The following is a 107,145-nucleotide window of genomic DNA, read 5'->3' as shown; positions in this document are numbered from 1 at the left end:
CTGGCGAGTTCGAGGTATCTCGTCATGTCACTGTCTGGAGGCGTATTGAGCCACACATTGGCGTCCTTTCTGGCTTAGTGAGCGTGTCAAGGGTTGTTAGAGGTATCAGAAGCTGCACGCTCACCGCCCATTGCAACTGTACCTCCCTCGCTACCGACCCTTAACGCGCAGCTTCGCAGGACTCAAATTGGACAATCTTGGTCCATTCAGAGCCTCTCTATTGTTCAGCTCCATTTTTGCTTCTTCTTCTGGCTGTCGAACCCACTTGCCAGAGATCTCCGATTGCCTGCCCTGCCCGGCCCATGCTCTCTCCCCCTGGGCCCATGGATGTGAGGGGCGTCAGATCTGAGCCTGAACTGGGCGTGATATAGTCGCCTGGTGTGACTGGCCGCATAAACGGCCGGCCCGCTATCACATTCGCGGCCGGCCACTCGTCCGTTTGATCCATCTGCTTGTCCGGCCGTTCATGCCCAACGCCCAGGAATGGACAAACCACGTCGGACCTCCTGCCATTGTCTCACCACCGTCGTTACAATAGGGAGGAATCGAATATAACCAGTCTCTATCTGGGCATGTACCTCGGGAAAAGTCATCCCAAAGTCGGTGTGTACGCCTGCTTCGCACCCCGAGTGTCCACCCGCGGGTCGCTCGCAGAGTTCCCCGTGCGCAAGAGTGAAGCTCGCCCACTTGACTGCCACTCTGAACGGGCCTTCTTTCACTTTCCCACCTGGCATTGACCTTCTTGCGGTCTGCGTCATGAGTAATATCCCATATGGGTAGATCTTAATGCTATTGTGGCTCACGAAAAACCTAACAAGGCGCTAGCATCTATATTGAAAGTTCTGGCGCTTCTTGGTATCTGCCTGCCGGCAGAACGAGCCTGACATAGTTTCCTAATCTTACCTGGTTTTCGCATCACCATCGTCGAAATCAAATGGGGGAAGGGGAAAATGCTGGCCCGTCGCATTGCGCAAACGCCCAAGGCTGGGCCGAGCTTTGGGCCAGACCCGCCAGAGGTCGCGATGTCTGCGGCCAATCAATCGGAATCGAGGCGGGCTCGTCTTCACACCCAGCGACGGAGCATGTCGGCTGTGGGAATCTACGAGCCATCTACGAGTCACGAGAGGAGCAGTACGCAGCCTTTCCCACGCGTTCCCCACGTCCCTGGAATGGATGCGCAGGTCCCCTTCAGGCTGGCAACTGGATTAGCTGATCCAAGCCCTCACATGTGCACAATCTGGATATCCCACTCGCTAGGGGGTAAATCCTGCCCAACTTTGCACCTTGCTCTGCATACGCGACGAAAACCAGACTAGAGATATGTTCCCCGAGTGGTCGACCATTAGACTGAAGATTTGGCGGCCCTCTCAAGCCACAGCGCGCGTTGGTGTTTTGCCTGAGCGCGGCAAGGTAAAGCGAGTCTGTCCGCGATCGTCGTGACATCGGACGAGACGCGCAGGCCTAGAATACGGCCTTGTTTTGATTATAACTCTTGAGTCGCCCATGCAGGCACCCTAAACCGCCTTTGCGAAGGGCTCCTTGTAAGGTCTTCTGGGCCGTCTTTCGAAGTTTGGTCCTCTCCCTGTACTTTAGGAGGCGCGAGATGTGTATGGTTCGATCTCGACTCTACCGTATTGCTCTTCTGCTTCGCTTGCAGTTGGCGGCTCACGCTTCCCAGCCCCGGGAAATGATTGATACAGCTTCAGAGTTTGTGCGTCATAGCTCAGCGTCCAGAGAGCAATGAAGGTCTTAGCATCGGCCGTATCATGCGATGTGGCTGAGCTGTGCCTTGAAATCTTCGATCAAGCCTTGCGGTCAGAGGGCGCGCCATGTTGGGATGGACCTTGATACCCAAGGACCGAAGAGAGCAGGAAACATTGCCGTTCCGCGGTGAAGAAGTAGCAACCCTGCTCCTGTCCCCTGGGCCCTGGCTGCTTGGTCAGGGTAGGCTTGCGAGAGCTGTCAGAAGCAGCGATCCCGGGCTCCGCTGTCCGTGCGCTCTTCTTTCATTGTTCTGAAGCCGATGTGATGCCCACTTGGTAGACTCTGTAAACCAGACCGACTAGGTAGTTCAGACGCTTTCGCAATTAGCCCGTAAGTAACGGATGCGACGTGATGAGAGAGAACCGTCGGTGCAAAGCCCTTGCGGGAATCAATCAACGCGGCGGGAGAACGCGAAACCGCGTCTTGCTCCATTCTTAGACATCTGGCGGTGGACAATACTTGAAGCTGAGAGGGCCGGCGCTGGATCCTCAGGCAGGGTCTTGACAGGATCGTCTCCAGGCTCCCGGTTTCGCATCCATTCTGACGATGTACCCGTCCGTCCCGAGATTTACCAGATCACGATAATTGCGGATCCAGAAAACGCAGCAGATCTACAGTATCATCGTGGCCGGGTAGGTATCAGATAGATGCGATCAACCTGTCACAGCGGAACTCGTGACAACTCGCAATTCAGCAGATTATCGCGTAGTTTCGAAGTATGTCTTCGAAGGGGAAGCTTCAGTGAAAAGGTTGTTTGCGAGTAAATAGACTTTGAGTGAGATGAATAACGTTGAAGCAATCCTAGGGCTGCCAACGCGCCAATCGATCCCTCACCGACTCATAGTATCCCACCTAATACATCACAAAACAGAGCAGGCCTCACCAAGACTCGGGTGTTTGAGCCTTAACCATGTGAGAACTGACGTTGCGGTCGAATTGTACTGGTTCCAGACCCAGGCTGGTGTTGATGAGTCGTCGTTGCCAAAACCGTTCCGGAATGCATTCCGGCAGGCTGTCTCCCACTTTTCTGGGGAGCTTGCAACGCCTACCAAACATCTCGTCACCAGCGTCCAACGCCCGTTGCCCGTCGCCCATCGCCCGTCTTCGCGCTACTCGTCGGTCGTCGTCACGCTCTAAACTCATCACATCTCACTCCAGACGTCGCCAATGATGTGCCCGAAAGCCTGATGAATGACCACTGGAAAGGGACGAAAGACCGCTATCGACCGCCTGCCATCTGGCTGGTCCTGCTATGCGAGCGCTCGCTGCCTGTGCCCAGCAGTGGTCTATGTCACCCCACCACCAGCTGAGCAATAGGATGCTTGACATGCCTTCCAGTGGCTGTTAGTGGGTGCCGGATGAGGGCTCGTGGGCGCTTTGGCTGCATGGTCACCAAGGACTTCAGGTATCAATTGCACCCCAAGCCATGGGTTGATGCCCAACGTCCGGCAGGGCTGGCTGTCAGTCTCTCTGTCACTGCCCTTCTCCTTCCAACGGTCGCCTAGCCCCTGCTCCTTTGGGAAAACATGGGCTCCATGACGGGCGGTCCGTCACAGTAGCGCGGGATCCGTTTCTTCCCTTCTGGCAGACTATGGGCTCCGTCCACCAGTCACAGCCATGCGCGGGATGGGCGTGCAAGCCGAAGGGGTTGTTTTACGTCCTTGCCCTACATACTGTTGCAGGCCCTGTTCGGCTACAGGTTGGACGAAACCCAATGCCTGGGCGCAAGCCTCCTTGGGTTCGCTCTCTGTTCACCGTTCAAATCTCGGGTGGGCCAGGAAAACGGGCGGGCTTGGCAGAGATCCTGATACGGTCGTACGTTACGGGGGTTGGAACGACCAGTCGTTCCACAGGCAGGGCAGACAGTGAGCGGCGGCGGGCGCCTGAGTAACTGGGTATCTTGGCCTTTGATCAGTACGGAAACCGGGAACCTTGGACTCACACCAATACGGCGAAGAGCCCACGCCCACCCACACCACCTATCCACTCGCTAAACCTGAAGAAAACTTCCTGTTCGTCAGCTTCTGGTCTCGCGGGCTTTTGCTCCCCACTAGTTAGTGACATTATTTTTGTACCTCTCCGTTTCCTTAACTCAAGGATCCTGGGAGTCAGAACCTGACCAGGCCGGCCCTTGACCATCCTGTTTAAGTACAAGACTGTTCCTCCCGACCCTTCTACATCGCCCCCATTTCATGGTAGAGAACCACTTCATATTCCATTGTTATTATCCATTTCAACGCGACCTCAGTCTCACGGTCGGACATTCCTTGCGCGATCTGTATAACAGAGTCCTGTCAGGAGTTTGAGAGCGAAGTATCAAGGCCACAAGCAAAGACCTCGGGAAGAGTGTGAGTCGATCTAGTTCTCCCACCCGCTGTTTAAAACCCGAGCCCGCTTCCCGCCCTCTCCCCACCAAAGTCACCCAACCTCTTATCACTGCAACCTTATCCTGCTCCCCGAGACCTTCCCCCTCCCATTGTCTCTCACATAGTATTCTGTGCTCCATATTCATCTGAAGCATACTCCTTCATCACGAGTTACGACTACTACCCAGACGAGTGTTTATTTTGGTTCAAGAAGTATCCAACTTCTTCAGAAGTTGCGCACGAGTTATTGCCACCCTCGCGCGATCGAGCCCAAGCCTAGAAATTGGTCCACACCGCTGCAGCACACTAATACTCGACTATTAGATCGCTTTGAATTCTTCAGATATCGTGCAGACTTGTCACAGTACAGTCGCACTACTCAACAAAATATATCACAGCCTGCAATGGTCTCGACATTTCAGATGCAGGCTTTCTACAGGCCCAACCCATTGACAGTCGACACCACACAAGCCCAAAAGTACTTCGAGGAGGACAGCAACAGCATCCTCGACGACAGCATCATGGATCATAGCGCTTTGGACTCGGGTCTGGAGATGTCGCCACCCATGGCCAACAGCCGCCGGGATTCCTTCGCTGTTTCCTCGTCGTTATTTTCGCCCAAAACTGAGGACTGGCAATCAGTCGACATGCAGTCTGTGCCCTCGAACAATCCGTTCCTGGAGCCGCAGAACAACAACCCCTTCATGCGAATGGACCAACAGCAAGGCTACACCCCTCAGGCGCAGTGGAATCTCGGTCATGGCTCAGGTACCTGCACACCATTACAGCAGTACGATGGTTTGGCTGCCGAGTACGATGGCAACGCCTCCGTCTTCCAACAGCCCATGCCCACGCAGACACCATTCAGCAACCCTACCGGACAGGTCCCCTTGTTTTCCGCAGTGGGCTCCAACAACCATTCGATACCAACGTCCCCGATGAAGGGTTGGATGGGTCCTGACCTCAAAAACCATCAGTCCATGGCAAAGCGAATGCGCCCTGACAGCCCTAGCATTCGATCGCATAATGACTTGCGACGTGGTGACGGGATCAGGAAAAAGAACGCCAGATTCGACATTCCCGCTGAGCGCAACCTTACCAACATTGATCACTTGATAGCCCAATCTACCGATGAGCAGGAGATCAAGGAGCTGAAGCAGCAGAAGCGTCTTCTGAGGAATCGCCAAGCTGCGCTTGACTCCAGGCAACGAAAAAAGCAGCATACCGAGCGTCTCGAGGACGAGAAGAAGCAGTACACTGTTGTGATCAGCGAGATGGAAGAGACTATCGCCGACCTCAACATGAGGATGGACCAGCTCCTCCGCGAGAAGGAGTACTATCACAACACCATCGAGAACCAGAGAATCGAGAAGGAAGAACTCATCCAGACGCACACGATTGAAACTGGCGAGTTGCGCAAGAAGGTCAGTGTCCTCACTGACCACGTCAAGAGACTCGAGACCGCAAACATGCCCAGCAACGCCGGCTACACCAACGCCTTCAACGACATGGATATGGCCATGGATCCCTCGTGGGAGAACATGGGCTTCATGGGAGAATTCCCGATGGAGCAAGAGGTCAAGCACGAATTGCAGATGGTCCCGGCCAAGAAACCCGAGATTAACCTGGCTGCTGAAGTTGAGAAGCCCTCTACTCAGGGTGGACTTCTGTTCATGCTCTTCCTTGTTGGTGCATTTGTGCTCTCTAATCGTTCCACTCCAAGCATCCCTCGCGTCTCCGAGGATGTGCGCGAGGCTTCTGCAACCCTTCTCGAGAACATCTTCAAGGATGCCGGCGTAGCGCAGGTTCCGGACAACGTCGTCGCCGCCGCTCCTCGCCCGTCTGGCACCGGTTGGGCCACGTCAACTCCTACACCGATGCACGGTGGTGGTATGCACGGCATCGCGCCGTCGGCACTGGGTGACCTGAGCGATCGTCTCACTCAACCTACCCAAGAGCAGGCCAACGAACAGCTGTTCTCCATGACCCCAGCACAGTACAACGGAGTAACGTCGCAAGATTTTCTACAGAACGCACCACCTCGGCCCACAGGCCAGGGCCGACGAAACCTCGCAGATTCACTGGCAGCAATGCGCAGCAACGACAAGCAGTCCGCTGCCGAAGTCTACACTAGATCTCTCCTTTGGGACCAGATCCCTAGCGATGTTGTCAGAAACTTCGCCAAAATGGTGGCCGAGGCCAATACTCGTAATGAGCATCAGTCCGGCAGTAACGCGATATCATGAGATAACGAACTATGACGACTACGAATCAGCACGTCAGAATCTACGCAGCGATTTCTAAATTTATTGTTTCTTTTCCATCAGCTGATCAATACACTCTCCGCCGCTCACCGCGCAATACATCAAATGTTGCTCACGCACGTCGAACGTATCATGTCTGCTTTGTCCAGCGGTTTTCCAATCCTTTACATTTGTGTCGAAATTAGCAAGCGAGCCAGCATTGATTTTTAGTGATTTCTTTATCTGCTTTTCCCCCTCGATATATCACCTTGATATGGATCGAATTGTGCATGGCGAAAATGGCGGTTTGGGATGGTGCCTGGGTGGCGGTTGAGCCGGCATTTTTCTTTCTTGTACAACTCTTTGGGCACGGGGAGGTTGGGGGCACACCACAAGGGAGTCAGTCTCGCTACGGCTTTCGCGACGCTGGTCTCCTTTCTTTCGGGTTACACGCTACACGCTTGCATCAGAGATCGCACAGGATCTATGTATAGCATGAGATGGTGGTCGGCTTTTCATGGAGGAAACATGATGAATAATGTCTCACGACAAGATGGACTGCACGAATGCAGCGAGGTGACGAAACGGGATACGATGACTGAAAGCAGATGAGCTCAACACAGTGGCTCGCTCTTTATTTATTTTGTTCGACACATGAGAACCACGAGAATCCCTTTTTAGGAACCAACAGGACAGCAATCAGCGCAACAGTAACAGTCTAATGGGAGGCATGGCTCCAGTCACTCTACAGACCATTTCCATTGCATCTTGTAGCTAGCAATTCTCAACCTGTCAATGAGCACGATCAATTCTCCGATCTCTCCGTAATTGTAGCCTTTGTCTCATTCACTACGTTATATTATGCAATGTGCGTTATTTGCCCAGACATTGCGGCAGTAGAAGAATACCCGTTGTCCTTCTCGAAGCCTGTTAACGCCCGTCCTTTAGAGGATCCTGTTGAGTCGTTCAGCGCGCCTACCAATCTTCTGCCTTCCCAGCCCCTCCATAGCCCTCTATCGCTGTAACACACAAAGCCCTGACATGGTATGTCTGGTCAAGCATGTCTCACGGGAACACGAGCGACTCGGCCCCGTGTTGTTGGAAAAACGTCCAAGAAGCGGTATGCTTTTTTCTTCTCATTTTGCCCGCCTACAACAGGCTCTCTTATACACCCTAGAATAGATCAAAATTGCACACTAATACAGACACGAGGTGAACGGCTAGAAAAAGCATGGCCAGAGACGATGATGTCCGCAGGTAATTCTAGTGGGTGCCACCCACGTCCCACGTTCCTACTGTGGGTAGGGAGTGTTCTGTAAGCTTTTCTTGTCTCAGATAGAGCGCAGGGCACACCATGCAGCTGCAGTCAGCAGCTACAGCGACTAGTCCTGCCTGCAGCGATTACTTGCTATGTATTACTCACTGCACGTTTTCCCACCCCCCGCGCCCCGGGATAAGCCTGGTCAAGCGCATGCACGGCGAGATCAGCCCCAGACCACCAGCGAGACCGGTGCAGTCCGACCCGGGTGGTACTTCGTGCGAATCTCGTTATCGATCGTGTTCCCCCCCCCCCACGAGTGCAAGTGATGCGATCTCGTGGTGCCGCTGGCGGGCGTGCGGGGTTCAAATTCCTGTTCCTTACCGTCGAGTTCGCTTATGTTCCAACGTGGAGGGTGGAGCTGCACAGCTATACACCCTCGGAGAAAGAAAGATCTCGGGGTTGGAGGAGGGGAGGGAGACTTTGGGGGTGGGCTGTACCAGATGACAAGAGCGTTAAGGGTGTGGTGACAGCGTTGCGGATCTTTGGGTTCTCTAGTCTCCTCCCTGTGTGTATATGGGTGTGTGTGTGGGACGATGGTCTGAATGCAGGCAGAAGTCGTTCAAAGAAGATGCGACCTACGTGAATTGCCTATTTGGGTAGTCTCGTGATCGCGAAACGAAGATGGGGAGGGATTAGATCGGCATAGACTATCGCCGATTATCCAGATGCTTGGGACCAAGTATGCAGTGGGTGGGCACACGCCGTGTAAGTCATCTGGTGATACGGTTCAAAATACGCACGATGTTGTTCTCTTCCTCTGAACTGCCTACGAATCTCATACTAGGTTTGCGTTTTCTGTATTCAATGTCCATCTGCCGCGGCCTCAGTCCCAGCGCTGACAGTTACATGCTGCACTTCGGTCGTGTCCAGGGTTCTGATTCCTTGGATCAGCGCGGGGCTCGTCTGTCGCCGCATAGGCCCTCAGGGTTCGGAGGATTGCGTAAAGTCTAAAAGCCACGCCTCACGACTACAGCCACCCGAGGTCACTGGACTTGTTTGCAATGTTCTCCAGCCAAGGACCTAACTATTGTACAGACGAATAGCGAGAGAAAGACGGCTCCGTTAGCTCGTCGTGTGTCGGTGTTGCCAGAAATAGCTTATCAGTCAGAGTCGAAAGTCCCGCTTATACTACGCCCGCGGCGTATAGGGCCAAACAAGTCGAACACTTCGGTCCCACTGCACTGCCACAAGCATCTTATCTGCCATTACGTTATAATACCCTTACGTCGTCCCCTGCTGCTTGTGATTATTCAATGCCCGGTTTTCAAGAGCATTACCCTAGGGAGACTTACGCGTCCCCAGGTTCCCTCCGTACGCCATCGGCCGCAGTGCAACACTTGGACGGATTAGAGGCAGTGCCCCCGGCAAAAATGAGCACGGCATCCCGATGCACCGGCAGAGGCCCATACAGCCCTTCAGGGCTTGCTCTTGTCCTCCTAATCTAGAGGCCTTGGTTTCCTTCTGTCGCGTCTGGCCTCGTACAGGCGAGATCGGTTCCTTCCTATCTTCCTATCTGGATATCCATTTGTCGCACAGCCTCGTCCCATCTCAAACCTTCGTGGACCCAAAATTGGCGCGGTCATCAGACCACTTGAGGAACTGTCCTCGCCTTTTCATCGCTGTTCTAGATATTGGTCTGATGTCTGTGTTGTGTCCTGACATCCCATTCCTCTTGGCCCGTTAACCTACCATATTCATTCCTAAACACCAGTTGCTGTTGCAATAACGGGGATAGAGTATTTACTGGTACGGCCTAAGCCATCGTTCATGTCCTCTCCTGCGGACCTTAAGATGTCACACTGTGATATCGTGCGAGTTTGTACATACACGACGGGAGCAACCGAGGGACTGACATCATTGATACCTAGACCTGACAAGCTTATCGCTGTGAAAAACTGCAAGTGTTCAACTCATGTACTCTTACAAGCTGGCGCATCATTCATCGATGCTCGTACACCTGGTCCTCAGGGCTTGGTCACGACAAGCAGGTATGGCCCCGGTGATGATACCGCTCAGAACCTCGCCATATGTAGGCTTGCCTCAGAAATAAATTTCCCTGCCGCATGCATGCACCTCGCTGGTGAAGAAAGCCCAGGACCCTCAGCCCTTCGGCTTGCTGCTTGTCTTGAAACGTGCTACCAGCAAAGATAGATGAAGTATACCTTCGCTCGACTTCACTCTGCAGGAGGAACGTAACATGAACATTAAAAGCCGTCAACATTGCGTGTTACTCCTCCATTAGTCGCTGAATCATTAGCAGCACCGAACGCCTATCTGCACATGTAAAGACAAGAGCCTCCCGCTGTTGTGTTTCCCTGACCCGACCCAACCAAACAGCCGCCTGAAGCGTGTGTATATATCGTAAGTAGGCCGACTTGGGAAAGGGGCCTGCTGCGTACAACCCTCCCACATTGATCAGGCCAAATGCCGTAATACGTGCATGCATGCATCCAATCCGCCATCCCTCCAACCACATAATGGCTGAGGTACTGTGCATATGCAGAGAAGCCTGCACTGCGTCGTCCCTGTGGCACATAATTGCCAATCATTCAAACCCCGCGAAAAAAAACGCCGCCTTGTGCTCCACATTCCCCCAGTACCATTTTTGCCCGGTCCTACATGTTGGTATCTGTCCGAGTACGGGCGAGGCTCGCCCAATGTTTCCCCTCCGCCGGTCTGATGGCACCCGTCCCTCCGCACTGATTGCTGATGCAAGCACCCAGTAGCCTGTAGCGGATACCCCCTTTTTCTCTTCCCGACGAACACTCCGCGACTCAGTATGTAGTGCCTGGTTACGATCCGGGGTAAACCGCGATGGTGGCGACTGATATCGCACTATCGAGCAGGAGTGGAAAGAACAGCTCTACTTCTTGCCCGCCTTTTTCTCTGGATCGTACTTATCCTTCCAAATCCTGTACGCACCCGTCAGTGAGTGACGCCCATGTGAAGAACAGAAAATCCAGATATCCTTGCCGGCCGATAAGAAGCGCCGACGATGATGCACAAAAGGGTGGATGGCGTCAGAGGGGTAGTTGGGGGGGAAAGACTTCTCCCACGTTGCACGAAACGGTAGTGCTCCAAGACGGAATAGCAAGTTCGGCCCCCAAGAGGGGAACCGTTACGGTTGACATTGAAGCCGTTTCGTTACCAGGGGCACGCGAGGCCACAAATCTAGACCCTAAGAGTAAGGCGGAAGTGCAGAAGTAGCCCGGCTTGGTCCACAGCCTATGAAAACGAGTGCATAGAGGTCATATGTGACGACCAACTGCAGCTCCGCCAAAATCATGCGGGCCGGAGAAATAGCGCCACACGAGCATTGGATAGGAGGGCAATCTGAGGAAAATGACTGATATGATAATTTAACTTACCAGGTATTCCCAAGGGTCTTGTTTCCGGCTTGTTCAGCCAGCCGATAGTACTTCGCCGCAAGGAACTAGAGAAGCAGTCAGCCTCGTGTGATTCTCTGCTGAGCCCACCATGAAGGGATCAATTAGGTGATCTGATGGCATTTGCACCGTGAGCCTCGTTGCTGCCCAACGCCTGATCGTGATCGTGTCTGACGTCCCTCAGGAGAAAGTCAAGTTTGGATGATACGATGTCCCCTGGAGGCTATGACGCTAGGGCAATGAGGCTCGTGACTCTGAAGGGATGACGAACCAGTCTCCAGACTTGACTCGGGGCTTAGGTCGCATGCGATGATTTGTGATAAGGGGGGAGGATTCCTGCCTAACATACCTTGTCTTTCTTGCATCCAAAGCCTTCGAGATAGCACCAGGCAACTTCGTTCATGGCATCTAAGCGAGAGTTCAGCCATGACCATGCCATCATTCTGCCGCGGTTGGGCAATGCTTCGCGTCTCAGGGGCTGAGCCACTTACCAGAATCACCAAGATTGGCTGCCGTCTCATAGTACTGAATTTAAAGTTAGCTCACAAGGTCCAGTAACGCGTTCGAGATAAACACCCGATCCTATGGCTCTCATCCGACCCCGATCTTGCAAAGCAATAGGCTGGTCCTCCGCGAATAGGGGCACACTCACTTGCTTTGCAGCGACTGAATCCTTCGGAACGCCCCAGCCATGGCGGAAGCAATTGGCGAGCTCAAAGATCGCTAGCACCAGCTCGCCCTTGGCCGCGCCTCCCTTCTTCAACCCGGCCTTGAGGGCCATGTTCTCGACCTCAGCCGCATTGGACGCCGCTGCGGAGAGGAACGTGACAGCTTGCTCGAGATTTGGTTCACAGCCCCATCCGTGCCTACGTGCTTGAATGTCAGCCCCTGTTCTATGCGACCAAATGATCTCCCTGCTGCCGCCTGATGAACTTCCAAGCCCGGTGTAGGTGTAGGACTGCGATAGAGAACACGTAGAGCTGCTTGCGACATGATATATGTCAGACTAACCTCAACGCAAGGCCGTATAAGACCTGACTCAGGGGATTGTTCGCCCCATTGGGGTCTGCCAGCCGGCCGAACATGCGTGTCGACTGTTCCAGCTGCCCCTCCTCGTGCAGCCTGATGGCCTCCTGTATGTTGTCGTCTATGCCCTTGCTCGAGACGACGCCGTCCGATTTCCTCTGGCGCAGGCTGTTGGCCACGGCCGTCATGTCGAACGGGTTCGGCACCTCGGCGGCCGGCGAGGGCGTCACGGAGGCGGAGCGGGCGCGCACCACGCGCTCGTTCTGCTCGGCCAGGATCGTCGCCCGGTTCTCCCACTCGCGCTCCGAGACGTCCTTGTCGGCGGCGCCGTCGGGCAGCCGGATCTGCGGCAGGTTCTCGGGCACGAACTCGGACGTGCTCGGCTGGCGGTGCAGGTGCAGCCGGTGCGAGAGGCGCCGGTGGCCGACCCCCGGGTGGGCGTCCTTCTTGTTGCTGGTGCTGCTGTTGGAGGGGGAGGACTCGCTCTTGACCGAGGACGTGCTGTTGCCACGCGACCGGCTCTTGAAGACGTCGAGGCTGCGGCGCGGCTTGCCGCTGTCCTTGGCGGCCAGATAGTCATCGTTCGCGCCGTCCGGGCCCGTCGGCGGGTAGATGATCTCTTGGGTGTTGGTGTCGGAGCGGATGAAGGTGAACTCGGGGGCGGCCAGCCGGCCGACCTCGGCAGCGTGCGCGGCCGAGTAGTCGCCGGTCAGCCGGTCCTTCTTCTTGATCATATCACGGAGTCCCATTTTGCCCGCTGTTTGCCTGGGTGTTTCCGGACCCGAACTAGATTCCAGTGTCTTGCAGAGACGATTGGCCTGAGCCTGAGATGCCGTATACTTAAATAAGGCGGAACGCTAAAGACCCAACCTTGCACAGAGCTACTTCGACACAAAAATGCAGCGGCACGTCAAGCTGCCTAGGGAATGGACAAAGAGAAAAGGGCAGGAATGCCAGAAGCACAAAGATTCGGTCGCCAGCACTCTGGCATCTTAAGAAGAAAATCGGTCGTCATCATTGGATGCTATCCAGTTCAGCTCGCTCTTCCCGCGTGCCGTCGCCCAACAGACGTCAGAGGGGTCCTGTGGCTGAGCCGACAGCCCCTCAGCCCAAGGGGGTCCATGTAAGCGCTCGGGAATGCCGCCAAATAAAACCGGCGTCCAGAGTTGCCCTTCTCATGAAAGGATCTGCTCAGTTTCGCAGAGCACTGAATGGTCAACAGAGTATATGGAAATATAGTTCTTTTCACCAAGTCTAGAGGGGTGTCATGGCAGACCATTGCTGCATGTGATTGATCGACTATAGATCTTTTGTTGGTGGATTGTATGCTCTTTGCAAGCAGTAAAGCCTCTAGGTACTTGCACCACATTTATACATCTCGGACCATAAATGCACGTAAGCACTGCAATTCCCTACGTTTATGGTTGAGATGATCTGTAGAGCCTATACCGCATCGTGGGCTTCTGACTGTCCGACGAAATTGGTGATGAAATAGGTGAATGAAACTGCACAAGGCGGCACAGGCTGATGTCCAAAGTTTTCTGTATTGCTACTTCTTTTCTGCTGTCGCAATGCTCTTTAATCTACATGGGTATCATCTTATGCTGAACCGAGAATCGCCTGAGCGACCATGGGGTATCACGGTTTATTTCCCACCAGTTCCAACCGAAAGGCAAGATTGCGCACACCTGGTACAGGACCAAGGGTCCGCCGTGAGACGAAAAGAGAATCTGGGGGGTTAGTCACTTAGAAACCGATGTAGTCCTTGGAGAAATCCAAGCTTTCGGCGTCTTCGTTCCCAATGAACTCTTCCACTTCATCGGAGTCTATGTCATCAGGAGCACCGTCCTCCTCATCGCTTGAGAGGTCGGCCATCTCCTGATCGGTGCCAGCTTTGCTGCGCAAAAGACTTGCCCGCTCTCGATGGAGGAGTTTGCAACCCTCAGTTTTACATACGCCAGTGTTGCTGAAATCAGGACACTCGAATACATGGCGATCGGGGCATTTCGCTCCTCGCTCGCAGTAGCCGTAGAGACCAAAATCTCGGCAAACTAGGTCAGCTTGGGAATGCTCAGCGTGAACGTACGGACAGGATTCGTTGTTGCATTTGCCATTGGCAAAGTGCAGGCAAAGGGGCGCCCGCTCTTCAGTTGGCTCGTGTGAGAGGTCACAGGCGTCGCCATTGGAGCAATCGTTCTTGAACAGCCAGTCACGACATATGGCCACCTTGGCAGGGTCATGTATGAAGCGGCATTGCGGCCCTTTGTGGCAAGAACCTGGACGAAAGGTTAGTATACACATCGGGGCAATTTCTTACCACGCCATCAAGTCGTTGATAGAACAAGCGGTTTCGTAGTGATGTTATGGAGAAGACAATACCAGTCCATGAGAAGGCCTTGCACGGCACGTCAACCTTCTTGATTCCACCAGCCATCCTGCTCACTAGAGTTAGTATTCCACCGTTCCGGAAGCGAAGCACGTACCTCTGAGCCTTCGCGATGCCGTGTCTGACTAGATTCCCGTTCTTGGTGCGGTAGAACTTGACACCACCGACGGACGCGACCCTCGGGGTTGTGGAGGACACGTTGGTGTCACCTGCGCACGTTGAGTACGGCAACACATTTGTAGGGGAGCACATGGACGCACCGGGTACTCGGACAAGCTTGCTGCCTTGTCTCGTTACCTGAAAACGTATGCCGTCGACTGTGATCTCGTACTTGGAGGCTGCTGCAACAGAGTTAGAGGGGGCGGAGGGCACATTGTCCCCGTTCTTCTGCACGAAGCTCAGGAAACGGGCCTTCTCCATCTGCTCTTTCTTCAGGCGCTTCTGCCGTTGCGTCTGCTCGATGGCGCTGGCGCGGGCCTGTGTATCCTTCTCGAAGACCATGGTGTTGATGAGCTGCAAGTGACGGTCTGTTCGCGTGACCCAAGACGAGTTCGAATCGCTGCTGGCAGCCGAGTCACCACCAGTGGTTGGTCGCGACTGGCCGTTCAGGACCAGAGTCTTGTTGCGGTAGGTCGGGGCATGGGCGCGATGGCCGCGGTAGCCACCACGAGGGTAGGGTGCCGTACGGTAGGATCCGCGCGAGGGATAGTGGGGAGCTTGAGCTCGACAAGTCAGTGACAGCTTCACATGACGCAGGGCGCGTGGCTTACCTGGAGGATCTGAATGGCGCGGCCCCTGCTGGGCGGCTTTGTGACGATTGATGCGGCCCTCAAGTCGGCTGATCTGCGCAAGCAGCTCCTGCTCTTCTGCGGTAGACATAGTCTGATCAGGGCGCGATGTTAGATTTGATGCGTTGAACAACAGTCGTCGTCGTCGTTGGGCGCATGAGCAAGCAGTGACGCAGGGCTCGTTTGTGCAGGTAAGGAGGAGAAGGTGACTTTTTTGCGATGATGCAGAACGGAGGTGGGTGGTGGTGGCCATTCACCGCCGAAGACTAGGTCGTCCCGACTGGATCCCAGGCCGGACGGAGGCGAAATCCCAGCAAGGTTATTTTCTCTTTGTCATGCTTATGCAGTTGTCCTGCCACGGCAACGTGAACGAGCGCCAGGAGGTGAAGGCGATGATGTACCACGTAGGTCGCTCTGGATATTCCAAACAAAAGAGTGTTGCGTCTGTTTGCAGGTCGTGGGATTGCAGAGGTCGAGGCTGTTTTTCAACTGGTCTTGTATAGGCAGTCCGCCAGTCAACCACCCTTGGAACCTGCTCACGAACTGGTTGCCCAGCACGGCAAGCACTGCAGTCCAGTGATGAAAAGTGTCGAACCCGACCGAGACTCATACTGTTACCAATACGTTGCCATATTCACACTGTCATCAACAATGCCACTGCCTAGCTATTTAGCGTTGTCTGCTGGAATGCAGTCGCAAATTCAATAGAACGATTCTTCTCTGTTGTTTGCTGTGCCACTACGGAAAGGCGCCAGAAGCAAACAGCTCTGGTCGGCCCTAGTAAAAACCAGGACACTTTCCAATAACAAGGCCTTTTTCGGCCAGTACGTATCGTCCAGGGTAGCTGTTGCGTAGAAATGCCGATTTGCAGAGCATCTTGCAAATCAAACTACAATTCTGCCTCCTAAGCAGCGCGTGTTTTGGAGCTGAGCAATAAGTTACTGAAACTATCATATAGAGAGACCTGGGGCGTCAGCCGGCTCGCCAGTGGCTGGGGTGGCGGGCAGCTGACGGGCAGAAGACTACCTGAGCCTCTGGTCTGTGACGTCGGCTTCCAGCCCAGCCCCCAGCACCCAGCACCCAGCACCCAGCACCTTTAGCAGCGCTTGCAGTAACTAAGCGGAATAGTACGAGTTAGCTGCCTTCACCGTGGTCCATTTAGAGGTCCTTTGTCTCAGCCGAACGGGGGGACGCCGCTTGCGCGCCGCATAATCACTTTCGCATTCCAGCTCAGCATCGCTCTGCAGCCTATCGAACAGCTTCTCCAGATCCAGTGCCTCGGCCGACCGCAGTTGCCGCCATGGCGTCCGTCAAGTCCGAGCATGGCGTCAAGGGTGAGCAAGGCATCAAGCCTGACCCCGAGGATATCAAGTCTGTGCCGCCCGCTTTCGACGAAGATGATGTCTACGAGGACGCCGGCGACCTCGACTTCTACAACACCGAGAACCCCCAGGACCCCGATGGCAACGCCTACCTGGCCCACATCCCCAAGTACCTCCACGACGAATGGGCCCAGCTGAGTCGCGACGAAGAGTTGGTCATCGGCAAGGTGCGCACGTGGACAGAGGTCGACCGCTCCGGCCAGCAGGTCCAGAAGCTGGCCATCCTGCTCGACGCCAAGAACCCCAGCCATCAGAACGTACCAAAGGAATACACTCTCGAGTTGAAAGATGGCAACCTGCTCAACACCTTCATGTTCACCGAACAGAACCTGCCTGGCTTCAAGGGCAAGTCACAAGGCGGTCCCAATAACAACATCCCCGCATACCTCAGGCCCAAGCCTGTCCAGCCTAAGGAGAATGGCAAGCCCGAGCCTGGTCGCCGGGGCAGACGAGAGCCGTATTACCGCAAGGCTATCCCCAAGAAGACCAAGTTGGCCGCTCGGTTCAGTCGGGAGGTCAACTGCCAACCCGTCATGACGCCAGAGACGAAGCACATCTTGGCCATGAGAGCCAGCGACGCGCTCAAGCCCAAAGCGACCACCAGCGTGCTGGCCGGCACGAGAAACCCGGTGGGTGTCATTCATGCCGGCACAGCCGTGGGCAACCAGAAGATGTCCGGCTTTGTGGTGAGTTTGCCATGTTTCATCCTCCGAGCCCGCCTATTGACCAACCACTGCAGCGCACCGTCGATCCGAAAGCGAAAACCAAGAAGCAGAAGGACGAAAGGGCTGCCCGTATGGAACGGCACGTCCTGCGCGATGCTATCTTTGCGCTTTTCGACGAGTTCAGGTACTGGCCTATGGGAGGCATGAAGGAAAGGCTGAAGCAGCCCGAGGCTTGGCTGCGGGAGAACCTGGAGGACATTGCCAACATGCACAAGAGCGGTGCCTTCTCCAATCACTGGGAGCTCAAGCCCGAATACCGGCGCAGCGCAGGTGCCGAAGCTGCGCCAGACGCAGCTGAAGGCGCTGACGACGATGACATGGATATCGACGATGACGAAAACATTCAGATGGAGGACGTGGTCTGAGGAGGCCACTGGAAGCATCCTTCTCCAGCGATGTTCCCTGTTATCGTTGTGAATTGAGGAGTTCTGGCGTTCGGAAATATAACATTCAGGGTCACGCTCAGACTGGAGCTCTGGTCTCCGTAAAAAATAGATGATACCCTTAAGAATCATAGCCGTCCCGAGGGCGGACGACCATTTGGAGGCAATACACAAGCCACAGCACGCAGGTCATTGGTATAGCCATTGCACCTTGAGGTATAGTCACCTTGAGGTATAGTTACCTTGAGGTATAGTTGACTGCGGCATAAGTTGTCATTACAGCTCAACTTCCTAAGATGTGATCGAGTTTCCGGTTTCATCTGTAAACTTTGTACTTTGATTGAACAGTTTTCTCAGAATGCACCAATCAGTGCACCGCGAAGTCTTCACACACTCTTCATGTACTTAGAATACTTCAGCCAAGCAAGTCCTATGCACGTTGTACGTGCAACTAGTCCAGCTATTCGTACTTAACGGCCAAAATGATGGAGACCAAGCCACTTCCATATATGTTTGGGCGAGTGAACTTGCGGGGACACAGAGTCGAAAGCTGGTCTATCAAGTGTCTTTATGAAGAATTTAAAACTTTTTGCTACCAAATTCCCATTCGTCGATGGGCCTTTTCCCCTTCCGCTTCCGGCAATCCATGAAACTCTCCGCTCCGAACACCGTCCCCGCAAGTCCACACGCCGCCTGTAATACCACCTGCGTTTTCGGCTTGCATAAAGCCCTGTTGACATCCTACATACCCCCTCTCACTCACACATCATGTCAATCTTTCTTGATTTCGACGGCACCATCACCGTCAATGACACCATAGGCGAGCTTGCCGCGGCCGCGCTGCGGATCCAGTCTGAGCGCGGCATCGACCTGGACCGGCAGTGGGATGCCGTGGTGAAGGCGTACCTGGACGACTACAACCGGCACGCCAAGGGCTACCACGCGCAGGAGAGCGCGCGGTGCCGCCCCGAGCACGAGGTAGCGTTCCTGCGGGCCGGTAAGGCCGTGGAGCTGCGCTCACTCGACCGCATTAACGCTTGCGCCGTGTTCAAGGGCATATCAGCGGACGAGCTCCGGCGCGCGGGCCGGGAGGCCGTGGCATCCGGGAGAGTCAGGCTGCGGCCGGGCTTTCGGGCGTTCCTGGACCGCCGGCTCCGCGAGTCCTTCCGCGTCTTCGTCATCTCGGTCAACTGGTCGACGGCCTTCATCGAGGGCGCGCTCGACCACCCGGGCGTCCGGGTCATCGCGAACCACGTCCGCGAGGACGGGACGGTCGTCGGGCCCGAGCTCCTCAACGGCGGCGCCGACGCTCCGCTGAGGAACCTCACCAACTCGTGCGACAAGCTGGACGTCATGCGGGCTGTCATGGAAGAGGACCCGCGGGGGCCCGGCCTCTGTTCCTACTACTTTGGCGACTCCATCACCGACCTCGAGTGCCTGCTTCATGCCACCAGCGGTATCGTCGTCTCGGATACGGGGGACTCAAAGCTGCTAGAGACCTTGAGGCGGATCGGCGAAGACGTGCCGCGCTCCAGTGAGGTATCCGCTGAGACTTCGGCATCTGCTGCAACGCCGAACAAGTGTGCTTGGGCTGCTGATTACGATGAAGTCACGGAGCATATCTTGTTTAGGTTCAAGCACGACAAGGCATGATTTCATGACACGGCATGGGTTCGCTGGAACGACCCCGAGGACTCTCATGCTCATACTACCACTTTGCTGGTCCACTTGGACTTCGACATGCCAAAGCCTGGCAGCCCGGTTATGAAAGAGCTCAGAGCTCGTACAAAGAAGGCATTCTCGAAGGCAGCGGACGACAAAGCAGCAAGGCGAATGTGTCAAACGCGAGACACCCGTCAAAGGCTCTCAACCCACCGCGGTCTTTGTGTCTTGCCACGAAAAATGCCATAGTAGCTGTGGTCTGTCCATCTAGTATGACTGGAAGCCTGGTCGCTTCAGTGGCTGACAGCTCGGCTTTTAAGTCTCATCATGAACGTTCACCAACCAGCTATCTCATGAATCACAAATGCGAAGTCGCATTGCAGCGCCGTACCAACAGCATCCTCCTGAATAGAAGAAAGTTATCTCCCGATCGGACTACCAGAGCACTACTCGTCGCCAGCGGAAATCCTCAAACCCCAAGCTATCAAGAGGCACCACACAATGTGCATCTACAAACGCCTCCTCTTCTCGGCGTGCAACCACTCGCAGTGGTCGCCGACACCACTGCGCATCTGCGCCGTCCAGCAAGCCTTCCTAGCGTCCTCCCCCTCCCCCTCGGCCTTGGCCTCAGCGGCCGGGGACGGCGCGGCCGAGGACGGGCAGCAAACAGGGCGGCCGGGGCCCTGCAAGCACCCGCGCGGCCACCCGCTGGCGACGGTCAAGGTGCAGGGGCGGTGCGAGCGCTGCAGGGGCTCGCGCGAGGACGTGGCGGCCAAGCTGGCGCGCGCGCGCGACCTCATCTCGGAGAGCAAGCAGACGCTGATCGGCGCCGACGAGCGGTGCCGCGCCATCCTCGAGGACGCGGGCCTCGAGGTCGGCGACGGCGGCAGCGGCAGCGGGAGTGGGAGCAGCGACGAGGACGACCCGGCCGAGGTCGAGCGGCTGCGCGAGGAGATGGAGGAGCTTGCGGTGGGGACTGCTGGTGGCGGCAAGGGTGGTGGTGATGTCCGTCGTCGTAATAACAGTGTGCTGAAGGATCGGGGAGGAGTGAAGGGGGGTGGAGGGGGACAAGCGCGGCAAGGGCCGGATCAGGGGGATCCTGTCGTCGAGTTCCTGAAGAGGAGGAAGCAGGAGAAGAACGCTGGGTTGTTCATGTAGACACAGGCATGTTGTTAGAGGATATCAATCATAAGTAATGCGAGAAGTGGGCAATGTTGTAGTAGAGATGGTAAGATTGGGCCATGCTATTTGATCAAGCTGTAGTCACTATCCCTGATATGTGTATGTTCCTGTAGTCCTAAACACGGCGTTCTTACCATAATCTAGTTCTATGAAGCATTGGCATTTGCATCGCTTCAGTCGTCACGTAGCTCACTATCAATCTTGGCCCGGATAGGTAAGCCCCATTCAGAAGGAACCAACCCCAGTAATGATGATCACTGTTCACTTCCACTCAGTAAATCGGACGGTAGCAGGTCCAGTGTTGCGGGCAGCACTCTGAAATGTTTCATCCCTCAGCCTTTCTTGTTATTGTCTACACCTCTATCCGCGGTCTATGGCGATAGATCAGATAATATTATTCTGTACATACGGCCGCGCACTGCGACCGGGCCGGGCCCCCTATTCCGTCACCGAGCCAAAGGGGTATCATGCTCTGGGGCTCTTTCTTTGACCCGCGACTACTATAAGCTCCACTGAGGAGGCGATGCGTGCCGCATGTATGGCTTCTCGCCGGCCTGCCTGAAAGCTATATTGGCCCAGTGCGTCAGTTTCTCGGGCTCCTATCTTTTGGAGACGACGGAGGCTTCTCCTGAACGCAACATCTCGATCTCAAAAAATGAAATCGTCTAAACTCTTCAATCTGCGTGCTCGGACCGTCCGGCCCGGCTGTCCTCAGCGTGCGGCTTTGGGTTCGGTATGATATCGCCATCCATAGTGACCATATCATTAGCGTGATCGTCATCCTCGTCTGCGTGAGCTAGGAGCCCACTCTCCTCCTCTTCGTCCTCGCTGCCATCGCTGGAAGGCCCAGACTCGGCCTGTTGATACGCGCCGTGTTTCGTATGTACATCCAACTGAGCTTCGTTCCGCATCTGGGTCAGCTTGATGTAATTGTAGAATGCAATGGCACAAATAGTGATGAGTAGACCAGAGATGTTGATCGTCGTCAGCTTGTCGTCGAAGACAATGGCGGCGGCGCTGATAGTCACGACTTCCTTGAAGATGCCGGCGATTGAGAGTGTTACAACGCTGCTGCGCTGTAAGAGGGCGAATTCGGAGGCTGTCATAAGGAAGGCAATGGTGCCTGGGAACAGGAGTATCAGGGGGGCGATGACAGCTCCCCGGTCTGCACTCAGCGCACGGTAGCCCTCCACTAATTCAAAAACACCCTCAACGGGGATCGCAATCAGGATCAAAGTCAGAAACATGATCGGGGCCAAGAAGAAAATGCTAGAAAATGGGTTGGAAGTTGCAGGGTTCCTGAGCAGCAGGATTTGCGTGAGTCCCCAGCGAAAGCCGGAGAAGAAGGCGGCTGAGATAACCAGCACGAAGCCGCTGAGCTGGAATTCGACCTCGCCGGCCACCATCATCACCACACCCATTGTCATGGTCGCGATAATGGCTACGAGCTTCCACGTTGGGGATTCCAAGCGGAAGAGGAAGGCGAATATGAGGACAAAGGCCAAGGAAGATGATTTACACATAGCTATATCTCGGTCAGCTTACCATCCCGGAATCCAGTCAACGGAGTCCACTTACTGTAGAAGGTGAGGGTGATGAACTTCAACGAGGTATTACCCAGTCCAATATCCAAGCCCGTTGCCGCACCGCAGGGGCCTATTCTCGTCAAGTAGAAGAGTTTCGTCATGGCCGGCCGTTCCGGTTCCGACTCATGCCTCGACCGGCCCCCATCGGAGTTGTGGTGCCCGGCGCTCGGGCGTAGAGAGGGTATGAAATATAAAACTAATGCTGCTAAGGAAAATTGCACGAGCATGTGCATCGATGTAGTGAATAAGGGGAACCCAAAGTTGAGCCTCTGGGAGTCGAACATCCACTTGTTATACTGGAAACGGATCAACGTGTTAGTAAAGGGAACCTCTGCATCTCGCCTGACGCTGTGAAGATGGAGTAGGTGCCAATTGATGTTCTGGAAAACTTACCAGAGAAATAGACAGGGAGAAAAAGTACCACAGGCCAATGAGTACGACGTTGATGACCAGCTTCCGCGCCACGTTCTGGTCGGCCTCCCTGCGCTCCTCCTCCGTGATCTTGTCCCTGGCAATCCGATTGTCTAGGCGGGTGTTCCGCCTACGCTTGGCGGCCTTGCGCTTCTTGTCCTTCTTGGTCAGGCCCGTCTCCTCGTCGTCGTGGAGGTCCTCGTCTGACATGCTGCTGTCGTCATCGGGGGCCTCGGACTTGGACGACGAGGGCGCGTCGGCGCCGCTGAAATGTGCCTCTTCGGAGATCTTGAGGTCGGCGGGCTCGCTCACGTTCCGGATGCTCTGGGCTCGGCCACGCCCAGCCGGGTGGGCCGAGGGCAGGCCGCCGGCGCCGCCCACGCTGGACGTCAGGGTGCTCCGCCGTCGCCGGTGGCCGGCGGGGGCGATGGGGTCCATCTCAATGGCTTCGGGGGGACGGTTGCCGGCTGCACCATCCAGGGGCTTCCACTCCTGCTGCTGGAAGCTTGTGGTCGCCGAGGAAGCCGACGAGGGCGTCGAGAAGTCGAGGGTCGGGGTGCCTGTGTGGATGGGGAGCACGCTAGTCACGGCTCGGGTGGCAGCGGAGCTCGAGGACGAAGGGGGTGGTGGAGGTGGTGGGTTCAAGCTGTGCTGCTGCTTGCCGGTGAGGCTTCTCGTGGGTACGGATGGCGAAGCTGCTGGTGAAGCTGCAGTCTGAGCGTGTTGGTGGTGTTGATGGGGTATATTCTGGGTGGGCAAAGGGGGGGAAGGCATGTTATTTTTTTGCTTCCAGGTCAGCACGGCACTGCAATGCGAGCTGCACCGAACCTAGGATAAGCCTGGCAAGGTAGGTATCCGTAGTCGATGGGCACACGAGCGGAAGAGTGGACTCCTCCCGCTCGAATCTGGCGCTGCTGCTGGCTGGGCTGGGCTGCAACTGGGGTGAGTGGCCTCCTGCTCGGGTGTGCAATTTCCAGAATCACAGGATTAACCTCCGGCGCATGACATGACGCTGAGCATCTCCTGCGGGTTTGCTGGCCTAGCCTCTGGATTAGGCTCCGGGCCTTGGGTAGTGACTGGCTAGAGAACGCCCCTGAGGTCACATCTGCCAGGGTCTCGTCTTTTTTCTGCGCTGGCCGGCGGTGTGTGTGTGCGTGCGAACAACTCAGAGTCCCGGCAGTGTCAGCAGCAGGTTTCTTACCAAGCCGCTGCTCACCTGAGGGATTGATCTGCTGGTTGCAGCTATTGTTGTGGGTAATTATGGGTGCGTGTTGCGGGCGTGGAGGCATGCAGTTTCGTTCTCATCTCACACTCGCTCATTGACCCAGTAAATAAATCCAAGCTGCTCCGGTCACTCATGCATTCTAGTGTACTGTATTGTATGTAGGTACGTTGTTCTCAACCCGAACCATGCGCGCCCTTCGTCAGCCCAAAAAGCAACAAAGCCAGCTGGTCTTTCTTCCCAGTCCAGTCAGTGTCTTGTCCAATCCCGGTCGTAAACAACAATTCCAAGATGCCGGGCTTGGCTGTCAGGGCTGTCAGCGGCGACCCAGCTCCAACAGGATCCAGGGGTGACTTGGCTGCTTGGGGGAGAGACGCTGGACATGGGGGCAGGGGAAGGGAAACTCTCTCTCTGCAGAATCGCGCTCCCGGGAAGGGGTCTCGTCTCGTCAGGGGTTTTCGCCGTGGTCCCAGATCCTTGGCGCTGCTCACGCGCTCGCCCGGCCAGCACCCGAGTCCCCGATTCGAGCGAAACCTGGGGCAGAGGACCCGCCGTGGCCCACTGATGCCACGCTATCAGCTGGCCCTTGGGCCCCCTCACCAAGGCCCTGCTTGGCTGCCAATGGTCGAGAACAGTCATCGGGGCCTGTGGACATGTTGACGTGCAGGTCTCGAGCCGGGAAACATGTGGTCCCTCCACTCCCTTCCCTTCCCCTCCCGCAGAAGCTGTGAAAACCTGACCGTTCCTGACTGGTATGCCTGACATGGACAGCTATTGGGCCGAGTTGTATACCAAGTTACCAGCACAACTCCCATTGTGACTATAGCCCGGCCACACAATAGGCCACGCGAACGCGGGCTCGTGCTCCCAGAGACTGCCGCGGCGACTCAGAGGGCGAGCTTCCAATTAGGTATAAGCTGGCTTCCCATAATGCCAGCCACTACCGCGCTCCCGTGACTCGTCGGGCTCGGCTTACCCCATGATTTGTGTTCGGAATGCTCGCAACCCGTGTGAAGCGCGAGTGCTTGTGGGACTCAAGCTCAGCGAGCTATTGCCCTAACTAATCACTCTAAAGTTAGACCCGGGATCACATACTCGAGCTGCATCGTCGATCCGGGGGTCCGTCCTCAATCACAGGCACACAAAGTCTCCAGTTATTCTCGGGTCCTCGATATCATGAGCGCGCACACAATCACACAATCCTGCAAGCTTCCTAGCCCCCCGATCGAGTCACAAAAGCCACTTTTTTCCCGCACATCTAATATAACTTAGGTGGATGAGATGGCATAGCTGCCTTATTAGAAGCTTAGCCCACCCTACCTGTTGAAGGAAGCAAGCAAGAGAGATTAATCACCATGACATCAAACTAGTCCCCAAAATGCTGGGTCCACAGGTATGACAGCATCAAGATCGATAAACTGTAATAGCTCCCGTAAGGCCCCAACGATATGTCGAGGTGAAATTGAGAGAAAATTGTGGTGCACAGCATGTCTTTGGCATTGGCATGAGTACATTCTCCCATCGTTTGTACGTCGCAGAAGCTCACTTTTCGCTCTTTGGCAACGCCAACGCATCAAACACAGCTCGCGGTGAAGTGATAGGTCTCTATACATTCAAAAGGACAGCCATGGACTCTAATTTACTGGAAAGGCGGTTATGATGCACGCAACCTAGGGCAACGTCGGAAATTCGGGCTTAGGCTCCAGTCCGGCAACGTCTTGAGTCATGAGCTTGGAACGTTGCTTGACCGCTCTATTTAGCTTCACATAGTCAGAGACCTTAAAGACAGGAGCAGCCCGACATAGAACGTCCTGTTGACCACTGTCGACAGTGGAATGTGGTAGCATTGCGTGAATATTACCGGTCATTCTGGGGCGGGGGGGTATTGTTCGCAAGTAATATATTGCCTAAACTATATACCAGGCTCTCCAGTTTCTATGCTTTAACCTAGACAAAACAAACGCAGACCAACTCCTCACGCAACTATGTAGACGTCAAAAGACACGGTACCCATACACACTACCCTATCCAGAAGAGGCTCCGCCCGTTTGGCACTAATGCAAGATCTGGAGCTCCTCCTTGCGGCCGCCAGCAAACTCATCCTTGTAGCGGTCCCAGAGCTTCTCGACCTCCTCGACGTACAGACCGTGCAGGCGGTCGATCTCCTTCTCGTCCACGTGGTTGGACTGGTGCACCTTGATCGGCGCGCCCACCACCACGTTCAGCGGGGCCCGGTACGGCATCAAGCCGACGTCGTAGTTGAAGATGCCGCGCCCGTGCAGGAACGGCAGCGTGAACTTCCACACCTTGAGCACGAACATCTGGATCTTGTGGACCATGGGGTGCTCCTTGGGACGGAGCTGATCGTACAGGTCGTTCTCGCCAAAGGCGACAACCGGGACCAGGTCAGCGCCGGTGCGGACGGCAATCTTGATAAAGCCCTTGCGGTCCTTGAGGATGAGACGCATGTGGCCCGGTTGGGCCTCGAGGGACTCACGGGCACCACCGACCACAATGGTGACGGCTCTGCCCATGCCCTCGCCATTTTGGCCACCTTTTGTAAGGATGTTGACGATGGACTCCTTAGATACCGACCTTACACCCATAGCCAGGATGTAGTCGCGGTAGAACGGGAGACGGAAGTTGGACTCCAGCGTGAGTAGACTATTGGTGATGCCGGGGAACTTCCCGGAGAAGCCAAGGGCATCAGTGGCGAATGCCGCCCAGGCGCCATGAGAGATAATACCATGAGGATGGTAGCCAAAGATATACTTCCGTGTGGGTGGAAGATCGTGTGTTTTGTGCAATCGTGCCGGGAAGTATCCCGCGAACAGGTCCCAGATATAACTGCTGCGAAACCACTCGGATCGATACTTGAGCGACCCATCGACATGTGCCTTTGATATCAGCACATGGACGAGATAGATCAGCAGGAGTGGCCAAGCGAACGGGTTGGCACAGAAGGCAAAGAAGAGCGACACCATTGCCCCAATAGAGAGGCAGTGCATGAGGACTGCAGATGTTTGCAAGCGACGCTTCGCCGGGACATTGAAGGGTGCCCATCGAATCTTGCCGTAGGGCTGGTGTTGAGGTGCAGGCTGATGGGTGTGGATGTCGTTGATGGTCATTTCGTCGAGTTCAGGATAAGAATCGTCGCTACGAGCTTCGCTATCGTCGCGCTGCCCATTCTGCTCCGTGTGGCCATTGCGAGAATGTGCACTGTCATCCATAAGAGCCTCGGCAAAGCTCACACCATTATGGACTTCGGAAGAAGTCGAGTCCACCATCGTCTTTTCCGAGCTCTGGCTGCCAGTAGAGGCATTCTGGTCATGGGCCTTCTCATCCGCATTGCTGGGTGCATCTGCACCTGAACTTCTCATCTGTATAGTCGGCGCCTCGCTAACATGAACAAACGACTCATCCTTCGCACCCTGCTCGGGCTGAGTCTTCTCTTCAATTGGCTTATCCATCGTAGCAATGAGGTCTTGGGACCTTTTCTTGTAGATTGACCGACGGGTGCCCTTAGAAGGTGGAGTAGGAGAAGGAGGATCGCTGATCTGTGGTGATGTTAGCAAACTTAGTCCACAGAACCCACGCAGACTATTTCGATGCGCACATACAGTACTTGATGCACTTGCGACACTAGACGACAGTCGGTGAGAGGTGTTTGTAGAACTCGGACTCGGAGGAACACGAGGGGAGTGAGAGTCGTCAACTTCGGCCGCAGCAACCGAGGAGTATGTCGGGTGCGCGCCCGGGAACTGAGGAATCCTTGAAGACTTAGGGGATCTCTGATTGCGGTCCGACTTGGAGATCCGCTCAGTTTTCTCGGCTCGTGATGATAGGTCTGGCGAGGAACTGGTCCTCGGCGAGTTCACCAGTGTCGCGGCGTCGTCACTCTGCTCTCGGCTCTTTGTTGGACGACGACTGGAAGTCTGAGTCGGTGAGTAGCTCTGCGGTGTAGGACTCGAGGTACTACTCTGCCGCGAGGGGCCTGCGTACGTAGGGTCAGCACCAGGTCTTGCATCGCCGCGACGTCCGTTGCCGGTTCCACTCCGCCGGCCTTTCCGGGGCAGCTTGGAGCTTCGGGGCGACCTCGCGTTTTCTGATACCCAATGCCCCGAATCGGGATACTCCGGTCGATGATCTGCCATTGTGATACCGCACGGAAGATGTCGTTTTAGTGTCTCCGATGATTACAACCCGGACTGCAATATCGGTCTGCGAAGGCGACGGAGAGAGATGGGATGGGACTGTAGGGACCAGGTCAGGGGCGTACCTACTTAGATAGAACTTCCTCTGCGGCTTGTGATCGGGTGTACCTGGGGATTTAGGTTGAGGTGGTCTGGTGTCGTTACTGTTGCCCAGTTCTTCCATGCTACGAATGCTCGTACTGCGGATAGAGTTTCAAGCGAGAGCTCAGGGTTTGCGAGCTGAACGGGTCGAGGCCAATTACTGCTGACCCGGCTGCATGTTGGACCGGGATAGCGCGCAAACAGACTCCTAGTGAAAGGTCAAGCAAGAGAAAAAGAGAAGCGAAAGAAAGCCGGAGGATAGTCGATCGTGTTTAGCAGCAAAGAGTTGCCCGTGCGATGCTCGGGAGTGGAACGCTCGGCAAGTCGAATCTCCTGAAGTGGTAGGAAGAAGCATGTGCCTGTGGGTGGGACGGACAAGCTTCACGATGACGTTAGGTTTGGTGGCTGGGGTCCCCTAGGCCTGCTGCCCGCCGCCCGCTGGTGCTGCCGAAGATCCATCGCTAATGCGGCTGATTACACCCCTGAACACTGAAATGCCCGTACCGAGCAGCCGACTGGATACAGGCCAGTGTATCTATGTAGTATAGCTCAAGTTTACATCACTTGTGTATAGTGTCTCAATGGAGACCAGTAAACGTCCCGCATGTGAAAGATCTTCGTCAACCAAGCTTTGCTGCAGTATAAGGGATGGATTTCTGTACCTATGAGTGTTTGACTTTGATACATGTATAGTACATCTACATCTTGAGCTCCCAGTCCGAACAACGTGATTTGCACGAGCACAACATTCTGTTCATGAATTGGAGATTATATACCTGTGTATGTATGAATAAACTCAGCACACATGGTAAGCAGGTAATGGCCAGGTATGCCTTTCAGAGATGGAAGTTCGAGCTGTACGGGCCTATGTACCTAAGTACGGTACATACGGCACTCTACTATAGGTTACAGATCCCCAGTTCCAATCCCGATAAGATAAGAAAATAAATCCCCAGGCCAGGAGCTCCTTTAAGACCGCTCTACTCTGTATTATAGCATGTCTCAACCTCAGATGACCAGTTCTTCGTCAAACAGAACACTTGATGAGGCTGGCATGGTTCCCGACGATCCGGCCATGCGTACCGGCGGCGCATAGTCCTCGGGCCACCGCGGCACGCCCTCGCCTCCTCCTCCTCCTCCCCCGGCCCTCTCCGCGCAGAACGCTGCTCACGCTCGCCATCGAGTCCTCCTGCGACGATACGTGCGTGGCCGTCCTGCAGAAGCCGTCGCCCACCTCGCGCTCCTCGGACGCGGCGCGCCTGCTCTTCCACGAGAAGGTGACGTCGGACAACCGGCACTTCCGCGGCGTGCACCCGCTGACGGCCGTGGTGTCGCACACGGCGCACCTGGGCCCGCTGGTGCAGGCGGCGCTGCGGGCGCTGCCCGAGGCCCCCGCCGTGCCCATCGGCGGCTACGAGACCTGGAAGCGGCTGCTGTGGGTCGACGGTGCCGTGCGTCTCAAGCCCGACTTCGTCACCGTCACCCGCGGGCCCGGCATGACGTCCAACCTGGCCACGGGGCTCAACACGGCCAAGGGCCTCGCCGCCGCCTGGGACGTGCCGCTGCTTGGCGTCAACCACATGCAGGCGCACGCGCTGACGCCGCGCCTCGTGGCCGCGCTCGCACGGGGCGGCGCCCTGGAGGATGCCCGCTGGCGGCCGGAGCACGGCCTGGCCACGGTGGCCAAGCGGAGGATGGCGGCGGCGGTGGGCGGCAGCGGCGACGTAGACCACCAGGACCCGCAGTTCCCCTTCCTCTCGCTGCTGGTCTCGGGCGGCCACACGCTGCTGGTGCACTCGCGCTCGCTGACGGACCACCGCATCCTGGCCGAGGCCAAGAACATCGCCATCGGGGACATGCTGGACAAGTGTGCGCGGGTCATCATCCCGGCGTCGCAGATCGCAGGCGTCGACAACGTCATGTACGGGCCGCTGCTGGAGAAATTCGCGTTCCCGGACGACGCCGGGCAGGACTACCCCGCGGCGTACGGCTACACGGCGCCGCCGAGGCGCGTTGACGAGATCCAGGTATTCGACTCGGGCCGCGGCTGGACGCTGACGCCGCCGCTGTCGGGGACGTCGGCCCTGGCGTATGACTTTGCCGGGTTCAACAGCCAGGTGCAGCGCGTGGTGGAGGACCGGCCGGACATGGGGCTCGAGGAGCGGCGGTTCCTGGCACAGCACGCCATGCGGCTCGCGTTCGAGCACCTGGCCAGCCGGCTGCTGTTCGTGCTCAGGGCCGAGGGCGGCGCGGCCTACGAGGCCGTCAGGACGGTCGTCGTCGCGGGCGGCGTCGCGAGCAACCGGTACCTGATGCACATTCTCCGGTCCATGCTGGCGGCTCGGGGGTTCGGCCACCTGCAGATCAACGCGCCGCCGCCGGCGCTGTGTACGGACAACGCCGCCATGATTGCGTGGACGGGCATGGAGATGTACGAGGCCGGTTGGCGGAGCAAGATGGACGTCTTGGCCATGCGGAAGTGGCCTGTCGACCCGAGGGCCGAGGGCGGCGGCATATTTGGAGCAGAAGGCTGGGTCAATGTGAAGAAGATGTAAAGATATACTGTGTACCACATCAATGGTGCGAAGTAGACTGGCTAGTCACACCAAGATGTTGACTGACCTTGTAAAAAGTAGAACAGCATACACATCCTAAAAGGAACATACCCTCAATGTATCACATCAAACATAGAAAATCAGAGTGTCCGTCTTTGAAAGCAGCTTAACGCCTGATCTGTTGTTACATTTACATAGTGGTTTCCCAGGCCAATGCAATGCATTTACCCCTTGACTATTGTCACAGTCTAATAGCTCGCTCTCTCTCTCTCTCCCTCCCACTGTCTTCTGTGGCTCTTAGTGTCTACCGGGTTTCGTACCTTGTGGACACGCTGCTATCGCCGTCCCCCAAAAATGCATGATCATAGCTTACACCCTCTCGCCGACGAAATCACTGGTAACGTTTGTGAACTCGCCCGATTCCAGCTTCGTCTTCCAGAAGATGGGGTTCGTGTCGCTGAAGCCATGCTTAACCCAGCCGTCCTCTTTGACGTGGTACAGGTTGATGAAACCACCCGAGTAGGCGTCTCTGTGGGTGGCGGCCAGGATACTTCTGCTGCCCAGGGCCAGGGCTTCCTCCTCGCTCAGGTCGTAGCGGTACTCGGCATCCAGCACACCGTAGGCAAAGGTCTGGCCGGAGCCGACGCAGAACAGGTTGCCGGCCAGGCGCGTGCCGTCGCTGTCGATGTAGTACAGGGCGGGGCCCTCCTCCTTGGTGACGCCGGCGCACATGGTGCCCATGGACAGGCCCATGCCCTTGTACTGGTAGACGAGGTTGGCGAGGATCTTGGAGGCGGCGGCGACCGAGATGCGGCGCTTGTGACGCAGCTCGTGGAGGCGGCACTGCATGCCCAGCCAGGCCAGCCAGTACTGGCAGTCGGCGGCGCCTCCGGCCATGGTGCCCAGCAGGCAGTTGTTGATCTCGATGACCTTCTTGACAGTCTGGGATGCGATCCAGTTGCCGGCCGTGGCTCGCGAGTCTGTGGCGACGATGATGCCGCCCTGGAAGCGGAAGGCGAGGGTGGTGGTGCCGTGGGCAATCTTGATGGGACACTGCGGGTTCGCGCGGTCGTCTGTCGCTGCGCGGAGCCAGGCCGAGGGCTGCGCGAGATGGAGGGTCAGCAACAGCCAAGGGACGAGGACGGCGGGACGGCGGATGCTCTTTGTGACTGCGGCACGACGCCGAGGGATGGAGAGAGGTCCGGAGATGAGCTTACCTGCGCTATGGGGGGCATGGCGAACTTGAGAGACATGCTGTTGGTGGTATCGTCGTGGAGATCATCGTGCTGGTCGTCGGCGAAGGTCTCCCTCTGGGCTGCCGGGCGGCTGTAGCGGGCTACGAGAGTATCCATCTCGAAGGCGTGGGGACGGGATGCGGAAGGAACAAGACAGCCAACGGATCGATGATCGGAATGAGCGTGACTTCTATCAGGCGGGCCGGCGGTGGTGATACAGGTCGATGGACGACAGAGATGGGGATGGAGATGGGGGCTCGGTATGGCGGTCGTGGATGGGGGATGGGGATGGGGATGGGGATTGACTGACGTTGGTGAGGCTTGCCTAATGCTTGCTTGCGTTACGTGCTGCTGGTTGCTGGCCTGGCCCGTAAGTTAGCTGGAGCTCTCAAGGGCCAAGGTCCCCAAGGCAGGCAGCTGGCCTCACGCGTCAAGCTTCCCTTAGCCTCTGAGAGCTGCCGTGTGGCCCGTGCATCGTACCTGAGGCTAAGCCCCACCCCTGCCAGGTCTACATACGTAGTAATTAGGAATAGCCTGTACTGTACGTTTCTCTAGCTCGCCTGTTAGCATTACCCTGTGTTGGTTTTATAATCAAAATAAACAATTTGGAACGGCATCATTACTATCGTAGCATCCAGTCGATTTAATTATGAATACTGAAACAATTTGTTGTGAACCGTACTCGGAGCGAGGGTGAGCGTCTGCCAGATTCCAGCGCCAGCCGCCTGAGTAGAGAACCCAGTAACTACGAGTTGAGTATAGACCCACAACATTGGCCGAGTTGCTCCCAGGCCGAGTCAGGCCGAGGGTTAACACATAAGAACGCCTGCAGGAGTATAGCCTACGGGGAAAGCACCGGCCCACTAGAGTGCAAGAGCCGCCGCCGTATTCAAAGACCTGGGACCAAGACGTCGTTCTTTAAGGCTGCTTTGGAGGAGTCCGATGTTAGCTGCAGGAAGAGTTGGCAACAGATACTTGGCGCATGGTTCGTCAGTGGATGCCATCCAGGAAGCTCAGCAAGCTCCCACGGGTGAGCTTGAGCACCAACTTGAACTAGTGCAGGCAGTCAACGCTAGATCCAGCCGTGGCTGCTAATTTGGACTCGCGGTAACGCCTGCGTGGTTGTTCAGAATAATTCCGAGTGACTCTCAAAACAGAATATGATAGGCCTATCACAAGTTACACAAAACAAGGTTCAATAACGGGTCTCGACTACCATGACTCAATTGTGATAACACACGAGGTGCTCTTCACGATAAAAAGATTACCATTCCAGGTTTTCTATTACTGTGTTTGCCTTCTTCTGCCCGTTGTTCCCGTCAAGCCGAGATGATACTGGCAATATGCAAGTATCATTCCTCTTTACTGCTCTCTGGCTTGCACTCGCCAACGCGAAGCCATGCTCGTTAACCGATGATCATGGATCTGCAACAACAATAAACCCAGACAACACTGCCACAGTCCCTCAATATAGTAGTAAAATCGAGATCAGGTAAATATGCGACCCCCATTCTAAACACCTTAGTTACGATACTGACGTAGTCTTGTATTCCTTAGCAGCTTCCCGGTCTCCTCCCAAAGCGTCCGCCCAACTAGCTCATCACCCCCTTACAAGGCCTCCTCAAGCCTCAGCAGTGTCCAGTCCGTATCCCCAACATCGACAAGCTCTCTAGCTCCCGCAAGCTCCTACGCCAGTTCGACTGCAGTCACAACCTCAGTGCCGGTTGGTTCCAGCAGCGTGCCTAGCTCCTATGTCGTCCCAACTACCTCGCCCCTGAGTACAAGCAGCAGCCCGGCTTCAAGTTCAAGCACGTCTGCACCTTCATCGACCAGTTCTGTCGGCCCGAATACTTCCTCTCTGACAGCAACCTCGACATCACCGTTTAGCAGCAGCTTCACCTCTTCTGTACTTTCAACCACGACCGGGACTCCCTCTACTATTACACCCACATATCCGACCACGGTGATTACATCGGTGACCACGTCAATCTCGACGACTGACACCAGCACTTCTACATCCCTGTCCACAATCATCTCAACATCAACGATAAGCACCTCGACCACCGAGGTTTCTACGTCGACGACTGAGTCCTCAACCTCGACCACTGACACTTCAACTTCAAGCACCTCAACTTCATCTGTAGGGTGAGTCTCAAGAACACATCCTTTAGCCTGTTCCATCGCTGACTACGGTACAGTCCCATCGTTACCAACCTTGTTCAAAACCCTGGCTTCGAGGACGGGGGTGGCTCCCTCCCGCCTTGGAATGTCGCTTCGGGTGATGGAGACGGGACCACATTTGCCGGTCTCACGCAGCCCGGCAGCAATTCGGCCAACGCCGTGCGCCTGTTGGCTCAAGCTGGACCGAACTTCCCCTCCGGCGCCAGCCTCTTCCAGACGATAGCGCTTGACGCAGGTGCGACGTATAATATTGCGTACGACTTTGCCGTCTCGATTGTGCAAGAATCGGCGTCGAATTGTTTTCTCAGTAGCTCTGTCGGCAACACGCAACTCCAATTTGTTCGGCCAGTGACACCACAAGGCTATACCACCTTCTCTACTACCTTTACGTATGACGGCAGTGGCCCTTCTTTGCGGGTGGATGTGGTGTGCTCTGCACAAAGCGTACTCGAAGTCGAAGTGGATAACTTCAGTTTGACACTTGCACAGTAGTTGCAAGGGAGATATCACGTTGCGGGAGCAATTAGAGCAAGAGTGGCCACGCCACGTATAGGATGAAGGCATGGCTTGCTATATACCTTATGTTGAGTGAGAAATCTAATACTGGAGAGCGAAGCTTTCCGCTGTTGCTGTTACCTTGTCTAGTGGGATTATCCCGGCTGGTGGTTCTGTGATATGTCCTGATACTCCAACAATCAATCACATACGACCATACCTTCTAGAGAACTCGGGATCCCGTCCGCTCTCCCATAGATAAACTGGAAAGGGCTGGATTAGTAGTTGGGTGGGTGACCACCAGCGAATACCCGGTGTTGTATGTTTTTTGGTCTCTTTCCCCATTTTTACCCATTTTTTTTAACTGGAGACGGTGAGACGTCATCCTAAGACAGATGATTTACAACTCTGGCCTATAACTATAGACGCAAGAATATTTACAGTCATTACAGTTGACTGGCACTGTCTGAAACTCATTCGCATAATACTAGTGCAGATGTCTTGACAGACACATCCCCCCATCCGTTGCGTATCCATCTTCATTTTATCCACCAGCAGTTCACATCATGAGGATGCCTACGATAGGTTGCGAGGCAGTATTTCTGCAACCACTTCAGAGCGTCTCATTTTCGAACAGTATGGTCCATTGCTTTCATCTAGTGGCTAAATCAGGCTGCTACTATAGATGCCCATATGGAAGACTATATACTTTACCCAAGCCATCGCGCTTGACTCTGAGTATCAGCCAGGTAAAATTACACGAACAGAACAATTCAAGTATTTTGGGTTGGGGGTGTGATTCTCATAGGTCTTTTATCCCCCAATACGCTTGTACCAAAGGAATCGGTGGTATGCCATTAACAATTTCCCATGGTCTTGTAATCAATCAGCAGCGTCTGGAAGAGAAACAACAATTTGGTAGCAGAGACGCCCTCTTTAAGAGATCGATGGCGTTCTGGAGATGTTCGAGTCCACTTCCTGCGAGTATCGCGTCGGGCTTCGCCTGATATCGTCCCTTTGCTAATGCGTCCGGTAAGAAATCGTTATAAATTGCTGGGCCCACTTCGTTGCTCATAGTGTCGCTACTCCAAATGACCTTTATCGACACACGCCTGAACTTGGCCCTGAAACAAACCGAGATGTTCCACCACACAAGCTTCAACATGGTCCATATAAGCCCAACCGAGCTTGTGGGCAAGGCGCTCATGTCCATGGAATTGCTTGCCTGAGAGACAAATCTGCGGCCGGGCACGGCCGCGACTATATCAATGCATGCCTCAAGAGACCCGACACCAGTGGCCACGGCCCCAGCACAGGTCTTGGCTTTCAAGGCACCAATGATATCCGGAACTGCATCAACATGTTTGTAATCAAAGACCATGGATGCACCGATGCTCCTCAGGTACTGGAAGTTCTTTGGCGACGAAGTGGCCAAGACCTCGTAGCCTGCAGCCCGGGCGAGTTGAATGGCATTGCTTCCCACGCTGGTCGACCCTCCCCACACAATGACTACAGTACCGCGAGGTTCGACGGACGCTGTGCCACTGCCCTCAGGTCGAGGTTTCGGTATCGGCATTGCGAGATAATCCTTCATGAAAAGGCCACAGGCCGCTGTCGACAGTGCAAGCGGAAGAATCCTAGCCTGTTCGTGAGACAGAGTTCCGGGGATCTTGGACGTCAGATCGCATCGTAACACTGTATACTTCTGGAAGGCGCCCTCGCTGGATTTGTTGGCACGCTTGTCCGTGCCAACGGCATGACCGACGACGCGGTCGCCAGGCTTGAATAGCTTGTTCACCCTGCCGCCAGACCCGACCTCCTCCACTACCCCAGAGACGTCATTGCCTATAATGAGAGGATACTTAACCCACGGAAATATAAGGCTGCCCGATATCTGTAAGCCTATATCCACAGGGTTGATCGCGACCGCCTTGTTCCTGATGACAAGCTCGTCAGGGCCAGGTGCAGTATACGGGGCGAGGCGAACCTCGAGCCGCTTGCTATTCTTGTCGACGGTGTATGCTGCATAGTTTTGGGGCGGCATAGTTACCGGGACAAGGAACGAACCGAAGCTGGCGAGATTTCACTAATGAAATAGATAGTATCAGCGGGACTCTCGAGGCCGTCAGCGTTGTTCTTGCGGCCTGCCATCAAAGACCCTGGCCTTTTCATACAATCCACCGGCAGCTTAGCGTATATTCAAGGTGATGATGGAGTTCGACGCCGACGTGGGGCAACTCCACAGCCAGACTGATTAAAGATATTCGATGCTAAGTTCGATAACGTGCGGGAACTGCGAACAAAGCAAAGGATGGGCCCCTTTGGCCACCTGAGGGTCGCTGCGGGGGTATTGATATGACCGCACCTCATCTGCGGGTTTCACGGAGACCAAATCCTGGGTGAGATAAATCTCTAATAAATCCATTTAAATTCAATAGATTACAAATCATGGTAAGTATGCTGTGAAGAAGAGATCATTCCAAGGTGGCTTCGTAAGTGCCTATACATGCAGTTAGTAAAAAGAAGCAGAAGAAGCACACAGGACTATAGGTGCTAGAGAACTCAAAGACTGCCGCAGGAACCAGGGATGACTTGCATGAAGATCCGGTCCGAATCGGCGAAGCTCGTACCTGGATAGGTACGTAGGCATCCTGAAAGGCGCAGACGGGCGCGCCAGGTAATGCCTACGCCAAAGAGAACATGGACCCTCGTGAAGCGGATCTTAAACAATGCATTAGATATGTATAAGTAATCATGACTCCATTTCTCATTTAGGGTGTGCATCGAAAGTTTCCAGGACCATGTTACTCGCAATATAAAAATGTCGACAGCTTGGTAAGCTCACGTACATGAATTCTTTTCCCCTTTGAGGTGTATACCACTAATTCGAGTGAATATCTAATTAGCATCTGGATTGAATGTGTCTCATGTGTGAGTTGGGCTAGTGAAGTTTGGAGCTTTGCCATCATCATTCAAGCGATCAGAACTTGCCCCTACCGTGGCTGCATGCAAGTCAGCCTGGAGTCCAGTCGGATGGGATGTAACCCCTCAATGCTATCTCTCTCATGGGGGTTACGAACCTGGCCTCCTCAGCCGAACTAATGCCAGCAGCTGCTGTCACACACAGCTGTTCCAGAGCTCTGAGGGGTTCAGGCTCCTCCCAGAAATCCGTTTATCACACAGACTGCAAAAAACTGCAACAAAGTACCACGGGCTTCCACCCCACCTCATGTGAAGTTATCTTCAAGACTCCAAACATGACTCTTCTTCCGCATCTTCTCCCGCATTCTACCACTATGATTGTGGCAGTGGAGCAGCATCAATACGCTCTAGTTGCTACGGGGTTGGTTAGTGCTGCCCCGCTATGTGTATGTTACTATCGTTAACTATGAGCCCTAGCGAGTTCCCGTCGCCTACAGCAGACCTTTCGACCATCCCCAACCTGTCGTTTTGATCTCTGCATCCGATACGCGCCTCGAATATGAGGTAGTTACGGAGCGCATACAACGATTTAAAGAGGAGGATGACGTATTCAACGAAGGCTTCTTGACCGACATTCTTCTCGTCGCAAGGAATTGCGCGTCAAACTTCGAGGGATTGCACATAGGTTTGCCAGGCGATGCCAATATCAACGGGCGCCGGTGGCACGTAGGTACCGTTTGTAACGTGATTGCTTCTGCCTCACAGGCATATGTCCCCAGTGGTCCGTACTTTCTCTGCGGCAATGAGGTTTTCCAAGCTTGGAAGCTCTATGTAGACCGCTCCTCATGCTTCCAGACTACTGTGCTACCTACGCAATACCCCTATCGGTGCGGTTTGATCAATGATAATTAGAGGTTCGGAGAGGTGACTGCTAACCGGCTCTAGCTTCAAGAATCTGGACTCCATAGGCCCAAATGGTACCGGAAAGTCTGTCGCCGTTCCAAGCCGCCTATACGCCCAGCCATCTGCGGCCAAACCCCTTGATGGTGTTCGAGTTGGCATCAAAGACAACTTTCAGCTAGCTGGGACCAAGAGCTCTTTAGGAAACCGCTCTTTCCTCGCCACGTACGATGAGGACAAGGACACGGCTTCGTTCATCAAGACACTCATCGATCTCGGTGTTGTGATCGTGGGCAAAACCAAGATGGCTGCTTTCGCAAGTGGTGAGAAGCCGTGCGATTGGTTTGATTTCCAATGTCCGTTCAATCCTCGTGGGGATGCCCATCTGGAACCCGGCGCGAGCTCTACTGGGTCGGCCGCAGCCACGGCTGCCTACAACTGGATGGATATGTGCATTGGGACCGATAGTATGCACTTCACTCCGCCTTTTGAGTATGCTGAACTAATTGTGCCAGCTACTGGAAGTGTGCGAGAGCCAGCTGCAAGATGCGGAGTTTACGGCATCAGGTGTTCGACGGATGCTTGGGGTCCAAAAACTGGCTTATACCCCTGTTCACCGTGAATCCCATAAATATAATGACACCGTCAAGCGCTAACTAGCGGTAGACCTCTTGATACGGTGGGATACTTGAGCAGAAATTTGGAAGTTTTGCAACAGTTCTCTCGGCGCACTCTGAAGTCTACAATCAAGGAATCCAAGAAGGTGTGTATGTCTCATAGGAGCTTGCGTCTACTAATATTCGCTAGTTCCCACGCAGCATTCTCTATCCTACGGACTTCTTTCCCCAAACCGATCCGGTACAGCAGGGGTTGAGGGACAAATTCGTGAGCATTCTAGAAGACTTCCTCGGCGTTAAGAAGACTAGCTTCAGTATTGCGGAGCGGTGGGCTGGAAATCCACCGAAGGAAGCTGAGGGCAAATCCCTTGCTGAATTTGCGTCCAAGGTACCTTCCCGACCTACGAAATCCCTTTGCAAAGCATGCTTAACATTCGAGTCTAGTCTGGGTACACCCTTTTCTACCATGACATCTATCATGAATACGACTCCTTTCGGGATGACCACCTCACAAAATTCGGCAGCCAAGCCTACGTTTCACCCAGCATGCAATGGAGGTGGTATGTAACGCGAAGAAATATACAGACTCTGCACGGCCCATACTAAAGCTATTCGAGGGACCGCGGCGCTGAAGTGACTACGCCTGACTTGGAAAAATCGCATGAGGAGCTCAAGGTACTCCAGGAGTGGTTTATTGAAGAAGTCCTCCGGCCCGACGAAATCTCAGGCACCACTTCCATCCTCGTTTTGCCAGTCGGCCCAGAGAAGCCCGACTATCGCGACCTCTTCATTTTGCCGGCGCCAAGAGTTGGTATCGATGCCCTAGGCCTTGCAGCATTTCTCAGATTACCTCAGCTTGTTATACCAGGTATGTTCGGCATACAATTGACCCGAGTTAATAGCTAAGTTCATCCATGTACCAGTCGGCCAAATCGAGTATAATTCTCGTGTTTCAGCAAGGAAGGAGAGCTTTCCTTATTGCTGCTCAATTGCCGGCGCACACGGTTAGTGAATAGCTTTGAGCATGCTCAAAAGGCACCAAGGGCTGATATATTCCACTCACACATGGCAGGGAGTGATCTTGTGCTTATTGACCTCGCAATTCAAGCTCTTAGGTGTGCTAAGTTTCCCGTTGAGGTAGAGACAGGCCGATACGCCTTTGTCTCATAATCGAAATATGGCTAGTTCTCAGAGCTCGTTGACTTTTCCTTCTTCGTGGTAGAGTGTATTTCCGCAGCAGACGATCCTAGCCTGGCAACCTTGGCTTGAACGAGCCCCTAAAAGCTCAGCGCTTTATGTAATCTTCCCGGTAGTTACAAGCCTTTTGTTAAGTCAGGCATCCTAATCTATATGTACTGGCCTAGTCGGACCCATATTCTGAGCATTACGATCAGTGAACATATGGTCATCTGAAATGTGTCTTTGCAGAGCGGGGTTAAAAGCGAAAGCAATCAGATCAATGCGATCCGATGGTAGTTCTGCACGGCTGACTGGTCTCAGCATCCCACGTCTTTGGCCTCAAAGATAAGATCAGGTCTCCAATCATGGACAACGAAACACGTGTAGTGACACAGCCTTCACCATCCAAAGCCTTACCCCTCCTGTAGAGTCTTGCAGGGTCTTGCTTCGGTGATTATCTCTAGCGTAGGCGTCATCCTGCGCCGCTTTCGAACTCCGGCCCATTCGCCTTTCTCTTGAACCTATTTTGTTTTCCCAATCGCGTCGCTTGCCGAGGATTTGGACAAAAGGCACATGCATGAAAAATGACGACCATCGAGTCAGAACTCCCTGAGGGTGGTCTTCGTATCGTCTGCAGCGGAGTGCAAGGCCCAACAGTCGAGTTCGTGCATATTGTACGCACGACTAGCCAGCATTGCTGACTGCTGTACAGCATCGTGTCGATTCCTAGTTTGCCACAACTTCTACCCTCGTACCAGCCTCGAGACCAGGAATCATGGATCAGAGATGTTTTCACCCATCAATTTCCAACTGCTCGAGTCATCCTATTCCACTACAACTTTGCAAAGCCGCCAGCAGCGGAAGCTTGTTGGCTGCAAATCCTTCGAGAAGGGACTACACTATTGTACGGGCTCATCCATCAACGATCACGGTCATCAGAAACGAACAGACCACTGGTATTCCTATGTCATAGTTTTGGTGGAATGGTACTCAAACAAGTTGGTCGTATAATGCTTAGTAAACCTTTATGGGGCAACAATTCTGACTTTTACGAGGCACTTCTGTCCGCAAGACAAAATCCAGAATTCAGTTCTATTTTTGAAAGCACCATCGGTGTTCTCTTCTTTGGCTGTATCCATAATCACAGCCCTGCGACCTTTGAGACTACGTGTCTCAAGTGCGCAGCGCTTGAGATGCATATCCCGCTGGTCAAGCATGAAGTCAGTACGGCCTTGAAAGATTGCGACAAGTGGGGCATCCTGAAAGACACCCTGGACAAGTTCAGGCAGCTTGATATACATTTCCCGATCTGGAGTTATTGTGAGAGTCGCAAGACGTCTTACAAGACTCACAGACTTCGGCCAGCCGAATCATCAATCGTTAGTCTTCTGTCTCCAGAGAGTTGCCAGCTCGTGTCTGCTAACCAGTTGTCATGTAGCTTTGCACTGAACCACTTGCACGTCTCAACATAGATCAGGAGCTGTTCTTTCAAGTTGACATGGATCATGTAGAAATCTCCTTGTTCCCCACTCGGGGTCATCCGCTTTTCCAACAGATTCTCGCCGTGCTGAACGAAATGTTGGCTGCATGCAAACACACTCAGTCAACAGAAGATAGTGTACTGGTTGACGATGAAGATCAACACGTGCTGTCCGACAGCATTACATATAGTAAGCATACCTAGTATCAATGGGCTTTCATACTATTAACTAGCAGAGGTTCCGGAGCCGCAACCCCGAGTAGCTCGAAGATTCTCGAGGAGTTCCATATGCAAAGAGTGGACCGTCAAATCAATCTTCCCTGCAGGAGCATCTTCCCTCATAAAGAGAACCCAAACTTTATTGGTAGGGCGAGTATCCTCGAGACCATGTATAGGGTACTGTACCCTGGTAAGCAAGGCCAACAATCGACGAAACAAGCGGTGTTTGTCTTATGTGGGCTCGGTGGTGATGGGAAGACCCAGGTCGCCCTACAGTTTGCTTTAAATTACATATCTTCCTTCCAGGCAGTGCTCTTTGCCCACGCTGACGAACCAACAAATCTACTGAGCGATTTCGTTCGATTTGCTGTAGAACTTGGCCTTGTGGACTCGGGTGAGCCAGATCACCTTTATTGTTGTGAGCAGTTGAAGAGATGGTTTGAAGAGACAGGCAAGTACTATATGACTGACCAATCCATCACGAACTGATGTTCCATCACAGACGTTCCATGGTTGTTGATATTTGACAATGCGGATAATCCAGATAGCTCATTCCTGGATAAATTCTGGCCGCAGTGCAGTAATGGTGCGATTCTGATCACGAGCAGAGTGAGAACATTGGCGACCAGCTTCGGGGGTCAAGTTCTCCAGCCCTTGCAAGAAGGAGAGGCAGTCGACCTCTTAGTCAAATTGACCCGGAGCCAGGGCCCCGATGCATCCGAGCAGGCGTCTGGTCATGAAGAGCTTCAAGTAGAGCAGCGAGAGGCAGCGCGGCAAATTGTGCGCCGCTTGGGATGCCTGCCTCTTGGGATCTACCAAGCGTCCAAACTGATAGTAAACGATTTTTGCCTACTCACCGACTTCCTCTCAGCATACGACTATCGCGACTTGGTCAACCCCCCGGAGAGCGCAAGAATATTCCGTAATCCTAACGAAGAGCCTTATCGACACACACTTTTGAATGTCTGGTCAATGAACTTTGAGAGCCTTTCCCAGGACTCTCAGACGCTTGTTAATGTCCTTTCCTTTCTAAATCCCGACAGTATTGAACTTGAACTGCTAGCCAAAGGCGCCCAGAAGATGTCACGGGCCGGAAAAAATGACTGGTCTATCATTGACAGCACTAAAAAGTTGACGCAGCAAAAAGCTGGCATTTTACAAAGCTCGCTGGTGGACCAAAACTCTGCGACAAAAACCCTCTCCATGCACAGGCTTGTACAGGCGGCCTGTCAGTACCGCATGGCTCCAGAAAATCGACAAGACACCTTCGAAATGGCATTGAGCCTTCTTCACCATATGTGGCCTGTTGCACCTCGAAATAACAGGCACAGACCTGATCTTTGGCCCTCTCACGCACGCTTACTACCTCATGTTTTATCTCTTTGCCGATTCTACGAGGATTCGCAAGAAGACGCAACTCCCATTAGTGGGACACTAGAATTCGCTGAGCTTCTGTACAACGCTTCTTGGTACTGTATTATTTAATTACTCATCCAAATTTTGTAGCTCACGTTTGACAGGTATAATTACGAGCGTGGGACCTTTGAACACCTGGAGCCTCTCCTGCGTGCAGCCGAGCACTATTGCCTCAGACATGAAAATTGCGAAGTGGTTTTGGCAGATATTTATGGAGCTAAAGCTTCCGTTGCGACAGAAACAAATCGACAAGACACGGCATTGGAAAACTTCCAACTCCAATATACATTCTTAGACCGAGCAATTGCCAAAGGAACGATAGAATTGCCACACATCCGTTACTGCTTTGCCCTTGGAGGAATGGGAAATGGAACCCAGGGTATGAGTCAATACGTAAATGCAGAGCAATGGTACCGCGAGTGCTACAAGGCGTATGACGGACTGGATGGTGACCGGAAAATATACGTGAGTATTTCGTGTCACGTGAGTATCTATATTTACTCATACCGATGTCTAGGGCGGCAACCTGGCTTTTTGTTTGATCTGGCAGGGTAAGCTAGCTGAAGCGGAGGACATCCTGAGTCCGCTGATCAAAGACGCACCTGACATGGAGTTCAAGTAAGTTTACTGAGAGCATTTCATTGGCTGCACGATTCTCACGCCCGCAGAACTGGGTACATCATGTATCCGCTAGGGAATTTGCAGATTGCGCAAGGCGAATGGGAAAAGGCGTTCAGAACGCATTCCCATGCCCTCAAGATTTACCAGCACACCCTTGGCGACAAACACCACAGAACCGCAGACCTGTGCTACAAGGTTGGGTGGCATTATCATGCCCGCAAGCAATACGTGGAGGCGATGTAAGGCCCCTGTGTCTTGGATCAAACCAGACTCTTTGTTTTCAACCTTCTCGGTATCATAATGGATGCGGCACTGACTAGAGAATTCCGTCTAGGGATTTACTCCACCAAGCGCTTTGTGTCTTTGATGCTCGGCCTACATGGTACCGCAACGAGATATCCAGGACAAAATACAAACTCGGATGTGTTCTCCAGGACATGGGGAAGCTGAATGAGGGCAGCCAGCTGATCAATGACGCCGAACAAATCCGAAGAGACATTCTTGGACCGGGCGTGGCACCAGGTGATGAACGCAATTTTGACGAGCTGGTGATGTTTTGGTCGCGCTAACCTAGACTACCACAAGCTTCGTATTGCTTTCGGAGGAAACGATGTCGTTTACGTAAACTTGGGTAACGACATCGCTGTCTTACAAAGGAACTCTTCAAAAACATCTAGAAGGTTGGAATACCACTGTCATACAAGTGGGTCGTGAGTACATGGTGTTGGAGTTAGATAGACCTTTAATGGTCTACAAGAACAATGCGCCGAAGACCTCGGAAGCTACTGTGTAGTTGGGCGCGGCCGGAATAACGTTGCCCCACTTTATTATTGCAACTATACCAGCCATGGAATCCTGGGCGTTTAGCTTGATATATTGAACTCTTTATCAAGTAGAAAGTAGCTAGATTGATCTTCAGGCTGTGAGGTAGTGACATTTACCCAAGGCCTCAAACGTCGCGGCCTAACAGTGGCTCACCGAAGAAGACTGCACTTGTGGCGTTATCAGCCTGCAGATAATGCATCTGTTTCAGCCGCTCGCCTCACTCCGGAGGGCCCAGCAGACACAGCCTCAGTACATTGTATAAGAAACCCACGCCAACATTGCTGAGATCAACTGGGGCGCGCTTCACTCACACGCATAACAGGCGCTCGCTGAACTCGTGCGAAGATGCAGCACGGCCCGAAGTCGAACACTTCGGAATATGAGGCACGCATCAGGAACTGCTTCCGCTGCTGGCCAAGTGCCGGTCCTTTCTATCAGACCTTGATCGACTACTTGCAGACGGCGGGATCACGCATCGGGTTCTCTCCATTACAAAGCCCAACAGTATATTTGCTGGGACATGACCTTGGCAAGAGAGCCGAGATCGAGGTTGGAAATTCTGCTGCTTCATCCCACGGAGCGCGAAGGCCTCCCTTCAATCTAGCGCTTTCGAGCTCTGTCCAGGGTCTTGGTCCGCGGCGGGTACATGCGGCACACCAGCCCCATATCACGGTAGTTGAAGGGTTCCTGGCACCCGAATCCATCAGAATCTTGGGAGAGATGTACCAAGTCAGACCTGAACTTTTCATCGACTACCTGGAGCCGCATTATGCTTACGGATCTAGCACATTGATGGGAAGATACGAACTACCAAATCTGCCTTCCAAGCGAGATAACATTGTCCATATCCGATTCATGTCGATGCTACAGATTCCGGGCGAGACCACGCCGTTCTCAGCCTCGCGTGTTAGTCCGTTTGAGCAGCGCACTCTGCTGGAGAATAAGCGCTACGCCCACGAGAAGCGACTTTTTCATCATCGACAATATGGTGCCACGAGGTATCGAGCACTGCATGTTCACAATGGGCAATGGCTTACAGTCGAGCAAATGGCATCCTTTTGTGTAACACACGAGAGCAAGAGTTGGCGCGGTAAGTTCGAGCATGACCTTGGCCTGTTAGATTAGTGAGACTGACCGGGATGTACTGGGTTAGGCTTGCTTCTACTTGATAGCGGAAGACCTTGCGAGGATGTCGACCTTCCATGGGCAGGATGCTTTCAGGATCTCGAGAGAGCCGAATTTGTCCCTACCATACCTTATAATCTTCCCATTGGCCATGAAAGCGGTGCAGAACTGCAAGACGACCTCTTTCCCAAGCAGCATCGCCCTTATCACCCGGCTATTGACATCATGTTAGCGGCCGGCTCTCCGGTCTCCACGCAGCTACTCGCAGAGGACCCTTTCTACATCCTCGGTTGTGTGTACGACGCCGCTGCACGTACGCGAATCCAGTTATTGAGCTTCATCGAGTCAGACATTACTGAGTGTTCGTCTGCAAGTGGTTTCACCATGGGCTCACAGCAAAGCCTGGTGCTTGATCAGTTGCGTTTCGACCTTCAACTTGTGCGACGTGTGGAGCGCTTCTGTAAGGAGGATCTGGCAAATGTTATAAAGCTGGGTTCCGCCGCGTGGCCTCGAGCTGAGCAATTAGGAGAGATACAAAAGCTCAAAGAGCGTCTCCAGAGCGACTATGTCTATCTTATTGAGCAGTGCAGCAGCCTCGCGCTTCAGTGCGAGACGGCTAGCAACGCGCTAGTTAGCATAGCGCAGTGGATGGATGCACGACAGGGCATTCAAGAATCCCGCCACATCACTAATCTCACCATCTTGGCGTTTCTCTTTATTCCGCTAACATATATAACCTCTGTTCTGAGTATGAATGTTGAAGGTATCATGGAAGGAGTTCCGCTGTGGGCGTGGGTGGGAGCATCGACTGTTTCAGTAATACTTACCACTGTAGTCGTGGTGATAATGAGGTGGAAGCGATGGGAGATACCAAAGACATAAACACGTATCACAGCACGTCACACCACGGACTTTGCAAAGGGACAATCGATTGTGCAACATGTAAGAAATGATGTAGGTGAGCTGAGATAGGAGAGGAAGCTGTGATGTTTTCAACCGCTGGCAGCCTAACAGCACGTGACGGTAGTCATGTCTGCTAGGTATTTAGAAGATTAACACCTGCTTCTCCGGACAAGCGAATATAGTAGAGTCCACATGCATGTCTGATGCTCCACGAAAAGTAATGCCCGCAAGCTTAGCGGAAGCAGGCAAACCGAATTTCTATGCTCTGTCGAGCTGGTTCATGGACTGCTCCTGTATCAAATGCCGCATGATAGGAATCTATGCCGTACTTGTCAGCCAACGGCTATGAAAAATCAAAATAATACGGTACTATATTTTCACAGACTTACTTGCACGCTTGCCTAGCGAATTTGAGTTGCGGAAGACGATGAGATCGTCGGGACGTTGATCTGCCAAATAATACCACCTATGACGGTCGCTATTAAACAACAGGCTGTTTTCACCAACACTATTCTCATGTATGATGTCATTGGCGATACAATCGGCTGCGCTGTCGATGCTGTTGAAATCGCAGACTGCCAGCGGCCAGTCATTGTTTGGACCTCTGAGAACAGTCCAGGCACTGTGTTATCAAATTTCGTCAGCGTCAACTGCCAGAGAATTCAAAGAGAGTCTCGATATAGGTGCCCGCAGACATACTTGATCAGGTCATATTCCATGTCGCAGTATACTGTCTCTGGAAACTTCTCGGCCATACGAAGGACAGCACCACGGGTCGTGAAGTCTGCATGCGGCAGCGAGGCTGGCTGAGCGAAATTCACCGGCTCTCCTGGGCTACCCGGGAAGAGTGGACTGCGCTTCCTGACCTGGTGGTCGAGATAGCGAAAACTTTTGTAGAATGGAAAATGCTTGCGTAAAATGGCCGCTATCTCAGGTCGGAACTTAGTATAGATGAGGTTATCGTCGTCACAATTGGTCACGTCAATGCACGTCTGCCCCTTCAAGAATTGAAAGCCATTTTTCTCCAAGCTGAAACTCTTCGAAGTAGCACGTGCATCATGGACAGTATGCTCTACTAACTCTATCTTGTGGTTAGTGTCCTTCGCGCCTGGTATGGTGGAGACGTCGAAGTCGGTTGCGTAGGGCTTCTCAGTCTTGTAAAGTGGATCTCGAGCCAAGTATGGCAGAACAACGTTCATACCACTATTAGCGATGGGTTGAGCCATGTGAGGCTACACGGAAATTTTCGAGAAGCCCTAAATCCCATATCTTGAGATTCGATGGTTATTTGATCGCGATACAATACACCATTATAAAAACATTAGCCCTGAATGAGTTGACCGTTTTCGTCCAAACTCGGACTAATCCCGAATCCGAAATCATGTCTGTACATACTAGATGCATGTGACACCCACGTTTGGCGCGTCCCCCACGTTCCCGGTGTCTGGTTGCATGAGATCGCCTTTTATCATTACAAATTGAGGTGTCACATCAGAGGTGTTATGCGTAAATGGAGACCGGCGGTGGCAGAAGATGAATGGTTCAAAATCAGTTACGAAGTGGGGTTATTCAGAGGCTTCGTACTTGCTTAAAATCCTTGGATCACCTTTCAGAAGCATTCGAGCCCTCTAACGGTATCTTCAGCCGAAGAATATTACTCAGTTTCAGAGACAAAGGACTCAGCGACTAATTGTAAATTACTAGGCCGCTTTAGTCGTAACTTTTCACCGACAAAGCAACTCCATAGCCTGTAGTAGCTTGGCCACGGTGTCCTAGGCTGGCCTAGTTGGAGGCCCCTCTTGTTAATGCAGGCTGTTATGTAGACAAGGAGCTCGGCTGCATGTTGTATTACTGGTCAATACAAGGCTGCGCAAGCTTTGTGGTGCCACGATTATTCCCACTCTTGCCAGTATGATACGAACGTCCGCTGTGGCGAATCACCGTTGCAGTATATGACAAGCACGCGGGATATCAAGATTTACAATCACCCTATCAGCACATTTTCTAGCTGCCGAATACAACGTCAATTTGCCAAGCAATGCAACCAATGCCATGCTGAACAGGACAATATCAGATAAGAAAGTGGATGACAGCTCTGCGACTTGTGGCCTTTGAGACCTAATGGTTTTTGAGTATATAAGGAAATCGTCCGTAGTTAGGGGATACACAAGGCAGACACTCCAGACTCATACGATATTACGGAAGTATATCAGAACTTCCTCGCTTTTGAACAATAATGGAGTTAGCCAGTAGTCAACTCAAGCAGCCTTGGAAGCAGTGGTATCAGCCAAAGGCGGGATCGACTCAAAGCATATTTGTGGTGCCATACATGGCAGCCGGCAATGGTAGATAAATCTCATTTCATTTTCGGATTTAACCCTTGATCTTAGTCTGACAAAATTTAGCTGGAAGCCCATCGTACCATGAAAGCTCAGAAAAGTCTATCTCTGAAGAGAAGGAAATGGAAGATGCGATAGCGAAGGGTGCGGAGAGCGACTTAGGAAAAGACACTGACCGAAATGCAAGAGGCGATGCAGATAGGGTGACAGCATAAGTAAATTTCTATTACTATGTTATGATGCGATCCTTCTGGGGTGCAGTGGGTGATGTGTTACAGATGGAGAATACAACTATCTATGGCACACATTACCGTGTATGTATCAAAAAGGGGCCACTAAATACATGGCTTATCTCTCTATTAATCTACCAGCTGCAGGTAGCTGCTCTGAACAGCTGGAAAAGCCACCATGTCCACACCATACCTCTAACAAGACGTATCAGGATCGTAAGATACCGTATGATCTCGTCAAAGATGGGATTATTGGCAAAGAATATCCTTCGATGTGATTTGTCCCACCATACTTTTTAATGCTAGCTTCGCAAAAACATGGGCATCTCGAGTAATTAGAGCCTCTCATAATAAGAAGTGGATAGGTGTCGGACTTAGATCAGGTCAGCTGCAATCAGAAATACACGACATGGTTCGCTATTGTAAAGACTGCATCATGCTCCCCTAGCTGTAAGAGAGCTAGCAGGCGATTGTATCTGGAACCCTCCCCGGCAGAGTCTCGGGACCTCTCTCACAACTAGAGGTCCATCCTGATAACACGCCAAGAAGTCCAACTTAGACGAGAACATAAGGTACTTATGATCGTTACCTGTTAGCTAGCCTTCCCTTCCCGCTAAATTCTCCGATTGCCACTAAAACCCAGTACGTAATCCGTATGCGTAACAATGGAACGGCCTCGGCAAATTTTCACGTGTCTGGCACAGGTCGCCGTATATATATCGAGACTTTGGCAAACTACAAGGTTCTACTTTGCAAAATCAAGGCCTTCGTACTTAATGTATAACCCTTTAGGTCTTTGATTGTAAACGCGGACAGCTGAGTGAACGTCTGGGAGGCAGGCATCAACCCCGCTCTTGTAGACATCAGAACTGAGGAGTTTGCGTTTTACAGCTGGATTGCAGCAACAATCTCTGCGCAAAGGGTAATGGTTGTGAAAAGGTTCTTCATTTTAATAGTTAGGAACTTTGGATACGAGATTATAAATAGAATCAATGATAGAGTAGTCAGTAAGAATTTTGTGCTGGTAGTTATGATTCCCTTTTCTATCCATCGGCATAGCAAAAGCATGTTGCTTATATACGAGTTTTGGTGATACCCGACACAGACGCCTGGGTTCTGAATTTGCCTCATGCACATGCTATCATTGTCGCAGCTCTCGGAAATATAACCATAAGGCTGATAATCATACTGCATGTTACCGCATAACAAGATTTTGTGAGCCAATAGTCAGAAACCCGCAGATGGACTTTGATATGGAGTACATACATAGGTAATTTATGACAAGTAATTCGCTTTTCTGGCATGTTTATAAGGAAAATCATCACATTAAAATGCGTCTAAGCGAGAAATCTGGCGGATTGGCAAATGGAAGGTCCACATGGAAGGCCACTGGGCTCATGATTGACTTGCAATGTGTTTCATCCCTATCATTCGCCACAACTCAGACTTGCACTAAACTAGTAGTTAAGGTGATAAAAGCGAGCCTGGTATTGCATTTTGTACTTTATTCTTGCATTTCCCTCTGTAGGCTTGTTGAATATTAGCCTACCGACCTCATTCAAGCCAACTATATGGTGAGCACTGTAGCCCTGGTTGATAGTAAAGCCCCTTCAGATCAACTTAGCCAACCTCATCACATATCAAGACCACTTGGCAGCATGGTATCTGACCATCCTTGCGAAGTGCATCTGAAGAGCTCACCTGTTGCTGCAATCAATGAATTTTAACACAGCTACTGATGATCGCCAGACCAGCGTCAGCCATATCATCTGAACCGTAATTCATTCTCCTCTGTTCTCGTTCCAGCAACCGCCTATGGACTACGCAATACACTACCAGGTATTCCCAGTTGGATCCATCTGACCTCTACGGCTCCAGTAACCCGCCCTGAGCCCATCAATCTTGCCCATAACCTCCGCGGTATGTGAGCGAACGGAGCCATGTTCCAGAAGCTTGCCATTGGCCACATCGAGCACCTCATGCTCGATTCCCGCGACGCAAGTTGCTGTCTCCTCGCTGAGCCTAGGATGGACATGCATGTCGCTGGTGTAGCTGACTGCGTACACGGGGACCTGGTTTGCCCGCAGCTGCCGTGCCGAGTACGTCTGCTCGTCCCAGCGGTGCTTGGCAAGGCGGTCAGCTACCTCCACCAGCGGCCGGAGAGCCCGGTAGGTCCGAAAGTGGAAGGGGTACACCATCTCGCCCGAGAAGTAGACCTTTGGTGCGTCTCTTGCGCAGTTCTTGATGAGCGCCTCCCGCCAATTCCGGCCTGAGATCTCATCCCTGGCCACCCACGTGTACTGGGGAAATTCCATCGATACCCGTTCGGCGGACCAGTTTGATACCTCCCCTTGCCGGCAATACATCGCCTCGTGCAGCAGCGCATACACTGGCCGTTCGTCGAATTTCCAAGTGTCCACCCTCTCAAAGTTTGCCAGTGAGTCCAACGTCAAAGGGCTTGATGTTTCAAGGTCTCGTGACATGGCCTTGATCAAGTTGTGAACCTGTGCAAAGCGAGCCCGATTCCCAAGGACACGTCCGAGGCTAAGAAAGCGTTGTGCCGTCAGCAAACCACCACGGGGAAGTTCAATACCAGTATCTGAAGGTGTTTCCTGGGATAGCAAGTGTAAGGTAATGGTCTTGACACGCTTGACGTCTTCCGGGTATGTTGTGTAGTAGAGATCATTGCGCCCGATAACGACTTTGAACAATGCCCTGTACGTGGTGTCGACAGAAACTGTGATAGGCGCAAGACCTGCAGTGATGGTGCTATCGGCCAAACCTTTTGGGCACAAGGAGAGATATGTCAGCGAAAGCCAGCCGCCGTATGACTGACCGAAGATGTGCCACCTTTGGCCCAGAGGCAGTAAAGCCAGGCGTATGGCTTCCAGATCGCGGATGATACTATCTTGGCGGCAGAGCTTCAGGAAGCCCGTGAGGCGGTCGACATTATCATCTGCGAGTGCTGTTTTCCCGTCAGCCGCGTGATCTTGTGGCCTGAGAAGCCTCATGAATCTCATGCAGTCCTGGTCGAGATCACCGGCGGCATTCGTGACCTGAACGCTGCCACCCGTCCCCCGGTAGTCAAGGAAAACGATACTCTCCCCTGCCTCGACGTACCGTCGGTTGAATTCTGGGTTTCGATCCGGCGGGTTCTGGTCGCCTGGCCCGCCACAGAGATAAACTCGCGTTCGTATGCGGCGGGCGAGGAGTATTCGAAGTTCGTTGGGGTCGTACAGTAAACTCTCCTTGTCCTTGAAGCCTAGGACAATCTTAGCTTTCAAGGTTAGGAACAAGTCTGAGAATTGTGGTGACCATGGCCTGTGGTCAAGACGGGTCCTGAGCTTGGCGGTGACGATCCAGAAGTAGGGGTTCGTCTTGCTTTGAGCGTCCGTGTACGTCTCCACTGAGAGTAGCTGAGCGGGTGTGATACCGGTTGTGTTGGCAAGTGAACCCATGTTGAAGTACTGTATTTCAAGCTGACTCAGTTTGACACTTCATAAAAGACGATGCGTTCTGCCGAGTTGCTGTTGATGTAAGTGGCCGTCTGGGAACAGTACTTACGCGAAGCAAAGAGCGAAGGCATGTGACGCGTAGAATTAACACAATCTTTGTGAACAGTCGAGTATTCCACAGCCCTACTTGTATTCACTTGGCGCGATGCTTTCCCTATACAAGCCTATTCTACGCAAGCCCATTGTCCCTCGAGCTGAGGGCTTGTGCAGGAGTCATTGTTCCGCGCTCAACACGCTTACCGCTATTGTCCTTGGGGTAGGACACGATAGTTGATAGGCTTCCATAGTTTGGGTCGCGATTCAAACACCAGGCCACTCATAGTGATCCCGGGCGCCTCCACGCGCCCCTGAACAAAAGGAATGTCCACGGTGGTTGCTCGCCATAGGAAACAAGCCGCTCTCTCCCGCACACCGCTTTAGACACGCTGCTCACACCGTATACCGGCATGTTCACTAACCGTGGCGATCATGACTCGGCCCCCATAAGCCTGAAGCTTGGTACAGCCAGCCAGATCAAAACATGACTCGTCGAGCCCACAAATGCGATATGCGCCCAGCAAAAATAGTCTCAGCCATTTACTGCACAGCTCATCTCGGTTGGCCTCGAAGGCTTTGGTTGATCTCTTCCCAGGCAAGACGAACTGTAGTTGTGCTGAACCTATACTCGCAAACCACACCCTTTTAAGCTAATGGGATGAGGCTGAGGGCCGCAGGCGTCCGCCGGGGAGGCCTCGATGCGATTTTTGGAGGTCGAGTTGAGAAAAGGCTACTGGCGGAATAACGAAAGGAGGTTTCATTCCAATATAGCGTACCAAAGTTCGTGGACTTGTCAAGCTGATAGACCACGTTACATCGTTTGCAGGGTGTTATTCCCGTGGCTGATGTGGCCCCCACGTGGAAGGATCTGGCCATTGGGACAATTGAGCAGTGTATGTGTTGGAGAGATATAGAGGTATGACGTATCTCATTCTTACATTTGCTATTTTGGGGTAGTGCCTGATTTGTATGCAGTAGTCTATGCCGAAATCAACTCTGATGGACCCCTATAACAATCGTCTAGCACGTATTATGTGCGATGCTTCTATCATTAGGGTGTCGATCTTAGTGTCGATCTTTCGCTTGGTGCAGTGCCAATTCCTCGCGCTCTAGGACTCACTTGCAAGCCGCTTCCTTATGCACACTGGTCATCGCATACCGTAAAACTCAGCGTTCTGGCAGCAAGGGTCCTCGGCACTGTTGTCAGCCCTGTATTCCCTGCGCGACGGCTCAAGACCCTGGCCCAATATCCACCAGGTCTAGAATAATCACTAATTACTAGATCACGTGGGGGCTCTCAACCAAGTAGCTTGAGTCCATTCTTGGTCTTTTGCCCTGGCTTGACCACTCCTCCGCTCGCAGGGCCCAAGCTTGGCTCGAAGCTGTCTTCTCGACCAGCACCACCGCCGCCATGCCCGCTGCGGTTCTTATTCCTATTCTTGTTCCACTTCCCGTTGTGACGTTTGTCCTTCACAGTTTGGGGCCTGTAATCGCGGGAGTTAGCATCACGAAACATTTTGTCATCGGGTGGGAGCGGAACATACTTTATCTCGGTTGTGCTCTTGCGCACAACTACCGGATGGCTTTGGATGTACTTGCCGTTCATCTCCTTGGCGGCCTGGAAGAAATCATCCGGGTCGCTAAAACTGACGAAACCGAAACCCTTGCTCTTGCTCGTCACTTTGTCACGGATGACACGGGCCTTCTGTAGGGATTTCCACCGCGAAAAAGCCTTGTATAGTGACTCATCTGTCGTCTCGCCGGCCAGGTTGCCCACAAACAGACGCAGATGGGCCGGGTCCCACTCGACGAGTGTGTCGTCGGTCCACTTCTGACCACCTCCTGACCGCACTACGGTCTTCTTCTTGTCGGTGTCCGCAGGCGCGGTGGCAGGCGCGGCCGTAGTTGGGTTCGCCGAATATGTGGTTGTTGCACCGCCAGCGCCGGGGCGAGGCGCTGCGGTCCCGTCTTTGGGGTCCTTCACGTACGCGCTCTGCCACTGCGCAATCTGCGCGGCCATGTCGGGATCATAGTCGCTGCTCTGCGCTCCGCTCTGCGCTGGGGCAGGCACGGGAAACGGATTCCTTATCTGTGGTGCAGCAGCGTAGGAGCTGCCTTCGGGCTGCGCTGCAGCGCCATAGTAGTTTTGCTGGTAACCCGGTTGCTGATAGCCTTGACTGTAGTTCATGGAGGAGCCCTGCTGTGGGTAGGACTGATAGGATGCGCCGCGGCCGCCGCCATATTGAGGTGCCGAAGCAGCAGGGTAGCTCGGGGCACTCGAGTAGCTGGGAGCGCTCGAATAAGTCGGGGGCGTGTAGGGGCTGCCGGACACGGGGCTGGGCGTGTGCGTCGGCGCTGCCGAGAAGGCTGGCTTGAAGCCCGAGACTTTCGACGGCGGTGGACGCGGAGGAAGCGATGAGTTGGAGCTGGAGGCACCTGGAGGCGGAGGGTAGGCCATGATGAATTTGCTGGACGCTTGAAAGGCTTTTTTTTGTCTCGGTTCAAAACGTACCTATGAGCCTAGTCCCAGCAGCAAGATTCTGCTCTGCTCTCGAGTTCTTGATGCGAAGAGACGTATGTGCTAGGCCCGCCCTTCTCTAGCTTGCTGGTGTTTAAGGAGAGGCGCTCAGTGTGTTTGGTGAAATGACGTGGGCGTCCTGACAAAATCGAATATGGTTGTCGTCGTTCGGGAATTAGTCTCAGCCTTATGCCTGTGGCGGCGTGTGGCGGCTTGTGGCGGTGTCAGGTACAGGCCTCCAAAAGACCAGCACCAGAGCCTAACCTGAACCAGAACCAGAACCAGAACCATCACGAAAACCCCCCACTTGCCCCCAACTCCCTGACCCCCACCCAGCTATCATTTCAATCCAATGCCATTCATTGCTTGGGGATCAACGTGAATTACGAGTTTGTGGAACTTCTGTCGGTCTTTGAGATGCTCTCGTCGCTCACAGTCCAGACGTGCTGATCCCGGAGGCCGTCCATCTCATGCTCACCTTGTAGCTACCTACATACACATGCATTATTCCCAACCGAAGCAGGCCCGAAACGATACATTTGGGCAACTGTCGCCGACACAGCCGGCGCAAAGTCCGACTGCCAAGATGGGCTTCGGGGTTTCTGACCAATGTCGATGCTGACTACCGCATGGTCCGCCAGCCAGCGGTGGTCATGCGCGCTCCAGACACTTCCAAAGGCTCCTTATTATTCCTACTTCGCGGTGGACTTGCGGCAATTTTGCAGCCTTGCAGCAGTGATGCGTCAACCCGCACCGATACCCACGTTAGTCCGCTTACGGAGAGCTTCGCCTCTCACAAGTGTCGCAGGGGAAACGCCGGCGGGGCAATATGCGACATTTTCGGGCGCGCAGACGTCGAAGCGCCTCCAATCACATCAGCCCAGAGGGGCGGCCACAGCCTTGAAAATGGCCCATGTACGAGGAGGTACTTGGAGAGATCTCTCAATGTTGGGTCTTTTGCGCTGGGAGGCATAGCCTTCAGCAACGACTGCTACCTTTTCTACTCTTTTTTATTGCAAGTGCAAGTCTTCCAGGATTGTTTCCCAAGGTCCCGGGAAGCCAGGTTGCATAGGGCTGTTGTTCGTGTAAGTCAACATGTCACGTCATTGGCTCCAGCGACATAGGCGTCTTACTTTGGAGCTGACGGTCCAGGCATTATTAAGCTCCCAACAAACCTGGCAGGGCTCCCGGGACCTGTTGCAGTCCCAGGACATCTCCTGGAGAGTCTTTGCAAATCAAGCAGCAATCATCAGAGAGTATCGGCAATTCCTTTGGGTACTTGCTTGTACCGGAAGCCTCGCCATATGCAAAGAAAGAATCAGGCTGATGAGTGGCTCATATATACTCGGGCGGGTAATAGTGAATATCAGCTTCCGCCCTTCGGGAGTCTACTGTAGACTGGTACCAGGTACCGGAGCCCCGTGCCGAACCATCCCGCAGGATCGAAACATCCCTCATTGCGAAACGCCCAAGGGGGTGACACCGAAAGGGCCCTTGTTGTCTGAATGCCCTCAAACGCCTCGATTTTGATGGAGCTTTTGTTTATGAACGGTACCATGAGCTTGGTACAATATCAGCATACATCCTCTTATGCGCTGTCTGATGAAGATTGCGTCTGTCCTCAGACTTGGGCTCCACAAGGCTTGTCCCGAGCCGCCGAATGGGCCTACCCGGATGGTCCGCATGTTGACGTAGTTACACCACTGACGGTGTGTAATCAAGACACAAGGCGCCCTCCAGGACCTCTGGCACGTCCAGCACCCCTCGGGGCCCTCTCTGTGCCTCGTGCGGATAATTATCCGTAGACCAGAGAGGCTGGACTGGACTGGACTGCTGCTGTGAGGCCCTGAGTAAGCCTCGCGGGCCATACCACTAACGTATCCCAAAACAGCTCAGACGGGAATGCAGGGTGATATATGCAGGATACCTTGGGGGACAGGAGGGTTTTCACCACCTGTCAGTCCAAATGGGATGCTCGCCAAGGTAAAAGCTGTCGGCCAGCGGCTCCAGCCCTGGCTTGGGTTTTAGTCAGTACATAGTCGTAGCGGGCAGCGGGCAGCGGTGCAGGAGGAGTTGCTAGGTAAAGGTACTTGTTTCGTGGTATTGGACGGATGCATGCAGCGCAGTATTAAGTCGGGCCCCCGATCGACGCTACCCTATTCTTTTCACGTTTTACCCCTCCAGCCCACTTTGACCCCCGTCCATCTAACATCATTGAAAAGTACGAGACTTCCGCCGTCGCGTCCGGTCTCTACCCAATCTTTCTTCCTCCAACAAACGCCTTTTGCACCAGAGCTGCCCGCATCCCCCCGTCAGAGCTGTGATACTTCCTCACCAGCTTCATTGATACCATATACCCCATAGGAACGCCATCAGCCATCGCAAACATGTCTGGAGCTGTGTAAGTCCAAAACCCCTCAGGCTGCCTCTGCTTACCCCACCACCCCGCCGTCGATGCCCTCACCCGCCATGTCATGGTCAAGGTCGCACCAACGGCGCCGCCCTATTCCAATGCAATGCCCTTCCCCCATTTTCGCAACATGTTGAACTAAGAGTGGCGCACCGGGTCTCAGGGCTCGTCTTGCCAGCATCACTGGCCACTATGGGGGAGGAGTGTGAGCCCGTCCGGTCCTGACTTCACTTCACCTCACCCGTCTCCCTGAATCCCCCTCGTTCGTCCAGCCGTCCGCAGCTCAAGCCATGCTAACTGTCCCGGAAGCGCTGATCTCGGCCTCATCGGTCTGGCCGTCATGTAAGTCACATAGACACCCCTTCCCCCTCGACGGCTCGTTCGGCGTACTCACCCGTCGGTTCAGGGGTCAGAACCTGATTCTGAACATGGCCGACCACGGCTTCACCATCTGCGCCTTCAACCGCACAGTCTCCAAGGTCGACCGCTTCTTGGACAACGAGGCCAAGGGCAAGTCCATTGTCGGTGCCCACTCGACTGAGGAGTTCGTCTCCAAGCTCAAGACGCCCCGCCGTATCATGCTGCTAGTGCAGGCCGGCAAGGCCGTCGACGACTGGATCGAGACCCTCCTGCCCCTCCTGGAGAAGGGCGACATCATCATTGACGGTGGCAACTCCCACTACCCCGACTCCAACCGCCGAACAAAGTACCTGGCCGGCAAGGGTCTCCGATTCGTCGGCTCCGGTGTCTCCGGTGGTGAGGAGGGTGCCCGTTATGGTCCCTCCATCATGCCCGGTGGTGACGAGGCCGCCTGGCCCTTCATCAAGGACATCTTCCAGGGTATCTCGGCCAAGAGCGACGACGAGCCCTGCTGTGAGTGGGTTGGCGATGAGGGTGCTGGTCACTACGTCAAGATGGTCCACAACGGTATTGAGTACGGTGACATGCAGCTGATCTGCGAGGTGAGTCGAGGCCCCCGCCCCCGCCGCGCCTACGATTGCGCAGAAGTGCTAACCGGCAACGACAGGCCTACGACATCATGAAGCGTGGTCTGGGCATGCCCAACAAGGAGATCGGTGATGTCTTCGCCAAGTGGAACAAGGGCGTCTTGGACTCCTTCTTGATTGAGATTACTCGCGACATCATGTACTTCAACGATGACGATGGCACCCCCTTGGTCGAGAAGATCCTGGACCAGGCTGGTCAGAAGGGTACCGGCAAGTGGACTGCCGTCAACGCTCTGGACCTTGGCATGCCCGTCACCCTGATCGCTGAGGCCGTCATGGCCCGCTGCTTGTCCGCCCTCAAGGAGGAGCGTACCAAGGCCTCCACCAAGCTCGAGTTCGTTGGCCGCAGCACCAAGTTCGAGGGTAACAAGGAGCAGTTCCTCGACGACCTCGAGCAGGGTCTGTACGCCTCCAAGATCATCTCGTATGCCCAGGGTTTCATGCTGATGCAGGACGTGAGTGCTTTTCCGATGCCCATTCGTTATCCTTGAACCCCATGTATTTACCTGACCTCTACAGGCCGCCAAGGAGTACGGCTGGAAGCTCAACAAGCCCTCGATCGCCCTCATGTGGAGAGGTGGTTGCATCATCCGCTCCGTCTTCCTCAAGGACATCACCGCCGCCTACCGCAAGAACCCCGACCTGGAGAACCTGCTCTTCGACGACTTCTTCAACAAGGCCATCCACACCGCTCAGCCCGGCTGGAGAGACGTTATTGCCAAGTCCGCTCTGCTCGGAATACCGACCCCGGCATTCTCCACCGCTCTGTCGTGGTTCGACGGCTACCGCACCAAGGACCTGCCCGCCAACCTGCTCCAGGCCCAGCGTGACTACTTCGGTGCCCACACCTTCCTGGTCAAGCCCGAGTGCGCCAACGAGAAGTACCCCGCTGGCCAGTACGTCCACGTCAACTGGACCGGCCGTGGTGGCAACGTCTCTGCTTCCACTTACCAGGCATAAACGGCGTATATATCGGGTTGGGATAATGATTTAGCACAGAAAGGCACTACAGATTGCCACGACGGGGTGGTTCCATGCCACTTTTAGTTTAGTCACATAGATGGAAAAGGAATGAAGAATGATGATCAAATGATTCAAAACACTAGTACGCGAACTTGTAAAGCGGAAACCGCACATGCCGTGATCCGCAAAGTAGAACAATGATAGAATGAGTCGCCAGTTTTCTTGGCTAGAAAAGACTTAATGGCAGCTGGTACAGATGATATAGATACAAGGCCATGTCATACGCTACAGTGGCCATTTGCCCTTCCATCGCTCTATGGATCGGAGGTCCTCCAGTCTGCCTTCCCTACGCATGTAGCTCGATAAGGGAGCGGTCAACCCCTTTCCAACGCACCGCCAAATCCGATCGGCAAGATCAAGTCCTGCTTTCTCCTTTTGCAGACTTTGTGATCCAAAGGAAAGATAACCGTGGAACCTCACTAAACGCCATCGACGCCTCCCCCCTTTCCTCGTCTCGCTGCTTACTGCCCATTCGTCCATTTGCGTTGCCTTGCCCTGTCCGCCTCACGCACGGAAGGGCCGACACCGCAATCCTCCAAGTTTCGCAGGGGGGTTTACCGCCGCCATGTAAACCTGCCCTACAAGCCTGCATCGCCGGCGGGGGTGTTGCCGGCGTCGTCGTCGCCGGCATCGACGCCGTGGAAGGCATCGCCAAAGGCCGAGTCCTCCATGAAGTCGCCGCCGAGGTCGGCCGGGGTGTCGGAGAAGCTGGCCAGGGCGTCGCCGGCCGAGTCCAGGTTGTCCAGGGAGTCAAAGTCGTTGGCATCGAAGCCGATGGAGCCGGCGGCCGGGGTGCCGGTCGCCGAGGGCTGCTTGCTCGCGGGCTGGGACGGCGGCTTCGGGGTGGCGGCAGCGGCGGCAGCAGCGGCAGCAGCCTGGTCGACGGATGTGGTGGGGTTTGCCGAGGTGCTGCTGGGGTCGGGCGTCACGCCATCCTTAGGCACAACAACCCAGTCCCCGCTGCCGGTGCCTTGGTCTGGCGCGGTACCTGAGGGCTCGGCCTCGGTGCCGGTCATGTCAACGTCCTCCTCCTGCTTGGGGGGCGCTGCTTGGGGGGCGGGGGGAGGTGGGTGCGGCGAAGGGCCGTTCAGGTTTGCTGGGGTGCCAGATGTGGATGGAACAGCGGACGACTGGGCTTGAGGCGTGGGAAAGTTGTTGCCGGGGGTGGAGGTAGATGACATGCCTGTATGCATTTGGTCAAGCAAGCCGGCCGCCGTGCCGCCCATGTCGATGTCCTCGTGGTCTCCCATGATGGAGCCGCCCTGGGAAGCTCCTGCGCCAGGGTTCAAGGGTGCCGATGGCTGAGGCGTGGGCTCTGGGGCAGGCTCCTGGTAGCCACCATCTTGGATACGCCTGAGGTCCTGGATGGCCTCGGCCTGTCGACCCAGCTGGGCTTGGACCAACGAGACAATATCGTCAACCTTCTTGCCGTGCTTGGCGGTCCAACGGGCAGCGCCATCCTCGCTCTCCTCAGAGGGTTTCTCCAAGCTTAACAGTCCAGGTGTAACATCATCTACAGCCGTGCGCAAGTCCTTCTCGGCGGTGCTGAGCAGCGAGTTCTTCTTGAACTTTGCCATCTTCTTCTCGTGCTCTGCCTTCATCTTGGCAATCTCGTCATTGGTAGAGTCGATGCGTTGATTGACTCGCTTCTTGAACTCGGCGGCCTGCTCGTCGTCCAGGTGACTCTCGCCGCCCTTGGATGGCGCATTGATGGCATCTATACCTTGGGCCTCAAAGATGCCATCGGTGACCTTGGCGAGCTCTCCCTTCAAGCCCAAGCCGAGACTGGCGAACCCGATCTGACCCATCCGGTAGGGGGAGGAGAGGATCTCCTCCATCCACTCGTGGTTCTGCTGGTATCGGTGTAGACTGATTTCGCGAGGGGTGAGGTGGTCGAAGAGATCGCCACGCGAGTAGTCCTCGTCGTCATCGTAGGCACCCTCTGCGCCGAGGCCGGCGATTGCGTGTGGCACCTGGTGAGCAGCCTGCGTGGTCCTCGCGCGCTTGGGGGGAGGGGCGCCAGTCTGTGGGTGCGTAGGGTAGGCCATATTCTGGGGCACGGGTCTGTTGTTGGCATACACGGGTTGTCGCGACAGCTCCCGAGGCCAGGCGATCTGGGGCCAGTTGACGCGGTCGGAGAGAATAAACTCCTTGCGCTGGATCTGGCCGCAGCGCTGGAGGTGGGCACGGGTGTCCATGATGTGCTGGGCACGAGGGTCGCGGGGGATCATCTGCACGGGGATACGCTCGTTGTTGTCGATAGGTCCGTAGTGCACCAACCACAGGCTCGGGTCGACCTGAGGCGCGTTGGGGTTGTGAGGAGCATTGGAGGGGCAGAGGCGGAAACGACGACGCGAATGGGTGGCCACGGGTTCCCCAACGGAGTATCCTGCTTTGTGGTAGTACATCTCCAGGATCTAGAGACAAAAAGAAACCAGGCGGTCAGCATAGCGACGGAACAAATGGAGGTGCAATGTAATACGCACAATCCCGTTGCCCATGTCCTGGGTGAAGTACTGTTCCGCCGGGGGCCAAATATAGCCATCACTGGCGAATTGGGTGCCCAGCAGCTGCAGCGGCTGCCATGTGAGCATGGTGTTGCCATTCTCGGGGCGGTCTAGATATGTCCAGAAGAAGGGCGCCTTGTCGCGCGCGATTGATGGCGCGTTCATCAGCATCTGGGTGACTTCGGGTATCTCAACCCGGGGCTTGTGTGTGTAGCGGTATGTCGAGACGAGGTGCACATGGGGCAGCTACGCGAGGGCATTCTGTCAGTATAATCGCAGACATCAACACGAAATGATGACAGGACGTACCAGGTCCCGATTGACCCCATGGCTGGGATCTCCCATTGCAGACATTGTGACGGGCGAGGCGCGCGGACAACAAGCGGGATGGAGTGCACTCTGCTCAGCTGCTCGTGGCCACCAGAAATCAAATGCGTGCGAAGAAGAGCGACAACGATGCTGGGTTGTGGCGATGGCAGGCCGTGCGGGCGCAACGAGGGCTGGGTGCGACGACGAGGCTGATGATCCAGTTCTCGATTTCCAGAGCCGCGTCTTCGCGACAAATTGACCAAAGCCAGAGGCTGAGCTAACCACGGGCAAATCAAGCAGGCCAAGTAAGGAAGTAACTGACTGAACTATGGGGCTACTGTGGTAAAGTCACGGCCTCACCCAGTCAAGCCAGCGTGGCGCACCGGCTGGCCCGGCAGCAAACTGGGTGTGGCTCAGGCACATCCATGGCCGGCCTGGCAGCCTGGACGGCAGTCAACAGCAGTCTGGCGTTTGCCCAGGCGGCCCAGGCGGCCCAGGCAGGCAAGGCAGGTGCTGGGAAGGCACTAGGAACAGGCACTGGTGCCCGGGTGCCCGGCTACCTCCAGGGCCCGGACACCTCGCAGCACGTGATCCAGTTCAGCCACACCAGTGCCGAACACCCGGAAATCATGCGCTGGAACACAACCTGCTGAACTTGGAGCTCAGATGCCTCACAGTATAGCAAACAGAGACGGCGAGAGATGGCGACCAGCAAAAGAACCAGTGTCAACAGTTTTCCTGAAAAGATCAACATATCCAGATCGACGGCGATAGATCCGTTACGGTGGATGATTGTATAAACACGATGTGCACATCTCGATCGCCTCCGAGGTAACTCAACCAGCAGTTGTCTTTCTCCCGATCAACCAAAGTCATGCAACGGCATCGCTTTTCTACATAGCACATGCACAGCTATCCCTCAGAATGCTATGTATTCACTCTTCTCGGCTGGGGTCTTGGCATTATTCCGCGAAAAGCTGTCTCTGGCTCGCCTGAAAGCTTTCCTCGATGAGGCGGGTTTCAGACCCTGCAGTAGCCTCCGTGTTGTCAGAGCCTCAACAGGGATCCCACACATCATGACAGCTTGCCCGTGGGCACCCACACCCCCAGGCCCGACTATTCTGGCTAGTGCCGAATGTTTCGAAGGCCGCAGACGGTGCCCTTTGTCTGTCCCTATATCACGGAAGGATTGTTGAACCCTTGTTTTGGTGCTGCGTCTCGCATGCTACATGGTTAAGCTTAACTCATCCACCCTGTTTTATAACTTCAGTCGACCACAGGGGGCTCGACCAACGCATTGGGTTGGTTTTCATCGTTCAGTGGCAAGGGCCTTTAAGACTCTCTGCTCACTGTACTCCCGCTTGTGCACATCGGTAACTCTTCCTCACTGTCCGAGCCAATCATTTACGTCTCTGGCCGTTTCGTTTCTCTCTTGCGGCAAGGTTTGCCAGTACCTATGGACCATGCCTGTCAATGACCCTGGCGCCGTCTCAAGACTCGCCTTTCGCAGGAGGCGGCCCAGCTTCTCGTCCTGCCCACCCTCGTCTGATCCGAACAACGAGCCTGTCACTTGTCAACACAAGGGGTAGCTGAGGTATGCCTGGACATGAGATGGCGTACCCCACCCATACTCTTGCTGCCGCGGATCACTCAGGCAAAAATGTTGGCATTATTGGCAATGACATATCCTACAAGATCGTGGCAATCCTCCTCGCCCTACCCAGGTTTCCTTCCTTTCCATACTCTCGTTTCTGTCCCTACGGTCTTCTCTTTCTGTTCTTCTTAATAGCTTCTGGTGAAGTGTTTCTTTCGTGTCCTTCCTTTATACACGCCTGCAGGTCAGCTACTCCGGACAGTAGACCCATTTACTTCGTTTGGCTTGGTTGTATCACTACAAAGTTGATCGTCCAGCCTCTCCTTAATTTTTGACTTATTCAAGAGAAGAAAGCCGTACCTCCCAAAGTAACCGACAAGATGAGACACGTTCTTTTCACCACGGCCGTGGCCGTCCTCGGCGCGAGCCTGGCCGGCGCTGCACGCAACATCACAAACGAGAACTCTCGCGGCGAGGCATTCGTGCCTCAGGCTGGGCTAAAGCAGCTACCGGGCGCCCAGGGAGTGGCAGTGAATGCGGAGGAAACAGCGACAGCGGGCGCGGTGTCACTCAAACCTATTCCTGGTAGTGCTGTCGAAGCATCCAGTCTTCAACCGTTGAAATCTCTTTCAAGTGTTGCGAATGTCAACACAGGAGCTCTCCAGGCTCTTCCAGGAGCTACTACCGCGGCTCAGATCGGAGCGTCGAGCTCTGCTGCGGCTCTCACGCAGTTGAGCACAGCTTCGGTAAGTAATGGCTCTGACTCTCATGGAGTACAACATACTGAAGAACCATAGGCGATTGCTGCAGCCACATCCGCGGCAGTCCAAGGATTTTCGACTATCTCAGCTGCTCCCCTTGCCACAGGACTTGCCGGCCTTTCAAGCGTCAGCTCCGCAGCATCGGCCATCCAGGGGTTCCAAACCATCGGCGCGGTAAACGCCTCAGCTGCTGTGGAAACGGGCGCTCCGGCTTTGTCATCGGCTGGATCTTTGGCACCTCTGCAGACGCTGGCACCTCTTTCACCAGGGGGCTCAAACGGTACAGCTGTCTTGAAGCCCCTTAACAGCGGTGAGGCCGTCACTGCAACTGCCTCGGCCATCGCAGCTGCAGGATCCGGCGGGGCTCTAGAGCCGCTTCCAGGAACTCCGGTCACAGCCGGCACGCTTCAACCTCTACCTGGTGCGGAAGGTGCTTCTGCCACCGGTCTCCAGTCCCTCGGAAGTGCAACGGGTGCGAATGGTGCTGAGGCTACCGGTGCCACATCATTGCAACCACTTGGCGGCGGCTCCGAAGGCGGAAGCGGTACCTCACTTCAACCCCTGGGCGGCTCCGGAAGTGAGGGTGCTACCTCGCTGCAGCCTCTTGGTGGTGGCGAGGGTGCCACGGCAACGTCACTGCGGGCCTTGAGCAGTGCCACTGGACTTACAGAAGCAACTGGTACTTTGGCGACGGCAGTCCGCACTGGGTTGAATGGAACGGCCGGGGTCGCTTCTGCCACCAACGGTATCAGCGCCGCGGCGACGACCAGTGCCAGTATCCTTCCCAATGGGGCCGCTGGCTTAGCGCTACCATTTACGGCAGTGGGCGGATTCGCTGGCCTGGTCGCTTTTCTTCTCTTATGAGAAGCCTGATGACACGCAATCTTAACCCGAAACGGAATATGCTGTGTGGAGGTAAATCCTAAGCTATCGATGGCTACCTAAGTAGGTGTCACTGGGGAACATGTATGCTAGTAGATATCTGAGAGTGGGCTCGATGAACGAAAGACAAACAGTCCGCAATGACACAATTCTGAAGTACAAGCCACTCCCCGTGAACCCTCTAATTTGCCTAACCTGTCGACAGCCTCAGGTTTGAGAGTTCGAAAGAGCTGGTCTATGATTATCTATCTCTTCATTTCAATTGCCAAAGGAAATCTTACACATCTTGTCACTTAACCATCGAAAGCCCGTACAATATTGACTGTCCCGAACTCTAGTTATCCAGCCATCACCCAATCAACAGCCAACGTAAGCCCAGCAGAATACCATGGGGCTCGAAACCTGACGACCACAACGCCTCGACCTCACAAATCCTGTTTGCCTCTTACCTGATGCAACTTCTTGGCCGTTTACATAATCGTGTCTCGTGGATTTAGGCTCTTTCCGAGTCCCGAAACGGCGGGTGTCTCGGGACCCAGACATCCCGGCGTGACGGAGAACCCTGCGCTTGCAGAAACCCTGGGCCTCGCAAAAGCAGTGAGCTAGGACGGGGTGTTTATTCAGTGGAGAATGCAGGGTCGCTTCACCTGCTGGAAGGTTATCTTGTCTTTCTAATTTTTCAAAATCTCCCACTCTTTTTTTCACAAGCTTTTCGTCCTATGGTTGTGACAGCTTGGCTGGCTCTCCAAGTGTGATACGTACCCTGTAGGCATGGCTAGCCTCAGCGCGTGGAGACAGCTCTATAACGCTTGAATTGTATACGGTGAAGGAAGTCTCTGCCATGCACTGACCAAATACTTGTACTTGAATCGGTGTTGTCGTCGTCTTGGCCGACACGCGTCGCATTCGTTTCAGTCAAATCGAATATTTGACTGGTAAATGAGATATTCTGGTATAGTAGTATTCAATGGCTGGGAGAGGGACACATCAAACTGAATGAAGGCCTCTCGGCTGTCTGTCCATTACACACAGAATTGCGGTAGTATTCTTCTGAAAGCACGTGTCTTCTAACCAAAAACTCCTGAGCGTATATCCAGTCTGGTCCGGACCACTCCCTGCGTCTGTCGATATGCGTGCCATTCCCATGTACCACATTTTTTGAACCACCCCTCTCAAGACAACCCTTCATTCAAAAAAAACATGTAGAGCTATTCGTCCGATATTTTAAGATATAGACCAAGATCTGTTGAGAATCCGAGCCCATTGCAGGGTCTAGGCTGCCGTCTGCGAGACTCGCTCGCGCCATGACGGCCCCGGCATTCCTCCAAATTTCTATTGCTTCAGCTGCAGTCGTGCGTTCCATCCCACGATACACCGGATCAGATCCCAGTCGCCGCCGAGGCCGACCCAGTCGGTGACCACGATGCCCGTACACGCATCGCCGACGCCCAGATTATTCGGGCCCCTGCCGGCCTCGCCGTGGTTCAGGCACAGGTACTCGACGATGGCCGGGTTGACCTTGGCGGCGATCTTCTCGGGCCAGCAGTTGGCGTTGAAGAAGTTGCTCGCCGACAGGAAGTTGACGAAGAAGGGCAGGTGGTCGGGCGCCGCCGGGTCGCCGAAGGGGCACGTGGGCTCGCCCGCGCGCTCCAGGTGCGCCCGCGCCAGGTCGATCTTCTTGCCGATGTTGTGGCTCTGGTCCATCTCGTAGAAGTCCTGCACCCGCGCCAGCCCCGGCCCGCCCGTCACCTTGTCGTCGCAGTTGTCCGGCCACTCGCTCGTGTCGAGCCCGAAGCCCCGCCCGCCGTGCTCGCCGTTGAGCGACTCGTCGTTGCCGTAGCGCCGGAGCAGCACCACCTTGCCCCGGGCCTCGCCCAGGCGCGGGATCCGCGGTTCCGTGAACCACCGGTTCCCATCGCCGCAGTACCGATCCCGCAGATACTTGGACAGCTGCTGATCCGTGCCTTTCCCCGTGCCCTCACGCTTGAGGCTCATGATGAGAGTCTCGGAGCGGTTGGCGTCCAGGAAGGCGTAGACGTCGTTGAGCATGTCGTGGAAGTATTTGTTGCCCGTCAGAGAGATCGGGAACGCACTGTGCACCAGGATCAAGTCCGAGTTGTCCGGGCTGGTCTGCAATCTAACGTCGAAGAACCGCACGCCGTTGTCGAGCTGCTCACGCACGTTGGCGGCCTGGCATCGGACTGAGGGGAGAGCGACGTGGCAGGTTGGGCTGTTGTGCGTGCCCGGGATGGACAAGGCCGACAGCGGCCAGTCGTCCCGCAACTCCTGCATCCAGCTGCCCAGGTTCGCGGAGCTGAAGATGGAGAGGCACGAGCCCGAAGCAACATACACGGCTGTGAACTCGCGGGGCCCATCGTCCAGCTTCTTGAGCACGGTACTGCGCCGCGAGGAGGTCGGCACGTCGACCTCGTACCGGTGGCCCTCAGACTCGAAAGTCAGCCGCACCACCTCGCGGCCATTGGGGTCCGCGGCCTTGACATCGGTGGTGGTGTTTCCAAAGCAGGGGAGCGGGATGGAGACATCCCGGCGATCGCGTGCGTCGCCCTGCGGTGTCACATTGGGGGCCACCGAGGACGAGTTGAAGATGCCCGTGATCCTGCTCGTGATGTTTCCCATACGATTGTCTCCCCCATTTTTCACCGGCTGCCCGTCAAACCGCTCCACGAGCTTGAGCTCGAGTGGGGTGGCGGTGAGGTTCCGGATGGTGAGGTCAGTCATTTTGGAGTTTGGTGGGGGGTTTCTCCTCAGCTCGCGGCGCTGGTGACACTCAGCTCCAGTGGATTCCAGTCCTCTTTTGCGATGAATTTTCCGATGGCGGATGGTGTGCCTAATTTTATGAGGACTAATACCTTCGAATGACTTGAATATACCTGCCTCAATCATGCAAGAATTGCAGTGCATAAGTAAAAGGCTTACTTTGCCGGAGGCCCCAAAGCTGTAAGTTGAGACTTTAGTCCATGTTGACTATTCCTGTGGGGCTGTGCCAGATCGAAGGCTAATGCGGCTGAATCTAGGCGTCCAACCGCGCAGCGAGACTTGAGCTTTCTTGAAGTAGCATCTTTCTGGGAAGAAATGAGGGAAAGCTCGGATGAAGAGTGGTGGCATATCTGCGGGTGATTGCAACACCGTGGTATGATATACCCCGACTATTCGGGTACAGCGTCAAGTGACGGGCATAATACAGCAATTGGGGCGACCGTACTGGGAACTTTCTACGTGTATAGCCTTGGTAGAATTTACCAAGACAAGCAATCGAGGCACAAACACGTCCTCTCATGTCAATTTACCAGAGCAAACATTTCTCATCCAAGGGATGCCTCCATCCATCCGAAAATGTCCGAATGGCGCTTTGGCTGTTGAAAGATACCCCCATCCCCTTGTAGACCTGCATTTAAGTGCAACAAATGACTACGGCGCATCAGCCAGACTTTTTGTAAACCACGTCTGTTCATTGGTAAGATGAAAGCCTCCGCTGTTATAGCTCATCCTGATCTGGGGCAACTTCTCGATACGGCCGACGGTTGTAGGTCCAATGACCTTCTGCATCCTCCAGTATAGCCCGCATCACCTCAATATCAGGGGCGTGGGTGCCATGCTCCAGTGGGCCCTGCTCTAGGGATAGATCCGCATATCTCCTCGCCAAGTCCGCCATGCCAAACTGGTTGTAATTCAATGCTGCAATAGTGTACGCATCCGCAATCTTGAAGTCGAGTCTCTCTTCCCGATACAGGCCGATGAGCTGCTCTACCATGTCGGGCGTGCTTTTCCCGTTGTTGAGATCAGACAGCTGGTTCTCAACCTGGTAAATTTTGTAGAGTCTGGCGTCTGACGCGTCTGCTTCCTCTCGGGGGAGACTGCATTGCGAGCAAGTGCAGGCAAACCCCCACGAGGTATGAGCTCGTTCCTGACGCACTGATCTGGCGCGGAACGAATCAAGGTACGAGATCGTCAGTTCCTCGCCCGACTGGATTTCTTTGATGGCGTGGGTGTGATGTGTCAAGTTCTGGTCAATGTAGAAAGCCACGCTACCGACAGTCAGTAACACAGTATACCGGGAGCCGTGGGTCGCCTTACTTCGGCCGGCAGTCGTGGTTGAAGCGCGAAACGTCCGGGAAATTGCCCAAGTGTTGGCCGTCCTCCCCTCCAAGGATCACCTGGAAAGAGTTTGTGAACAATATATCGCTGACCTTGTGCCCGCCAAGCTCGCCGGCCTGGGCCAAAAACTGCTCTCGTCTCATAGGGGGTAGCTCAGAAACCGCTACATCTAGTAGAGAGTACTGATCGTCCAGGTCGAGTTCGTCTACCAGTTTCCGGTGGACCAAAACCGCGGGCTTAGCAGTCAGGATCGGCTCGCCCTTTCGAATCCGTCTGTTGGCAATCATCCCGATGCCTTTGCCGGGGATCTCGGTGGTCCGAAAGTTGGCAGGCAGTTCTGACCTCACTGTTCTTGAAGCAGAGCGCTCTAGTATCCGTTTCCTGTTTGCTCGAGTAGTCACGACAGACATTCCGACAGATGATGCCTCCCCACTAGTCCATACACAATACTGGTCTCTGCAGCTGTGAGCCTTCTCCAATGCGTGCAATCCTGGGCTTTCATTTTCGCGATGGGCCGTATTGGAGTGACTGAGGAATCCTCTGAGCCTGGAGAACCCATCGGCAAGATGTGTTGGCGGCACCAGAGAGAACTGGAAGGGACTCCGTGGGCAGATTTCCGGCTCTATAAGAGAAGACAAAACAATGCCTTGTAGATATGAGAATACGAGGACGTGCGGTGACCTCATCCTGAGAATATCGATCTTGATGAGCAGGTTAGGAACATTACCTGTGATTGTTGGATGAAGAAGTAGCAGAAAATGTTTCTGCTCTCGCTGTTGTCGTTGGAAGTGGTAGGTTGTGACCAGAGGTCATAGCTATACGTTTGGCGTTTCATCTGATATTCCAGAGTTTGGAGGAGCATCGTTGGCTTCGTGTACTTGGCCTCAGCTCGAAACGGCAAGTTCCAGTCCAGTTCCATGGCAAACCGAAGGAATCCAGAGTATTAAATGTCATTCTTTCCAGCTGATACATCCTACCGTCTTTCGTTGAATGCAACATTTGTTTTATCTTCTGCCGCAGTTGCTAGGTCGCTTAGCCTCACACTGGAAGCGTTGCTTGCCCCTGACAAAGTCACGCTTGTTGAATGCAACCATCCATCAAAAGCAGACGGCGGGAACGGCTTCCAAATGTTTTGAATTGATAGCGCGTAGGGACCTCTTCCCGCAACGATATCATCTCCAAATACGGCTCGGTTCAGCCGCTGGCCTGGGTCTTGGATGGCCCTTAGATCCCGCCTTGGAGGAGAGCTCCACGTGGGCGGGCCCCTGGAGTCGGTAAAGGGTGCAGGTGGGTGCCCAAGGCTTGGGTTTGCGACTGCACCTCTGCTCCTGTTCCTCCTCATTGGCAACGGAGAAGGTGCCGCAGGCCAAAAAACCAAGATCTCGACGAAAGCAGCTGAGACATGAGATGGCTAAGAGCTTAAATCGACCAAATTACGTATGATATCGTCACCAAGCAAGACCGGAAGTTTCGAGGTCACTATGGCCTTTAAGTTCTGGCTTTCCCAGAGTCCAAACAGAGTTGCCGCGAGATCTGCGAAGGGGCGGTCACAACCAACAGGGGGTTTAGTTACCGTAACTTACAGTTGGACACAGAGAGGGCTCCACCACGAACACATGTCACTCCCTTGGATGGCGGCGCCCAGGGCAGCACGGCACGAACATCGAATCCAGACCAGACCTGACGCCAGATCTTACCGACCAAGAAGAACCCTTGAGTTCCCCCCACACCCCGGTCAGCTCGCCCATGCATCACAACACGTCGGCGACCCTCTTGCGTGACCGCTATTGAAGCCGATCAATTTTTTTCTGATCTGTTCAGCCCTTCCCGCGTTGCTTTCCTGTTGACGCCGAAGCGACGCGCGCATATAGCAGCCGGAGGCACCGCGAGGCACCTTCGCCCCAGAAGCTACACACATACACGGCATCAACTAGCTCTACATCGCCACAACCCCGGTCGAGGCACGCGACCTCGAAGCAGCCTTCGCCCAGAGACTTTGGGACAGCCACACACAAGATGGCAAACGATCACCAATGGATCCTTGACCGTCTGGACGGTATGGACTACCTCTACCACCCGCAACCCGCCCCAGCCTTGCGAGAAGCTTCTTTGGACTAACACGCACGCGTTTTGCCGCTCCTCTCTAGGCGTCCTCCCCGACCAGACACTCCAGTTCTTGTCCGACCACGTGCTGGCGCGCGAGACGCCGTTCCAGGCGACGCTGCGGTGGGCGCAGTCGGCGGTGCAGCGCGGGGCGGCGGCGGCGTGGCCGGTGGTGCAGCCGGTGCTGGCGCGGGTGTCGGACGTGCTGTCGGACTCGCCCGACATCGTCTTCGTCATGACGCTCGTGGGCATCGCCTTCGCGGCGCTGCAGATCGCCCTGTGGGTGCACCGCGTCATGATGTTCTGGACGCGCCTGGTCTCGCGCCTGCTGCTGTGGGCCGTTGTCGCCGCCCTCCTGGCCGCCGTGTGGCAGCGCGGCCCCGAGGCCGTCCTGCGCGACGCCGTCGTCCTGGGCAGCAAGGCTGTCGGCTACGCCACCATCGTCAAGAACATCTGGCTGGCCGAGTACGACAAGTACGACTCGCAGACCAAGAACAGTCGAAAGGCCGGCCGGGCGAGGGGGACGGGCAGATAGGGACCTGTGTGTGTGTGTGTATGAGGGATAGCTGGGTCCTTACGTTATGACTTTACGAGGTGTACGCAATGAATTAAATGCTCAAATCAGTTTTGGATTTTGGTATCAAATGCCTATCAAATGCAGAAACGCCGGCCGCTATGCATAATGTATCAGATGTTGGGTCCAAATCGTCGACTTCGAACCCTCCTGTTTTCCTCCCCCAGACCTAGACAGACCCCAAGTAAGGGCTATGCAGGTACTGGTCACTCCTCGGGCTCGTCGAACTCCTCATCCTTCAGTTCCTTGGGCTCCTGGGCTTCGTGGTACTGAATGCAGTCGTCGATATAGCTTAGGATGGCGCCCACGCTCTCCTCGTTCTGCACGTCGAGCTTCAAGTAGCTCACCATGCTGAAATTCTCGATCAGACCGGCCACGGCGCGGTTCAATCGCCGGAAGCTAGCACCCTTCATGACAGCGTCCGTATCCTGGGGGTTGGCCAAGATGTCGTCCTCGGCCGAGGTGCCTTCCGCCTTGCGCCGGGCGATCTCGGCAGGATCGTCATCTAGCAGCAACGGGTCGGGCGTGATGAACCTCTTGAGGTCCTTCTTGCGCACCTGGTCCTTCACCAGGTCCATCTTGGAGAGGATGTTGATGTGGGGGACTTCGAGCATGATCATGGCGGACATGGCACTCAGGGTTCCCGAGAAGAACTTGGCCCTGTCGACGACGAAAGTTGCCTCGAGCAGGTACGCGGCGCAGAGCCGGATGTCGAGGTTGCCCGTCCGCGTGAGGAAGCGTGCCAGGGCGGGCAGGATGGGCACATGCGTGTAGAGCTCGATCTGTCCCGGCATGTCGAAGATGATGAGGTATTCCTCGGTGAGCGAATCGAGGCCCTCGGTCAGGAAGTCCAGGTTCTCCATGAGGAACTCGAAGCAGTAGATGAGGCCGCCGTTGGGACCGAGTCCCATCTCCTCCATGACATCCTCGAGCGAGATCAGCTCCCTGATGTCCAGGTCGGGCGTGTGCTCGAAGCTCTCGGCGGCGGGGTCGAGGTTGACATAGAAGCAGGACCGGCGGTTGAGCTGGAGATGGGTGATGAGCGAGGCGCAGAAGGTAGACTGTGGGCGTCTTTGTTAGCGAAATTCCTCAGAGCTGGACTACCGAGCACACGTGAGGGAAAAGGATATCCAGCCCATCCAGCCAAGCATGGAGACAGGTGATAATCATGACATTGGGACATACCTTGCCCGCCCCAGCAGGGCCCATGACCATGACGCCGAACTTGCTCATCGTGAGGGTTGGGGGGGTATAGCTACGGCTGAGAAGTCGTCTAGTTGTCCTGCAGACTGGTGGGCTGCTACTTCTGTTGCTCGGAGCTATACGGTGAGACGATCACTTCAGCCTCGTAACGCGGTGCGTGCCGGACGTACAGTTGGGTGCCCTGCCTCGTCATATGCATATAGAGGGGCGAAGAAAAAAAATAATGGCAGTAATAATCCTTTAGTCAGTCACCCACCGTAGAGCGATGGAGGGGTACAGAGAGGGGTCTGTTAGGCTTGGCTCGTAGGGTGCCAGGGTCCCACGTTCCGCGACGCCAGTAAGAAGTCGGCGGACCCCTCCAGCTCGGCGGGTTTTTTTCTCCCCGGCACCAGAGGTGTCGGTCCCAGTTGGCTGTAAGCTGCAGAATCGGCTGCAGAACCGGCCGTTTACTCAGGGCCTCAGGGCTGAATCAACTCGACCCGCGACTGGCTATTGCGCGGGTTTCACCAGAGCTGTGTGTTAGACTTTCTTGTACCATTTGCCATCAGTGCCAATGGCTATGGCGCCTTTGGGCACTCAAGTGCTTCCGTCATAGTCCAACGGCTCGTGTTTGACGGCGTGCCAATTTTTCTGTCTGTCCATTTGCAAACCCTTGCCTAATGGACTCGCAGTACCACTTGGGTATGAGGGGTAGGGACGGGCGGGACGTGCAGGCAGGCAGCGTGTGACGGTCAGAAAGGTGCTCCGATCAGAGACAACAGGCGACGCCCGCCCGACATGCGTGCCGTGTGAGTCGAGATGCCGACTGCCATTTGTTGCCATAGTCAGCCCGGTCCTTGGTGCCATCAATGGGGCCTTATCTTGTACTATGTAATTACTGCAACTAGGCCGGCGTAGTCAGATTCCCCCCAACGCGGATGGAGGTTCTGCGTCCAGAAACAGTTAATCGTTCGGGCACGTTGTTCGCTGGCTCCCCCCCAAAGAGCCAAAGAGGGCCCCCGCAATCCAGGGTGAGGATGTGCGCTAAAGCGGTGAAAATCTGGCAGCGCGGTTGCAATTATGGCGCAATTGGGCCCCAGTAAAAATTTGGCCAGCGGCCAGGGGCCATGAGCGGACGGCCAGCCACGGGCTCGGTTGGTTGTTGCGCATTTCTCGACAGCGCTCCGGTACTCGATACCCGCGCCGACGCTGCCAGAGGCGTGCGCGCGCAAGTACCGCTACCTCCCAGCCTGCCCCTCCTCAGGACTCGGATGCCGACTCTCGGCAACTGCATTATCGATTGAACGGAGCGGCCAGAAAAGACAGGACCCCTTCCCAGAGGATCGTTTTCTCCCATTCTGCTGGACAAAACTTGCTTCCTTTTCCTCTCCTCCTCCGCCCCCAGTCCTGTCTCCTCATCCTTCCACTCGATTCGATTTTCTTGCGTCGTCTGGTTCTGGTCTTCCTGTCTGCGGATTTTCCAAAGAGTAATAGACTTACGACAAGCGCAAATCTTTACTCCCCCCTCGTTCCTCGTTCCCACGAAACAACCCCTCCACCGACACCATGCCTGCCACCAACGGAGTCACCGGCGATGCCTTCGCCATCCACAACGAGGGTGCTTTCCTCTTCACCGTGAGTTGCATGTCCCCGCCCCCGCCCGCGCGAGATTCCAGCCATCGCCTGCTCTCGCGCGGCCTGTGTCTGTCGGTGACCGGCCAGCGCTGACCGTGTCGAACAGTCCGAGTCCGTCGGTGAGGGCCACCCCGACAAGATCGCTGACCAGGTCTCCGACTCCATTCTGGACGCCTGTCTGGCTGAGGACCCCCTCTCCAAGGTTGCTTGCGAGACTGCCACCAAGACCGGTATGATCATGGTCTTTGGTGAGATCACCACCAAGGCCAAGCTCGACTACCAGAAGGTCGTGAGAGACGCCATCAAGGACATCGGCTACGACTCGTCCGACAAGGGGTTCGACTACAAGACCTGCAACCTGCTCGTCGCCATCGAGCAGCAGTCCCCCGACATTGCCCAGGGTCTGCACTACGACCAGGCCCTTGAGCAGCTCGGTGCCGGTGACCAGGGTCTCATGTTCGGCTATGCCACCGACGAGACCCCCGAGATGCACCCCCTCAGCCACTTGCTCGCCCACAAGCTCAACAAGGCCATGTCGGATGCCCGCCGCGACGGCTCCCTGCCCTGGTTGCGCCCCGACACCAAGACCCAGGTCACCATGGAGTACAAGCACGATGGCGGTGCCGTCGTCCCCCTCCGAGTCCACACCATTGTCGTCTCCGCCCAGCACAGCGAGGACATCACCACCGAGCAGCTGCGCAAGGAAATCACCGAGAAGATCTGCAAGAAGGTCATCCCTGCTCAGTACCTCGACGAGAAGACCGTCTACCACGTGAGTGACTCCCCCCCTACATCCTTGTACATGCTTGAAAATGTCCGAGAGCTTGCCACTGACATGCCCCTAGATTCAACCCAGTGGACTGTTCATCATTGGTGGCCCCCAGGGTGACGCCGGTCTGACCGGTCGCAAGATCATTGTCGACACCTACGGTGGCTGGGGTGCCCACGGTGGTGGTGCCTTCTCCGGCAAGGACTTCTCCAAGGTCGACCGTTCGGCTGCCTACCTCGCCAGATGGATTGCCAAGTCCCTCGTCCACGCCAAGCTCGCCCGCCGTGCCTTGGTCCAGCTTTCCTACGCCATTGGTGTCGCCGAGCCTTGCTCTGTCTACGTCGACAGCTACGGCACTTCTGACAAGACTGCCCAGGAGCTCGTTGAGATTGTCCGCAACAACTTCGACATGCGCCCCGGTGTCATTGTCAAGCAGCTTGACCTCGCCAAGCCCATCTACTACCAGACTGCCAAGTTTGGTCACTTCGGAACCAACCCCGACTTCAGCTGGGAGAAGCCCAAGGAGTTGAAGTTCTAGATTTGTGTAATACCATCTATCCGTCCCGTGGGGGAATTGGATTAAGCGGGAGAATCAACTTCTTCAGCATAGAAAGGCGTTTTTGGGTTAAAATCTTTTGTGATTCCCTCATCGGACCATATACAGGCAAGCATGGCGTACGGTATTCAACAAGACCATATAAAGGGAAGCATTGGCGTGCGATGTTCAACACCCGAGGGCGGGGAAATCGTTGCAAGATCGTGGGTTAGCTGATCTACGTCTCCCTTCTGGAGGCAAAATATACCTCCATTTGGCATGGAACCATATTTTTGGTTCCATCATCTGACAGACAAATATTCTCGGCTATCAGTGATTATTTAAGTGAATTGTTTTACACGGTGAGAATGAAAGCAAAAGGATCATCGATCAAGTCAAGCAACGACAAGACCCTCTTGACATATCCGTCAAATATATTTACCTGGAGTTTCGACAAGCTAGCAAGGTGTCTCAGCCAGTCTCCAGAGATATTATCTGACCATTATAGAAACCAAGCTCAGATCGTACCTTCAGTCCATTCGACAAGTTTGCAGGACTTCAGCCTCGACCAGGGGATTTGATGAGCTAAGCATTGAATACGTAGGGGACGCTTACGTTGAACTTTCGCTCTCCAATGGCATTCGTAGTTGATCGTTTCAGCTCTAACATGGCATGAGTGTAATATACAGATGATCTGGATTCGCCAAACATACTTCCTGTTCGGTTCGAATCTTCAGGGTGTCAGCAAAGCTGAACGTCGGTGTATCCACTAATTCCCCTGAACTTCATGGAAGAAAGATTCACGACCCCTAAATGCCAGCATCGATCCATCTGAAAGTTATGTTGGTGGATCATCGCCGTTGAAACGGGCTGCTCCACTACGTGCAGGTGGAACAATCGAGTCATCTCAATATAAAGACGACGTTTCAACTTCATAATTCATGGATTGTCTAGCTTCTTGAGAGCGGCTGTCCTTTTTGCCCCTACAACATGCCGAGTAATGGTAGCCCCAGCGGCCGTCCGAATGGATCACCGCAGTGCATCACAAATCGCGCCAACATCATTCCACTTGGCCAAGGTTGCTATGTTGAGAGCTGCAACATTTGGTAACCGCAAGGTTCAAGTCAACAATGGCCCTGCCGAGTATAAACCAATCTCGCACCAATGGCCGTTCCTTGCGCTTCTCGGTCTACTATTGTGTACACTGGTTGGTGCGATTGAAATGGTTGTACTAAAGCCCTCGAACAAAGCCGATTTCGGTTACATATTGAGCCATCGACAAGATAAACAGAAGCGCTCTGAGATTCTTGCAGTAACAACAGACTTGCAGCAGCATCTTACGGCTACTGGTACCTCGGGAGCCCCAACAGAATGCACTCTATACAGAACCGTGTGGCTGGATGAATACGTTGGAAGTATCGTCACGACGGTCGATACATTTACTAGCGACATTGTGACCATCTTGAGTACGTCCGACGCCGTGAGCGCCTTGGTGACTAGGACTGCGGAAGTTTTATCCCCTTCGGAGATTGGAGGACAAGACTGCATTACCAGCACAAAGACCAGCACCGTCATGGGAAGGATCAGAAAGTTCTCGACAGATTTTGCCAATATCAACACAGCGACCGTCACCAAATTATCGACTGTGATTACTGAGGTGCCGGTACCGACGTCTGCGACCTGGATGCCACCCCCAGAGCAAAGACTGCCGCCCGCGGGAACAATGAGTGACGGGGTAAACCCTCTCGTCATGCAGGAGGAGCAGAGCAGCCGAAAAGCTGATTTCGAAGTCAACATAAAACCTAGCAATCCTGTTGTCGCGGTAGAAACTACGATACTAGCAACTACGGCTGCTGGTAGACAAGGAAGCAATACTGACCTCACTGATCCCACAGCCTCGACCACCGAGCTGCCTGGGAGTGCAGTGGGAAGTTCTGAAAAAGGACCTAGTGGGCAAGCTGTGGTGACTAGTGCTATATTACCAGGAGGTAAAAGTGGTATACTGTCATTCGCGGCGGCGGGGGTACCGTCAACCTCGTCGATGCCTTTGTCTTTCTCCTCCAAGACTCTGGTCAGAACTCTGATAGACTCGCATGGCCATGCGATAAGTACAGTTGAGTACTTGGGGTGGATAGCTGAAGAAACAAGCATTTTGACGGATTCGCAAGGCGTGCCTACCGCCACTTTGATCTCGTCAGTACTTGTCTCACCATATACCACCATCCTGAAGGACGACGGGGACAAGCCGATAGCGACTACTACGTGGAACTCAACTCTAGTGCGGACTCCTACTTTTCGACCATCTGGCGATCTACAGACCTTGCTTCCGCCCTCAGATAAAGTGCTCACTGATTCCAACGGTAATCGAGTGACCACAAACGCCTTCTCCACGAGACTTACAAAACCGAGAACAACCCTCACTGACTCGAGGGGTGTTCCAACGGCCACCCTAGATGTGCCCAAATCCACAACTACGAGTATAATCAAAGAATATACTTCTGTCTGGGTGATATCCAAATGGCAATATTTCTCCGGAATGTTCCTCCCAACGCTACTAGCGACCCTCGTCTCCATCCCCCTGAGGCTCATCAACCTCAACGCCAAGCGCCTGCAGCCATTCCACGCAATGATGCAGCCGTATGGAGCCTCGGCAGGCGAGTCCGTTTGTCTGCGGACAGCCGGGCCGCGCACCGCGCACTCCAGTATCGCGAGCCTGACCAAGGGCGACTGCTTCCTCTTCCTCACGACACTCCTCAGCACCTTCTCCGTGGTCCTGGCGCCGCTAGCGGCCGAGGCCATCTCCATCAAGACGGACGGCGACTGTGCGCCGGGCGGTGGCACCGCGGCAGAGAACTGCGCCGTGTTTCTCTTTGCGTCGAGCGTGCCGGTGAGGCTGACCGAGGGCCTACTCATCCTTATGGCTACCACGCTGCTCCTGATCCTCCTCCTCTCCCTGCGCCGGCGGTCCGGGGTTAGGGAGAACCCCTGGAGCATCAGCGGCCTCGCCGCGATTATGACTGACCATCAGGTGCGCGACCTATTTTGTTCGCATAACTATGACACTTACAGTGTCTCCAACGCAGCATTGATGAAAAAGGCCGGTAATCGTAGGTTCCGCCTGGACTACTTCGGCCGCGAAGACTGGGACAATTACGGCATCATGATAGCCGATAGTAACAGAGGAATCTTCGATCTCGCGAGACGCAAGGAGAATACAAGCAACCACGCTCACACCCAGAAACATCAGCCCATCTTTGCGCTCCGCCTCTTCGGACTAAGCTTACACTTGGCCCTAATCTGCGGCATACTCGTTCTGGTCTTATATTACTACAACACGGGTGGTGATACGCCTTTCGAGCACTTCATGGACGGAGAATCCTTTGGCGTGCGCTTTCTGTTCACTGCGCTCGGCATCGTAAATGCGCATTGCTGGTCAGCTGTTTTCAACGGTAAGGAGCAACCCTCCCGCTTCAGGCAGCACCTTCATGATGATCATGGTGATCATATTGGGAATCTTGTGATCTGACACACACAAAAAGGCGTGGCAATTCTAGGCCCCTACAAGCGAATGTCCGAATGCGCCCAGCCGGCCGAGCGCTCCATCTTGCAGAGCCCGTCCACGAACCCCTTTTCAGGGCTCTGGTCGGCAGTGAAGCGGAGGGAGGCCCTCCTGGGCACCGTGGCAGCGGCGGCGATCTTCTCAGAGTGCCTCCCGATCCTGCTGTCCAACGTGCCGTACAGCGTTACCCAGACATATGTGGTCTACCTGGTATGCCACTGGCTCACCGTGAGTATATTGGGTCTGATGGCATCGCTGCTGGTGTACATGTTCTTTGTCCAATGGCCGCATCTGCCTGCCGACATGCGGTCTATTGCAGGTGCTGCATACTACTTGGCTAGTTTTAGTCTTCCAGGGAAACGAGAGGTAGACCCGAAGCCGAATTCCGGTATTTCTCAACTGATGTACCGGTTATGCGAGGTAAAAGGCGACTTTGGCTACGTCAGAGTCGGAATCGAGGCTGTAAATGCACACGAAGCATACGTATGAGTCTTGACAAAATGGTATTTCTGCAACTGAGTCATATGTCCTGGAGCAATCGAATAATTCTAGAATAGAGGCCTTTGCTATAGTTAGGTGTCATTTAACTACCATGGGGTTTCAAGGCTACCAAATAGACAAGCTAAATAACATCACACCAACTGGCTTACTCACTCTTGAACTCTCATTGGTTTATCTCCTCAAGTCAGTGCCGCTGACGAAAAATGAGTAACAACGCGCGGTTTCGCATCGAGTTCCGCTTCAACTAGGTCGGTCGGACACTTGCCACAGTCAGTCTTCCCGCAATGGCCAGGTAGTTGGCGTTGTTCGGGTATCGATATGGAGGCAATGTAGTGACAAAATATATCCTTACGACTTGATTTCAACAGTGTTACATAGATGGAACCTACTTGGATCCGTTCCTAGTTGCATTGATTACTACACAGATGCCCTTCGTTTATAGTCTAGCGATAATGATACTCGGGGCACAAAGTACGCGCGTACTATCAACACACATCGGCGCTATGCCCTGGGCAGACTGGCCATGCACGACAGCCGATACTATGCAACGCCGTCCACAGATACTTATTCCTTTGTACACTTTCGACCCAAGCTTCCCCTTTTACAGTCGCCGGAAACTCTTCTTCTCAAGCCACACCCGCGCCCTCCATCCCATCCCCACCATTGCTTATGCTTCTCCCCCAAGGTCTCCCCTGCCACAGGCCACGCGTGAACCAGGCTTACCTACTTTCCTAGCTCTCCAAAGCACGCAACCCGTCGGTTCCGAAAGCTACCAAGAGCGTTTTCCCTAGCACCCCGAAGCGCCATCATGGATCGGATAAGTCGGCCGTCAGCACCGCAACACGAGCGCCGGGAGACAGCGAGCCAAAAGGGCCTCCTCCTGTGCTTTGCCAAGATAACGCACCGTAACAGATCCCCTGCGGGCGTCAGCTCGGAAGGGGAGGATAAACAATAAAAAAAAAGAAACACTCGAGGCACGAGAAAACCGCCACCCGACCGTCACATCAAGCGTGGATTCAGGTGCCCCTGTTCCTTCCAAGCCCGTCGGGCTGACTCAGCCCCACGGGGTGACGTTGGCAGGAATGCCGCAGGGCGGGTCCTCGTCCGCCTCTTGGGATCTGATTTAGGCACCTCTCGACAGGAGTTATTCATACGCTTCAACGAGCCTCAAATCCTACTAACACGTGCTGGCTGGGCCCGAGGCGGAAGTCGATATATTGTGGTGGCGGAGGGCGGAGGACCAACGGCCTGTCTAATTTGGATGTCAGGGACAGGTCGGTAGGTAGTTGGCTTGTTCGCCCAAGGAATATACAGATCCTCGGGCCGGTCACCTGATGCTTGTTGCGGTTGCACGGTTCATAGTGCTCGGGTAACATGGGGCGCATGTCTTATGGGGATTAGTGTTGTAGTCATCCAAGTGCTCCGTCTAGACCCGCTTGTTCTCGCAAAGTGTTGCTGTGTACTTGTTGAGCGTAGGCACAGTGGGATTTCACAGGTACAACGGGGATGCGTCTTACGCGCACCATAGCTGCTGAATCATGTGATAAGAAACGCATGCGTTCCCCATATATCTCGTATAGAGAGGCTTCGCGCTGTAAGCAAGTGCTGGGTACTGATCATAACCCAGTTAGGAGTGATTAAACCCCAAGTACCCCATCTGTACACATCTCCAGAATCCTCGTCAAGGCATGCGCAATACGCCAAGGTCATTGAGTTACTTTATGGCTTGTGTTACGTGCAGCTGGCGCCAAATCTCCAGAGAGAGGAGTCAATTAAAACGATATAAGCCAGAGCAAGCCAAGTCCATCGGCAGCCACGTGTATTCCATCATCCAAAGAAAGAAAGAAACCCAAACCTTCAAAGACAGCTATCCCAGGTCCTTAGATGCAAATTGCCCTCATAGTTGGACCCAGCCCAATGTTCGCCTCGTGTCGATGCGAAGACGGATCCAATCCCGGCTCACTCGCTGAGTATGAGAGCGACCTGCCCGCAACATAAAGCGAAGAAAAAAAAAGATTACCCCTTGATGGGGATCCTTCCAAAGACGAAGAGATATCAGAAAGAACTCCTCCCATGCTGCCCGAATGCACACAACAGTTGTATCCATAAGCATGCCGACATACACTCAAATAACTCAGCCCCAAGAAAAAGGGGGGGAAATGGGAAAAATAGTGCCATCACCAATACTACCAACCGCAAAATATGTCTCGTGTCAATACCGTTCACCAGCCCACAGCCTGACTGTCGTTTTCACGAGTGAAGAATGCCGATCCCCTCTTCAGGTGCATATCAATCACTCTCAAATTCGAAACCAGATCTAGCGGGCCTTGCGCAGGCTAAAGCTCATAGCTGAGCGTAGCTTGTTGAAAGACGAACGGCAGGAGCATTATTATTAGCACCGCGGGCGAGCTCTCTACCAACGTATCGAGATCGAGTTGCATGACGAGCATGGCGAGCGGTTCGTATTGTTGAGCGTAATGGCGAGTAAGCGGCGGGTGGTATCAGATCTGCCGAGGCAACTGCCGGGAACGTGGAACGAATGCCCAGAACGGTATGTTAAAACATAATAGAAGTAACAAATCCACAGTGGTATCAAACTGTATATGCAAATGCCGGCAAGAGTGGACATGTCCTCCCAAAAACGTGTGCAAGGAAAGAATGCGGGGCCTTGCTCTGACCATTGAACGGCAACAAGGAGACAAAAATTCCAACCGATGCGCGAAAAAGTGAATGTTCGAGAGGATGAACAGGAAGAACGCTCAAAAAAGAAACCCCATTCTCCAACTCCTCTATGACCCCCTGGGTAGATCCGGCGATGCATGCAAGTAGACGAAGAGAAGACTGCGTCTGAAAGCCAGAACCGCCACCAACAACCGCCATCACGCTTGTCCATGCGGAACAGCTAGAGGCTCAAAGTCCACTTAGAAGAAGATACCACCCCAACGAGCTCGGGCTTGAGGAATGCGGCAGATTCTGTGTATGTACCTGGGCTGGTACGATCACTGCGGCTGGTTTGCCCACCAGTTTCCAGCCGAGGATGTCTGCGGGTTCGACCAGCCCTGGGTCACGGCCGGGGATGCTCCTGGATTCTGGGGCATGAACTGCCTGGGTGTCTGCTCCGGAGGATACATACCCTGGCTGGGATTGGGATAACCTTGGCTGAGGCCTGGCATCCCAGGATACTGCATCGCACCGGGCTGCATCTGCTGCGGTGTGCCTGACGGGTGTCGCAGTTGCGGTGCTGGTGACTGCTGCGGGTGGGGTGACTGTTGTGGTTGAGTAGTATAACCAGAATAGTGCTGTGGTGTCTGAGGAGTCTGGGGGTGGCTCCACATGGGATTTTGGCCATAATTGTACGTCTGAGCACCCGGGGCGAGGTTACCCGTCGGCCCCGATTGCAGGCTTGGTGGTCTTGACTGCTTCTGAGACGGCGCCGCCTGGGGCATGCCTCGCATCGGGGCTTGGCTGATAGGCTGCTGAGAATGAATCGACTGGGAGTAGGGAGGGCCCGTCATCATCATCTGAGGGCTCTGGTTGGGCACCATACCAGATGGCTGCTGGATGCTTGCCGTCGCGGCGTGAGGAGACTGTCCAGGACGCGTTGTAGGCAGTGCGGAATCCGAAGCAGACACGGGCGACGCACTCGGCTGTTCATGAGGCCTCCGCCACATATTTTGCATGTACTCGCTTCGGACCTCACGGCCGGAGTTGATGGTGCGGTTGAACTCGGCAGCATGATGGGCCTGGGCATGGATCTCGGAAAGAGGGCTTGTTTGGGTTCTGTCCTGATAGGCCGGGCCTGTGATTTCCTGTCGTGGGCCGCCTTTGATAAAATTACTGTAGTCCCGGGTCCGTTGATCGTTCAAATCTGTTGATGGAGCGGTTATCATTGGCATTCTCATCGAACTTCCTGGCGGCGCTCCTATCATACCTGGTTGGACAAGTTGGGGTTGGGGAGCACCACCAAATTGGCCTGGAGTGTTGGCGTAAACAATTTCGCCATGGGGACCACCCACGATGGGAGCGTGCTGGGCGGCTTCAGCGGCGGCAGCCTCCCGGGCCTTGGAGGCGCCGGGGCGCTTCTCGCCAGCCAGATCAGCCTCAGTAAATCCTTGCTTACGTGCCTTGCCCTCCCAGTAGTCGTCCCTTACCCGGCGGCCGTTGACGATCACTCTGCTGCCAAACTGTCGAAACATGGACCGTGCTGTGACGATAGCAATCTGCCGCGACCGGTACGAAAACGGAAGAATTTCTTGGGCCACCAGATCGTCTTTCTCTATCTGATTTGCGATGATCTTGAAGAGCGACCTATTCTTGTTGAACAAGAGGTAAGAATCCCGGTACCCAAGGACCCTGGCGCACTCGGTTGCCAACATGAACAGCTTGTCTCCTCGGTTGGGAACCAGAAAGGTTCGGCATCGGTATTCACGGTTTCCCAGCAGCTGGCCGTTGGCCATTACCTTTTTCTCGCCGGCCTCATCGACTTCTCTCGGTAGATACTCGTCGCCGCCCGGTCCCAGCTGGTCGGTTGTATGATCACGCACCGTTGGCAGCGCCTTCAGAGTCGTCTTGGTGGGCGTAGCTTTCGGCGGCGGCGAGGCTTGGGGCGGCTGAGCGGGTGTGTAACTACCAGCCTGCGCCGGTAATGGCGCGTTCTGGGTCTGTGGTGTCTGCGGTGGCATCGTCTGCGGTTGTGCCATGCTCTGCATGTTCGGGCCTTGGCCCAGGTGAGGCGGCTGACCAGAGGGGTCCGACATGGAGGATCGAGGTTTCACCGTCGGTCTTCCACGTTTCTGTGCGTGGACTGTAGTGCGAGTCGAGGTTAACAGGTGTTCTAATGCGTAAACGGGGATGAGTCTTATGCGCGCAAATGCTGTGCAGCAACAGCCAGGGCTACCGTCGTACGGCCTGGAGCTTATCCATGACCGCGGGACACGGGCGAGGCGCGTCGCATCCCCTCAGGTACGACGCGGCTGCACGCTACACAGGCGCACGAGGCTCATCGCCAATCACGGAAGATAAGACTCACCATCTTCCCCCGGCGCACCAGAGGTTTGCGATTCTTGATAGGACTCGGGCGACCGGCTGCGCTTGAGGCCGCGCGCGTTGGCGTTCAGTAGTTCTGGGGTGTCATATCAATGTCAGCATCCGCGAGGACAAGCGACTGGTGGGCGCTCCGTGGAGCAATGCGGGAGCTGCTAAGCTCAAATATGTTTCCAATAGAGGCAACCAAAAACGCGCGAGCAATGCTGTCGCGGCGAACGACGGCGGCGATGACGATGGCGGAGTTCCAGCACCGAGCACTAGCTGCGACGTCGAACTGATAAGAGTTGCTGGTGTTGTTGTTGTTGTTGTTGTTGTTGTCGTTGTCGCCGTTGTCGTTGGTGTAGTTCCCACATCAAGCCTCGGCTGTGGCTGATAGAGTTCGGGACGATGACGCCGACAATCATCACCGCGACAGCATCGGTTGCTGATGCACGCATACAGGAAGATGCGCGCGCGCGCAACGGCGCATGTCATCCGGGCGGGTTCCACTGGGAACCGCGAGGAACGACTCGACGATGGCGGGCATGAGGGGCCGCGGTCGCGATTAAAAGGAGCGACTTACCAGAATTGAGGGCGGCAGGGTTGATGGTCGCGGGATTGATGGTCGCACCCTCAGCGCCGTTTGGCTGGGTGGAATGATACATTCGGGGCGGAGGCGAGGCGACGACGGCCAACGTCCTATCCTGTCCTGTCCAGTCCTGTAGTTTGCGAGCGTGGAGAAGCTTGTTTGCCTGCAGAACAACGTGTCTTGATATAGTTGGACTAGATTGGAAAGATGAATGACGCGCTGCGAAAAGAGGCGAGGTTGATCTCTGCGAGTGTGCGTTCAAGAGTGGAAGAGGTGCAGGACGGGATGCATGTGGTTGGTTAGGATGGCGTAAATCCAAGGCTGAGTTTGGCTCCGTGGGAGGGAGGGGTCAGTAATAATAGGAAATGGCCTGGTCCCGGAGTCTAATCGACTTTTGCGATAGCCCACTCGGCGTCTGCTCTGCGACGTATGAGACTCTGCGAACGACTGGAGGGAGCCGGGGGGGTGGGAGCTAGTATTCGCCTTTTCTCGCCCCTCTTTATCGATCCAAGCGTGGGTGTGTGTCTCCCTCTGTGGCCTTGCTTGGCGGAGAGAAGTTGGCCTATTTTTTCGCACCGTAAACCTGTCTTGCCGCAATAGCAGCAGCAAGTCCTGAACCAGATGGACTGAGTAAAGCCTGGCGTGAGTGTCCAAGACCATGCGCGCCGACGGGAGGCGGGCGGGAATGTATTGGTGGGATTCGGACCAGGCTGGACAGACCTCGAGACTCACTTGGCCCTCGCCCTTGATAGGTATGACTGGGCAACCCGGGGACACGAGGCAGGCGGCGCAGTCAGTCAAGTCAGTCAAGCAAGCAAGCCAGGCAGTCAGTCAGTCAGTCGCGTCGAGGTTCTCCAGTATGAGAGTCGCGCGCAATTCTGCATTCAAGGGCACGGCACTAGGCAGGGTCAAGCTGCAACCCAGATCTGGGGTGTGCCAGGAGGAGCCGGCAGCGGAATGCAGCAGGCAAACAGGTTCTTGATGGTGACTGGATAGACGGGCCAAAAAGTCGAAGGGATGTGAGGGATGGGGAGGATGTGCAACGGCAGCTCAGTGATGGGTGTGTGGGTGGTGGATGGTGGATCGACGGGTAGACCAAGGTGGTGGATAGTCTGCCGAGAGCTATGATGGATCCTCGACGACCGCCTGTCAAACTCGAAGCCAGGGTGCTATATGCTATGCGCGGTAGGTACGGAGTGCTGTGAAGTGGGATACCGACCGGAGGGTAGTTGCGTGCTGGGTCGTTCCACTAGTTCCTAGTCGAGATATTGGACCCAGTCGGTTTACTAGGCTGGTCGTCTGCTCGTCCTTGGGTAATGGTTGCGTCCGTTTGGGTATGGCTCCTCCACGGCTATGCTAGTAATCGTCAGTTAAGGCTGCGCCGACTGCGATATATCTGGCCGAGCCCAGGATCGCATGCGATGCAGGCGTGCGTATCTGACAAGCAACTGCACGGTGCGTCTCGTGCGGCGCTCGCGTGGTGCCCGTCCGGTGGTAGCTATCAAACGACCTCAAACTTCGCATGCAGCGCAGTGGATGAGGACAGAGCGACGCCGTGCAGCCCAGAGTGTCAACGAGAAGGTCAAGCCGTTATCTTGTTCATCGGCAGCCCCGCATTCAGGGATATTAACTAGGTCAAAGGTGATAATGATGATGATGAGAAGAGGGACAGTCGGGAAACGCGCTGACTGGGCGAGCTGGGGGGCAAGAGAGAGAAAGAGAGCAATGCGACCAAGGGAATCAACGCCGGCGCCGAGAGGTCCGCCTATGGGCCAAGGGATCTTGACCAGGGTGCGCAAGCCCAGGACGTAACCTGAGGTACTTTGGCGAGCAGGGGCTTGCAGTTACGGAGTAGGAGTCGAGTTAGGGGCCATGGGCGTAGCCAACATGTACTTAGTATCCTCGACCAACTGCTTGTCCTGGGCGAAATGCTGGTCTATCGACGCGCACCTGCTTTCGAGTCCAAGATGCCCCAGGATCAGCAATAGCTCCCTCCCATAGGCAAGGCCCAAGTAGCCCAGCCCAGGTAGGGAATTGTGGCGTCGGAGCAGGCTACGAGTCATGGATTCCCGAGCTGTCCAGGCTGTTGTTGCCCGTGGTTCCCGCTGGAGAAGCATCTGGCCTCTGCAGCCTTGCTCCTCCTTGGGATTTATTGACCTCGCAAGGGCATTCGCATCCGAAGCTGCGCTGCGGGCGACGGCGATGATGACTCGGCTGACGCCCGCGATGACCAAGACCCCAGCAAGTGTATTAGTGGGATTCGTTGGATCTTCCTCCAGTTTGAAGTCGCCGCCGAGTACAGTGTCGACTAGGAAAGAGAGCAGAGATGTACTGGCGGATACGACGCTACCTCACGCTTGCAGTGGACGGACGGAACTCTTATCCAGCAAAGAAGTACCTGTCTCGGTCGAGATACTTCGCCGTCTGTCTGACGACTATATCGCCGAGATTGCCGAATCGCGAACTGGTGGAAGAAAGTGTACAAATATAGACGGTGGGCTACTCCCAATTAGGTAGCAGTCTACCCTAGCGGCGTGGTCCACAGGGCCAGCGGAAATGATTTATCACTACGTCCGCGCACCTGCACGCCTACATAGCGTTGTGTTTACGAAGTCTTTGAAACTCATGGCGAAGGAACACGGAGTCGAGTAGCGAGCTGGCAGTAGTAAAATGGCAACGTTTCCGCATCGTGGACTGTCCTATCAACGAACATACGTCTGGCCTTACAGTAGTAGTGTAATTTACCTGATGGTCACAGCGTTCGGCAGGGAGGGAGTTGGTGGAGTGCGGGAGGACCCAGAGATCGCAACACTTGGCCGGATTTCTGACCCTAGACCCAACGTTCCGTCAACGCCAAGCCAAGGGTATTATCCCGCAAGAACCGGCGTTGGAACATCGAAGCACTTCTCGAGACTGCTGCGATGTGAACTGTTGACAGCCTTTCCGACTGTGTACGATAAACAACAAGAAAACCCGACGGCGCTTGTCCGTCTCTGAGACACCATGAGAAAGTTTAAAGTGGGGACGATCGTCGTATTTCAATAGTGTCTCGCAACCACACATGGATGGCTGGGTGGTATGCAGCAACGGATTTACCTTGCTGCATGGCCACAGGCAGGGGAGGCGTCCCCTCTTACCTGTCATATGGCAAGGAAAGCGTGTCTGATTCAACGCCAAACGAGATACTTTCTCGTACTGTACAGCTTGACACTCGTGCCTCAGTCGCGTGCGTATAAGTTGATCCTGATTCCACGCCAGCTTCCAGAAGAGGCGACTTGGCTCAGGATTTGTCATAATCCATGTGGCTGCCTACGCACAGCAATACGCATTCTTGAGGCTGGATAATACGAAGTGGCGAAAAAGACAATTGCCGGCCTAGTGTTCGTGTGCGGAGCAAGACGGCTCGCTTGTTTCTTGAACAGTATCGACATAATCTACAAGTGCATAGCTTATGGGGTTGTCAATGTGAAGCGTGCACAAATGTCCGAATATATACGGCCGGTGGAGGAATTACCAAGAAGTTGCATGGTACGAGTCAGCAACAACCAAGTACCATGCCATGATAGTATGAAACGTTCCGTCGAGTGACGGAACTTCAACAAGCACTTTCTCTTGTATTCTCTAGGAGCTGTCGTCCAGATGAAAGTCACCATCACTTGTACGTGGTTTTCAATGCATGGGTCTCTTCAATAAGTAGACTGAGTATGCTCATGGCCCTGATCAAGTCGAAACAGCAAGACAGATAAGACAGGGTGCCCTGGATGCATCAGTGAGTTGGAACAGCACTGAAGGTTATTAAAGACCGAATATGCTGATGAAACTATCGCTTGCATATTCAGACGTAAATTCAACATTGAATTCAATGCCGTTAGGCCGGCGACTGCAGCATGATAAGCTGCCCATGCTCTGGTTTCGACGTTGATAAACCAAACAGAGCTCAGAAATTTGCGAAGTATGGAAGTTGACTGGTCATTTGACCGTCGCAGTTACCGACTTCGACAGTGTCTTGGCACTATCCATCTGCCATACGAACCGAACCAGTGTGACTCGCTTACGAGCTACCCATCAACGGTTAGGTCTTCATGCTCAGTGGATAGCATGTTGTATATTAGCGTCGTCAATTATTCTAATAGCATGTGCAGTGCTTTGACCACCTTGGTCATGTTTCTCATGTATGACACGGATCCGCATGAATGTCCAACAAGCGCCAGCCCGATGATAGGATGGCCGCGCATGTCTCAGATAATCAAGTAATCAAGAATGGATCTAGCACGTTGGATCATAAGAAGAAGATCAAGTCAAGATCAAGAGCGCATTCATTGTTAGTTGCCTTGTTTCAATGACCCGCTGTCAAAAGACTGGTGCAGATCAGCCACCTACCTTGCGTTCAATATACCCCCCGATGACAACATGGTTGACCCTTAGGCCATGGCCTTGAAAATTTCCAGTAATCGGTGTATGTGTATTGCTATGCTGCCACCTGCGGGTCGCGTCGTCATGGTATGGAAGCAATATGGCCAAATCTTGCAATGCTCTATATCAAAAGTATGTCTACCCGAGCAAGCATTGATGGACCCAGCTTCTCAGCGTTAGCATGGTTCTGGGATCTTTTGAAGGAGTAGATTACTGACTAAAGCAGTTAGTGTTGTGCTGCACCCATCTCGTGCGCCTCCTCCATGCACGATGCTGCAGCCCGGGCTTTAGCAGCACGCTTTTGTCGAGTTGCAGAAGCGTCGTTTTGACGCGACGGCGCAATCAACTTACAGTATCAGTTGACTGAAGCTTCGTGCCATACTATGTGGTGTACGCCTCAGCCGCTGGTTTAGGATGAGAGCAGTCTACGACAAACGGGATGTCCTCTGTATAGAGCAGACAAAATCATGCTTGTTCAAGTAGGTGTCCTGCTGTCACGGATCTTGCCATGGGAGGTCACATACGCACCTACGATTGCCGAAGCGCCATACTGTATTAGAAGTGTGGAGTCCTGTGATGGGCCGTACCTAGGGTCCGCCTATCACGGATGGCTGGAGAGAGTCAAGCAAAGGGCATGATTGAAAGCATTCTCAGGAAGCCTAGGGGTACGTATGTTTCACGACGTCGGGCTGCATGCCTGATGTAGACTCGTCTCCCTCGAGCGACCAGCGTCATCCAACGTCACAACCAACCAGGGGGAGGCATTCTCGTCAAATAATAGGCTGCTTGAAGAACAAGATATAAGTCGAACCTCTAGCTTATTGGCCAACCCAGGAGGATCACCGGCCCCAGCTGTATATGAAGAAACGCCACAGCTGAAGACTGGCGTTTCTCACAAGTAGACCTGAATTTGTGAATATATGGCAACATGTGTCTTCTGGCGCTACCATAGTACGTTGGCCTTGAAATTGAGTTTTCAGAGAGCCCCTAGGAAGCAGGCGTCCGTTTCCTCGCATTAGCTTGCTGTGATGTTGCCGCGATAGTCGTCTGCCCGAAAGGAGTTGAGAATGCAGTGTTTCAGTTCGGTCGGGCGCCAGTTGTTGTATGGCGCGCGAAGTACTTGCAGAGTGGATTTGGTTTACCTCGCGCTCAAGAACGACATGGCCCGGCAAGCCAAGTTCCGCCGCTTCAACCTGCCCGTATCAGCTTTTACCCCTCTCGTCTTCATCCGCCGGTCTCTTCGGTCGCTGCCCAGGCAGGCATGTGTCCGTCCATATGGCAGCTTCTCCCCTCAAACCACGGCGCTCGCAAAGGCAGACTGAGGGCCTGGGACGAGACGGTTGACCCGGGCGCCTATGGTAACAACTAGCAACTCCATGTGACTCAGCACGCTGCCCATATATGGAGAAACGGTGTCGTGATGGAGGTCCAGACTCTGGGGAAGCCGCTCAGACTGGCGAGCAAGAGGGTGTGAAGCAAGCAGATGTCGAGGGCCGAAGTGGGAGGGATGGGCAGCTAGGCAGGCCTGGGCAGACCAGGATGCTGGCGCGGAAGCGACTGAACGCGAGGGGGGTGGCGTCGCGGCGTGATTGGCCGGCGCCGAGCTCGCAAACCCCATCTGGCCAACCAGCTGACACACTTGCTGCACAGGCCATCTGCAAATCATTCTTCGATGACTCCACGCGCTACTGGCTGCATCCGCACGAGCCTGGATGCAGGATGCCGGGCAAGCTGGACGTCCAGGGGGCCCCCCGGCTTGCATGAATGAATGCATCGCCAATACGTGCCCTGATATTGCGGCAGCGCAGCAGGTGCCAGTGCGCAGACAGGATACTGACAGAGGGCTCATGTCGACTTGCACAGTATATGCCATAGCATCCCATCGATGCACAGGCATCCGACTGGGCACTGTAGCAAGGGCAGCGCTGCCGACAGATGATGTGCCCCCGCAAGGTTTACCTCCTTGCACAGCCGACCTTATCTGCCCATCCTAATGTGGCTTGCCCCAGGGGCTTGCCAGGCTCTAGCTAGACTTGGCCTCCCCAGCCTCCCATCTCGGGATTTACTCCCCTCGGCTTGCCAGCTTGATAATGTGCATGAGACTAGTTGCGAGGCCGAGTCAGCGAGCACATGATAGCTGTGCTGTGGCAGGCGCGTCAGAAACAATTCAGACGAGAAAGCCGCCTGTTGGTCGTCGATGGGCCAGCCAACCTAACAGCCCAGTCGGCACTTCAGGGTGTTGGCAGCAATGTCCTTGCCCTTGCCCCCCCCCTAGGCTACACTGCCTGGCTGGGAGTGCACTCCACGATCCGCTACCCACTCGGTTCTTCCCACTGGACCAGGTCACTGGCTGGCCGTTGCCCTTCGCATGGTACAGCAGTGCGGGAAGACCCTGGCTACCCGCTCCCCTCACCCCCCGAACAGTCCTGAGCTTAGCATTGCTTTTTCGGGAAATCCTCCTCGATCCCTGAGGTGCGGGTTACAATCATCGCCGCTGTGCGTCTCATGACTACACAACGCCAGTACGGGGTAGTAAAGACCTGTTTCAAACTATTGAGTGCCGACCACTCCGTCGACTCCCAGCCGAACCCAGGTCTCTGCACTAAGCCGAACTTGAGTTCGTGACCGTTCGGCATGCCGTCAAGCTGCCCATAGCACTCTGACAGCACAGGATGGAACCGATCGGTACACATCCGAGCACCGTGTTACCATTCACTCAATTTTCGGAATGTTCAATGGTTATACAACATTCGGAAGGTTCCAGATGACTTCTACACAGCATATCCTGCGGCCTTGGCCCCTTATTCTCGTTTCATGATAAGAATCCGAGTTGCACCTGTCAAGATCGCAGCCACAGATGTACAGCACCGTCTGCTGTTGAGTGGAGAAAGCACCCGGGACTATAGTACCATGGTATGCACCGTTCCACTCCGTCCTAAGCTGCTCTTAGCTTTGCCTAGTCGCAATCCCATGACCACATGGCAAAATCATCTTTCCCATGCACACCGACATTTGCGAACCGCCCAAGTCAGCATGGTCTGAATGGCAGATTTCCAACGTCGACCGGAGGTAGCAGAACGTGCTCGATAAGCTCGAATCTTGCGCTAGATGTCAGATCCGATGCCAACCTACTGGAACATATGCAGCCGGGGTTTTGCATCGTGCTGCGCTTAGACGAGCTTGACCTGAAGCTGCACAGAAGATCAGACGGTGGGGCGACATTATGAGACGACTCCTCATGCACCCCGCGAGCCTTCGTGGGTCTGTACTTGATGAGATGATGATTATGACTTTGTCGATCGTCTGGAAAGAACACCTGTTATCTCTTCGTCGCTGGCCTCGTATGCGAGGTTTGAACTCGTGCATCTATTTTTAGGAGATAATACGATGGCCCCTTGTCCAATGAAACGGAGCTGGGACGGGCAAGGAATATGGATGAAAGCGACGGCTGAATCGTCGTAGATCATAAGCCCAGATCAATACCGAAACACAGTCAGATCCCGCAGCCCTATAATTATCTGGCTCTGGAGTTGTGTGACCTGAAGCCGATATGAGAGCAAAGCTCGCTACCTGCTCGCAGAGTCCTCGAACATGGGGGTGCGAGTTTCACGAAGGAAAGGTCAGGCTGTTTTCGGCACATACACGTTCCCTTTCCAGCCACTTTCAGGAGGGCGCACCTGCAGGTTGATGTCAATGGCTTTGGGAGATTCGGTGGCTTACGTCTATCTGGTTTTGGGTACTAGAACGACCAGACGCATTAGTTGCTTGTCCCATGCTGTATTTGAACAGAATCGAGAGCTTGTTGCCCTGTACCTACGTATTCTGCTTTTGTCACACCAGAAGCCAACAAGCTCCCGAATGGGAAGTAGATCGTAGGATCTGGGTCTAGGATTGTGTGGGCTGTCCAGACTCGTCAACGGGCCCGGCAGCTACCTAGGTATGCTCGCCCTGCCATTTGCCCATTTCTAATCGCATTGCTTTTCAAACTTTCCACCTGAATGGCTGGTGAGTGAACCGGCCTGCTGGGTACGGGGAGTCCCGATGTATTCAGGGAATGAGGTTTGATTTGCGGGAGGGTTGGGCCACCTGTGGTACGCAGCCTGGCCAGTGGCCATGGCCCAGCGCCCAGCGCCCAGCGCCCAGCCAGCCAAAATCGCGGGGCGCATCAGCCAGGCGGCCGATAACGATAAGGCGGCCGCTGTGGGGCCTGGCCGGGCCGTGATTTTTCACGTCACTAACCCCGAAAGCCTCGCTCATAGACAAGTGCACTGAAGCTTGCCAGTACCAAACAAGCTGCGGCCCCAAAAAATACACAGCAACGTCAGTGCCATCATGACAAGCCTCAAGAGGCCTACGGCCAACGACCAGTCGCATCTGAACCTCTCCAGCAAGGTCTACGTGAGATCTACCAAGAGCGGGAAGGTCCAGAAGATCGTCCGTGAGGTCTACCTCAGGCAGGACATCCCCTGCTCATCGCAGATATGTTCGAACTGCCGACCGCCCGCCAATGCAGCCGGACAAGGTAAGTCGATTATTAGGAATGTTATTCCTGATCAAAGACTCATGTCGTGACAGTGAGCCCCCCGGTGCTTTCGGACAAGCCGGCCGGCACCAAGGCCTTCCCTCAAGGCCATTATCTCGTGCCAGACACGAACGCTCTGCTGAACGCCATGGATCTATTTGAGCAAAGCTCGGCTTTCTTTGATGTGATTATTCTGCAGACAGTATTGGAGGAGCTCCGCAACAGGTCGTTGCCACTGTACAACCGGCTCATTGGCTTGACCAAGAGCGAGGACAAGCGTTTCTATGTCTTCTTCAACGAGTTCAGGCTCGAGACATATGTGGCTCGGGAGCAGGACGAGAGCATTAATGACCGCAATGACCGAGCTGTGCGTCAGGCTGTGCAATGGTACAACATGCATCTCGCCCAGGTGAAGAGCAAACGCTTACCCACCGTGGTGATGCTCACCGACGACAAGGGCAACATTGAGAAGGCGAAGCAAGACAAGGTGCCTGCGGTTACGCTGCGGGATTATGTCGGCGGGCTCGAAGACGCGGATCGATTACTTGACATGATTGCAGAATCTCGGGAACGAGGAATCTCACGAGACAAGAAGGCGGCCGACTTTCTCTACCCTGAATATTTCACCATGTCGAAGATGATGACAGGGGTGAAGGGCGGCATGCTGCACCAGGGTATTTTCAACGTCTCGCCTTACAACTATCTTGAAGGTTCAATCAAGGTACCAGCTTTTCCAAAAGCTCTTCTCATTCTAGGAAGAGATAATATCAACCGAGCGGTTGACGGTGACGTGGTTGTCGTAGAGGTTCTCCCAAAAGACCAGTGGAAAGAGCCTTCCACGAAAATCATTGAGGAGGAGGCTATTACGAAAAACGAGAATGCAGATGGGGATGAGGGCGAGGATCTTGTTACCGAGAAGGAGAGACGGGCCCTCCAGGAAGAGGTCAAGAAGACGCACACCTCAAGCTCAGAAGGCCGACCTCAACCTACAGCAAAGGTTGTTGGTATCATAAAACGAAACTGGCGTCAATACGTCGGCCACATCGACCAGTCTTCTGTGGGATCTGCCGCAAAGTCTGGCAGAAAACAAGATACTGTCTTCTTGATACCCATGGACAAGAAGGTTCCGAAGATCAAGTTGCGGACGAGGCAGGTTGGTGAGCTTCTAGGCAAGCGGATCTTGGTTACCATCGATGCATGGGATCGGGAATCTCGTCATCCAGTCGGCCATTTCGTTCGATCGCTGGGTGAGCTGGAAACGAAGGCCGCCGAAACAGAAGCTCTGCTGCTTGAGCACGACGTTCAATACCGGCCGTTCCCCAAAACCGTTCTGGATTGCCTTCCTAAGGAAGGGCATGACTGGAAAGTACCGGCAAGCACCGACGATCCTGGCTGGAAAGGACGAGAAGATCTTCGTGGTCTACTGATTTGCAGTATCGACCCTGTTGGATGCCAGGATATTGATGACGCGTTACATGCCAGAGCACTGCCGAATGGCAATTTCGAGGTCGGTGTACACATTGCAGATGTGTCCCACTTTGTCAAGCCTAGCAACGCTATGGATAACGAGGCGAGCATACGGGGTACCACCGTCTACCTGGTCGACAAGCGTATTGATATGCTTCCGATGCTGCTAGGCACAGATCTCTGCTCGCTAAAACCGTACGTGGAGCGGTACGCTTTCTCGGTCTTATGGGAGCTTAACCAGTCAGCTGATATCGTCAACGTGCGATTCACAAAATCGGTTATCAAGTCCCGCGAAGCATTCAGCTACGAACAAGCACAGATCCGGATAGATGATGATTCACAGCAGGATGACTTGACTAAGGGCATGCGCACGCTGCTCATGCTCTCGAAGAAGTTGAAGCAAAAGCGCATGGATGCTGGTGCTCTTAGCTTGTCGTCTCCTGAGGTCAAGGTCCAAATGGAATCTGAGACCTCGGATCCCATTGACGTCAAGACCAAAGAGCTATTGGATACCAACTCATTGGTTGAGGAGTTCATGTTGCTGGCAAACATAAGCGTGGCAGGCAAGATTTACGAAGCATTCCCCCAGACTGCCATCCTGCGTCGGCACGCTGCACCGCCCAAGACGAACTTTGACGAGCTCGCCAACCAGCTCAAGGTCAAGCGAGGGCTTGAGCTACACGTAGACTCCTCACGCGCCGTCGCCGACTCTCTCGACGCCTGCCGGGATCCCAAGGAGCCTTTCTTCAACACCCTCATCCGCATCATGGCCACCCGCTGCATGATGAGTGCCGAGTATTTCTGTGCCGGCACGCAGGCATACCCAGAGTTCCGCCATTATGGTCTCGCTTCAGAGATTTACACGCATTTCACATCCCCCATCCGCCGCTATGCCGATCTGTGCGCTCACCGACAGCTGGCTGCCGCGATCGATTACGAGCCCATGCACCCGAGCGTCCGCTCGCGCGGCAAGCTGGAGGCGGTCTGCAAGAACATCAACGTCCGGCATCGCAACGCACAGCTCGCGGGCCGAGCATCCATCGCGTACTACGTCGGCCAGTCACTCAAGGGCCGCGTCGCCGAAGAGGAAGGCTTTGTTATGAAGATTTTCAGTAACGGCTTCGTGATCCTAGTGCCACGTTTCGGCATCGAAGGCCTGATCCGGCTGAGAGATCTCGCCGAGACCGAGCCAGACAGCGTGTATGATGCAGAGAATTACACGTTGAAGTTGAGCGGCAGCCGCGACTTGACGGTCGAGCTCTTCCAGAAGGTCGTGGTTAGAATCAGCGACGCCAAGGACGAGGCAACCGGGAAGAGGGGGGCTAAGATGGAGTTGGTGAAGGTGATCTGAGTTGATGACCATGGATGTGGAATTTGCAGGCAATGATCACGTTAGAATTGTCGTGTGCATGCTACGGATCATGTGATGGCCAGAGCAACTGGAGCTGGGTATTTACTTATGCTCATGAGCTCACGGTGAAAGCTAGGAACAATGATATGAAGCCCAAACAAGAAATACGGCAGATGAACTGAACTCTGTTGGTTGCATTGTAATTTTCCACGCGTGCACTCGTAATATTGGGGTCATCTAGTAGACACGACTGATGAACGGACGGTTTCTCTCGACCTCTCCCAACAGGCCCTTGAAAGGAACTACGGCTTGATCATGCAATGTCACATTTCACCACATCAAGCAACTTGCCCTGCTACCTACCACTGGCATTGGCAAGGCGATCGATCTGGAGGTCGGCCGCACCGACTATCCCGGGAAAACTGAGCTAACCCCCTTTCCTTCGACTAAGAACCGACGGAATTATGCGTTCCCCGACCCGCGACCGCGTGTGTAGTCTTGAACAGTCACGATCGAACGGGAGCAGGGCCCTGGGAAGTATCGCGCCCAGACAGCAGCATTACTAGGAGTCGCTGTCCTCGCCGTTATCGAGGGCCTCGTCCTCGTCGGCGCCGCTCTGCTCCCGCTCCTCGAGGGCATCGTGCATCTCGTCATCGTCAGCGCCGCCGTCCTCGTCGTCCTCGTCGTCCTCCTCAGCCTCGTCTTCGGGCTCGTCGTCCTCATCGTCCTCCTCTACGTGCTCATCGGGCTCGGACTCGGCGTCCTGAAACTCCTGCGTCGTGTCGGCGTCCCCGAGCGTCATGGCCGAGTCGTCGGCGCCGCCGTTCAGCCGCTGCTTTTTGATCGAGCGCGACGTGTCGATGCCGGCCGCGGCCGCGGGGTCCTCGATGAATGTCGCCCCCGAGCCGCCGGCCGCGCTGCCGTTGGCCGTCGCCGAGGAGGTATCGTGCTCATCGCCAGGCTGGTCCTGCGAATCGACAAAGGGTACCCCCTTCTTGGCGGCCGCAACTTTGCGCCGGTAGGTATTGCGCTTCGTGGACTGAATCTCGTTGAATTCTGCAGGGGGAGGGAAAAGAAGCAATGTTAGCGTTCTACGTCGGGTGATATAGTCTCGCGCAGGATGCCTCATGCGGGGGGAGAAATCATACTCTTGAACTCCTTCTGCACCGTCTCCCGGAACTCGGGGTATTCTATGTCGTCTAGGGCCTCGAAGACCTCGGCCGGCATGATGGTCTTCTTGTTCGAGCCTAGAGTGCGTTCATTTGCCCTGAATAGTTTTGTCAATGACAAATCCGTCATCTCCTTCTTTCTGGGGCTACTCACGCGTTCGCGAGGTGGTTGATAAAGACGGTTGCCGCCTTCGTCATGGCCAGAATGGCATTGGCCTGAATCTGTGTGTTCGGCGGCAAGACACCCTTGGCCAGACGTGTGATTATCGACTTGGGCAGATTAAGGTCCTGATATACTGTTAGGCCTTTGAATTGGGACCATGCATTCCCCTCCTGCGAGTAATTCGTATGGGGCTTCAGGACGGCTGAGGAACACACACCTCAATAGCCACCGAGTCTCTCTCTCTTTCCCTCTTCTCAGAAGGTGGCACCGACTCGCTCCCCCGCTCGGGGTCGACCTCCATAGATGAGGCTGGCCTCGCGGGCGCGGCAGGGGCCAGAGGCCTCGTACTGGATTCCGTTTGAGTGGCCGGCTCGGGCTGGGAGCCTTCGCTGTCAGCCAGCACGAACTTGGCCATCGAGACGTCGCTCCGTCGGGACGAGTCGCTTTTGCGCGGCATGGCGTCCACCTCAGGTTGTCTGTATCTTGGGCGCGCGCAAAGGGCGTCGCTGCGTGGGCCGGTGGAGGAGGGCGCTCTGGATGGAGCAGGCGAGTAGCCACTGGCACACGGCTCCGGGGAGAAGATGGGCCAAGCAGCTGTGTGGACTGGGCAGTCGTGAATGCTCCGTAATTATTGTCGGCAGTACTCGTGGTGGTCGTTGTCAATGGCCGTTATGTCCAGTGTAGGTAATCCGTGGCTGCTGGACCGTTCCCCGTCCCCAATGGAGCGGTGCAGCAATTCTTAGCGTATAATTTTTGGCCTCTTTGGCGCGTCTGCGGCGCCCCACCGACGCGGTGCCGCCGAGCCTAGACGCGTAAATTGGCAGCTCCGGGACGACATAAGAGAAGGCACCTGGTCCCCCTCTTCCGACTTGCAACCTCTACATAACCACAGGTTCCGAGCGCTGTCACTTTGTCGGGAAGGCGTCGATTCGGAATGTCCCTCCCGCTCCTAAGGATACTTCAGTTCCATTGTATCTCTTCGGAATAGGTTACAATTTTCAGTGGAGCTTCGTCCATAACCTCCCCCACGCGGTGGAGTATATCGACGGCTTACACCGCACGCAACATGCCAGCAGACCAGGATCGCAAGGCTGTCGAATTTTGCAAAAAGAGGTCCACCATGTGAGCCTTAACTCCAGGCAACGAAGACCTCGCTGTGACATCATAGAGGTAATGGGAGTCTCCAGGTGTCATTCTGATACTGTGTAGCTCTTCCGAAGTGGTGCGTCGGCCGCCGACCGCCGCTGGGAGGGGCTCCCTGCTTCATTGGAAGGTATACCCGCCATCACAACTACCGAGCCGGGCTAGCCAACGCCGGGTCGTTTCTACGAAGACCATGATGAGTGGTTTTGGATGTGCTTGATGTCCGCGACAGCACTCTGCTCCACTGTGGGCCAGCAAGACTGAAACCCCACGGTGCTGAGGGCTGGATTCTACGACTGTAGCCTGACGTAGCTGGTCTCACGACGTGATAAAACCGCCATGGGAACTTGGGAACGGCAGATATACAAGACGGCCGTGAATCGAAGAGGGTGAAGATCACCGGGACTATACTTGCTCTAGCACGAGTACGTCGCCTGGCCAAGTGAGGCATACTGCCACCTCCCGAATCTGCCTTATTCTCTCGTGCGATGCAGCGTTGCAGGATTTCCATGACCACGGTCCCTCTCATTGCTCAACCAATCATCCAGCCCGTGTGATTCTGCTGTCTTCTCTAACCTCGTTGTATATGCATTCCGGAAACCGCGCAAGCTTTATCCGGGCCATTTGGACTCCGGGTTTCGTCACCATATCGAGCAGGGGGGAACAAGGTTTTCTGATCTATATCTGCAAGACACGCCTGCAAGAAAGGGAGGGCCGTGATCCCGCGTGCTGCGTCCTTCCCGGCGCAAATCCGGGGAGGGGAAAGCCCAGCAACTGCTGACAGTTACTTTATTCCCAAGTACTTTCCGAAGCGTTATTTGGAAGTTTTGTCTGGTGTTTCAAATCTTCCATGCCTCAAAACCCATACCCTGTCGCGCATACCGCGGGCCGCGGGCATTTTATTCGCAACGCGGAGAACCAGGGTGGCAAGATGAAACCACGGCGTGGATTACCTACCCAGATGTCGTGCATCTCCTTCCGGGTTGTCAGTACCATGGTAGGCTTTGGCTGCGGGATGGCATATTCACATTGGTCGGCGTCAGAGACGGGAGGCCCCGATGAGCTCATTTTTGCCTTGATCTGTGATTCATTCGAGATGATCTGATTTGTGTGTCTACAAGCGTAGTGTACAAAGCATCGCTCGGCCCCTTCATGCGGCATATCCTTTCTATCATGCTGCGGGCCGTCCTCCTTCGGCATATCGAGCGACCTAGAGCGCTTCTATACCCCAACGTCGCTGCGGCTGCCGTGCACCGCGTATGCGCATCCCTAGCCATGCGTGTAACCCTAGCAATCGAAGAAGAATAAAAGAAAAAGCGCAGTAAGAGCCTGCGCTGCTGACAGCTGATAAAACAGAAAACTGGGTATATCCTCCTATATAGTTCCGCCCATGATTGTCCTGAACTCCGTATGCTTCGTGTGCTGACGTAAAAAGGAAAGTGTGCCCGCCCGGGTATGCTGTAAATGATCCAGCAGTAGGTCACGGCCGGAACTGAGCCGTGCTGTGAGGAAAAGAAAAAGCCGGTCGCTTGGCCGCGCTGAAAACGGCGTGTCGCCCGAGGGTACCTGGCAAAGCCTGGGTACATGGCGCTGGGTTGATCAGTGCTGAGATCAGCATCCACTTCCGGATGTTGAAGATTTCGGCAGCACGGGCCCGTCGACTCGACCGGGGTAGCGGGATAAGGTTGATTTGATTTCCGACCCTGTCGTGACCCCGGCCCAGTCAACCAAGAAAAATGTGAAACACATCCTTCTGAGGCCCCGCAACCTGCACATCGGAATACCGCCGCCTTGGAAACTCCTGTCAGATGTGGAGTAGTGGGCCCCCCAGTCGGTAATTGCAGAGCAAAAAGGAATTTATAATCCGTCTGAATGCCGGGGTCGTTCCTCAGCCGAGTGCGCGACCGATCTCCGTGCGGTGCAGTGGCGGTGGTGACAGAACCGTTGCGAAGTGATCGTTGGTGTCGCTTAGAGACAGCCGCGGAGGTGCCGTGGACGTCGAGTATACCCGCGATGTGGTACGGGTTGGCGTGTCGTACGAAGTGCGCGGCGAGTGAATCACCATGTTCTCGCCGTACCACGCATCGGCAAAACTTCTCATGCTGCTGCTCCTTGATCCACGCGTACGCTGGGGGCCCTGCGAACTTGAACTGGGTGGTGCCTTGTTCAGTTTCGAGGGTTGGCGTTTGATGGGAGCCACAAAAGGCTCGTCGCCCGGAACCGCCTCGTCAGTCAGCCCTGACCGAGCGTTGGGCGCTTTTGCCAGCACGGCGCCGGGTAGAGATTGCGGCGCCTCGAAGCTCTGCTTGTGAATGAATGACCTCGGGGACTGTGGTGATGTATCCAAGGAAGGTCGAACATTGCTCTGGTACTGTATCAAGCTGTTGCTGGGTGCGTGCCTGTGTGTGTAAGCAGAAGAGTTGGACCTCCGCGTTGTGTATCTGTCGCCGCCTTTCTCCTGGACATTGCGATTCGTCTTCCACGTTGCAATTTCGTCGTCGTCAATCGGAGTGATTCCTCTGTTGAACAGCTTTAAGCGTCTGCGGCGATTGCGGAGGCAGAGGTACACTGCTATCGATATCACCACCACGCCAACAACGGACAAGACTGTGCTCAGGGTTATGATCAGGGTGCGGTTGTTGGCACCGTCATTCGATGTACTCTTCTCACTCATGTTGTTGATATAAGAAGTCGTAGGCAAAAGAGTAGGTATGAGGACGGTCCTCGTGGAAATGTCGTCGCCAGTTCTGGCTGTGGAGGTCGTTAAAGGTGCGCTAATGGTACTGAAAGAATTCGTAGAAGACGTCGTCAGAGTGGAAACTGGCAGAGAAACGATCGTAGAGAAGGCGGCAGAAGTGCTTGTTGTGGGTCGAGTCGCTGACGGCGTCACCGAGATAATCAAAGTAGTAGTACTCGTACCCTCTTCCGTCGTCGATACGCTTACAGCGGAGGAGGTAGAAGTTGAGGAGGTAGACGTCGAGGTAGTTGTTGACTGGACAGGAGGTCCTGGACCATTGGTAGGACCTTGTACAGGTGGAATGCCTGGCTTGTCTGCCCCAGGTGGTCCTGGTGGACCGCCAGCCCCTGCTTTCGAGTTGATAGGCCTCGAAAGCCCTGTCGAAAAAAAGAATTGTTAGTCTCTGCATTCCCCCTAAAAAGAAAGCCACTTTAGTTTCCATCATGGCCAGTACGAACCAGTATCATCATCCTCGTCGTCGCGGGTGACCACAAGTTTGGCTCCGGAGACGCCTGCCGAGACTAGTGAGAAGAACATCTTCAAGAACTTCGAAGCCGAAGGATCGGCTTCAAGAGAACCACGACACTGCCACCAATAACCGGGCGTCTGGCCACGATGAAATAGGCAGATGTCATCTAGCCATGACGAGATGAGAAAGCTCGTGCCTCTCCCGCAAAGGCGGGGGTATGAAGAGAGCCCGAGAGATTTAAGGAAACCACTCAAACTCACGGTGCTAATCACAAAGCTCTGGCTGAGCCGGTGCCGAGCTGAGATGTCACAGAATTCAGACGAAGCAGTGACCAGGCGAAGGGATGCTGTGCTGTGAAACGAGGTCCGGCGCTTCTCCATCTATAAAGGAGGTGCTCCTCTATAGCAGCAGCTGAGCTTGGGAAAGCTGCTGGAAACACCACTGGTTGCGTGGGAGGGTTCGGCAGATATAACCGTCAACCGTGCGTGCTGAATGGGGAGTGCGAGCGGGAACTTGACAGTCCCGCATGGATGGGTACCAAGATACAAGCCCGGCCGGGGTGGTGCCTTGTTCTCGTGGGCTGTAATGTAATGATCGCTCCCATCGTGGTGGAGTCCCGCTCGGAGTGACCATATAAGTGCTGCAATATTCCCGAGGCCCTGCAGCGATGGGGACGAGCCTGGGCGTGGCTTGTTTCGAAGCCTCTACTGTGAACTACGGCCTTTGCCATTGGGCGAACCCATAGATGGGTTGCAGCAAGTGGCTCGCCTTGGGATTGCAGGCGATCGCTGCGGTGTGTTAGTGTGATCGGACCATGTCTTGCTTGTGTCATGAAAAGCAACGTCTGAGCCAAGACTATTCTCCGCTCCTATGAGATACAGCTAAGCTGGTAAGGTCACATCATCTTCGCATGGAACGCTGGCCAGGGGTTCGCCGTCACCTCGTGGACAATCCATGGCTCGCATGGCCTTGTCAAAAAGAATGTTAAGTGGGACAGTGAGCGATTGTTTCTATCCGTACGGTGTTCCAGCTGAACTCCAATATTCATGCTGTGACGATGAGAATCATGATGAATGGCCGCCCAGCTTGGGCCGGGCCACACAGTTCGCGGCCTGACGGCACGCGGTTCTTCAGGAACCAGGCCTTGGACGGTGCCATGTGTCTGGAGGCCTTTCCCCTTTCTGATGTGAAACTTCGATAGGGCACCGGACTAAAATCAGGTACGCGGATGAGGGATTCGCACGTCGGCGAATGAGAGCCAACCATGGGCATCTTCACAAGGTGGGGTGAAGACGAGAACTGGCAGCTAAGGGAGGGGGTGCCGCCAATGATAACGCTAGATCAGCCTCCCGATCATGTCCGGCCGAAACGTGGCCCAGGTGGAGCTTGCAGCCCTCCATTCCTCGGGAGGAGAGTCGCCTGGGCTTCCATATCGTACATAGAGGGATTGGTTCAGCGATACGGGAGCTTTCGTGGGTGAGCAGCTGGGATCCCAGTAATGGGCCTGCATTCGGTGTGTGTGCTGTCCGTACATACGCAGCTCTGCAAGTTGAGATAGACGTCTGCACGTCTGCATGTCTGTATGACAAGAGACGAGTGGGTGTGGTCGTCGTGTGCCTACTAATCGTGTTCCCTGCTAGCACCCTCCGAAGACACCTGCACATCGTGGTGGCAAGCTACAGGCTCCGATGCAACCACTTAAGATCTGATCGGGCATTCGGCCGCACAAATCTGGCCGTGGAGCTCACATGGCATTTGATGTTTCACAGCAGTACTTTTGTAGATGGTAACACAAGAGACAAGTATCTTTTGTTTATCGTCAGAAGACCACTTGAGCCTTCACTGATGAGAGGCTGTTAGATTGTGCGGCTCTCAATCACTTATTTGGTGGCGCTCGTCAGGTTCAGTGCATAGGTGTGCATGTCGAAGAAACGAAGCGCTGGAATAAGCAACGAAAAAGGCGCACCTCGTTAGCGCAACGCTCTGTTGAAGGTTGACTATCCGTCTGGCTTCACCGGTTGGCATGAGACTCCGTACCTCGTGTGGCTGTCAATTGCAATCGCAGAGCATGTATAGCCTCGCGCAGTTGGTTAGCTTTCCTGGTTTGTCCACTCGAATCAAGGCTGCGCTGCCTGCGAGTCCAATCCTTCAGATAATGGTGGTAAGATTCCCCATATGGCAACTGCTTCCTTCTCGCCGGAAGTAGATGACTGTCTCGAGACATGAGCAACCGAAACGGCCGGCTAGCAATGTCATCGCGGGTGGCCTCCATTGGCCTATTATTACTTGGGCTCAGGACAATCCGCCAAACGGTTTTCGAGATCCGTTAGCCGTTCAGGGTTCTCTACTACTGAAGTTACAACAGGCATTCATCGGACCGTATGCACCAACTTTTTGGAGCAGACAAGATCTAGGCACGACAGCAGTAGGGTGCATTAGTAGAGCATTTGTGGAACACGTGCGGTTCTACGAGACCTGCATGACTAGCCAGGCACAGCTCCGCTACCTCTGCCCCGGTATCATAGGTATCGTTTAATCCCCTCGAGGTGCTGGGTAGGCGAGTTGATGAAATGGAACGAGTCTGAAATTAGTTCATACACATACCTCAGACTTGAAAGGAAACGCAACTTCCTTGTCTAAATTCAATGAACAAAAAACTTTCATCATGCAACTTCTACAGCGCTGTTGCAGTAAAGTTCGAGTTTTTCTTTTTGCATCTCCTTGCCTTCGAGGCTTACATGGCTGCGCTGCGCCTGACGTTCTGGGCTTAAAGGGGCAATCGCCACAACCTGCAAGCTATTCCCATATACAGCGTCACGCAGGTCAATTGTTTTGGCAATCCGCTAGCCCTGGGTAGTTTGCGAAAATAGTTGTTTAATACCTGGTAGCTGAAAGCCATAAACGCAAGTGTCTGTGCGTGCAGCTGTGAATTGGCGATCTGCTAAAGGTGGAGGGCCTTACTGGTCCTATGACTTATTAAAGCATCATAGAATGGTTAGTTTGTTTCTGATGTCTGACTCGTTAGGAGGTGCAGTCGCAATTCCCATTGCGAATTTTAGCTCGACTACTCAAAAAAAAAAAAAAAAAAAAAAAAAAAAAAAAAAAAAAAAAAAAAAAAAAAGAAAAAAAGAAAAAAAGAAAAAAAGAAAAAAAAAGAAAAAAGGTAAGTATACTTTTTATGCGGATGGCCT

The 107,145-nt window shown here is 54.4% G+C and overlaps 33 protein-coding genes across 33 annotated transcripts; 16 read left to right on the top strand and 17 right to left on the bottom strand.

Moving 5' to 3' along the window:
• Window positions 1-4,534: 4,534 nt before the first annotated feature.
• On the top strand, window positions 4,535-6,376 carry JN550_011990 (uncharacterized protein; the record flags this gene model as incomplete). The annotated part of the gene is made up of 1 exon (XM_049310417.1): window positions 4,535-6,376. One exon carries the CDS (start codon window positions 4,535-4,537, stop codon window positions 6,374-6,376), a length of 1,842 nt encoding a protein of 613 aa, XP_049166059.1.
• A 4,181-nt stretch (window positions 6,377-10,557) lies between these two features.
• JN550_011989 (uncharacterized protein) lies at window positions 10,558-12,855 on the bottom strand (the record flags this gene model as incomplete). Its single annotated transcript, XM_049310416.1, has 6 exons — window positions 10,558-10,606; window positions 11,063-11,127; window positions 11,430-11,488; window positions 11,572-11,605; window positions 11,733-11,946; window positions 12,092-12,855. The coding sequence occupies 6 exons, from the start codon at window positions 12,853-12,855 to the stop codon at window positions 10,558-10,560; spliced, it is 1,185 nt and encodes a 394-aa protein (XP_049166058.1).
• Window positions 12,856-13,852: 997 nt separating this feature from the next.
• On the bottom strand, window positions 13,853-15,371 carry JN550_011988 (uncharacterized protein; the record flags this gene model as incomplete). Its single annotated transcript, XM_049310415.1, has 6 exons — window positions 13,853-14,148; window positions 14,193-14,382; window positions 14,424-14,541; window positions 14,590-14,701; window positions 14,753-15,208; window positions 15,263-15,371. The coding sequence occupies 6 exons, from the start codon at window positions 15,369-15,371 to the stop codon at window positions 13,853-13,855; spliced, it is 1,281 nt and encodes a 426-aa protein (XP_049166057.1).
• Window positions 15,372-16,580: 1,209 nt separating this feature from the next.
• JN550_011987 (uncharacterized protein) lies at window positions 16,581-17,752 on the top strand (the record flags this gene model as incomplete). The annotated part of the gene is made up of 2 exons (XM_049310414.1): window positions 16,581-17,348; window positions 17,402-17,752. The coding sequence occupies 2 exons, from the start codon at window positions 16,581-16,583 to the stop codon at window positions 17,750-17,752; spliced, it is 1,119 nt and encodes a 372-aa protein (XP_049166056.1).
• Window positions 17,753-18,538: 786 nt separating this feature from the next.
• JN550_011986 (uncharacterized protein) lies at window positions 18,539-19,423 on the top strand (the record flags this gene model as incomplete). The annotated part of the gene is made up of 1 exon (XM_049310412.1): window positions 18,539-19,423. One exon carries the CDS (start codon window positions 18,539-18,541, stop codon window positions 19,421-19,423), a length of 885 nt encoding a protein of 294 aa, XP_049166055.1.
• A 510-nt stretch (window positions 19,424-19,933) lies between these two features.
• JN550_011985 (uncharacterized protein) lies at window positions 19,934-20,590 on the top strand (the record flags this gene model as incomplete). Its single annotated transcript, XM_049310411.1, has 1 exon — window positions 19,934-20,590. One exon carries the CDS (start codon window positions 19,934-19,936, stop codon window positions 20,588-20,590), a length of 657 nt encoding a protein of 218 aa, XP_049166054.1.
• A 698-nt stretch (window positions 20,591-21,288) lies between these two features.
• JN550_011984 (uncharacterized protein) lies at window positions 21,289-23,385 on the bottom strand (the record flags this gene model as incomplete). The annotated part of the gene is made up of 3 exons (XM_049310410.1): window positions 21,289-22,139; window positions 22,193-22,496; window positions 22,594-23,385. The coding sequence occupies 3 exons, from the start codon at window positions 23,383-23,385 to the stop codon at window positions 21,289-21,291; spliced, it is 1,947 nt and encodes a 648-aa protein (XP_049166053.1).
• A 2,502-nt stretch (window positions 23,386-25,887) lies between these two features.
• JN550_011983 (uncharacterized protein) lies at window positions 25,888-27,987 on the bottom strand (the record flags this gene model as incomplete). The annotated part of the gene is made up of 2 exons (XM_049310409.1): window positions 25,888-27,390; window positions 27,454-27,987. The coding sequence occupies 2 exons, from the start codon at window positions 27,985-27,987 to the stop codon at window positions 25,888-25,890; spliced, it is 2,037 nt and encodes a 678-aa protein (XP_049166052.1).
• A 1,184-nt stretch (window positions 27,988-29,171) lies between these two features.
• On the top strand, window positions 29,172-30,683 carry JN550_011982 (uncharacterized protein; the record flags this gene model as incomplete). The annotated part of the gene is made up of 1 exon (XM_049310408.1): window positions 29,172-30,683. One exon carries the CDS (start codon window positions 29,172-29,174, stop codon window positions 30,681-30,683), a length of 1,512 nt encoding a protein of 503 aa, XP_049166051.1.
• Window positions 30,684-31,052: 369 nt separating this feature from the next.
• On the bottom strand, window positions 31,053-32,035 carry JN550_011981 (uncharacterized protein; the record flags this gene model as incomplete). The annotated part of the gene is made up of 2 exons (XM_049310407.1): window positions 31,053-31,784; window positions 31,901-32,035. 2 exons carry the CDS (start codon window positions 32,033-32,035, stop codon window positions 31,053-31,055), a joined length of 867 nt encoding a protein of 288 aa, XP_049166050.1.
• A 1,226-nt stretch (window positions 32,036-33,261) lies between these two features.
• Window positions 33,262-34,591, top strand: JN550_011980 (uncharacterized protein; the record flags this gene model as incomplete). The annotated part of the gene is made up of 3 exons (XM_049310406.1): window positions 33,262-33,410; window positions 33,476-34,063; window positions 34,117-34,591. 3 exons carry the CDS (start codon window positions 33,262-33,264, stop codon window positions 34,589-34,591), a joined length of 1,212 nt encoding a protein of 403 aa, XP_049166049.1.
• Window positions 34,592-35,480: 889 nt separating this feature from the next.
• JN550_011979 (uncharacterized protein) lies at window positions 35,481-36,638 on the bottom strand (the record flags this gene model as incomplete). The annotated part of the gene is made up of 1 exon (XM_049310405.1): window positions 35,481-36,638. The coding sequence occupies one exon, from the start codon at window positions 36,636-36,638 to the stop codon at window positions 35,481-35,483; it is 1,158 nt and encodes a 385-aa protein (XP_049166048.1).
• A 1,252-nt stretch (window positions 36,639-37,890) lies between these two features.
• Window positions 37,891-40,042, top strand: JN550_011978 (uncharacterized protein; the record flags this gene model as incomplete). The annotated part of the gene is made up of 8 exons (XM_049310404.1): window positions 37,891-37,941; window positions 37,994-38,403; window positions 38,462-38,908; window positions 39,083-39,179; window positions 39,224-39,421; window positions 39,478-39,593; window positions 39,651-39,901; window positions 39,957-40,042. 8 exons carry the CDS (start codon window positions 37,891-37,893, stop codon window positions 40,040-40,042), a joined length of 1,656 nt encoding a protein of 551 aa, XP_049166047.1.
• A 754-nt stretch (window positions 40,043-40,796) lies between these two features.
• Window positions 40,797-44,517, top strand: JN550_011977 (uncharacterized protein; the record flags this gene model as incomplete). Its single annotated transcript, XM_049310403.1, has 10 exons — window positions 40,797-40,873; window positions 40,925-41,116; window positions 41,186-41,591; window positions 41,651-41,882; window positions 41,931-42,101; window positions 42,414-43,380; window positions 43,432-43,792; window positions 43,845-43,945; window positions 43,996-44,187; window positions 44,283-44,517. 10 exons carry the CDS (start codon window positions 40,797-40,799, stop codon window positions 44,515-44,517), a joined length of 2,934 nt encoding a protein of 977 aa, XP_049166046.1.
• A 601-nt stretch (window positions 44,518-45,118) lies between these two features.
• JN550_011976 (uncharacterized protein) lies at window positions 45,119-46,780 on the top strand (the record flags this gene model as incomplete). Its single annotated transcript, XM_049310401.1, has 2 exons — window positions 45,119-45,863; window positions 45,927-46,780. 2 exons carry the CDS (start codon window positions 45,119-45,121, stop codon window positions 46,778-46,780), a joined length of 1,599 nt encoding a protein of 532 aa, XP_049166045.1.
• Window positions 46,781-47,033: 253 nt separating this feature from the next.
• JN550_011975 (uncharacterized protein) lies at window positions 47,034-48,027 on the bottom strand (the record flags this gene model as incomplete). Its single annotated transcript, XM_049310400.1, has 3 exons — window positions 47,034-47,119; window positions 47,191-47,423; window positions 47,501-48,027. 3 exons carry the CDS (start codon window positions 48,025-48,027, stop codon window positions 47,034-47,036), a joined length of 846 nt encoding a protein of 281 aa, XP_049166044.1.
• Window positions 48,028-51,202: 3,175 nt separating this feature from the next.
• On the bottom strand, window positions 51,203-52,828 carry JN550_011974 (uncharacterized protein; the record flags this gene model as incomplete). Its single annotated transcript, XM_049310399.1, has 1 exon — window positions 51,203-52,828. The coding sequence occupies one exon, from the start codon at window positions 52,826-52,828 to the stop codon at window positions 51,203-51,205; it is 1,626 nt and encodes a 541-aa protein (XP_049166043.1).
• Window positions 52,829-54,218: 1,390 nt separating this feature from the next.
• On the bottom strand, window positions 54,219-55,379 carry JN550_011973 (uncharacterized protein; the record flags this gene model as incomplete). Its single annotated transcript, XM_049310398.1, has 2 exons — window positions 54,219-54,405; window positions 54,466-55,379. The coding sequence occupies 2 exons, from the start codon at window positions 55,377-55,379 to the stop codon at window positions 54,219-54,221; spliced, it is 1,101 nt and encodes a 366-aa protein (XP_049166042.1).
• Window positions 55,380-57,826: 2,447 nt separating this feature from the next.
• On the top strand, window positions 57,827-59,816 carry JN550_011972 (uncharacterized protein; the record flags this gene model as incomplete). Its single annotated transcript, XM_049310397.1, has 5 exons — window positions 57,827-57,840; window positions 58,159-58,191; window positions 58,256-58,811; window positions 58,877-59,311; window positions 59,376-59,816. 5 exons carry the CDS (start codon window positions 57,827-57,829, stop codon window positions 59,814-59,816), a joined length of 1,479 nt encoding a protein of 492 aa, XP_049166041.1.
• Window positions 59,817-60,457: 641 nt separating this feature from the next.
• Window positions 60,458-62,740, bottom strand: JN550_011971 (uncharacterized protein; the record flags this gene model as incomplete). The annotated part of the gene is made up of 3 exons (XM_049310396.1): window positions 60,458-62,296; window positions 62,366-62,632; window positions 62,696-62,740. The coding sequence occupies 3 exons, from the start codon at window positions 62,738-62,740 to the stop codon at window positions 60,458-60,460; spliced, it is 2,151 nt and encodes a 716-aa protein (XP_049166040.1).
• A 380-nt stretch (window positions 62,741-63,120) lies between these two features.
• JN550_011970 (uncharacterized protein) lies at window positions 63,121-63,348 on the top strand (the record flags this gene model as incomplete). Its single annotated transcript, XM_049310395.1, has 1 exon — window positions 63,121-63,348. The coding sequence occupies one exon, from the start codon at window positions 63,121-63,123 to the stop codon at window positions 63,346-63,348; it is 228 nt and encodes a 75-aa protein (XP_049166039.1).
• A 1,321-nt stretch (window positions 63,349-64,669) lies between these two features.
• Window positions 64,670-65,914, top strand: JN550_011969 (uncharacterized protein; the record flags this gene model as incomplete). The annotated part of the gene is made up of 2 exons (XM_049310394.1): window positions 64,670-65,035; window positions 65,087-65,914. 2 exons carry the CDS (start codon window positions 64,670-64,672, stop codon window positions 65,912-65,914), a joined length of 1,194 nt encoding a protein of 397 aa, XP_049166038.1.
• A 1,350-nt stretch (window positions 65,915-67,264) lies between these two features.
• JN550_011968 (uncharacterized protein) lies at window positions 67,265-68,671 on the bottom strand (the record flags this gene model as incomplete). The annotated part of the gene is made up of 1 exon (XM_049310393.1): window positions 67,265-68,671. One exon carries the CDS (start codon window positions 68,669-68,671, stop codon window positions 67,265-67,267), a length of 1,407 nt encoding a protein of 468 aa, XP_049166037.1.
• Window positions 68,672-69,428: 757 nt separating this feature from the next.
• JN550_011967 (uncharacterized protein) lies at window positions 69,429-70,734 on the bottom strand (the record flags this gene model as incomplete). Its single annotated transcript, XM_049310392.1, has 2 exons — window positions 69,429-69,978; window positions 70,028-70,734. The coding sequence occupies 2 exons, from the start codon at window positions 70,732-70,734 to the stop codon at window positions 69,429-69,431; spliced, it is 1,257 nt and encodes a 418-aa protein (XP_049166036.1).
• A 1,330-nt stretch (window positions 70,735-72,064) lies between these two features.
• JN550_011966 (uncharacterized protein) lies at window positions 72,065-72,686 on the top strand (the record flags this gene model as incomplete). Its single annotated transcript, XM_049310390.1, has 2 exons — window positions 72,065-72,104; window positions 72,196-72,686. 2 exons carry the CDS (start codon window positions 72,065-72,067, stop codon window positions 72,684-72,686), a joined length of 531 nt encoding a protein of 176 aa, XP_049166035.1.
• A 245-nt stretch (window positions 72,687-72,931) lies between these two features.
• JN550_011965 (uncharacterized protein) lies at window positions 72,932-73,958 on the bottom strand (the record flags this gene model as incomplete). The annotated part of the gene is made up of 2 exons (XM_049310389.1): window positions 72,932-73,786; window positions 73,911-73,958. The coding sequence occupies 2 exons, from the start codon at window positions 73,956-73,958 to the stop codon at window positions 72,932-72,934; spliced, it is 903 nt and encodes a 300-aa protein (XP_049166034.1).
• Window positions 73,959-75,473: 1,515 nt separating this feature from the next.
• Window positions 75,474-76,849, top strand: JN550_011964 (uncharacterized protein; the record flags this gene model as incomplete). Its single annotated transcript, XM_049310388.1, has 3 exons — window positions 75,474-75,542; window positions 75,649-76,314; window positions 76,388-76,849. The coding sequence occupies 3 exons, from the start codon at window positions 75,474-75,476 to the stop codon at window positions 76,847-76,849; spliced, it is 1,197 nt and encodes a 398-aa protein (XP_049166033.1).
• A 1,021-nt stretch (window positions 76,850-77,870) lies between these two features.
• JN550_011963 (uncharacterized protein) lies at window positions 77,871-80,894 on the top strand (the record flags this gene model as incomplete). Its single annotated transcript, XM_049310387.1, has 2 exons — window positions 77,871-80,295; window positions 80,386-80,894. 2 exons carry the CDS (start codon window positions 77,871-77,873, stop codon window positions 80,892-80,894), a joined length of 2,934 nt encoding a protein of 977 aa, XP_049166032.1.
• A 3,011-nt stretch (window positions 80,895-83,905) lies between these two features.
• JN550_011962 (uncharacterized protein) lies at window positions 83,906-86,596 on the bottom strand (the record flags this gene model as incomplete). Its single annotated transcript, XM_049310386.1, has 4 exons — window positions 83,906-84,774; window positions 84,838-85,710; window positions 85,936-86,028; window positions 86,515-86,596. The coding sequence occupies 4 exons, from the start codon at window positions 86,594-86,596 to the stop codon at window positions 83,906-83,908; spliced, it is 1,917 nt and encodes a 638-aa protein (XP_049166031.1).
• An 8,669-nt stretch (window positions 86,597-95,265) lies between these two features.
• JN550_011961 (uncharacterized protein) lies at window positions 95,266-98,273 on the top strand (the record flags this gene model as incomplete). Its single annotated transcript, XM_049310385.1, has 2 exons — window positions 95,266-95,455; window positions 95,509-98,273. 2 exons carry the CDS (start codon window positions 95,266-95,268, stop codon window positions 98,271-98,273), a joined length of 2,955 nt encoding a protein of 984 aa, XP_049166030.1.
• Window positions 98,274-98,835: 562 nt separating this feature from the next.
• On the bottom strand, window positions 98,836-100,062 carry JN550_011960 (uncharacterized protein; the record flags this gene model as incomplete). The annotated part of the gene is made up of 4 exons (XM_049310384.1): window positions 98,836-99,329; window positions 99,422-99,540; window positions 99,597-99,730; window positions 99,823-100,062. 4 exons carry the CDS (start codon window positions 100,060-100,062, stop codon window positions 98,836-98,838), a joined length of 987 nt encoding a protein of 328 aa, XP_049166029.1.
• A 2,574-nt stretch (window positions 100,063-102,636) lies between these two features.
• Window positions 102,637-103,422, bottom strand: JN550_011959 (uncharacterized protein; the record flags this gene model as incomplete). Its single annotated transcript, XM_049310383.1, has 1 exon — window positions 102,637-103,422. One exon carries the CDS (start codon window positions 103,420-103,422, stop codon window positions 102,637-102,639), a length of 786 nt encoding a protein of 261 aa, XP_049166028.1.
• Window positions 103,423-103,522: 100 nt separating this feature from the next.
• On the bottom strand, window positions 103,523-104,022 carry JN550_011958 (uncharacterized protein; the record flags this gene model as incomplete). The annotated part of the gene is made up of 2 exons (XM_049310382.1): window positions 103,523-103,862; window positions 103,940-104,022. 2 exons carry the CDS (start codon window positions 104,020-104,022, stop codon window positions 103,523-103,525), a joined length of 423 nt encoding a protein of 140 aa, XP_049166027.1.
• Between the last annotated feature and the right edge of the window lie 3,123 nt (window positions 104,023-107,145).

Source organism: Neoarthrinium moseri (assembly GCF_022829205.1).
Source record: "Neoarthrinium moseri strain CBS 164.80 chromosome Unknown scaffold77_Wmoseri_CBS_16480, whole genome shotgun sequence".
Taxonomy (NCBI): domain Eukaryota; kingdom Fungi; phylum Ascomycota; class Sordariomycetes; order Amphisphaeriales; family Apiosporaceae; genus Neoarthrinium; species Neoarthrinium moseri.
The sequence above is the reverse complement of the archived record's forward strand: the minus strand, read 5'-3'. Positions and strand labels throughout refer to the sequence as shown.